This window comes from Delphinapterus leucas, chromosome 16 (assembly GCF_059928025.1).
Source record: "Delphinapterus leucas isolate spDelLeu-1000000601 "Yukka" chromosome 16, BTC_Dleu_Yukka2, whole genome shotgun sequence".
In the NCBI taxonomy this organism is placed as follows: domain Eukaryota; kingdom Metazoa; phylum Chordata; class Mammalia; order Artiodactyla; family Monodontidae; genus Delphinapterus; species Delphinapterus leucas.
Window position 1 is genome coordinate 67,707,593 of NC_143144.1, and position 144,179 is coordinate 67,851,771.

The window sequence follows — 144,179 nt, forward strand, 5'->3', positions numbered from 1 at the left end:
TCTGATTAGAATAGGTATGAGAAACTCCAGCAGAAATGCCTTTTCTAGGGCCGTAACAATGACAGTTTTTAGCATTATGAAGGGATTTTAAAAGGCAATGAGGATTGTTCAGGCAAGGCTTCTAACCTAAAGCCACACTGCATCCCCGGTCATTTCTCACAAGGAAATGGTCTACCCTTTCGGGGAAGGGTTTTTTGAGGGTTTGTTTTCTTCCACTTGAAGAAGCAACTAGCTGCCCTTTTTCTTTTATTATCCTTCCACCTCAAAAATTCCACACTCCCTTCCAAAAAGAGCATAATAGGGGAAGAACAAGCATTTTGATTACATTGAAATAGCAGTTCTAACATTCGCTAAGGACCCTGGGCAAGATACTAAATTTCTTCATGGAGACTTGTTTCCTCCTGGAAAGTTGATAGAAATACTACCTCTATTTTGAAAGACTGTTAAGGATTAAAACTGATATATGTAGACTGAGTGAACTGATGAGGATGATAATAATTTTTGACTTTCTGTTTGAATAAAAAAAGAAAAAAAAAAAGAATTACAAAAGCGGACACATGTGGATCCATGCCACCACCACAGCCCAGGAGCATGTAGTGCCAGAAGGAAATTAACAGGTGTTATACTTCTCTACTTCCTCTGATGAATGCAGCCTTCTAATCTCTTCATCCTTAATCTTGAATTTTAGTTATTCTGACTCTGGGTCTTGCAGAATAAAACTATTAATAAAATGGTTCATTTTCACAAAATTCTGTGGCAGGTTATACATTGTAAGAAGTAAATTTTGACATCCTATAGAAATTTTTAAATAAAGCCTTTATAAGATTTATGTATCATTGGTTTTAGTGATTACCTGGTCTTCCTAAAAAAAGGAAAGGGCCTGAGCTTGAGTATGTTATACACTGATAGTAACCATTGCATAATAAATTGAGTGTCCTAGTTAATATTTTAGTGCTGACCTCACCATGAAGAAAAATCTTATTGGCCTAGGTACCAGATCCAACAGGAAACTCGTTTTCTTTTGGAATACATCTGATTCTTGGAAATAATAAGTGTAGTTCAAAATAGATGTACTGGCTGACAGCTTCAGTTGTTTACCTTTCTATATAGTAATTATTAGGGGAAATGGCTTAAATGAAGCTCTTCTAAAGTACTGCCAACTTCCTATAATTTTGGAATATTTTCTATTTTTTCAAACTCTTAGCTATGGAAAAATGCTTTTACTCTTTACTAGTAGGACAATAACTGGGATATTTTAGATTTTCACACCAGGGTACAGAATAGCATTGTAAAAACATAAAAGCCATAAAATATCTCTAAAATGTATGTAAGAAATAAAAATTTAAGAAGTCAGTTGTTTCTAAATTAGCAGCTTCATCACACTCACTCTGAAAGCTAGGTCAACTAAACCTGACAGGGCTTTTGGAGGGAAAAAATCTGAGCAAAAGAACCAAAGGGATACTTACTCCTCCTTCCTGCATACTTCTGAGCAATTAACAATTGGGACAATTACCATCTATTAAAGACTAGCCTAGCTACGGATCTCAGGCTTCAACTCTAGTTTTCCCAGGATGTAGAGTCAAGTGTTTCCTCCAAGCCTGAATTCTTTGTTTCTCTGGTCAGAAACTCACTGCATCTTGCTAAAGTGAGTACAGGGCTTGAAAGGAGAAAAAACAAAAGCACATCAGTTTCACCAAGAAAGGAAAATCACGAGCCAGCAAAATAATAACCATGATTTTTGTGTGAAGTAGCTCTTCACACAAAAAAACAAACCTTTTCTCCCAATGAGAATAACCATAGCTTCTTTAGCTGTGCTCTTAAAAAAAACTAACTGGGGAAACAAGTTACAATTTTAATAATTTCAGTAACAAGTCTGTACTGGTTTTGTAAAAATGAACTGGTAAGGTGCTTGGTGGAAGTAAATTGCCAGTTTTTATTTCTGGGAACTAAAAGATGACAAGTAGCCATAATTTGATATTTTTAGTTAGTTCAGCTGTCAGCTAACCCAAGCCCAGCATTATTCTCAGATCTGCTTTTCCCCACTCAAGGCCACAAAAGAACCTTTATATACTTAAGCTGAATGGCAGAAAAGGCAAGCGAGGACCGTCACAGAATAACACCTTCATCTGTTTTTGTTTGTTTTACTACTTTTGGCTAGGCCAGAACAAAGTATTACGGGTTTCTGAACCTCTTGAGATGTTTCTTAAGAATACGTCTATACCCATCTCTACAGGTACGCTTTTTTTAAAAAAATCATAGTATAAGGGGAATCAATAGCTTTGGTTTTGTTTAAACTATGGCATTACCTGTTATTTTACCTGCTATGCTTTTCCTCTCCACTGCAGTAAAAATTCAGTTTAACTTGCAACTCAAAAATCCTAGATACAAAGAATGTTTACATTTACTGTTGAACTTGTAAATTACCATTTATACTAACTGGTTGTTTCATAGTTTAATACAAATACTTAATACAATTCAGCACATGTTTATTGAACTCTCTAAATATTTTAACAAATACAAAACCTTGTTGGGTTTAATACATTTTCTTCCTTCTTTTATATCTCAGTTAATACCCAGTTGAGGCAAAAAGCCAAATCAAAACTCTAATACTTCACTTAATTTGCAAGTGGTATTTTTCACCTTATATAATCACAATCTACAGACACCACACAACTTACAAAACTGAGTTTCCTTTGTCACTTCATGGTTTTCCCTTGCTATTTTAAAGGCAGACAGAGCATTAAAACTGCATTGTAATGGAAACACACACGTGCATGCACATGCACATCCTTTGTTGTGAAAAAACAAGTATTTTAAAAAATGAGTTGTTACATTAAATGGATGCATTTTCACTTTGGCTTGATGCCTAAGTCTTCATAATTGGGCTCAGAAAATTGCCACTTATAAATTTTTGCCTTCATTTCAAAAATCCAACCGTTTTCACATTTAACCTAAAACATGGTGCTCAGCCAGGGATGCACATCAGAACCACCTGTGTGGTGTCTGTCAAAAAAACAAGACATACCTTGGCCTGGATAGGCCTGAGGTAGGACCCAGATCCAAGAATCCCTCATTAATCTTAATCAAGAATTACGAGTGGGGCTTCCCTGGTGGCACAGTGGTTGAGAATCCAACCTGCCGGTGCAGGGGACACGGGTTCGATCCCTGGTCCGGGCAGATCCCACGTGCCGCGGAGCAGCTAAGTCCATGCACCACAACCACCGAGCCTGCGCTCTAGAGCCCGCGAGCCACAACTACTGAGCCCATGTGCCACAACTACTGAAGCCCACGCGCCTAGAGCCCGTGCTCCACAACAAGAGAAGCCACCGCAATAAGCCCGTGCACCGCAACAAAGAGTAGCCCCCACGCAGCAACCAAGACCCAACGCAGCCAAAAATAAAAATTAAATTAAAAAAAAAGTGATTTTTTTATTAGGAGTGTAATCCCCTTCCCACTAAGAAACAAACCCTAAATACAAAAATTTAAACTTCTACCAGGATAACTTAATGTCTTAGAACTTTGGTAATTTGGTAACATTTCAGTAACACATTTATAAGCAATAGTATTATTTCCATTATAATGTGAATTGTTATTCAAGTTAAGGAAAAAAGATCAGATAGTCATCATTAGCTCTGCACAGTAGTAGCAAACACTTCTATCTATAGTGCTTACAACATATCAGGTACTCTACTAAACACTTCACACATATTAACTCACTCATCCTTACAACCTAATGAAACGTATTAATTTAATTCTACAGCTGAGAAAACTGAGGCAGAGAATTATGCATACAAATAATAAATGAGGGAGCCAGGATTCAAACACAGCAGTCTGGCTCCAGAGTCCTTGCTCTTCCAATATGACTTTTCTACATGTTAATTAAAACACTGTTATCTGTAGTTAATATTAAAATTTAAAATTGTTTTGGGGGTGTTAGGACTGTACTTTCCTTGAAAGAGCCAATAACAAAGTCAAATGTCAAGTTTTGAGAAAAGACAAATGCAACCACAGCCACGTGGGGGACATCAAGTATGGTTCAGTCTGTCCATTTCAGAGCTTCATGTCTCCTTTCTTGACAAGAGGGTAACCTCTACATTAAATTTTATAACAAACCTTCATAGACCAAGCATCATATTTGATTTTAGAATATTGAGAGCTTAACCACCTGCATTTGTAAAATACCATTGGTATCATGCTCCTCATTAAGATTTCCTCAACTTCAGCATCCACTATGAGACAGGTCCCCCCAGGATTCCTAATTTTTAAGTTTAGTCCAGAGACACTATCATCATCCTGACAACAGGACTTTACAAAGGACATCTAGGTCTTCGACACACAGGCTCTTGACTTCATGCTATATGCCTATTTGTTAAAAAATGTTTTCTACAACACGGTCACTTTTTTTTCCCCCTTTTCTCTCCTCCTACTGCAAAGCCCTCCAGGAAAATTAATGTGCGGAAAGGAAGGCCCATAGAGTCAAAGGAGGCACGAGTCTCAACACAAGTCTTGCCTACACAAACACCAGGTGAACTATTACTCCAGCAAACATACCAAGATAATCTCACCAAAAACCACTTTGTATGGCCACAGAGTTATACCAAATTTCCTTCCAGTGCTTTTTAATTACTAGGGTTCCCTTGCAATCCTTTAAGGATACCATTGATTTAAAGTTTGTTATACTGGTAACAAGAACATTAGTATATTTAGAAGTTTTTCGGGCTAAGTAGCTCCTTTTCTACTGTAATTTGTGCCTTGTATTGAAAAACTACTTCACCTTTCATTCTGTCCTATGTGCTCTACCCTTTGGCCATAAGTTACAGGGAGAGAAACAAAAAAAAACAAAACAACAGTGATCTCCTGAGTTGGGAGGGAGATGGAGACACAAGGAATTCTCTCTCATCACTGTCCTCCTGGAAGTTTCAATTTACCAGACTTCCCTGGCGGTCCAGTGGTTAAGACTCTGAGCTTCCACTGCAGGCGGCACGGGTTTGATCCCTGGTCCAGGAACTAAGATCCCACATGCCGTGCTGCGTGGCCAAAAACATTTTTTAAAAAGCTTCAATTTACCAAAAAAATTAAAATTCATGAAATAAAAAATTTTTTTTCTTAATGAAATAAAAATTATTTTCCCCTTCTACCAAAAATTTACAAACACCCCTATGCAAGCACAACCCTTAAAATAAAACTAGTCTGTCCTTTCCAATTTCTTATGTCCAATATAAGGCACACATAAGGATTTATCGAAACATTTATTACACACTCAATATTCTTTCCTGTGGAAATGATGTATGCTTAACCATTATATCAATGCTGGCAGCTAACTTCACCTTTCTGTTAACACACCCTGGAGATTTTAAAAACACTTTATTTAATAAAAGTTAAACATACAAAAACTGAAATTAACACACTTCTTAAAAATCACCATCTTCCATTAATAGGAAGACCCTTTTCTACGCATACATTTGGCTTAAACTCAACTCAGGATAATTGTGAAGCTCACTTGCCAACAAATGCTGACAACTTGATCTAGTTAACAAAAATAACAAACTCAGCTACGTGAACATAATATACAGGGAAATTATGGTCAGATTAATGCACAAGAAATACAGTAAATTTTTAATGATGAAACATTCGGTACTCTTGTTCATTAATTTAGCCTCGGTTTTTTACAAAAATAGTATCTACATTGTATACAGGGCTATACATCAGCTTTTTGTTTTCTCATATAAACATTACACATCCAAAAAATGGTACCACTACCATAAGTGAAAATCAACACAGGAGGAAAGCAAACGTACAAAAACAAAAAAAACATTAGAAAAGGTAGCTGGTCCTAAACATGGTTTCTTACATAAAACTAAAATTCAATGAAAAGAATACAGAGCTGGATCAATTTTAGAGATGGCCTAATAGGCTTAGGAAACGAGTTGAGAAAAACCTCAAAAAAAACTCTGCCATTTACAAATTAACCTACTTTTAGGTTAACTGGGCAACAGCCAGGTTTAAGCTGAAGACAAAAAAAAAAAAAAATGAAGAGGAGTTCTCTTTAGCAGGTTGGTATTTTGCCTTGATGTTCCAGTGAATTGCTAGAATATGCGGCAAGTTCAAAGCATCTGAAACTTCCCAGTTAGAACCTTACAAAACGTATATGCCATCCATTAAGTGGGGGCCTGATACTAGGAAGATCAATAATTAACCTAAGTGCTGTATTTACTCAGCATCTATCTAGAAAAGTTGCTTTACCCAACAAACTTTGAGGAAACTGGTAGTAGTAATGAAAAAAGTTTAAATGAATAGCATTATCAAATACAATTTCTTCAAGTTTCATTCTACTGAAGTCAAACAATGACAACAATGGTATCTTCCTTACTCGTCTAACAAATAATTTACCTTTAGAAAAATATAAGGATAAAAAGGTAAATGTAAAGCCCTGCAGAGATGAAATCCAACAGTTTTTCTGATTATTGAGGCATCAAATGCCTAACATTGTATTTAGAGGTATCTTGATACTGTGTCATAGGTTTATCAGCAATTCCACAAGTTCCTACTCCAACTTTGCCAGTTACACTCTCAGGTGAAGCAAAAATACTCCTCTTTACCTAGGAGAAATGAAACAAACAATTCTTGATTAGTTTTGGAAAAAAATAAAATTCCAAAATACACCTATAAGGAAAAGTACCTCAAGGGAACCTGAGTGCTCATAAAACCCACTAGTGACACCCAACATAAGGCATGTTAACAAATCAGGTAGGGTTCAATACACTCTAAGCAGTATGTAAGATAACAAATAAGTTTTCAAATTTTAGTTTATAAAAGGAAATCAGGGATTTCCCTGGTGGCGCAGTGGCTGGGAATCCGCCTGCCAGTGCAGGGGACACGGGTTCATGCCCTGGTCTGGGAGGATCCTACATGCCGTGGAGCAACTAAGCCCATGCACCACAACTACTGAAGCCCGCGCGCCTAGAGCCCGTGCTCTGCAACAAGAGAAGCCACTGCAGTGAGAAGCCTGCCCCCATTCACGGTAACTAGAGAAAGCCCGTGTGCAGCGATGAAGAACCAACACATCCAAAAATAAATAACTTAAATAAATAAATTTATTTTAAAAAAATTAAAATAAAATAAAAGGAAATAACCTAGATCTTTTGTAATTCCTGGTATAAACTCATTCATAGTGCTTCCACTGCAGAGACAGTGGCTAATGGAGATATTTTTCAGTAAGTCAAAAATGAAGATTAAAGAGATTCTGAATTCAAGATCCAGTTACTATTTCGTTAAATCTATGAACCTCCTTTTTCATTTTAAAGTTATTTTGTGTTCGCTTTATTTTAATGACAGTTGCACTTTGCAAATTTACAAAGTATGATGAAAGGATTTACTAACCTGGCCTTTTTTGTTTTTAGAATAGGCTCTGTTGTTGAACTGCTGCCATTTCACCTTCTGGTCCTCTCTTTCTTGTTCAAGTTCTTTTATTCTCTGTGCTTTTTTCAAAGCTTTCTTCTTTTTATATTCACGCTGCTGGGCAATCATTTCTTTTCTGTGTGGACAGAACAGGTAAATGTCAACTCTTAAAATTTAAAAGATGACTTCCTTAGAGATATTTAGCAGTGCAACCACTGCCCCCCCCCAAAAAAAACCCAAAACCTAATGAACTTACACATTCTTCACCCCACGAATAAAAGCTAACATCAATGCCGATCACTCAGGACTACTAAGAAATAAATGTTATTTGAAATATACAGTATCCTTGGAAGCTTTTGAATGCAAGTGTAGTAATCTATTACCCATTTAATCAAACATTTCAACTATGACTTTTAATTTGCCATTTACATGGCTTTTGCCAGTTGTGTTTTAGGAATAGGAGGAGTTTCAACATTAAAAGCTATCTAAACCTGTATCAATTGTTAAATGGGCAGTTAGCAAGTGTGATATGCTGCATTTGGAAAAACTGTATGAAGAGATTCAATGCAGATAAAACTATTTCATGTAGATTGGAAGAGCACAGCAGTACAAAGGGAAATCATAGCTAACAATTCTTAAAACGAAAACAACTAGGGTTTTCCAATCAGAGCCTAAAGCCCTCTCAATAATTTCGGCTCAGTCTGTTAACACTGACTTCTCACCAAAAGAAGGACGAAGAAAGAGGTTTTTAAAAACAAGGCTATATGATCTAGACTCCTCTGTATCATAAAATCACTACTATGAAGTGTGGTTTTTACACAAATATCAAAGACTAAAAATAGAAATGTCATGTTATTCTACAATCTTTCTTATTGAGATGCTTAAACCAAATTTATTTTAATAGATGATACAATTTTCCCAAATTCAAATATATTTATGTAGCAACTTAAGTTTTGAAAACTCCTGACAAATCCAAAAGATAGCCAATTGTGGCAAATATGCAGAACTGAAAATTGTTCGTTCTATCTCTTAAATACCTCTCAAACTATACACGGGTCCATCCTTAACTGCTACTCCCTGGGCTCAGGTCCACGATCATCTTACACCTGGATGACAGCAGTAGCTGCCTTCTCTCTGCTGCCAGTAATCATTCGAAAGCTCCAATCTGAACACATCAGATCCTCTCTACTTGAAATGCATCCGTGGCTTTCAAGCTTTTTATGATCTGGCCTCTGCCTCTCTAATCTCCTCTCTTGTCAAACCACCCACCCTCGAGCCCCAAGTTTTTACCAAAGGAATTTCTTTCTGTTACCTCTATGTTCCCACCTTGTTTTCTTCTTTAAATGTAAACATTTACTGAGTGAGATCTTACTACATGTCAAGAACTGTGCTACATGTTTTACTCATGCTGTCATTTAATCCTTACAACCCCATAACGCATATACTATTGTCCCTGTTTCACAGATGAGGAAACAGAAGTTAAGCAGCTTGCCCAAGATCATACCTTCTAGTTCATTAACTGGCTAACACCTCTTCTTTTCAAATCTCAGTTTACACATCATTTCCTCAAAGAAATTTGCCCTGATGACTAAAATGCAGTTTAGGTACCTTTTCTTTGTTCCCTAAAAGTACCCATTATGTTCACTCCATTACTTTTACACTTTATTGTTAAAGTTCTTCTTTAATTATGTGTTTGTTCTTTAGACTATAAACTCAGTCAAGACAAGGCCTAATTTGGTCTTCTTTGCTGTGATGGAACCCAGAACCTGGTTTAGTGAGAAGTATCAATATATAGAATCCTCTTAATAATTATTCATTAAATGCCTAAGTGGGAACCAAAATGTCTTCACTTTACCTAGGCATACATATATAGACAATGTTGACCATACACTGCTAATCTTCAAAATAATGGTAAACAGTATTACAAGTTTCTTACTCTAGTCTAGCCTGTATAGATTCTGCAGACATCTCAAGTACCCAAATGGGGAAGATTACATTTAAAATGCTTAAGTCAAAGTCACTTACTTTGACATGGGTTTGTTGCCACTGTCCTCCTTTGCCTTCCTTCCTTCTTCTACAGGCTTGAGGTTCAACAGTGGAGTCACTTCAGCATTGCCATAGCCAGCAAAAGTGATTGCAGCGGTGCCGTTTTCTTCATCTATCTCCTCAATCTCCGCTTCATAACACCTGTAAAGATATCATGGCTGTAAGCAGGTGAGTAAAGGTTTAGCACTCAGCCTACAAGACTTATACTGCAGTGATTCAACTATTCAATGTGTCTAAAATGAAACTCCTATAATCAAATGTCCCTTTGGCAAAGATAATAGTGGCTGGAGTTAGCCATCTGCTTTTTAAAAAGGAAGTCCTAACCAAAATATTGCCAAGGAAGTCTCTTACATGTCTACTATATGTGCTTTAGTCAATCTCTTTTGAGAAAAGATACTTCTTACAGGAATAATTTCAGTATATGTGCTTCACAAAAGTCTAAGATAACCAACCATTACTCAATTTTCAATTCAAGGAAAAAAGAATTTAGACTATATATTTTTTAATATCCATTCATTTTCCTCTACTTTCATGTTTATTTCCTCTAGGATCCAAGCCATTCTTCTGCCCTAAAACTTAACCTAAAGCTAAAAATTAAACTGTATTAATGGTAACCACCCAAGAATCAAATTCGTTCTATAAGTTATACTGGCTATTATAGAAAGATTAAAATAGGGTAGTTCAAGCTGATTAAAATCACCTTACCATTGTACTTTACTATGTCATGTTATAGTTACAGTTTTTTTCTACACTTACTGTCCATCTTCACTCCAGATTGCCATACACTTGTCTCCTACTTTCCATGAATGAGTGGGCTGAGTAGAAGCAAAATTGTCTGAACTTGCCAGCGTTTCAGAAGGTTGAGTTGACAGAAGGTCTTTGGTTAGTTCTATAACTTCCTAAAAAGAAAAAACAAAAACCATTAACATTATTTTTATAATTCACATTGTCAACTACTTTCAACAAGCAAGTTCTTTCAGTTTTTGATAACAGCTCTCATACCACACAGCACTCATTAAGTACTCTACACAGATTTATTTGCAGTTCATAACAATACTATGATGTAGATACTGTGATTATCCCCATGTAGAAACTGAGATACAGTATTTTATACACTGGTGCTGGGATTTAAACCCAGGCAGTTGCCTTTCAATTTAATTAACCTCAAATACTAACAGAAATAGGGTAGACTTGAATTTACACTGTAAATTATTTTTAAGCACCTATTTTAGCTGAATAGACCTCTCTAAAGATGAGAAACAGTTAACTGTAAGACACTGACCTAGATTCAAGATCACTTTTCTCTCACATCACTGTCACGTGTACGTCGCGCAACTGCACTTTTTACAGGGCACTGCTTGGCAGTCGTATTAACTGCCTGCCAACAGGTGAGCTCCCCCTCAAAAACCCCCAAACACTTGAAGCAGCCTTATTAGTAATAAAAATGTTCCTGCTCATACATATTTCTACCAAAGTACTGTAGATATATTTTAAAAACAGTAGTGTCTCTATTCATTTATTATAAAACCTATCCCATTTGGGTAAGCAAATTACCAAGTCAGATTTAAAATATCCCAATACCTTAATGTTAAGCACATTAGCACAGCTTCGTTTAAAAGAAAAAAATAAAATAAATGTAACACACACAGGTAGGCAAAACCTTTCTGTGTGGCAAATATATTTTCTAACTCAGGCTTACACTTACTGACTTTAAAGGTGTTTAGTAGGGCTGGTTAAAAAACTTAAGAAATAGAACAAATTGATAGATTCTGCTATCAATCTGCTATATTTTTACTCTGATGAAGACTCATATGATGCATCACCTTATCTGATTTATTTTAAGAACTTGCATACCTGTTCCTCTGCTGTTGCAAATAAAATACCTTAAACATCACATTATTATGTTCTGGGAGAAAAATTAGCAAAGTTGCACTCTGTATTGAGTTTCTTCTGGTTCCCATTGAGGTTTTATAATAGTAGCTCTGGTTCAACAGACAAGAAAGTTTAATGTTACTTCTCTCCTAAAGATTTTAAATCTTCCTGGCTATTTCTTAAAAACTTATATTTGAGCCTTAAAAAAAGGATTATTAAAGCCCTTGGAGAAAGATCAGTTTTATTAATTAAAAAATTTTATGAATGAAAAAACTAGAAGACTCAGATTTAAGTTAAAAATTCAGTAGATTAACATCTTTAATGAAAGTTTTATTAGGTGCCAAATATCCATTCAAATACTTTTTAATAAGACAATCTTTTGCAAATAACTTTTGCAAATAAGCAAAGAACTTCCAAATAAACAGATCATGTACTACACAAAGAAGGAGAGTAAATTATCCAGTCTTGTTTTTAATTAACCACTTTTAGGGCCAAGAATGTAATCCAATAAGCCTGACTCAAGAGCCCATACAATCCCTATCATTAAATAATTCCATTTAACTAGGGATCATTTAACTACTAAAGCACAAACATAAAGTCTGTGTTTGTAGGTCTCAAGATTTAGAACTCTACTTGTCTTGGGATAAAACATCTCCCCACTACATTTTCATAAGGAAATACATTTTCACCAAAGAAAAGGGTCCTGAAAAGCTGTGCATGTTATAATTTCCAGAGTCCTGCACTGAAATGACACTTTAAAAAATCTGGAGCATTTATCTCTAGTTGTCTTTTTACTTTGCCATGTTTTACATACCCCTCCCAACAACTATAAAGACCCTTCTAAATGGTTTTTTTTTTCTTCACATGTGTATATGGACCAAAGTATTAGAGAAACTATTTTATGTATGAGGGAGTTCTTAAAGGTACATACCATTAATTACTTTTCCTCCCCCAAGTCTGAGTTCTGAAACTGCTCCTTCATTGACAGATGGGCAGCAGTTACAGTAATCGGCAATCCCAGGAAGCATCAGATGTTGTGATCTACATATCAGCAGGTCAAAGGGGGTGCACTCAAGCACTCTGCTTACTGAAGGAAGGCGTTTCGGGGATGCAGAGCCACTGTAACATATGAGACAAGTGACTTGACCCCTGCCTCCTTTAGAACCAGTGTATTCAGCAAACAGCCTAATAAATTGACTCTTTTTTGTGATTATCAGAGACTGCCTGGGGAGCTAGCCAACTAGCTAGCCTGGATTTTACTAAACCCACTTCTTTTAAGTGAAAAAAGAAAGGCAATTAGGACTTTAGTAAATTAATCTGCTGCCTGTTGAGTAACTTTATATGAAAGATAGTACATAAAGAAATAAACATAGAAGCCTTACTGGCAAATGAGGGTCACTGAAAAAAATGCAGAAAGAACATTTTGCATAAATGTAAGGGCAAACAAATTTTTAACCAGAGTAAGGATATTCCATAAAAGGAACACAAGAAAATAAAGGAGGCCACAAACTCAAGTCATCAGTCTGAACAGATTCTTCAGCAAATATAAAAGGCAGGATTAAATATCAATGGCACAAGGTATATCCCAGAATGCAGAGAAGGAAAAGGATTTAAAAAGAAAACAAACACACACACAAAAAACCTGGGCTTCCCTGGTGGCGCAGTGGTTGAGAGTCCACCTGCCGATGCAGGGGACGCGGGTTCGTGCCCTGGTCCGGGAAGATCCCACATGCCGCGGAGCGGCTGGGCCCGTGAGCCATGGCCGCTGAGCCTGCGCGTCTGGGGCCTGTGCTCCACAAGGGGAGAGGCCACAACAGTGAGAGGCCCGCGTACCGCAAAAACAAAAACAAAAAACCTATGACAAAATAGAAGCTGTAGCTGTAGTCAATGGAGATAACAATTACTAGATGGAAGCAGACAGCACAAAACTTTCCAGAATTTTATGTAATCCTAAATGATGCCTTCCACCTTTGAGAAGTTTTCAATTCAAAACAGACCTATTTCTAGTAACCAAAATGATTTTTTTTTCCATGACAGAATAAGAGGAAAAGAATCCAAAGTCAAGACTGGTCAGGAAAAACATTCCCTATTATTTCTAACTGAAGTGTTAGAACTTATGCTTCTAAATCTGTGCCATCTGATATGGTAGCCACATATGGCTACTTAAATAAAATTAAAAATTCAGCTCTTTGGCCATCCTAGTCTTATTCCAAATATTCAACAGCCACATGTGGGTAGTGGCTATAATATTACACAGCAGATACAGAACATCTCCATCACCACAGAAACTTCTATTGGACAATGCTTTTCAAAATGGTTACAGAAAACAGGACATTTTACAGATAAATGGCCCCCAGGTCATTATTAACTGAACCCTAAGTAAGCCATTTACCTGGTTACTACAATGCCTACTACAATGGTCTCTCTCCCAATAGTATTTCCACTATGGATCATGTCCTAATAAGACAATTCTGCCCAGGCTCTGACAATTTACTCTGTAACATTATTACCTCATAATAATGTTCTCAGTCTTCACTCCCAACTCCCCCCTCCACCAGTTCCACATATACCCCTCCCTCCTACTGCCCAGGAAGCAATATATACAACATTAGCACATGACATTTTATTTTCTTCAAAGAAAAAAAGCACTGCTTTTAAGTTGGGTTTAAAAAAAAGAGAGAGAGACAGAGAGACAGAGAGATGGGGCCATGCCAGGCTCTCTCCTTGAGGCAAGAAGAAAGTTGGCCTGAGAGTGGGACAAACTGCTCCCAAAACATCTTTTTCTCTTTTTTTTTTTTTTTTTTTTTTGCGGTACGCGGGCCTCTCACTGCTGTGCCCTCTCCCGTTGCGGAGCACAGGCTCCGGACGCACAGGCTCAGCGGCCATGGCTCACGGGCCCAGCCGCTCCGCGGCATGTGGGATCTTCCCGGACGGGGGCACGAACCGGCGTCCCCTGCATCGGCAGGCAGACTCTCAACCACTGCGCCACCAGGGAAGCCCCCAAAACATCTTTTTCTTATTGACTGGCTCCTTGAAATCCACTGGCCTGATTTCTACGTATTGAAGAGAGGCCCTGGTTTCTGTGTTTTTAGAAAAATAACATACTATTGCAACTTCATGAAAGTCTATCCTAAATCCAGAATTTGAACCCAAAAATATTTAACTCATCTTAATTATGCCCAGGTAAGCGCTTTCAGAATCCTGAATCTGGACCCCATTTCACGTAAGTTTCATTTGTTTGCAGTTCTAATATCCCTAAAATTTAATAATTTTAATGGGCAAGAGGATGATATAAAGGGAGGGAAAGGATTACTTAGATAGGATGAAGATGATTCAAGTTTTGTTTTGAATCAGTGAACATAGACCATCTAATCATCTTTCAAAACTTTCCAAAAACTCAGGTTCAGAATTTTAAGTTCACAAATTTGTTAAGATGAAAACTCATACATATTTACAAGTATTATATATGGTATTTTTATTAATCAACCTGTTGTTCTGAGAAATAACAGATATTTACTATCATGGCTTTATGTTTGTCTCAAAACCCCAGAGCAAGTTTTAAAAAGCAGGTTTCATACTTACTGCCCCTCCACAACAAAAAGAACAAATTAAGATCTCCTTCTCACACAGATTTGGTTTAATTTTAAGTTGCTAACAAGTGTCAAAAACTAGATGTAAAACCTAGCTTTAAGTTCAAACATTATATAACATTTATGCAGAAAACAAGTATCTCTTTAGGTATTTTTATAATGTGTTTTCAACACAAGGCACTAGAGCTAGCTCTGTTACACACACACAGGATCTCTGGCATGCGTGCTCTATTTCATTTTCAAAGAATCTTTTGGCATTAGAAAGAATCTTAATCAGGTTATATTTTCCTCCTTTAATTTTAGTTACCCTTTGAACTAAAATTCCTTTTCCAGGTCTTTAAAAACAGAAGTGCTATTCCTTGTAAAATTGTATGTATCTCTTTCTCTAGAAAGTTTGACAATGACTTCTAATGTTAACTCTTATTTTTTAAAATTATATGAGCATACAAGTTTGACGTTAACAAAGAACAATGCTTCAATCATTTTGATGTACACAAACTGAGGAAGCAACCCTACTCCTAGAAGCTACGTATGCCTATGTACGTACACACTTGTACGCACAAGGGGTGAAACACTCCCTCCAAATGGTGTTCTGGATACCCACAGATTCTTAACAATAGATCATTTGTAAAACACAAAAATATTCTTTTCAAGCAATGTAACTGTAAGTGTCTCCTCATACTTACTTGCAAATCTTTCTTTAATTTTAGCAAATCTTCGTTTTCTCCATTTCCAGACAGCGCAGCTTCAACTTGCTGGAGTTGAGCTTTGTAGCTTGCCAGTTGCTTTGCTAGATCCTCTGACATCTGAAGAAAATAAAAAGAGTAAGGTCATGAAAACAGAACAAAAAAAACCAAACCATAAAAAATAATTTTCCCTGTCTGCCTGAATCAACCCTAACCAATTTTGCTCCCAACTCATTATTATAATTCACTGCAGCGTAATTTATCACTACTACCTTTACTTTCAATTCAGAAAAAAGCTGTGAGCCAAACACAAACTTCAAGTATTCTTATGATTATAAACATGTCAGACAAATTCCATATAGGAACAGAAAACAAGAAGTAAGAGAAAAAAGAAGAACTTCTAATTTTCTTTGAAGTCCTGTAACAGGGAAGGCACTGTGTTAGGCTCAATTAACAGGATTGTTATATTGTCACCAAAAAAAAAAAAATGGCACTAAACTGTTGAAAGAGTTGAGGCTTCTGATTTTTAAGCACTAAAAAATACCTCCAAAACCAATTCCAACTGATTTTGGATTAACTACACAAATAGCTCTCCACAAGAGCTATTCAATTAGTATGAATGCGTTTAGAAACTCTTATCCAGAGCAAAAACCCAGTCAAATACTGACGATGCATTTTCTGCAATGAAAGAAACAGCACTGATACTCTCCTATTTAGGCAATCTAAGGAACGTGGCTTTCACCAAATCTGGCTCATTCTTCTCCCGAAAGTAAGGTAGGAGAGAATTCTTTCTCGCTTTATTAGCAAACATACGGGGTTTCCGAGGACCCGTCTGTTTTACAATCCCCGTCCAACCACAGCCTGGAAGGACTCCAAAAGGGTTAGAGCAAGCCAGGCTGCTCCCCCTCAGTCACTCAACACCTCAAAGTCCGCCACAACTTGCTCGACCATTTCAGACCTCGAAATTCAAACAGCTTCCAGGGAAACCGAAAACACGAACCCAGCGGAGGCGCCCGGAGCCGGAGCCCCACCCGCAAACAGGCTCGGAAGGGCCCGGAGCGTCCTTAAAATGCCAACCCCACCCGCTGGGTTCCCGCGGCTAGCCCAACCCCGTCCGAGGCCGCTCAGGGCTCAACTCTGGGTGGAAGAGGAGGCCGGCGCTCCTGACACTCCGGCCGGCGCCCGGGCCTCTCCAGCGCGGCCCGCTCCTCGGCCTCAGGCCTCCGCTTCAACTAGGGGGAGGCCGAAGCCCGGCGAGGCCTTACTGTCTCCCTCATCGCGTTTGTTACCTTGTGTGGGGCTGGGGGCGTGGCGGGGGGACGGGGTCGCGACAAAGCAGCCCAGTGGTGGTTGCGACAGCGGCAGCAGCAAACAAAAGCTCCGCGGCGACAACTAGGCGACTTGGTCTGGAAAAGAATACCTCGGTCAGCGGCGAGCGGGAGAGGACTAAAGCCGGGCACTGGAAGGAGGAATAGAGGAGGCGGGTAAAGTCTCGCGAGAGGTTAAAAATCCTCGCACGACGTCGCTCGACTCACGTGATTCCCAGCTCCCTCTAGGCCGCCGGCCCTTAATCACGTTAGGGAAGTAAAGTGGGCAGGGTTTCGTAGGAAGGAAATGACGTACTGGTATGCGCCAGGCGCCGGATGCAGGTTCGTTTTATCTTAGTTCCGGCTCGGACTGGGGGTCGGTTGGGCAGTTACTTCAGGGCTGTGTGCCGTTGGGCAGTTGAGGTTCCCAGGGTGCTGGGTGGTGGGAGGAACGGGGTTTAATACAGCATTCATACTACCGGTTGGTTCTCTGAGTGTGGTCCCGGTAGCATCAGCCTTGCGTGGTATTTATTTTTTTTACAGTAATTTGTAATTTATTGCAAAAATAATTTACTATAAATACGGTTTCTCAACACCCACCTCACACCTTTGAGTCAGAAACTCTGAGGATGGCCTCAGCAACCTGTTTCAACAAGCCTTGTAGGTGATACCAATGTCTGGTAAAGTTTGAGAACCGCCGATTCACAGAATAATAAAAGTCTTAGTGGCAACAAAAAGCTGATTAGATTGTGGCAGAACCTATTCGAGAGTAGATTAATTGGACTTTTCGAGGGCGATTACCCAATCTGTGGAGTCGCCCCAGGAGCCGGAGCTGTCGCATCCCCGCCTCTTCCACTTCCTGTAGCAAACAATAAAGGCCATGCGTACCGTGAAAAAGAAAAGAAAAACCTATTTTGTTAGCAGTTACTGGTTTTAATTAAGTTATATAGGTTAATACCGCCTGAAGGGGGACAATCTCCAAGTTACAATCTTGAATGATAAACAGTGGTGTGACTACATCCACTTATGTTTAAAAAGAAATGCGTGCTGTGTGTATGTTTGTAATAATATATACCATTTATGGACGGATTCACGAATCTATGTAGAGATTTGGAGTGGAAGCCACATGTCTTCACTAATAATCCTTTTTATCCTTTTAACCATACGTATATAATTTTTTCCAATTTAAAAAAAACTAGTTAAAAACAAAGATAAAGGCCTGAGACACGAAGAGGCTATGTGAATGCCAGGAAAGAACGTTCCCTGGAGGATTGGGGTCTGTAGCTGGACCCTTAAGAAAGCCCTCCTCTAAAGTGGGTTTGTGATGATTAAGAGTGGCAGTCAGCTTGCAAGAATGGAAAATGCTGCAGAGGGCAGCAGTGTGTAGCTAGAATTAAGAGGGAAGACAAACCAGAGAGGATGTACTTTTCTTTAATATAGTAGAAATCTATTAAAAACACAATGTAGTATTTGACAACTCTTATTTCAATTGTGTATTTTAAGAACTAATGCCAGGAGGATCTTCCATGAATATAAAGTAAACTTTACAGCTGTTTAAAAATTTCTCAAATAAGAACTCTTAATGAACCCCCAAGGTCAGAAAATAGGAAAATATTTATAAGCTTCAGTATAGTTTTCTGATAGCTTTTGTTTTCAGGATTGCTTTTAATCTCTCCCTGTGTGCAACATAGATTATATTTGGAAAGAAAAGTTATACTGAATGTTATTAGTTCTCACAAAGAGATAACAGTTGTGTGTACCAGACACCATTATAAACACTACATGTATTCATTTATTTTTCACTGTGATTCTGTGTGCTTTTAAAGACAAAGCTGGAGCACGTACAAGCTTTGACTAAGAGTGTTCCTTCAAATAGGCGTTCTAACTTACAACTTCCTTTGAAGTGTCAAAATCTTAAAATATTCTCACTCAAATTTAATCGAGTTTATCTTCAAAAAGAACAGTATCTAAAACCTCTAGTTCTTTAAAGCTGGTATTTATTTTATTGAACTCAGTAAGTACATAAAATTTAAAGACTCCACATTGTCATATATGCAGCTATTTCCTTTCACTACTAAAGATAATTGAAGTATAGCCACTGCCTTTGGAAATGTACCAACTCACTGCAGAGCATAAAAGTGTAGAATAAACTAGTACATGTTGGTTAAATGGGAGATTGCATTCTTTAGCTTAGCTTTTATTGTATTCCTTCTTGACTAAAAGTAGCCCCAGATTTGCCTACCTTTTTTGACATCTGTACAAATGCCTAAGGTAATGAATTAGAGATGTGTACATAGTCAAAATAACTACGCCTTTTGACCTTTTTAGTCATAATAGGTGTTTTGAATGTTTGCATGGAGATTTGTTGCAGGGCAAGCGACTGGCTTTTTCTGCCTATTGAGTGTTTTGGGGTACAGTACCTTGAAAATATATCCTGAGATGACTCTTAGGTTATATCATCCGCTTAAGTTTGATGGAAAAACAACCTTAAATGAATGCTGACCGATGCAGGTGCTCACCAGTCATAGCAATCCTGATTTGTTCACTGAAATCTGCATTGCCTTTCTAGTCTTAGGATGCACATTTTCAGCTATTGTATATTTCATGTGTACCACTAAAAAAAGAAAAAAGAATTAGTTTGAAAAATGATAATCTAGGCTCTACAAGGATTAGAAATGGCAGAGTCATCAAAATTCTTTAGATCTATTTGAAAGTGGTGTTTAATAGTACTCCTACATTCTTAGTGGGATGTATTCTGAGGGCAGAAAGAACAGAAACAAGAAATCTCAAACATCACAGATTTATTTCTAACAGTACTATTAGTAATGTAATTTTAAAATTTTATGTCTACTCTAGATAAAGTGAATTATTAATAAATTTCGTTAGTTAAAACTCTAATAAGAGGAAAGAAAAAATTTTAAATAGAAGTTTTTTGGGGAAAAGCCCTCTGATGTTAAATTTGAATTTTGGAAAAAAATATATATATATACACATATATCTTAGAAGTAATGTTACCCCAGTGGAGGGTGCCCGTATCTTGATATTTAAATAGAATTCTCCACAAAAGAAACAGTATTTCTTGGGGGAAATGGTTGCTTTTGGGTCTTAGGCCCAGAAAGTACAATAGTACAAAGGTGAGCCTGGAACATCTTGCCAGAAAACAGGGAAGTGCCCCAAAACTAACAGGATCAAGTCAAAAGTTCACATAACCCAGCTTGAGGGGACTCCACTGGCTAAATATGAGTCAATCACGGCACCAAAAAGAATAATGACTGTGATAGATTGTCACATCATTAAATACATTTTAAAAATCCATAAGTCCAGAGTGATACTCAAAATCAAGGGTTGGGGAAGGGATTTTTTTTCTTTATAGATGAATGCCAGCTGATAAACATAGATGGAATTATGGAATTGGAAAAATCACCTTGTTCAGTCCCCAATAATTCAGGCAAAGGTCATCAAGAGAAGCTAAAATCCATCTTGGAAAAGGAGGTAGCGAAAAGGAGGATGTTCTCACAGTGTCAGAGTATCACTCCACATATTAATAATTATAAAGGGGAAAATATACCTTGCAATGAAGAAATTCAGCAGTCACCAACTTAGCCTAGTGCTCACACTTAGCACCACTAATGGTAGAATAACCTGACTTTAGAGGCCTCTTGATTTGATGCAACGTGAAGTAACAGCGTTACCTATGAAGGAACCTTGCCAAAGATGCTTAACTTAAATATAATCAAGCCTTTTGACCCAACTTCCAGTTTATAGGAAATACAGGGGTAGAGGAACAAGTAAAATGACCCTGAGGGTAGAATCAGATCCAGCCCTTAATGTGGGACATAAGAAAACTGGCCTAAATTCTTCACAAGGTCAGTGTCATTAAAAAGAGTGGGGTAAAAGATATAACAATTGAATGCAATGGGCAAATCTTGATTGGGTTTTGGTTTGGAAAAATAAAGCTATAAAAGAAAATTTGAGGACACTTTGGGAAATATCAGTATGGACTGGATATCTGATGATACTGAATCATGGTTAGTTTTATTAGGTGTGAAACTTTCTTAACTTACTTAGGAGAATGTCCTATTCAGGTATTTAGGGATGAAGTGCCATTACATCTATGACTTAACCTTCAAATAGTTCTGCCAAAAAATTATATAAGATTTTGCTAAATTCGTTGCGTGTATGTACACACACACACATATATGGAGAGAGAAAGAATTAAAACGTGGCAAAATATTTAACAGTCATTGTGGAGGATGCATGTGTTTGCTCATTGTACTAACCTTTCAACTTTTTGTTGAAAAATTATGTCTCGGAATTTTCAAAGGAAAAAGATGGAGAAAAGTGTTCATAGACTAGTTAGAATAGTTTTGGCTGGTGTTTTGCATGTTGGCGGGGAATGGTGAGGAAAGGCAGCAGATAGCTGAGGAGAAATCTAGGAGCTAGCAGTAGTTTAACAAGCTCAAAAGTAATATAGGAGATTATAAAAGCTTATGTGATTGTCAGAAACCAAAAGCCACAGAAAGCCAGATGGGTCAAGGCTTAGCAGGAAGATGTGGGCAGTGGAGGTTGAAGTAGTCACAGGAGCTCTTTGAAGGCCAGGAAGGAAAGCATGAGAAAAAATTACTTTGACTTCCCCACATGCAAGAGAGAGTGCAGTGGGCCTTGCCCTCTGATGTGGTGACAGGAGCATTTTTCATTTTTTGGTTCTGTTTGGCTTTCTTGTATAACAGCCTCCATCAGTAGTCTTAAGATGGTCTTTTACACCCACAGTTAATTGAATTCATCTGCATCATAGCCCCTGAAAGTACCCTCCTTATCTGTGTTTCCCCCCTCCCATATTCATGTTGCCTGTTTATTTATCTTAGAAAAAGCTTATTGCATAAAAAGCAGGAAAAGCCTGGTACATTCCACATCACTTTTATTGCGCAGTGGATAGATAATAAAACAATCTTTTTTTAAAAAGGATACATATTATAACAAACAACCATGGGGAGTAGGGGGATATATATTCCCAAATGTAAAGAGGAAAAAGGAGACAGTTAACATGACTTTTTGCAGAAGCCAGAATGAGCCCCAGAGTTTTGCCACAGTAAGACTAGTGGTCCACAGTTTGATATGGTCACATTTAGCCAATTTATTGGTATAGTGTCAGCAGTTGGGAAAAAATAAACTACGCAATGGAGACCTTAATGCTCAAAGAACCATTAGGTGGCAGTAGGGACACAGGTATCTTTTGATGTCCGATTTCCCTCCCCCGCCTACCCCAGTGATGGAGCCTTAGTGAAGGAACATTGCCGAACAGATTTGTTGGGGAAAAGACAGGGAAAAACAAACAGCCAAAAAAGCTATGGTTTATAGTATCCAAGTGGCGAAGGCCTGCTATTCATCTATGCTCAACTCCTATTCTTGGTTTTAATATACACATTGTACTTGCTATAATTTTTTAATAAAATAACTTTATATCCAAATTCCTTTAGATCACCGTGTTCTGTTTACAACATCTCTCTGTTGTCAGTTTTAGAACATAAGCTGAAACATAAGTAGGAAGTGTGGTTCATCTTGTTCAAGACCCAGTACATTTAATACATACATGCTTCTATAGGGACACCTTCATTCTCTGTAATTAGTGATCACGAAGGGCTCTTTGTGGTCCTGGTAGGTGTAATGGGTTGGGGTTCCTGGGAAAAGGACTCAGATTTGTGTGCAAGAGGTTTATTGGGGTATACCCTTGGGAACATCACCTGTGAGAGGTAACAGGAGCAGGATGGGGCAGAGGGAGAAAGAAGGAGCTGCAATACAGTTGCAACAAAGGCCTCAGCCAGTCCAGTAGGAGCTCTGGAGCTGGGATGGCCCTTCAGAGATGCTCCCCACCTGAAGTCAAGGGAGCCAGGGCTTTATACCCACCCAAAACCGAATAATCAGCCAATAGATATGGGCTGCCCCTGTGAAGGGGGCTAAGAGCAATTCAGCTGTAAACTCAGCCACCAACACTCCCTCCCTCTGGGAGTACAAGCACCTCAGTCCTGAAGAGGGAATCTGGGTAGGGCACCTAGCATCCACAGTAGGGAAGAAGGCATACTTTCTCCATGGCACCCCTGTTTTTGGCACCTCTGATGCTGCCTCTCTTGCAGAAGCTACCCATTTTAGAAACCATGAAACAATGTCACCTTCTCATCTTGTTTTCCTTGTGTTAAAAGCTAATGGAAAAATGTCTCAGCACTTCCTGCAGGTGTTTGTTTCTAATTGATTTCTGATATATATATATACATATATATATAAAATGCTGTAGGAGAGCTTGCTTATGCTTAAGCATCTCAGGTACAAAGATTAAGCATTTCCATTGTTGAAGGATGCTCCAAAAATTTTTGGCACAATTGGTGATTATTTACTCTGGCACATCAAAAGCAAATAGGGCAAATTTTATAAAAAGAAAAGCCATTAAGGTAAGTTTTTTTTTTAAGGAGGAATAAATGATATGTTCTTAAAATAGCCTCTTTGCAGGCAGAAAATGCATGATCAACTATTTATAAATAAGGGGTTTTTTTTAATTAATTTATTTTTGGCTGTTTTGGGTCTGCGTTGCTGCATGTGGGCTTTCTCTAGTTGCAGTGAGCAAGGGCTACTCTTTGTTGTGGTGCACGGGCTTCTCATTGCTCTGGCTTCTCTTACTGCAGAGCACAGGCTCTAGGCACACGGGCTTCAGTAGTTGTGGCTCACGGGCTCTAGAGCACAGGCTCAGTAGTTGTGGCACATGGGCTTAGTTGCTCCACGGCATGTGGGATCTTCCCGGACCAGGGCTTGAACCCACATCCCCTGCATTGGCAGGTGGATTCTTAACGACTGCGCCACCAGGGAAGTCCCAAGAAGTTTTTTAAATTTTCTATTTTTGCCTGATTTTGTCTTCTTTTGTATTCTGTGATACTGATGCCCTTCTTATTCTTTTTTTCCAGTTTCAGCTAAAGGAATCACTTTTCTCCCTTATAGTAGTTTGACTAATTCTACTCACTAAATGTCTTTTGGATGTATTCCCTCTTCTCCATCCCCGTGCTGCAGACCAAGCTGTCAGCATTTCTCACCTAGCCTGATGCAGTAGCTTAAGAATGGGAATCCTTCCCTGAGATGCATCTTCCACACCTGGCTGCCAGATTGATCTTCTGGAAACACCAATCCAAGAATACTCACACCTACTTGTCAAAATCCCATTTGTTAGCCCACCATATAAGGCCATTAGTGATATGGCCACAACCTGCTTGTCAGCCTGAGCACTGACCATACTCTCCACGTATGAACCTACCCTGTTCTTTCATGCATTACTGCTTTGCCCCTAGTGTCTGTTCTACATCACATGCCTTTCCCCACTTTCCTGCTTGGAAGAATATCTTTAATGACCCAGTTCTGATGAGACTTTGGTGACTGTTCACCAGCTTTCACAGAACTCCTTGTTTCCCATTTCTGCTCCTTTAGTGTTTTGTATCTAGTAACGAACACCCTGGGCTATTGGGGTTTAGAATGGAGCTACTCTAGACATCCTATCTAAGGCGCAGTGATTACATCCTGTTCTTCTTTGCATCGTCAATATTTGGCTAGGTGTGCCTGGCACTAGTAGAATTCGGTCTCCTTGAGACACATGGTGTTTGCTATCAAAAGCAAACTTTTGACAGCAGTGAACATTATATTTGACTTTGGAGAATATCCTAAAGATTTCTTGTAATTAGCATTATAATATTTCTCTGACACATGGGCATATGATATCAGTTGCCTCATAAGGTTATTACTACAGTAACATATAAGGAGTTAATGTTTTGAAGCATTTTCTTGGTGGAGAGAATTTCTGATTAATCCTAATTAATGACATGTCTCTTTTCAGGCAGTTGAAAGTGATTTTTACATTCCTGTTTGCTGGTAAGTACATAGATAGGAAAAACATGACTAATTGCTTGATTATGAGCAATCAATGTATCTCTGGTTTATTTTTTTTTCAGTGTTACTGATTAGGTGCCTAATTTGATACTTTCTCCACAGGCAGAGTGAATAGAACCAATTAACCTGACAGTGGAAGAACAAAACTCATGTAACTGAGACAAGAAAGTGACTACAATCTATAGATATATGTGGCCATTCGTCTTACGGCTTATGAAGAGAAAAGTATTGAACACAGAGCCCATGTTTGTTTACTCTCATTTTTGCTGTGACTTGTAAAGTGCCCTGAGTTAAGTCACTTTCCTTTTTTCTGTCCCAGCTAAAAAAAAATGATAGCATATTTCTTGTATCCTTATAAGACAAACAAGTTGATGTGAATATAATAGCTGCTTCTAACAGTTTGTGAGCCCGGGTTAAATGGTGGTGGGCTTTTTTTGGTTGTAACTGACGCTCTGTCTTGTCTTACTCCATTTTTCTTTTGCATTGCTCTCAGATCTCTATTTTATGACCAAAGGAAGACATGACAACTTGCTTGACTGACAGGTAAAACAGCACACTGGACCTAGGATCTGTAGTTCTAGTGTGGATTCTGCCTCTTACTAGCTGTGAGACCTTCAGCAGGAAGACCTTAACTTTGGCCAGCCTCCATTTCCTTATCTGAGCCCTGAGATTCTGTGATTCTTAGTTTATAGGAGGTCAAGAAAGCTGACATATGATCCTCTCTGATTAATCCAGTCCATAGACAATTACTCAATATTACCCCATCTCTCCTTCCTCTGAGTTTCTACTGAAGTATATCAAGGCTACACCATCTAACCAAATTAGTCCTCTAATGGTAAGCTCTAGTAAGGCAGGGTTCAATGTATGAAATCCCATCTCATCTCCTGCCTCCCTGCCCCCACCCTGGCAAACTCCCAGATCTAGGCATTTGTTGTAGGACTCAATTTATATATGTTGGCTAAAGGAGGAAGCTCAGGGACTCTACAGCTATCTATGAGAGTTGACTTCTTTTACCTTACAGAGAAAAGAAAGGTCATTTGGCAAGAATTTCCTTTGATAACTTCTTCCTCCAGCACATACACCTAAAAATAATTTGTGTTAATTCATCCTTGAAAAGATCGAAAAAATAGGACTATATTAAAATTCAAATCATGCATACAACCAAAAGCACCATTACGAAGTTAAAAACAAGCAACAGACCACAAGAAGGTATTTGCAAAAAGAAGTAACCAGAATATTTTTTAAAAATCCTTCATATCATTAAGAAAACAGACAAATAACCCAACAGAAAAGTGAAAAGAATGGGGAAGAGGAGGAAGAAGAGAAGATATGAACAAACAATTTACAAAATGACACCAAATAGCCAATAAACATATGAAGAATACTCAAACTTATGAATAATCAGAGATATATCAACAAAAACTTATCAAATGGGAGAAAATTTTAAATTTTGAATGAAAAAAAAACCACTCATGCACAATTGATGGGTATTGTTTTATCCACGTTGGAGAGCAAGTTGGCTTTATCTACTGAGGGGAGACTGACATCAACAGTTGAAAAGTTAGATCTGTAGTATTTACATGGTGATAAGTTCCATGGAGAAAAATAAAGGAGAGTAAGGGGATGGGTAGTGCAAATGGAGGGCATAGGTTGTATTCATTTTACAGCAAATAGTCAGGAAAGCCTCACTGAAAAATTGACTTTGGGGCAGATATTTGAAGGGAGTAAGAATTGTGAGCCATGCGGACATCTGGTAGATCATTCCATGCAGAGGGAACAGCAAATGCAAAGACTCTGAGGTGGGAGTGTTCCAGTTTGGGACATGTTGAGTTTGAAAGGTCTATTATACATTCAAATGGAAATGCCACAAAAGCAGTTGAATAAATAGATATATAGACGATACAGAGATAGATATCTCCCCTCACTAGAATGTAAGCTGCATGAGAGCAAGGCCTTGTCTGAGAAAAGAGCAGTGCTAGGGCAAGGACCTAGCACTGAGAAAAGAGCCTGGCATGGAATAGGTGTTCAACAAATATTTGTTAAGTGAACGTTGAAGCTACTTGAATAGAAGAGAGTGAGAAGAAAACATGGATGAGGAAGGAACACTAGCATTCACAGGCTGGGTGGTAGAACAAGAGTCTGTAAAATAGACCAAAGTCCCAGCAGCCAAAGGAAGGAAATCCAAGATAGAATAATGTCACAGAAGTCACAAGAAGAGTTTCCATAAAAAAGGTGTCAAATATTGTGAAGAACAGGTGAGGTGAGAACTGCAGAGTGGCTCTCTGGTTTTGAGAAGTAGAAGAGCCTTGGTGACTTTGTGGATGACAGTCATTTTAGTCATATCATACATATTATGTGTATATGATATGTATGTATCTCATATGTATATGAAATAAATAAAGTAGACTTGGAGAGGAGCAGGTTTGCTGGAGGTGAGAGTGAGAGAGAGAGAGAGAGAGAGAGGAAATAAAGGGTTTAGTTTAATTGGGGCTAGGTTAAGTGTATGGTGTCTGTTAGAGATCAGCATGGAAATATAAAGTGGGTGCTTGAATTTGTTTAACAAATATTTATTGGGCACCTGGAATTCCAGGTCTGTTAACAGCAGGTAGTTTATATTGGATTGACCCTTTTGCAAATAATAATTATAAACTCTGGGGGGGGGGATTATCTAAAGACATTAAAGAGTAACCAAACTAGAAACTAGAGAAGAGTTGACGCTTAGAAGGAGGGAATGGCACTAGATGAGTTTTCTGTTTGTTTTTAAAAATGATTTCTTCTGCCTGAGGGCAAGCTCCAGTCAACTCCATGCTGAGGCTTTTAGAATGTGGACAGAAACCCACAGTTTTGGTGAACTGGTTTGAGGAATTAGGAGACAGAGTTTGAAGCTATCACAGCAACTGGAAAATGTTAGTGGTCATGGAGGTATCCTAGAAAGGAGGAAACAACAGAAGAGAACCTCCAAATTCTGTGCATTAAGTTTTCCCAAACCTCTGGCTGATCTCTGAGCAATACTCATGTGAGGCAGACTTCAATCAACCCAGCTAATGATGAAAGAACTGAATAGAAATTTCAACCCTTGCCCACCACAGAGGAGAAAAACATAGTCTAACCAAGTTAACCTTTTTTTTGTGGGAGAGGGCCTTAAAATTTTTTTTATTGAAGTATATTTGATTTACAATGTTGTGTTAATTTCTGGTATACAGCAAAGTGATTCAGTTATAAATATAAATATATTATTTTCCATCATGGTTTACTATAGGATATTGAATATAATTCCCTGTGCTATAAAGTAGGAACTTGTTGTTTATCTATTTTATATATAGTAGTTTGTATCTGCTAATCCCAAACTCCTAATTTATCCCTCCCCCACCCCCTTTACCCTTTGGTAACCATAAGTTTGTTTTCTATGTCTGTGCCATATGTTATGTTATGTGAGAGGAACATAACAGAAACCATAGTCTCTATAATATATCATTCACATTGTGCAAGCACAATCTAAAATTAGAGACAATCAAAGAAACATAAAAGTGGAACCATGTTCAAGAGAAAAGACAATCAATGATGCAGAAGTTGGGATTAGGAGACAATTATTTTAAACTAGCTATTTTAACTGTTCAAGGACATAAACAAAGATATACTCATAATGAATGAATAGACAGGAAACCTCAGCAGAGGAACAGAAACTATAAAAAGGAACCAAAAATTCTGGATGTGAAAAATACAGTATCTGAAATAAAAACTCACTCAATAAGATTAACAGGTGACTGGAAATGTTAGAAGAAAGAGTCAGTGAACTTGAAAATAGATCAAGAGAAGTGATCAAAAACTGAAGAGAGAAAAAAATATTGAAAAAATTTAATAGAGCCTCAATGACCTCTGTGTCAATATCAAAAGTTCTAACATGGTTGTAATTGTCACCCCCCAAAGAAGATGAGAGAGAAAATAATTCATTAAAAAATTTTTAGAAAATAGCGGTTAAAATTTTTCCAAATTTGTTGAAAGACTTGAAATTACAGATTCACGTAGCTTAGTAAATGCCAAGCAGAGTAAGTAAATTTAAAAAACAGGGCTTCCCTGGTGGCGCAGTGGTTGAGAGTCCACCTGCCGATGCAGTGGACACGGGTTCATGACCCAGTCTGGGAAGATCCCACATGCCGCGGAGCGGCTGGGCCCGTGAGCCATGGCTGCTGAGCCTGCGCGTCCGGAGCCTGTGCTCCGCAACGGGAGAGGCCACAACAGTGAGAGGCCCGCGTACCACAAAAATAAACAAACAAACAAACAAACCATACATAATACTCAAACTGCTAAGAGCAAAAGATTCTTAAAAATACAGAGCACCTACTGTGTGCTAGGCCCTGGAATAAAATAATGCACAAAACAGTTGTAGTCCCTCTACTCAGAGCCAATACATTTTTAACTGAGAAAACATTTTTAAGTATCAATTGACCATTAGCCAGATTAGCCACTGATCACCCACATGTCTAAAATGGAATTTATCTTCTTTTCTCCAGTGTTGCTTCATTTCTTGTATTTCCTTTTTCAAGAAATGATGTCACCTGCCACATTCTCCTGAGGGAAGCCTGGAGTCTCTCTGGGCTCATCCTTTCCTTTCTTCTCTACCTCAGTAGGACACCAACTCCATTTATTATACCAAATCTCTTTCCCCCTCACAGCTGCTGTCTTAGTTCAATCCCTTGTCATTTAGAGCTTGGAAGGCTACTACATTGTCATCCTGCTCTTTCTTCTTTCAGCTGCCAGAATCATTATTTTAAGCCCCAATTCTCATCAGCCCAAGGAGAGAAAATTTGTACACATGCTTAGGTAAGGAGACCTGAGGGTACGGAGGCATATTGGGGCTTATTTTCCCACCAAGAGGATAACTTGAGCTAAGTGTTTCACCTCCTTAGGTGAACACCTCTTTGTATGATCGCTAGCACGTGGGTAGACCAGCTGACTTAAACTAGGAGAGTGGTCTTTTTCAGTGAAACTGGTTTTGTACTCTCCCCAGTTATACGTGATTGACTACCCTTATTTACTTTTTAAATCACTTTTTGTGGAATAGTATTCATGCCCATCATTTATATTCCTTGGGTCTTTGCTTCTAACCTTGATTTCGTAGGCCTCCTTATGTCTATCTAGAATGGGTTTAAGCAATTCATTTGCCAAAACAAGTTCCAAATTTCTCCAAAACATTATCTTTTGCTTGTAATCACTTTCTGCTCATCAGCATTTTTGATTTCAGATCCACCACGAAGAGAAGACTATGGCATTGACACTAGGGAAATGGTTCTCTCTGAACTTAGACCAGCTCAAACTAGGAAAGATAGAACCTGCAGAAAGATTTGGCTCACCCAGCTGAACAGGGGTGAGTCACCTTTAACTCTGTAGGGATGCCTCCCCTACTGCGTCGCCCCTACCTGAGCTGCCCTCCCTCACATTCCTGCTCTTGCTTCTGCTCCATCTTCTATCTTCCAACGTGGTTGGGCGCAGGGCTGGAACCAGGTGAGCCAGCTCTTACCTCTGCCCTCACTGGCTTATGGCAGTCCTCTCTTCTGTGGCCTGTTGTTCTCTTTCTAGGAGCTCCCAGACAGTAACCATTCTCTGGTAAAGTTTATAGTATGACACCTACCTGAAAAGTATACACATATTCTGTTTATTTCATTGCCGAAGCTAATTACCACATTAATACATTCTGTAAATACCTCTCCTACCCAGAGTTCTCACCCTGAACCCATTGAATAATAACATAGGAAAGGCTCTTGAAACCTGGGAGAGGAATATTCCTCAAGAGCATCCAGCCCAAGACACATATGGCAAGTCTGTTGCCAACTCCCTATTTCTGAGAAACTCCTTTAGCATGCAGGAGACCCCTTTAGAGTTCACTAAAATCCAAGTTAGATGCAACAGAAGTAGTAACAACAAAGGTATAAAAAAGAAGGGAAAAAAGTTGTTACAAACAGTGAGTAATGATAGCGTTTTTTAAAAAATCAATATATGTCCACATACTTCTATGCATGAGGTGCATCCATCAAAGTGAGTGGGTGATATTTGTCCAAGCCTGGCTGAGTGAGCCAGTGCAGCATGACTCACCTTCTGTGCTATCAGTAAACTGCCAAGCCTCTTGCCTGGAGTTAACAAATAAAAGAAACTCTACTCTGAATATGTCACTAGTTGAATCTTTAAATGTAATCCAATTACCAGTCAACTTACAAACTTTCTCCATATTCTTCAGGTTGTTTCTAATCTTCCTCCTAATCACTTCTGCAGCCTGGCTGGATTTTATTGGGTTTATCTTAGTTTGCTTTGAGAAGGGATCGAAATGTCTCCTTCTCTAAGAAGATCATTGTGTATCCACCACCACCCCCCCACCTCACAACAGGTTGGGTAGAGCAGAAAGGTGATCTCATAGGGTTTTTCCACCCAATTATTCTGATTTTTCAAACACAAATATATGAAAGCCCCAATCGTTGCCTCTTAAAATCCCCTTTGTGCTCAAAGAGGAAGCTTGGTGAATAGTTTCAGCAAAGTATCAGGAATATCAGATAGCACTGATTCACCCAGTTCTGGAAACAAACCTCAGTTTCTTCAATCACTGGTTCAAGATGAGAAAACTCTAAAAATGTGAAAACTTCCCTTTGTCATGTACTAATATGGCAACAAACCAGAGATCAGCCTGTCCTCTGAGAAACATGACACATGAATTTGACAAGCGTTCCATCTTGTTCCACCCCAGCTCATGCTGTGCCCTTCTGGCTACATTGCTCCCCGTGTTCTCTATTCAAGTCTTATTCATCTTTGGAGGTCCCACTCTCTCCCAGTAACCTTCCCCAATTTATTGGCTTAGAGGGAGCTTTTCCTCCCCTAAACTCCTCTGGCACATATGTCAGAATGTCTTAATTGGCATTTAGTTGATTTCCAGGGTAGAGATTGTGCTGAATTCTTATTCTCACACCTATGGGGTGCTGGTGCTTTACTTATAGCACTGGTGTGCAATGTTGACTGGGCATCAGAATCACCTGTGCAGCTTTTAGGAATTACAAATGTCTGGGTCTCACAACAGAGTTTCTGAATCAGACTCACTACTTAGGTGATTCTGATTTACCCCTGGAATGAGAACTACCACTTTGCCATCATTGTAAGGATTACATGAGCTAATATGTGGACAGGCACTTTTTCAAAAAAAAAACTATAGACTTTCATTACAAATTATGACTTGAAGTGAATGCTATGGCTGCTCCCTAGCCCCACCTTTAGCCCTTAGACCCAACTCCCTTCCTTTCTAACAGAACCTCTGTATGTTCAGAGGGCCACCCCTCCTCAACACAGTCCCCTTACTTCAGAGGAAGCCCACCCCATCCTCACTGTGTGGTGAGGGGCTGAACGGTCTGAGGCTAAGTCCATGGTTCAGGAATGGGTGTGTGACCCAATTCTGGCCATTGAGAAGCAAGAGGAATGCTGAAGACTTTGGGACGGGTCTTCCTCTTTACTCTTTCTTCCGCTATTACCTTAGTTGTTACTGGCAGCCACCCTATGGTCTTTCTCTCTCCCTCCCCTCTCTCTTTTCCAGAGGGGAGAAAAAAGTTTAGGATGAAACTGTGAAAAATCCTGGATCCTTAATGGTGGGACAACAAACCTGAGTTGATCGAAATTTGGACTTCCACTTACGTGAAACAATAGATACCTAATTGTTTAAAATGGTTCTGTTACTTGTAGCTGAAATATCCTCCCAGGTATACTTGTTTTCATTCCTTCGATCCCAAGTATCACCTGGAGCAATGCCTTCTTTAGTAAATGCTCAATAAGCATTTGTTGAATGAGTGAATGAATAAGCACATATGAGTGCCTATATATGCCAAATACTGGAGATATAGTAACTAAACAAAGTCCCTGTCATCATGGATCATTTTGTATTCTGGTGGGAATAAAACTGCATTTGTGGGTCAGGTTAGCAGCTTCTCTACAGAAACAAGCTGTATGTTTCCACTTTGTAAGGAGATGGGTTCAACCATCATAATTAGAAGAGGAACACTTGTGCCAAAGGGTCACTGCTCAGGAATTCACCTGACCACAAGAGTGACTTTCTTTTCTTTTTTAATTAATTAATTTATTTATTATTTATTTTTGGTTGCATTGGGTCTTTGTTGCTGTGTGCAGGCTTTCTCTAGTTGCGGCGAGTGGGGGCTATTCTTTGTTGCGGTGCATGGGCTTCTCATTGCGTGTGGAGCACGGGCTCTAGGTGAGCAGGCTCAGTAGTTGTGGCACATGGGCTTAGTTGCTCTGCGGCATGTGGAATCTTCCTGGACCAGGCCTCGAACCCGTGCCCCCTGAATTGGCAGGTGGGTTCTTAACCACTGCACCACCAGGGAAGCCCCAGAGTGACTTTCTGAAGTTAAAGAAAAAGGAAATGACAAGTGGCATCATGAAGAATACTTTGTTTCCAAGTTTATGATTTAGAGGAAAAACTACAGTGCTCTTATCACTATACCTCAGCCTCAGAGCAAAAGACAGGTAATTGCGGAGGACCAAATGGGGAGTAACAATCTGAAAGGGTTAGGAAAATGTAATTTTAATAAATGAATGGAATCTGGAGAAGGGAAACCAATGACCTACTGAGTATCAATCTGTGAGTATGTGAAAGGTAACCACAAGAGGTAGCGATCGGCTCATCTCCGATTCTTCCCTCTGTGTGAATGCAGGCAAAGGGAGGATGTCTTCCCCTTAGAGATTGTCCAGTGCCAGTTTAAACTGGGGATTGGCCTTCCTTAGAGATATTTTAGTATAGGATAGACTCTCATTTAAGACCACCTTAGATGTATTCTTTGTGTATGTTATAGGATGACCTCATTCATTTTCTGGGGTAGTGAACGCTGGTGAGGGTGAATGCAGCCATCACTGAAGATTAAGGAAGGAACCACCTGGTGAGGGAAATGATTGATGTGAAAGCAGATTTTGGGCAGCAACAGGCCTAATGATTCAGCCAGCTGGTCAGAAAACAAATTCAGAGGGATCATGTAGGAAGGAGCAGTCCAGCAAAATGAGTTGAGGGGCAAAATCAGAAAGATTAATGATGATGCAAAGCAAAGGTAAACACTCTAGACCTACGGAGATGAGGGCTTCAGGGAGCAGGTGCCATTGAAGCCTGACACCAGGGAAATAAGAGTCAAGGACATTGACGCTAAGGTTCTGAGGTCAGGTCTTAGTAATTAAACTCAGCACCAGCTCACAGACAGGAGACTGACAAAGCATAACCCCTGCCGGGATAGAAAGTGTCACATAGACCTTGTGAGATAAGCTGTGGTCAGTGCTGTGTAAACGTTCAGTGGGTGAATGAGCTCACCAGGCTGTCATGTAAGATGGCGGCGATCAGACAGTTCTTCATCCTTACGCTCTAAAATTGTAGGTTCTTCTGGAACTGGCAAAAATTTCAGTTCTCTGAAACAAAAAGACCATTGTAATGGACATCTTTTCCCCCCCCACAGCTTGCATCTCTTCCCCTGGTGATAGCACTGCAGTTTCCTTTGGGAGACCACTCCTCCTTGGCTCTCAGGTGATGCCAACTCCCAATCACACTCTCCCATCTAGGAGTGCGTGAGTGACTTGGTTTGACTAATTAGCATATTCCATCCCTCTAGACACAGTGATTGGTTCAGGGAAGGCACGTGACCCAAGTTGGTTCAATGAAAGTCAATTCTGAGATTTTTGCTGGGACTCCTGGGAAGAGGCAGTTCTCTTTCTGCTGGGGCTCCTGAGCTGTACAATGTAGAATGTAAGCACAGAGCTGGCAGGAGCCACTTCATGGAGAGGACTTGCCTGCAAATGGAACCAACCCAGAGGCAAAGAGAGCTAAGGGGGGAAGAGGGAGGGAGAGATTGAAAGACAATTATTCGGATGATATAATTTGAGTCTCTGGAACCAGCTGTGCCTGAAGACAGACCTAGCCTTTTCTGTTACAATTAAGACATCCTGAATTGGGTTTCTGTTACTTGTGACTTATTATTTATCATTGAAATGATAAATAATGGAGACCATATTATGATAAATAACTTTGCTTCCCCATCTTTTCAGGTGAGTTGATGAGATCCAGCCAGTCAACTTATGTTGTGCTTTCTATTGCCAAATACTGTTCTGAGCACTAGGGATACAGCCTTGAATAAAATAGTCCTTGCCCTCAAGAAATTTGCCTTCTAGCAGGAGGAGACAGCCATTAAACAAGTCAACAATAAATAAGAAAAGTTTAGGTATAGATAAGAGCTATCAAGAAGATTAAATAGGATCGTGAGTAGGAGAGGCCATTTTTAGTGAGGGTAACCAGGGAAGGTCTCTTGGAGGAGAAGATGACATTTGAGCTGAAGTCATAATGTTAAGAAGAGACAGCTGTTCAAAGATTGGGGAAGAATGCTCCCAGCAGAAAGAAGAGCAAATATAAAGGCCCTCAGACAGGAACAAGACTGACCTGTTCAGGGGATGGAAAGAAGGTGAGGGTGGCTGGAGTGTCCCGAGTGATGGGACAAGTGGAGGGAAGTGAGACTAAAAAGGGACTAGTTTGGGACAGACCCCTCGACCTTGTGAGAGTTTGGATTTTATTCTGGATGCAATGGGCATTCACTGGAGTGCTATCAGAACCTGACTTACCTTTTAAAAACATTATTCTTATTGTCGGGTGAAGTTTGGACTAAAGGAAGACAAAAGGGAAGTAAGAAAGACCTATTAGGAGATAATGCAATGGTCCAGGCAAAAGATGATGGAGGGGCTGTGAACTAGGGTTGGAGCAGCAGAGATGGAAATGGAGAAAGGTAATTGTATTTAGGATACATTTTGGAGGCAAAGCCAATAGGATGTATGAATGGATTAGAAGTGAGTTATGAGGGAAAGAGATGATTCAATATGATGACTAAGTTTTAGCCTGAGTAGCTAGGTGGATTATGGTGCCATTTACAAAAATGAGAAAGCCACATGGGGGAGATTTGGGGTAGGAAAGGATCCATAGTTCTGTCTCAGCCGTGTGAGACATCCAAGTAGAGATGCCAAGTGAGCAGTTGGCTAGCCATATCTGGAGTTCAGGGGAGATGTTTAGTCTGGAGATGTTTATGTGCAAGTCATAGACATATAGATAGACTAGATGAGTTCACCCAACTAAAGAAGAGAAGACAGATGGTCAAAAACAGAGCCCTGGGCTCTGCACCATTCAGAGGAGGAGATAAGGAGCAAAGGAGAATGAAGAAAGGCCAGTGAGGTAAGAAGAAAACCAGACAAACACGATGTTACAGAAGCCTAGATAAATGTTTCAAGAACAAGACAGATGTCATCTAAGTTGAATGCTGCCCAGAGGTTGACTAAAATGAGGACAGAGCACCGACTGTTGGCTTTGGCAAGATGACCCTGTTAAGGGACCTTTCAGTGGAGGGATAAGGGTGAAAGCAAAGAGAATAAAGCCAGAGGAAAACACCCAGGTGGTGCTCTAAGGCTTGCTGGCCAGTTCTAGACATGTGGAATGTACTGACAAGCCTTCGTTAGGGATAGCCTGTCTTCTTTTTTTTTCCAAGAGTCAAATATTTTTAAAGTTTATTTTTAGTTTACATACAATGAAATGCACATAGCTTAAGTGATGACTTTCTTTTATTGAGGTGAAATTCACGTAACATAAAGTTAAGCATTTTAGAGTGAACAATTCAGTAGCATTTAGTACAGCACCATGTTGTGCAACCATCACCTCTTTCTAGTTCCCTAACATTTCCCTCACTCCCAAGGAAGACCCCATACTCCTTAACGGGTATGGGGGTGTCCTTTGGGGATATGCTTTTTTTTTGGCTAACCCACATGTGGAATCTTAGTTCCCTAACCAGGGGTCAAACCCGTGCCCCCTGCAGTGGAAGCGCAGAGTCTTAACCACTGGACTGCTGGGGAAGTCCCGGGATATGCTTTCTCAATACACCATTTAATGCACTCCAAGAAAGCAGATTTGTTTTTTAGCTCTGAATAGCTAAAATCCACATAAAACAGTTCTTTATTGAAAGGACATCGGCCAAGCCAAAGTAAACTATTGTGTAAGAAGTCAGGATTGTGGCTACCCTTGAGAAGGAGAGAGTTTGTAGTGAATGGAGGGAGAGCATCAGGGGGGTTTCTGGGGTGCTAGAGATAGTCTGTTTCTTGACCTGGGTGCTGGTTGTGGAACCGAGCAGGACCCTGTGGGACTCCCGGGCCTGGAAGCCTTTCTGTTTCCCCCGTTCCTTGTTTGTAGGGAACAGACCCCAGCCTCCCTGACCTTCCCTGAGTTCCAAAGGGAAGATTCCAACGGTTGCTAATCAGGGAAGGGAGGGGATGCAGAGACAAGGGAGGAACAGCCCAGAAACAGTAGTGCAGCCTTGGGGCAGGGTCCTGGTTCCTCCTCAAGTGATACACATATCTTTAAGCTCTTTATAGAACAAACCTGAACAAGTGGAAGATGTCAGCATTCTTCAGAAGACCACCAGAGACCAGATTAAAGGAACCAGAGAAACTCATCAAAATATTACCTGAGACCAGATTAGAGTGCAAGCCCTGCACACACCCTAACCTTATCAGCAACCCCACCCTTGAACTATTGCTATAAAACTCCTCACCAAATCCTCCTGGGTTGGGACACACAGTTTTCGAGGGCAGGAGCCCGCTGTGTCCCCCCTTTGCCTGGCAAAGCAATAAAGCTATTCTTTTCTACTTCATCCAAAACTCTTGTCTCCAAGATTCGATTCGGCACCAGTGCACAAAGGCCAAGTTTTCGGCATCAGCTGCATGGATGTATTCACTTAACAATAATTATTCAAGCTGTACAGTTATAATATGTACACTTTTCTGTATGTATGCTTCAAGTTAATTTTTAAAAATAGATAAGGAATCAGGATGCCTGGGCTTTAGCTCCAGCCTGGAGGTGACTAGCTGTGTGATACTAGGCAAGCCACTTAACCTCTTTGGAACTCAGGTCCCCTCACCTGTAAATGAAGAGAATTGAGCCAGATGCCCTCCAAGGTCCCTTCTACCCAACATGGTTCCACATGTGGTTTCCTCCGTTTGAAGTAGGGCACCTGTGCTGCTGAAATCAGCCTGAAACCTTGCTGAACTTGGCAGAGAGGGAGCTGGGCCTTTTTTGCGTTCCTCCTTAGTAATTAGGCGGCTGGATGTTCAAGCATTATTGTTATTTTAAAAAATCAATTAGCTGAATAAGAAAATGCCATTGAGACAAATCATGCCTAGCATGATTCCAGCTGGGTAGGAAGATAATGTGGTCAAATCCAGAAGGGGAAAATATGTTTCTGATATATTGGAACTAATCCATATATTTAAAACTGCATATGGGACTTCCCTGGCGGTCCAGCAGTTAAAACTTCACCTTCCAATGCAGGGGGTGCAGGTTCGATCCCTGGTCAGGGAGCTAAGATCCCACAGGCCTCACAGCCAGAAGCAATATTGTACCAAGTTCAATAAAGACTTTAAAAATTGTCCACATCAAAAAACAATCTTAAAAAAAAAAAGCTGCATAGGAGAAGATGGAGGCTTTTAATTTTTTTTTTTTTAAGTTTTGTAGGGGAAGAAACTTCACACACTTACTTGTGATTTGTACCCACTGCTGCATTATTAACAAGCCACTGGCTCTGGCAATGACCACATCCCTATTTCCTCCTTTTAGAAAAAATTTAGTTAAAAAAAAAATGCTTCTAGGACATCTGGAATGTTATCAATCAGTATTCCTATCTCTGGGATTAAACCTGGAGAGTCTATGAAACAAATTAAATGAAACAAACATTTTTTCCTATACTCCTCTTGTTCATTATTCCAATAACTGCATTTTGCTAGTCAAGCAGAAAATATGATATTGTTGTGTTTGTTTAAAGCTTTTTTCTGAAGATTACCTGGTCTGTGTCCTGCATTAACCAGGTAACTCTGGGCCAGTTTTTGTTTGTTTGTTTGTTTTGGCTGTGTTGGGTCTTCGTTGCTGCATGCGGGCTTTCTCTAGTTGCGACGAGCGGGGGCTACTCTTCGTTGAGGTGCATGGGCTTCTCATTGTGGTGGTTTCTCTTGTGGTGGAGCACAGGCTCTAGGCGCACAGGTTTCAGTAGTTGTGGCATGTGGGCTCAGTAGTTGTGGCTCATGGGCTCTAGAGTGGAGGCTCAGTAGTTGTGGCACATGGACTTAGTTGCTCCTTGGCATGTGGGATCTTCCCAGACCAGGGCTCAAACCCGTGACCCCTGCATTGGCAGGCGGATTCTTAACCACTGTGCCACCAGGGAAGTCCTGGGCCAATTACTGAAATTTCCTGAGCCTTAGTTTTCCTTTCTGTGAAAGAAGATACTGTTAGTACCCACCTCAGGGTGTGTGTGTGTGTGTACACATGTGTGTTTGTATACGTGTGTGTGCATATGCACACAAGCAAATTCGTTTACATAACCCATGGAAAATGCTTTGCTCAGTGCCTGACATATAACAGGCACTCGTTAAATATTAGGTGTTTTTACTCCGGGGAAGAAGAGGCGTTCTTATGTCTGTGGGGAAGGAGCAGGGCAGGGTCAGGCAGCCGAAAGTGGGTCTGACCATTTTCCTTTTGTGTGGCCTTGGGGACTCCTGCCCCCAAGGGCTCTTGGCCACTGTGGCTCTCACAAGACCCCAGCAAGGCCTTTAGACTTCTCTGTGCTTGTCAGTTTTTAGTCCCTGCTTGTTGCACTTTAGAACCACAAATAGCCCTGGAGAGAGGGAGTCAGAAGTTCTGGGAGTAATGTATGGTGACCACACCCATGCCACCACAGCTGGTGACAACAGGCCTTTAGCATAATGGAAGGCATTTGGGGATCTATTTTTCTCTCACTGCACAGAGCATTACTCACCTCGCTCCTCTGTGTCACAAGGAAGGAGGAAGGAGGGGGACACGATAAATTGTCAAGGATGAGTCAAGTTTCGACAGAGCATCTTTGCTCAGAAGGCAGCGACTGCTGTTTCTTTTGCATTCCTGAGACTCAAATTGCAAAGCAAGTCCCAAACTCCTGTTTCTTTCTTCTTCTTCTTCTTTTTTCGTCCCCAGGGAAGGACAGCAACTGGAACTGTATTTTGATTGTGTTCTTTCTAGGTTAGAGATTGAAGGAAAATGATACTTTCAGAGCAGGCTTCTTTAGGGCCTCTGTGATTGTGTGGTTTTTTTAAAAATATATTTCTATTATACTTTTTTTTCTTCGTTTTTTGGCCGTGCCACACAGCATATAGGATCTTAGTCCCCTGACCAAGGGTTGAACCTATGCCCCCTGCAGTGGAAGAGCAAAGTCCTAACCACTGGACCACTGGGGAAGTCCAGGGCCTCTGTGATTCTTGATCACAAACACAGGCTGGTTGTTTGCCACCTCAGCCTCTCACCTTCTGTTAAGACATCAACTCCCATCTTAGCTCTTCTGCCCTTCCTTCCCTTCTAGCAGTGGCCACGATCATGCAATGGTTTCTCAACTGGCTCTAGATTAGAGATGAGCCTGGAGAACTTTCTGTTTCCCGCAGGTGTACCACCTAATCGCTGCTGTGTTCATTTCAGGTAAGAGGCTGGTTGATTCCTACATAGGCGTAAGTGCCTCTTCCTATGGCTCTGATGTCCCTATAAAGCGCTCTCTTCTCAGGGTAGCATGAGGTCTTTCCCCAGGAAGTATCAAGAGAGAGGAATACTAAAGGGAAGGAAGAGATGTGATCAGTTTTATGATCATTTGGTGTTTAAGCTAAAGTATTTTTCTTATAACACGTTGTATTTGCATATATTTTCTTATTTCCATGGTACAAAGCAATGGAAAGATCGGAAGGAAGATAAGGGATAGGGTCAAGTTCAGGGTGTAGGGCAGGAAAGGGAGCATATGACATTGTTGAATTAACCAGCCTTCTGTCTGGCATGAGACATATTTTGAGCATCTCCAAAGACCACAGGAAACAACATTGCAGAAAACATTGATTTTAACTGAACTGGTGTACTTGAGGCCTGCGGTTCCCAAACTTGGCTGAGCGCTAAGAGGTACGGGGAGCTTGCTGATGGTGTAAGCTCTGGGCCCTGGGCCAGGGGATTCTGAGTCCCTGGTGTTGGGTGGGAATCTTCATTTTAGAAGTTCCCCCAGGTGGTTCTGATGACAGGTCAGGTTTGGGAACTAACTGAGGCCACATTTTCAGGAGAGATGGTCACATATCATGTACCATCAACAAGGCAGTTCTGTTTTATTCCTAAACCTTTTGTTGTGACGTGTAACACACATGCAGAAAAACACACAGATCAGAAATGTTGTTCAGAACAAACACCCGAGTGTTTACCTCTCAGTTGAGAAACAGAACATTGCTAACAGATGCATTTTGGGGCAACTACACAAAATCTAGAACATTTTTCTATTTATAAATCATTGGAGCTCTTCCATTCTGTAGCACCTGAATGTGAGCCTTGGGTTTTAGGTGTATCTCTGCTACTCTCAGGCTTTTCTCTGATTTAAGGAGCTGACTTTTCATCCTTCAGAATCTTGCACTTGGATCCTGTAATTAATCAGGAGTCAGAATTTTGCTTCAAACCCCAACTCCTCTGCTTGCCGGCAGTGTGGTCTTGGGCAAGTTACTTTCCACCTCTGGCCCTTAGATTCCTCCTCTATAAAATAAGAAGAATAACAATATCTACCTCATAGGATTTTGCAAGCCTTAAATTTACTGAGCAAACTCAATATTTCCCAGCAATCGACAATTTTTCTTTCAGAACCCGTTTTCACTTTGCTCCTCTCCAAAACGTCTCTTCCCAGAAATTATCCTCTCTCTCCCCTGTATCTGGGCCCTGTGCCAGAGACCTGTGTCATGTCCATCCATATAGAGACATGCTCTCTTCTATCTTGACTTAAAAGGAAACAGGCAGGGCTTCCCTGGTGGCGTAGTGGTTGAGAGTCCGCCTGCCGATGCAGGGGACACGGGTTCGTGCCCCGGTCCGGGAAGATCCCACATGCCGCGGAGCGGCTGGGCCCGTGAGCCATGACCGCTGAGCCTGCACGTCCGGAGCCTGTGCTCCACAACGGGAGAGGCCACAACAGTGAGAGGCCCGCGTACCGCAAAAAAAAAAAAAAAAAAAAGGAAACAAGCAAACAAACAAAAAACCCTCCTTGACCCCATATCTCTCTCCTGACATCACCTTATTTTTCTGCTTCCCTTCATGGCAAAGATTTTGTAATTACCGTCTCTGCTTATTCAGTCTATGCTTGAATCTGGGCTTCTGTAAGCCACCCCTAAGCCACAGAGAGCCACACCTGTCAAGATGACCAGTATTGTCTGCATTGCCCCAGTCCAGTGATAACTGCTCTCTTCTGAACTTACTTAGCCTTTCAGCAGCGTCTGACAGAGTTGACCCTGCTGAGAGTTAGAGGCAAAGGCTTTTAGGTGTGGGAAACTGCAAGTGCAAAGGCCCTGAGACGGGGACAAGCTTAATGGGTTCAAGAAACAGAAAAAAAGGCTGGTATGGCTGGAGCACAGAGAGGGAAGGGTGGGAGCTGAGAAGGCAGAGGTCCAATCACGTGTCAACTGGAGTGAAGCTTCAGCACTGGGCCTTGTGCAGAGCAGGTGCCCCGTGTTTATCACTGTTATAATTAAGAGCTTAATAGTGCCAAGTGGGAGAGGTAGGAAGGGAGCTGGGCAGGGAAATGAAGAGAAAATTCCAGGTTTTGAAGAGCTTTCCCCCTAGTTGAGGGTCTAGATTATACCTGTCACATAGGTAACGGGAAAAGCAAGCCCGTGAGCTGATTTCTTGATGGTCAATCTGTTGTCATCACCTTCCCTCCAACACTAACCCTGCACACACTTTCTTGGTGAATTGTGTCCCATCCAGTGATTCTCTCTGGATAATTAAGGTTTAGTTTTTCACTTGACAGGGAAGAAAAGTGGGCTATGAGTCTCAGTGAAGAAAGAGATGACTAAGAAGATACCAACCATGAGATCACAGTGTGCGCTGGGGACAGAGACCAACCTCTGCTTTTCCAGACTACTCAAAGTCACCTCCTCCAAATAAATAGTGGCTGGCCTCTGCTGTTGTTTCATTTGGGCCAAGCTGCAAATCACACAAAAGAAATCAGGCTCTGGAAGCAGCCCTTTGGATTCCTGATGCAACACACGTGACCTAAGGCGAGTGCGTTTTTATCCTCCTGGTGTCCTTGCCACGCACATCCCTATCACAGGCACACCTGCAGGCACACACACGCAATCACACATGCACACACTTACACACACACTCTATGCACATATACCCTCAACATCCAGATGTTTAATGCACATAGACACTCAACACACACCCTCAACACACACAACATACAAGCACAACACACATACTCAATATATACAAGTACATACACTTGATACACATACATACTCAACTGATACACAGAGCAATACACACACCCACACACACACACACGCACTCAGCACCGACACGTTCAAACACTCATGCAAATGTTCATGCACAACCTGAGCATTCATGATCCTAGTGGACTATGAAATTCTTCCCATCTCTATACCTTTATTGCCCAGCAACTGAAAGTGGGCCAGCGTGGAAAACTGAAGTGAGTCAGGAAAAACTCACCACTTTCAATTATAATTTGATGCCGCTTATCTGCCAGATCAGAGTCTAGTGGAAAGGAGATTGAGAAAAATGAGCAAGTAATTCTTGTACATGAAGACACAACTGACAGAGTGCACTCTCTTTTTCTATCTCTGTCTTTCTGGCTGTCTTTTTCTTTATCTCTGATCATGGAAAAGTTGGCCCGGAAGGGTGACCCATTTAGAAATTATCTCAACAAAAAGTTAATGGGTACTGTGATGTTTAAAGGGATGTGTTTGAAATAGGCCACCCTGAGTTTACTCCCACAAAGCTTGAAAGTTTAGAGAATATTCCAGATACCATCTAGGCAAATTAATTGACGTTGGATGATGTGAAACCAAAACTTTAGTGAAGAATTCTGTGAACAAGTGGAATAGAAGATTTCGCCTTATCTAAAAGTAATTTACTTTCATTTCCAAACGTGGACACTAGCAGACTTCTTCCTCAAAATGATAACCCCATAGAGCCTCCTGGGTGATGGCACGTAAACAAGTAGGATCACTGTGTTCCCTGTTTTTGATTCTGGTAGACCACTCATGTGGCAAGAAATATGCTAGGGAAGAACAGATTCTGTTCTTAATCCGGTTGTTTTCAGACTTTTCTGCCTGAGGACATTTTGTCATTACACTAGTTTTCTAGTGTTCCTCTTTTTCATGTCTGGTAGCTCAATTTTTTTTTTCTGTCATGCTCGATTTTCAGCACTCCAGGACAGTGTGATATATTTACCCTCTCCATTTTAGACTCTAAGGCGTCTGTCAAGTGTCTCAATGTGTCTGGCTCAGTACAGGTGCTTCATTGAAGAAAATCTAGCAGAGTATTAAAAGTCAAAGTGACAGAGAAGGACAATTGTTTTAGTACTTTTAATGTTTCTAAAATTTTTAATGTTTCTATAAATTTTTAAATTTATATCAATCTTATTTTATTATAGAGCATATCTATTTGCCACTGACAGAAAACAAAACAAAACTGGTTCATCACCATTAGATAGTCTGAGAAGCAATGAAATAGACAATGTTAAAACCGAGGCATTCTGTTCATGAAAAGACACATATGGAGAAACTAGCCCCAGAATGGAGAAAAAAAATGTTTGCAGCACAGTAATTGTTAAAGGAGTTATAAGACTCAATTCAAATAAAAATGGGCCCAAGGGCGACGCAGTGGTTGAGAGTCCGCCTGCCAATGCAGAGGACATGGGTTCGTGCCCCAGTCCGGGAAGATCCCACATGCCGCGGAGCGGCTGGGCCCGTGAGCCATGGCCGCTGAGCCTGCGTGTCCGGAGCCTGTGCTCCGCAGCGGGAGAGGCCGCAACAGTGAGAGGCCCGCGTACCGCACAAAAAAAAAAAAAAAAAAAAAATGGGCCCAAAACGTGAACAGATATTTACATGAGAAATCCTCATGCCTGGTGCGCACGTGCGGAGCGGTCAACCTCACTATCACCCGGGGAAAGAATATTAAAGCCACAATGAAAGCCACAGAGCCACCAGATCAACAGAAACAAAGCTTCATAATTCCAAATGTTGATGAGGGCGCTCAGCAGCGGGAGCTCTCTGGCGGGAGCGTAAACCAGCCAAAGCCTTTGGAACACTCTTTGGCAGCATTCACTAAAGCTGAGCCTAAAAAGCTGGATTCGTGAGCCACAATTCCACTCCAAGTCCTAGTCCTAGGAAGTAACGACAACTTGTGCACAAACCCGATGACGAAAGCAGCATGATTTGTGATGGTTGCAAAGTGGAAACAAGCCATATGACAACCAACAGTGGACTGGAAAAGTAGATGCTGTGCTCTTTACACTATGAAACAGTAAACAGCAGCAGAGCCCATCAAGCCACAGCTTTAGACAATGATGTCGGCAAAGCGCATAGGATGCACCCTCTGTCGTGCAGGACATCTCAGGACATTTCAGGGTCAGACTCTCCTACAAATTCAGTAACATTTCGTGCTGCAGTCATTTCTGTCTTCAGAGCCCCTGCTTGGCGCCCAGATGCTGTGGGAGTGAGAGAGGGTCCTTGAAAGGGTCTTGGGCCAGGGGAGTCCAATGCTGTGGTGTTGTGTCGCTCTTGTTGAGAGCATTCGACCCGCTGGTTCTTGAACCACAGGGGCTGGTTCAGATTGAGTTGTTAGCCCTCCTGTTGCTTGTAGGCTGTCTGCCCTTCTCAAAGTGTTTCCCCAGCTGCTGTTGCTGTTCCCTGGTGTGGACCCTGCGTTCCTGGTGCCACCTCCTCTGGGGCCTGGTGATGGTATGGGGCCCATGAGGTTCTTAAGTTCTTACATCCTTCATTCCTCTGTTCACTCCCCTTGAGCTTGGTACATTTTTTAATGGTTTTTCTCTCAATTGTATTTCAAGCCATATACTCATCCAGAATAGGGTCCCCCAGAAGCATTAGGGAATGAAGCAGTCATGGTTCTAACCTCTGTGGACATAGCCCAGATTGACTGGGTAGAGACACACAAGGAAATGTTAAGACATTGAATGAGGACCGAGGACCTACCTTTTCCTCCAGGGAATAACCAGCCTCCTCTTTTCCTTCCCAGCTGCAGGCCCCCATAGTTCTACTCCTTAACCATGTCTTTCAATCCCACCCCAAAGATCTCATTTTAATTTTGCCTAATTGCTCCAATAGGTCTTGTGGTTTTGTTCCTTCCGAGATCTCTCAAAGTTGACTCCCAATCTGCCCACCATCCCTAATCAGCATCCTAGTAGAACAAGCCCCAGCCTCAGCTTTTGGAAGAAGCCAAGGTACAAATCAGCTCAGAGCTCTGTGGTGGCTTCACACTGAAGTGGGTATGTGTTTATAGCTTTTAATTGTTATATTGCTTTTTTTTTCAAGTTAGTCTAATTAAAAAATATAAAATAGGGAAAACATGTGCATTATACAAAATTCAAAAGGTAAAAAGGGGGGTAAAGGGAAAAAAAGTCTCATGCTCTCATTCCTGTCTCCAGCCTCCCCAGCCCACTCTCCAGAGGCGACAATGTCACTAGTTTCTGCCAAAGACAGTCTGCATATGCAAGATTACATGTATAGATAGCCTTGGTCTTTTTAAAAACCTAAACAATGGCATGCTGCATACAATGTTTGCCTTTTTACTTGAGAGTTCTTGGCAATTGGACATTTAGCTCTGCCTTGTTAAAGGCGTCATACCACTCCACTCTATAGAGATTCCAACTGGGGGACACCTGGGATTTTTCCTGATTTTTGTCTGTTACAAGGCTGCAGTGAAATAAGGACCTCTCCGTTTCAACTGCCCTTCTCTGGACTGAGTTTCCCTGGATAGTTATTAAAATGCTTAACTTTCCTTTCAAGAAAAGAGGATGTGGGAAGGGAGGGGTCTTCTGCAGGCCTGCTGGGGAAACAGGGCTCTTCTGTCTACTACCCCGCCCCCTTGAGAGAGCTGCTTGTCATGTGGAGGTGATGTGGGAAAACTCCCAGAAGAATGGTTTGCACGCAATGCAGTAACACATTGGTCAAGGTACTTTAAGAAGCTAAAAACATTTTTTAAATTTAAAAACAAAGTTTTAATTTAAATTTTTCTAAAAATAAATTTTAGGGACTTCCCTGGTGGTCCAGTGGTAAAGAATCCACCTTCCAATGCAGGGGACGCAAGTTCGATCCCTGGTGGGGAGACTAATATCCCACGTGCCGCAGGGCAACTAAGCTCCTGGGCCACAATTACTGAGCTCGCGCCTCAACTAGAGCCCGCATGCCTCAAACTACAGAGCCCATGCGCCCTGGAGCCCTTGCACTGCAACTAGAGAGAGAAAACCCTCATGCCACAACTAGAGAGAAACCCACGTGCCACAACGACAAGCCCGGGCCACAGTGAAAGATGCCATGTGCTGCAACTAAGACCTGATAGAGCCAAATAAATAAAATAAAATAAAATAAATAAATATTTTTAAAAATTTTTTAAAAGAAGAAGTCAAAAACATTATACAGGTATAAGGTGTGACTGTAAAGTAATGGGGCAGATTCTACTGGAATCATATGCTGGAACCAGCCACTTTGCTTTATGCTTGGATAGGTGATACCCAGAAGATTGAGAACACCTAATTCAGAATAACTCAGGGGAAAACTGGAAATATATTGTCTCGCGTACAAGTCCATAGTGTAGAGCTGGCTTTAGGAACCACTGGATTCGAATGCTCAGATGATGTCACAGGACTCAGTTCCTCGGTCTTGGCTTCGCCTTCTGGTGTATTAGCTCTGTTCTCAGAGGTCTACCCCTTGCGGGGACAAGATGCCATAGCAGCCCAAGCTTCAGCTCCCCTTCAGCTTTCACACAATAAGAAAGAATCCTCTTTCCTAGTAGCTGTAATTGAGTCTCCTTGACGCTGATTGGCCCGTCAGGTGGCTGTCCCTGAACCAGCCAGAGAATGTGATTCCCTGGTTGCCCCAGTCCTGATGTCCCAGTTCTGAGACTCAGGTCAACATCAACTCCACTGGAACCCCTTGGACTGAGAGGAAAAGAGTGGATATCTGAACATAAACCCCATGCTATTCTGGCATTAAGTGACATAGACACTGGGCCAGCAAGAAACTACACATTTTCATCACACTCAGGACTTACTGTTCATGAGCCTGTCATTTCAAACTTCTGGCTCAGAGAGCTGAGTTCCCTTTAAGGGATTTCTCCGTGTTCTGCTTTACGGGGTGGTAGAAACAAGCAATTAGATGCATGTGTGTGGCAAGAAGAGCGTTTATGTATTGAAATGAACTTTTAAAATGTTTCTTCCCTTATGAGACCCAAGAAAACTCTTCTTCCTGTCAAGTAAAGAGGTTTGCCCTATAAAGAATGAATGTAGTTCTTAATCAGAGTTACAGGGAAAGCAAACACAAAAAGGCTGAACGTCTTTCCTCTGCACGACCGAGATCAGGTGTAGAAAACCCTGCAATACGTGGAAGGACATTTAAATCAAAGAGAAAAAAAAGCAATTATTGTTTTCTGATCAAACATGATTGCATTTAAGAAAAGCTCAGCCATGCCTTTACTGTCACAAAGGGAAAGTGAAGGAGGGCCCAAATAAACTCCCCTACCCTCAAGCTTTGAAAGAGCCATAACAGGCTGCAGACGATCCAAAATTGTGCCAGGTAGTTCACACTGAAATAATCAATGAGTGTGTCAGTTCTGCAATCTTATTTTCTCAGCTTACACATCTATTTTAACTCCATTCTACATCTTCCTTCTGTTTATTTTCCCAGCTCCATCCTATCCTCACATCTTCACTTGCCAGCCTCACTGAGCTCAGGGGAACCCAGCAGTGCTTGCAACCCCTGGACAGGCCCTCCTGAGCTAAGGCTGGCTGCTCAGGGTCCTTTTCCCATCTCACCTTTCATGCAAATCAGCAGTCACCATCCTGCCCTCCATTCTGCTTTTAGGGAGAGTGGGGTAACTCTGGGGGCAGGTGAGCCCCACTAGGCAAGCTGACGGGGGCCACAAGGGGCGTCGGTGTAGAGCAGACAATCTGACAGCCACAGGGAGGAACCAGGACCAGGGGGCGCCCTTGGCTCTTTTTCTGGCTCTGCGGCCAAGCAGTTCCCAGCTCCCTCCTGCACATTCATTGTTCCCCCACAACAGCACCCAAAACTGTGTTGACTCTCAGATTTTGCTTTGTTTGGTCAGTAACAGGCTTTAGCATTTTAAATGTAAATGCCTTTGGGTAGAATATATATCTCCTTTAGTTCTCCGAGCTCTGCGCCCCCTTACTCCCTATGCCTTTCATGGTCCTTCTCCATTACACCTTATCTGACTCTGACCTTCAGCTCCTGTGTGACATATTAACTTTTCATTTTTAGCACCTTAATTCTCTCCTTCCTTTCTCTCTCTCCGAAGTAAACAGCCTCAAGAAATGACTCTCAATCTTGAGTGGATACCCACTCGCATGCCTCCACTGCTTCACTGGGCCCCAGTGGGCCCCGCTCTCCACATCTTCCTTTCATGTCCTCAAACAAGCCATGCCCCTCAGATCTGCACACATTCTGGCCCCTCTTCCTGCCATGACGTCTGCCTCCTCTTAATTAATTCACACTCAGCCTCCAGAGCTCCACCCAAATGTCACTTCCCCAAGAAAGCCCTTCCTGACTGCCCCAGACTAGGCTGGATCCCATCACATGCTCGGAATGCCCTGTACTTCTTCTGCTTCCTTGCACTTACCTCGACTGTCTTGTAATAATTACCTGTACAATTAAGTATTAACTGATATCTGCCTTCTCCCCTCTCCTCACCTCCTGACCTCCACCATTTCCCAAACAGGAGCTGGGAGAGGGCAGTTACTCTGTCTTATTCAAGCTGTATCTCCAGCTCCTGGCACAATTTGAGTGCTCACTACATATTGATCGGTGAGGGAGGGAGTGAATGAATGAAAGGATGGATAGGATGTCATCAGGCTGAGATGGCAGGGAGAAGCATGTCAGGAGAAAGACAGCATGAATAGAGGGCCCAAGGTGTTACAGCATGGGGCATATGACGATACCATGTGGCATCTAGTTTATTCATAATTTCCAGTCTCTGTGAATGAGTTGGACTTCCAGAGGTCACCTCAGGGATCAGGCGCTTTTGTACCATCATTCTTTCCTTCACCACTGTATTCCAAGTGCCCACCATGTGTAGGCAAAGGAGGACTTCCCAGCTTCTGTGGGTCCATTTACTTGTCTGCAGTAAGTCCCCTTTTGCACTCCCTCTGGTAAGCTTTCCTCACCTCCCCACTCTGTTTAAGCTCCTGACTCCATTCCCTCTTGAGATAAAGGTCATTTGGTGAGATTGTCCTTGGTTTCTCTATTTTACATCTCAACTCTGACTCTTGACAGTATTAATATTTAGTTGTGTAGGGAGAACAGTCTTCCCAGGACAAGTTTTTCTAAATGTTTGTAGTCTTACCTGAATTGTTTTTGTTTGAGGTTTAAATGGATCCATCGATTTTTCTCACCCATTCAGGAACTTTGCTATTTTTAAATAAAACAGAGATGTGCTAAGTAATAGCAAGCTGAAACCACCTCCGCTGGTGAAAATCACCTTCCAGAAGGACAGACCACCTCTTGGAGGCCTGGCAAAGTAGTCGAGGAGCTCCAGTCCAGGTGCAGGAGATCTGGAGCTGAGCCTGCTCTGACCCCAGCCCCTGGCGTGTGGTCCTGCATATCACTGGCCCTCTCTGCACTATGAGGGGATTGGTCTGGGGATGGATCTCAAGCCCCCCTCTCATTCTGGTGACTCACCTGGGTCCCTGCGCTCAGGGTCGGTGGATGTCACTCTTTCCCACTGCACTGAAAGCCCAGGAAAGCCCCAGAGCATAGGTCACCACGTGGCAGTCTCAGTGGCCTTGCCTTTGTCCTTGGAATATCATCTTGCCCGTCGGGGTAGGGGCTACATTGTGAGGTCCGATTTATAGGAAAGGAAAGAGATTAGAAAAGTCTCTTTCTGTGTTCTGTGAAGACTCTAAATTAACCAGACTCTCACTTCCACCCAGTGGGCCTGTGACTCAGAAGTGGACCTCATGGTTGGTGTTATGGATTGCAATGGATTGAATGTTTGTGTACATGTGTTGAAATCCCAACCCCTAATGTGATGGTTTGGGGAGGTGGGGCTTTGGGGAAGTAATTTGGTCATGAGCGTAGACCTCTCCTGAATGGGATTAGTGCCCTTATAAGAGACCCCAGAGAGCTTACTCTCTGTCCACCATGTATGGACACAATGAGAAGCTGGCACTCTGCAGCCTGGACGAGGGTCCTCACCACAACCCCACCATGCCGGCACCCTGATCTTGAGCTGCTGGCCTCCAGAACTGTGAGAAATAAATGTGTGTTGTTTAAGCCTCCCAGTCTACAGTAATCTTCTATAGCAGCCTGAGCTAAGCTGGGTTGGAAGAGGGATTCTCTGCATACAAGGGGTCTCCCCATAATCCCTTCAGGGTTCCCCACATCTTTTCCCTCCTCCAGCTCTGGTCAGACAGGGAATGGAAGGAGGCCTCCTCCGCTGTACCCCTATTCTAACCAGAGAGGCATATTAATAGCCAAAAGGGACACAGACCTGGTCAATCACTAGGTATTCACCCTCCCCTGGGGAGCACATTGTAGTGGAACAGAAGAAATTCCCAGAAAACTGGCTCAGGAACACATGGCCTGGACAATTAATAATAAAGCATGAAGTTAATGCATCTCAGGACCAGAGCGACTAGGATCCGTTCACCCCAGGGCCCCAGGAAGCAATGGCAATGTCTCAGAAAAGCTTGGAGCTTACTGAAGGGTCAGTGCTGGGCATCAGGAAGAGACGGTAGATGGAAGAGGGCATGGGACAGGGGTTCAGGACACCAGGTGCCAGATAGCGTAAGGCCTGCCACCAAGTCAAGCTGCCATGCCTTGTCTGTGAAGCGGGACAAGATTTACAACACTGAGCATGGCTGGCCTCTGGCCCCAGGCTTGACCCATCCAGAGCCTTCTGCTCTTCCTAAGTGACTTGCGTTGGCCTTTCCTTGCTCGTAAAATTTTATGAGTCTCTAGTTTTCTAAAGCAAACAAATATGACCTCCCCTGCCAGGCCAGTGCTCAAGGCTGCCCTGGTCTTTCATGATGGAGCCTCCCCAGCCCTTTTCACTTCTGCCCTCCATAAGACAGCTGGAGGCAATGAGGCACAAGCCTCCATGCCCACCCACCCCTTTTCCTCTAGTCCTCACTCCTTTTTCAAGGTCCATTTCTGGGTCATCTTCCTTCTTGAAGACCCCTATCCACCTGGTCTCGGTGGGTCTCTTCTCTCTCTCAACTTCACTATAGGAATGAAGTGCTGCATCCCAGTCCGGACCCTCCAGATTATAAGTTGTGTCAGGGCAAGGACTGTTCCTGTGTTGTTCACCAATGTATAATTTCCATCATCTAGGGCACTAGCTGGCACATAATAGGTGCTCAATAAATGTTTGCTGATTTAATGGATTCCATTTTTTATTGTTTGTTTTGTTTCATGGATACAATTTGGTTGCCCTAAGTATACTGCAGGCTCTTCATAGCTTAACCCTGGTTCCATAACAGATACCTGTAATATTCTTGTCCGTTGATGAAGGTGGCCATCAAAGCCCAGAGAGAGTAGTTACTATGTAAGTTTGGGTAAGGTCGAATGTCTTTGCTGATGCTTTTTCTGGAATGCAATTTGAAATATGAATCTAGAGGGCTTCCCCGGTGGCGCAGTGGTTGAGAGTCCGCCTGCCGATGCAGGGGACACAGGTTCCTGCCCCGGTCCGGGAAGATCCCACGTGCCGCAGAGCAGCTAAGCCCTTGAGCCATGGCCGCTGAGCCTGCGCGTCCGGAGCCTGTGCTCTGCAACGGGAGAGGCCACGGCGGTGAGAGGCCCGTGTACAGCAAAAAAAAAAAAGATACTGTGGTGGGTTGAATAGTGGCACCTAAAAGATAAGTCCACATCTAAATCCTTGGAGCCTATGATTTTGACCTTATTTGGGAAAAGGGTCTTTGCAGATGTAATTAAGTTAAGGATCTTGAGATAAGATCATCCTGGATTACCCAAGCAGGTCCTAAGTCAAAAGACAAGCAACCAGACTTCCCTGGTGGCACAATGGTTAAAAATCCACCTGCCAATGCAGGGGACACGGGTTCGAGCCCTGGTCTGGGAAGATCCCACATGCCACAGAGCAACTAAGCCTGTGTGCCACAACTACTGAGCCTGTGCTCTAGAGCCCATGAGCCACAACTTCTGAAGCCCGCGGGCCTGCAGCCCATGCTCTGCCACAAGAGAAGCCACCACAATGAGAAGCCCACACACTGCAATGAAGAGTAGCCCCCACTCGCCGCGACTAGAGAAAGCCTGCGTGCAGCAACGAGGACCCAACGCAGCCATAAATAAATAAATAAAAAGACGAGCATCCTTATAAAAGACAGAAGAAGAAAAGAGACAAAGAAGTGTAGAATGTGATGTGAAGGTGGAGGCAAAAATTGGAGTGATGTGGCTACAAGCCAAGGAATGCCAGCAACCATGAGAAAGTAGAAGGGGCAAGAAACAAATTCTTCCCTACAACCTTTGTAAGGGATGTGGCCCTGCTGACACCTTGATTTCAGACTTCTTGCCTTCAGGACTGAGAGAATAAATTTCTGTTGCTTTAAGCCACCAAATTTGTGGTGAATTTTTGCATCAGCCCCAGGAAACTAATACAGATTTCAAGCCATATGAGCCTTTAGAAGCCTTACTCTCTGTCATGACAATCCATGACTCTGTGACTCCAACCTATACCTCAAGTCAACAAGCACTCTGATGATTCTGCCCCAGGAAATGCTGTCCTTTCTCCACTGGGCCTGTGTCACTTGAGTGCTGCATCTGGAGATTAGTACACGTATAGACATGTGCCAATATATCTGATATAAAAATCTATACTGAATACCACCATCGGGATTTGGTGCAGTCAACACTGAACAAGCACTGAGCACTGGGCTGGGCACCAGGGATACCATGAAGATCCCTTTCCACTGTGTAATGCGTTCAAGTTCGCAAGTCACATCCCTGTGCCTCGGTCTATTTGATCTTCACATCACCCTAAGGCAAAACATTTTATACCTGTTTTGCAGGTGAGTAAACTGAGGCTCCAGAGATATTAAGTGCCTTGCTCAAAGTTATGAAGCAGGGCAGAGCTTAAACCCAGATTTCCTGCCTATCCCTTCCAGGATACTAATCTCCCTCCAAACTCAGTGTTTTGGAAGTCCAAGGAGAGAAAAGTGAAATATCACGTCAGGTAGCCGGCAGCATTTTTAGAAGAGGCACAATTAGAGGGGAGTCTTGTAAGATGGTAGAATCCCAGTAGATCAGGGCAGGCAAATTATGGCCTGCAGGCTAAATATGACCAGCCTCCTGATTTTATAAATAAAGTTTTATTAGAACGGAGCTTCATTCATTTGTTTACATAATTGTCTGTGCTACAACTGTAGAGTTGAGTAGTTGTAACAAAAACTGTGTGACCTGCAGTCACTAAAGTATTTACTACTTGTCCCTTTACAGAAAAATCATGCCAACCTCTGCAATAGATGGCTCCATGTGTGTGGGAGGACCTTGTGGGGATGGAGGTGAATGCCTCCAAGATAAGGAAACCCACAGCTTCTGGTTAAAAGTAATTTTCAATTCCTTGGAGTAACTATCTTTCTAGTCGTAATTATAGCAAACACTTTTGTGGTGCCTGTTATGTGCCAGGCAGTATTTTAACTTCTTTACACATGGCAACTCTTCATTATTATTTTTTCCTTTATAAATGTATTTATTTATTTATGGCTGTGTTGGGTCTTCGTTGCTGTGCGCAGGCTTTCTCTAGTTGCAGTGAGTGGGGGCTACTCTTCGCTGAGGTGCGCAGGCTTCTGCTTGTGGTGGCTTCTCTTGTTGCAGAGCACGGGCTCTAGGTGCGTGGGCTTCAGTAGTTGTGGCTCGCGGGCTCAATAATTTAGTTGCGGGCTCTAGAGCTTCGTTGCTTGCGGGCCCTAGAGCTTCGTTGCTTACGGGCTCTAGAGCTTAGTTGCTCTGCGGCATGTGGGATCTTCTCAGACCAGGGCTCGAACCCGTGTCCCCTGCATTGGCAGGTGGATTCTTAACCACTGCACCACCAGGGAAGTCCTATTATTATTATTATTATTATTCCCATTTTATAGATGAGGAAACAGGGACAGAGAGATCAAGTAGCATGCCCAAGCTTGCATAACTAGCAAGTGGCAGAGCCTGTGTTCAAAGCCGGGCAGTACCTGCCAGAGGCTGTATGCGGAACCACCTGCTATGATGCAGGCCCAGTGCTCGATGCTGTAAGAAGAGCCAGCTGTTTCTCTCTGCTCAGACATTTCCTACGATTTTCCTGACAGCCCCACACCCCCTGCCAGTCATCTGGGAGCAGAAGAACACTATTCACAAGATGGTGACTCTCTTTTGATGCACTGGCCTTGGGAGGTCAGGGAAGCTGTGACACAGTAAGTGTAAATGCTTTTCTGGAACAGAGACAAAGTCCTAAAGCCATGATGCTGTGATCAAAGACAGCGTCACCAGCTGAGTAAGAAAGGGAGAGAAGCTGTTGGGATCCTGTCATGACGCCCAGAGACTAGTCACCCAGCCCTGAGGATGTCTTCTATCCACTAAGGCTGCAGGACTCTGCTGAAAGCCACACCGTGACTGACTGGAGAGGATCAGAATGATGGGCAAGCCAGTAGCTGCAGCATTGAACCCCACCCTATCAGCACCAATCAGCTTTGTTCAGCTGTCTAAATATCCTATCGTGGCTTGTTTCTCATCCTTTTGTAAATGTGATTGGTGCAAGAAAATTAAGTATCTGGCATCTTATCTGGAGACACAGAACTTCATACTGATTATTTCGTCTGAGGGTGGGGGAGGGAGGGGGGAAGGAAGGAGGCCGCTGTGTGGGTGTATGTTTAAGAGCACACTGGAGCAGGCACCCACCTGCGGAGGCGAATTCACCTGTCCCCGGCCTCCTGCCACCCCACCCCCAGCTGCTGGGGAGATGGGAGGGGGAAGAGAAACTACCTGCTGACGGAAGTTTGTCTGCAATCGGTACCAGCCCTCTCCACTCACAACCCCTGCTCTCCAGGTAGAGAGCCTGGCAGGAGAGAAACAGGCTGTACTTCAGTGCTTCTCTGTCACATAAATCCTTCCCCTACCCACCTCACTGGCCCAATATGGAGAAGAAGAAGAACTGATCAAGGCTCCCCAGCCCTTGGGAGGCATCACATACAGCATCAATCACGAAGTCGTGGGTGTTAAGTGGAAAAAAAGAGTATGCTTCTCCCCAGATTAAATGGAATGAAAGCAAAAAATACTTGGGTATGAATAACAGGCTGCCCTCTCAAGATAGCTCCACGATCTGGAGGTGAGCCCAGAAGGCAGGAGAGGGAACTGTTTCTGAGTTTCTTAATCATTCTCAGAGTGCAACAGCCCCCTCAGGGGGCGTCCGCCTCCGCCATCTGCCCGTGACCTCAGCACGCAGCCCCTGGCACAATTGCTGGTGAGCTGGTCGGCTGGGGGCTTGGGGACCTTCACAGCTCAAAACTCCTGAGAAGAGGATGGAGCACCAGAACGTACTTCAAAGACACATGCAGGCTTCCCTGGTGGTGCAGTGGTTGGGAGTCCGCCTGCCGATGCGGGGGACGCAGGTTCGTGCCCTGGTCCGGGAGGATCCCATGTGGACGGGAGAGGCCACAGCGGTGGGGGGCCCGCGTACCGCAAAAAAACCAAAAAAAAAAAAAAAAAGACACACGCATCCTGGCTTGTACCACGGCACCACTGTGCCTGCTTGGCTGGTCTGCCCTGAGGGGCTGGGCACCATTCACCGTTCCAACCACCGGCCCGCATCCCTTTGTGCCTGGAGGGAGAGGCTTAAGCAAGCTCCCAGGTGCAGGCAGGCCCGGCCAGCCTCCCAAAAACGAACTAGCAAATAGGTTCTTGTTCTACGTGCCCCAGTCCAAACCAGCAGATGCCACCATTCATTTAAATGAGCAAGTGATTATGGAGAATCTCTATATGCCAGGCCAAGGGCCCAGACGCTGCTCACACGGAGCTTAATGTCAAGTGGGGGAACCTGGAGCTGAAACAAATACAGAGCCCTAAGTGACACCGTGTGCTCTGAAAGAGAAGAGCCAGGGGCCGAGAGCGGGCAGCTACCAGGAGACCTAAGTTAGCTGGGTGCTCAGAGGAAGTGTTGAGGCAGCTGTGCGGCTTTGCCGTGGGTGAGCTGCTGAGGCTGGAGGGTGGAGGTGAGGGGCGGGCCATTGCAGGCAGAAGAAACCACACCTGCAAAGCACACGGCTTAGGCCAGCAACGACCAATTGGGTATAAGGGGAGAGAGTGGGATGAGAAAGAAACAGGGGCTCAGGCAGGCCCGGATCAGGTGTGACTTTTCCTGGAATTTCCCCGGGGCTCCAGGTACCAAACAGAGCAGCCCCTAGTTCTTTCTCAGGAGACTTGCATGTTGTTTGCTTGCTGTTCTTCAACTTTATATTTTTCACTGCTTTTTTTTTTAATCAAGTTTTTAATGAAAAGATCATAAAATAACAGTTTCTCATCACGGTACATTAAGACTGCACGCTTCTGAATGGAGAGATCGGTGAACTGCTTTACTATGACACTTGAGGGTTGCATACTTGCAGCTCTGACCTGAATTTATCCAAATTCTCGAGGGAAGTGAACTCAGTGTGATGACTGACAGTGGCGGTTAACCCAGACCCTACAGCCTTTTTTCCTCCTGTGTTCATGTTTCAATGCCATCATTTCTGCTCTCTCTGAGTTATACTAGGCAAAAATATATGTCTAGGAAAGAAGCCAGGAGACATGAGAAAGACCCTCGGAAGGGCCCTAACTTGGGGTCTCGTTCCTTGGAGACCCCACTCTCTGTCCAGCGCCGAAGAGCACATTCCTGACGCTGCTCCCAGCTGACTGTGGGATCTTGAACAAGTCACTCACCTCTCTGGGTATTTGCTGTCTCATCTGTGAAACGAATGCATCACATTAGGTCACGGGTGCCCTGCCTGGGATGCATGGGTAGGCTTTAAGGGGATCCAAGAATCCCTGGAATTGTATGTAAATTTTAGCGGTCATGAGTGTTGTGCATTTTTCTGCAGAGGGTCCACAGCTCTCATTCGATTCTCAGATAGGACCAGGGCCCCAAAAGGATTAAGAACACCGGTGCTGGGTGATGTCTCTGCACCCACAGTTTTCATGATTGTTGGGTTGTCAACTCTGAGGTCTCATTAGAGGTGCACTTACTGTAAAGCCCATAAGACGTGAGCTTCCGGGGCCCTGTGAGAGCAGAGATGCTGGGAGTGTTCTAGGCAGGGAGAGAAGCCGGTTATAAACAGGAAACATTTCTGCATGAACACTTCTGATAAACTTCCTAAAGAGATCACTGAAGTAACAGACCCGAATCTGCAGGGCGTCAGCAATGTGCTGTGATCCCTGCCCCTACCCCCAAGCTAAAGAAATATTCACTTGGTACTGAACTTTGTTTTCATAGTTTTGTATTCTTTTTATTAAGGAGCGCTCCTATATTGTAAGTCTTTGGACATCATACAACCTGGATTCACTCCTGGATCTGGAATGTAACCAAGGCTGAGATGACCCAGTGGGCTTGTGCACAGGCCATGCCGGTGGCACTCAGACACCAGGTGCTGCTCGGACTGGCCAGCTCTCCTCTTACTTGGAAGCTTAGCCATCCTGATTTCTGGTTCTTTTCCTTTCCTTTCCTTTCTCTTTTCCTTTAATGTGGTTTCCAGGGAGTTGGCTGGAAATAACCTGAATGAGGGACCAAGCTCCCTGAGACAATGGCACCGTATTTTTGACGTGGGAGCAGCGTCTGCTGTGACTCAACCCTATACCAGCCCAACATCTCCTTCAGAGTAGCCACTGCGTTTTGTTTCAGGCAGCCCAGCTGTGTTCTGCATGACCGAATTGGACACCTCTCACTTCCTCTGAAAACGGAACTTGGTGTTTGGATGACGTGCAGGCAAGTCGGTTGTGCAAAATAGAACATATCTACCGTCGGTCTCCCACCCCTACCCCCAGGCCTAAAAAAAGCCAAGAAACAGAAAAAAAGCAACACCTGAAAGGAACTGAGCTTCCAACGAGTACAGATTTGGTAAGAGACACAAACGCTGCTTGCAGGACTGGAGAGTGACGTGGTCGCTCCTGAGACCTGCTTGAATCTCAGTTCAGCACCTTCCTGACTGTGTGACTCAGGCCAGAAGGTCACTGAAATAGCACTGTGCTCAACTGGCCCAGCAAGGAGCGCTTGCTCTGAGCCCTTTGATCTTCATCTTCTCGGGGACAACGACTTAAGTCTTTGTGAGGCATAACTGGGTGGCACAGGTAGCGTGCAGCACCCAGCAGGGCACCTCCTCCAGGGTGGCAAGAAGAGCTGGCCCTGCCAGAGGGTGGAGCAGCTAAAGCTCATCCCCGCCTTGGAAGTCCCTCCTGCCCACCTCTTCTCCCACCCACAATGCAGGGTGGGTCCCATGGTCCAGGCTTCAGGCCATCTGAGGGGTGGCCAAACCCTCCAAGTAGGAGGGAAGCCCCATCTCCACGTGGGTCACAGAAGTCCCAGCTCCCCAGCTTGACAAGACGCACCCAGGACAGATGTTTGATCTCTGAACCTGCCCATTTCCTTCCTGCTCACAGGCTCGGTGGCTAGACCATGACACACATCGATGAGCAAATCCTCCAGGAATGATGCTCCTTTGAAGTTCTTGCCTGAGTGAAAATAAGCAAATAGCTGAAAAGATCTACAAGCCACGTGAGGCAGGGTTGTCTGCAGCAGCTGACGGCAGAATTTCTGTGAGGTCAGAGAAGGCACAGGCTCTCCTCACACAGGTCTGGTTTGCCTGAAGATGGTGGAAGATAAACAAGCAGTGGGCACAGTGTGAAAAGTCAGAGGCCTGAGAACTGGGACATCACTGACGCTCTCTGGGCCTCCCTTTCCTGTCTAGGGGCGACTTTAACGCCCACCTCAGAGAGGTGTTTGGAGGATTAAAGGAACATGACTTAGCATAGTACCTGGCACATAGTAGGTGCTCAGCACGTATTCATGCCCCCCTCTCCTTCTGAGCCCCTTCCCCTACCTCTGGCTGCACTGTCTCTGGGATGACAGTACTCACCTCTGGGACCCGCCAGCATTCCAGGCTTCAGTCTCCCTGTCCATCTTGTTCAGCAGCCACAGAGGCCTGTGGATGCTCCTACCTTTACATCTTGCTTCCCTGCTTCTTCCCCAAATATGCTGCAGTGCCAGGTCCCTTATCTCTGGATTCCAGCAGCCACTTCTCACCTGCCTTAGGGCGGTTCCGTGCTCTGAGGCAGGATGCTATTATGCTAATCCGTGGACTTTGTCTACTTTGGTTACATGCCTGCCCTCCTTCCCCTTCCACTGGGACCTCCCCTAGGGTCCTTCTCAGCTCCCTTCTGCAGACCTTGCATGCGGTCAGGTCCACGACAAGGACCACCAAGAGTGTCCCCAGCTGAAGGATCCAGCCTCTCCCCACCTGCCCATCAGACACAGAGGGTCCAGGAATTGCCATCCTCCCAGGAAAGGCCAAGAGTCAGAAAGATCAGCCAAGCCCCAGCCCCACCCCAGGCCACCTCCTCATAAGGCAGAAGTCACAGCTTTCGGAGTTCCATTCCTAGGACTTCCTGTGGAAAGAACCAGAGTTCTGTCTTCCAGGGCTTTGTGCGAGACCTGGGGTGGAGTGGGGTCACCACCAGCCTCCATCCTCGGCCCCGGCCTCTCCCCCACACGCCCTCTGCTTCTAGATGGCCAGGAACCCAGTCCGTACATCTTGTGGCACTCCAGGCTATCATCAGGTTGAGTTTGCAGCGGAAGCCTCAGGTTTGCCATCCTGGAGTGCCTTCCGAATCTGCCTGAGTGATACCTTCTTCTGGTTTTGAAGTTTCTGCCAAGGAGGAATGTTGCTGGTATGCAGCCTCTACTGACACCTGGGCTGCTGGTCCTCAGCTGTGAGGGTGACCCAGCTGGCTCACCCATCGGATGCTGCGGCTTGCCAGGTATGGACCAGGGGCCCTCTGATGAACCAGCCACACTCTCCCAATGAGCATGTCTCCAAGACAGGCAGCCCAGTTAAGGACACAGTCTGTGGCTAGAATGATTACAACAACAACAACAAAAATGAACAACGGTAGCTAGCCTCTTAAAGCATGTCCCATAGACCAGGCTCTGAGCCAATCACAACCCATGCAGGGTCTAATCTCATCATCTCAGGCAACCCAATCAGGTATTAATATCCCCATTTTACAGATGAGAAAACTGAGGTCCTAAAATTGGGAAAACTTGGGAATTCCCTGGTGGTCCAGTGGTTAGGACTCCGCACTCTCACTGCCGTGGGCCCAGGTTCCATCCGTGGTCAGGGAACTAAGATCCCACAAGCCGTGCGGCACGGCCAAAAAAAAAAAAAAAAAATGGGGGGGAAACTTGCCCAAGGCCACACAAGGGTGGAGCCAGTATGCCTGGCAGCCCAGAGCCTGCTCTAACCACTGTGCTTGGTTGCCTCATGGAAATGGAGTGAAACTGATTCTGAGCCCACACAGAGCTTTGGGACCCAGGTTTAATCAGCACAAATGACGAGTGTGTTTGCGCAATGCTGCCTGCGGCCAGCAGAGGGACTCCCCCCACCAGGGCCCCAGGTGGAAAAACAAACGGGAGGGAATGGACCACTCCTTGCCTCCCCATTCCAACCCATTTTCCTCTCCCATATGTTTTCCAACCACCCTCCCATCATCTCCCAAAATCTACCAGGAAGGAGGAGAGAGATATTTGAGCACCTACAGCATGTCAATTTCTCTTCAAAACACATCTATTCCTCATCCAGCCCTTTGAGGGTGGGTATCATTCTTCCCATTTTATAGATGGAGAAGCTGAGGCTCTGAGAAGGCAAGTGACTTGCTCAAGATCACTTTGTTGTCCGAACTGGGCTTGAGACAAAGCTAATGTGATCTAGAGCCTGGTAGGCCACACCAGGAAAAAATGAGACTCCCTCAGAAGTAGCAGAAACGACTTCAGAAGTTTGGAGAGCAGGGCGAAGCCTGACTGAGAAGGAAGGGATGGCCAAGGAGAGGTGTGACCTCCCCTGCTCATGCCAGCTCATTAGCTCCCTGCCAAAAAGGAGGACACCGATCCTCCAGCACCAGGTGTCTGTTTGCAGGCTAAGCCACCCGTCGCCACCTCCCCCGTGATACACCTAGCACAAGGCATAAGGAAGCAACAGACCAAGGGGCTAGACTTCTGAATGCTGCTGCCCATAGGCTGCTCATTAAGCCAGGGGACGCTCAACCTCCTAGGACCTTGGATTGTACACAGCCGTCCACCAGGCTCCCTAGCGGCTCACCCAGCAGGCCAGAGGTTCCCATGCCAAGGAGCTGGGTTGGGCTCTGTGACTTCCTTTTAGGAAGATGCCTTCCTTGGGGCCCCCCAGACCACAGGCACTGATGTATTGGCCTTGCTGCCTCTCACTGTAAAAACAGAGGTGGGCAGGGACAGACCTACTGCACAGGGCTTGAGAAACTTCAAGGAAGCGCACGTAGCCATGGAGCCAGGTGGCTATGGGTTAAATCACACACCTCCTCTCATCCATCGGGTGACCCTGGGCAAGCTCCCAGGCCTCGCTAAGCCTCAGTGTTCACGTTGGAAAAAGGCATCAATAATACCCATCCATAGTTTTGGTTGAATCAGGAAATTTACATAAGCATCTATCCCAATGCCTGGCACAAAGTAGGTACCCTTTAAGTTAAAGCCTTTAATTTTTATTATAATACTAAATGTCTCCAAGGTTCATGCCATCGGAAAGAAGAGGACCTGAATAATCCCAAATGATGGAGCAACAAAAGCCACTGACTGAAATGTTCTCTGTGACTAAGAACCAAAGGATGGTTATTTAGTCTGGAAGGAAGAAGACGGTGATGTGAGGAGAGGAGCCACAACAGGCCCATCTTAGGTGCTGTGCTTGTGCCATAGTGTGTGTATGTGTTTGTGTGACTGAGACAGAAGGGGAGGGGACACACATTCAAGAGACTAAAATGTAGTCCCCACCCTCAAGCCATTTGCACAGAACTGGAATACAAAGAAAAAAAAAGTGTTAAAATTGACATTCATGAGACAGAAGTGCTGTAGGGATACAGAGAAGGGAGAGTTCACGTCCCACTCAGGTGGGGTCCTGAGTGATTTGCCATGCGTGCTGGATGAGTTGCTCTTTGAAGAGACTTTGGAGGTTGGATAGGGTTTCAACAGGTGGCAGTGGGGGTGGGAGGAGGGGCCAAAGAGGATTGCTGAGAAAAGCCACGGAACAGGGGAAAACAGATTGTGCTCAGTGAATCTCAGGTAATACAGGAAAAATACCAAATATCAAAATATTCTTACTAGTTACCTCTGTGTGGTGGGATTGATTTTTATTTATTTATTTTTGTACCTTTCGGAATACTCTAAAGTCTCTATCGTAAGCATGGATGATTTTTATGTTCAAGAAAAAAATCGTTTTAAAATTCAGCATCAATAACAAAATCAGCAAAAAGACAGATCCTTTGAGGCTACAGGTAAGGAAGTGAGAATTTTTAAAATTCCAGGAAAGGTGGCAGTAGAGAAGGGGGCTGGTGTCCTACTGGGACCCCAACTTCAGCACTACTGACATTTTGGGCTGGATCACTCTCTGTCCTGTGCTTGTGGCATCCTGGACTCTACCCGCTAGATGCTCCCTGCCTTTCCTCCTGCCCCAGATGTAACAACCAAAAATGTCTCCAGACATTTGCCAAATATCCCCAAGGGGCAAAATGGCCCTGGGTGAGAGCCCTCACTTTAAGCCCTGGAATCTTGAACGTGAAGGACAAGTCATCCTTCCATAGTTCCCCACAGGAACAGGGAGTGGGATATCCTTCACTGTGTCTTTCTCTCCTGAAATGCTTCCTTCTTTCATCAGTCCCACCCCAGACCAGGAGGCAGAAAGCCTGAACTGAGGTCTCAAGTCTTAACACCACCTGGCTACACGACCTTGGGTGAGTTGAGTGGCCACTCTGTGCCTCAGTTTGCTTATCTGTGAAATGGGTACGCTAGATGAGCTCTAAGATTCTAGGAGCCCCTGTGTCAATGCCCCTCCCCCTTATTTTGTAAGTGAAGAAAATGACATTTGGAAATGTCGTTTTGCTCAAGGTCACACACCTAACCACTGGCAAGGCCATTACTAAAACGCAGCTCTCCTGATTTCTGCATGTGCCCCCTTCCTCCTCATACTCTTCCTTCCGTGCCCTCCGTGGATTAGAAGCATTGCTTCCTTGCGCCAAAGATAAGAAAAATGGAGAGTGACTGGGCCAGCTCACGTACGTGTGCCATTAAGTGAGCAAGGCCACAGAGAAACCTCCACTCCTCAGTGCCAGTGACGTGACTTTCCGAATGAGCCAATGCTGCTTGCAGAAACACAGGGCTAATTGGCTCTTTCGAGGCAGTGGAGAATCTCGGGGTGATGCATTGTGCGCTATTCAATGGCGGGTTGCTGTGACAGGGGGCTGCAAATGCCACTCTGGGGATGTGTTAATGAAGGCTCAGCATGCACAACACAAGAGGCAATTATTCTGCTCTCACTGGCACTGGCTCCTCCTGGAAGGAGAGCTGCCGACAGGGTTGGAAGGAGCTCAGTGGAAAGTTCACCGAGAAAGCCAGATGGAGAAAGAACAGGACTTGCTGCCTGGACCAGCCATCGCCAAACAGATGGTGCGCTTGTCCATCTGTGCTGCCCTTCTCCTGGAGGACATGAGGAGGAGGTGTCTTGGTGGGAGAAGAAAGGAGACTCAGCTGGTGGAGGGAAAGAGATCTGGGCTGCTTCCGGCCGCCTAGAAGCCTCCATCTCTGATAATAACTCTACAGCCTCTGGAGCTGCCTTGCCTCCTGGCCTGGAGATGCCATCCAGATGCCATCACATGGCCAAGCAGGTGAGTCAAGAGAGGAGGGAGCGAAGGCAGATCAGTCTGCAGACGGGTTGCATGGCGTTCACCTGCGGGGCAGACCCAGCTTCTTTCTCCCAGGCTCATGCAGGGGAAGGCTGTCCAGCAAAGAGGCTCTTCAAGGTGCTGGGAAGGGGAGTTTGTCACCTTCCTCTCCTGCTTGGGACCAGCCCTATTAGTGGAATTGTCCTGGCAAATGTGGTCCTCACCCCACACGGGTGAAGTCAGTTTAAAAATAACATTGAGGGCAGTCGTGAAGGCCAGTCGAGTTGCCAGGGCTCAGGGTAAGTGGGTCCCACACATTTCCCAGGGTGATTTTGGGGACAGGGGCAGGTTTTGGAGTCTGAGGAGGGGCAGATGAGTCCCAGGTCTTAGCAACATCCTCCCCCTACCCTACCTGCTGGCATTTCCAGGACGGGAGGGATCGTTCTGCTCCACCGTGTCCCAAAGACCACCTGCTGCTGCCTCAGTGAGTCAGGAAGGCCCGCCTGGCTTGCTGTGTGTCACTTGGCCTCACGCACATGCCCCGCTTCTCTATTTCTAAGTGTGCTTCGGAAGATGGCTGCAGCACCTAACGCTGCCAGCCAGGAAATTACCAGCCCAGACTCGAGGGAAGCATCATCCCAGGCTAGTGAGCTGGTTGGAAGAGCAGTGCAGAGAATGCGGGCAGGTCAACATGAGGTTTGCAGAAAGGGTCAGAAAGGAGCCTCTGGGGGGGCAGCTTCTCAATGATGGAGGGATTAGGGAAGTTGGAAGCTGAGGTGTCCTCGGGATGACTGAGCCACCACCGTCCTGGCAAGAACTTGGGCTGAAATAACAGAAACACCAGCCCAGCCCTCCTGAGGACTCTCCTGTGGGCCTGGACAGCTCAGGCCTGGGGCTGGAAAGCTAACTGGTTAGGCTGTAACTAACAGGCAGAGGGAGAGGACAGCCAGCAGGGCCTGGGGGAGCCTCCAAAGGATGCCCTTGCTTACTGAAGCAACTCCAAACACCTTAGTGCATCATGCACTGCTACTCGGGGCCCCCCTACCTCGGGGCCTCCGCTAAGTGGGCAGTGCAGCACGGTGCCAGGGGTTCCACACTGCGTGCATCAGAACCATCTGGAGAGACTGTCGTAATCACAGCTTCCGGGCCCCATTTATTCCCTGAGGTTCTGATCCCACAAACCAGGACAGGACCCAAGACTCTGCCTTTTTATCAGGCAACCTGGGAAATCCCCAGGCAGGTGGTTTCTAGAATCCACTGTGAGAACTCTGGGTTCAGGTCTTAAGAGCTCAGATTCTGAAGCCAGACCAGAGTTCAAATCCCAGCTCTGCCACTCACCAGCTATAAGACCTCTGAGCCTCGGTGTCATCACCTATAGAGAAGGAAGGCCTGGAATGATGACAATACCGTCCTCGTGCTGTGAGGATTAAATGAGGTGATTGGTGTAAAGGCCCAACAGACCGCCTGGAAGGCAGTGAGCACGTAATAAACGTTAGTTCCTATTGCTGGTGACTCCCAGCTCTTCTCTGCTTCTCTCCCCACCATACACACAGGCGCTCAAGACACAATGACAGATGTTTGTGACTCTGACTCAAAGCCGTCCTGTTCTTTAGGGGAAATGATGCTAGGGCTTTGGAGGGTGACCTCTCCCCTGTTTGGAAAGCTAAGCCTCTTTGCCATCCCTGAGGGTGGACCCCACTTTTCTACTCCAAAGATGAATTAAAATCTTAGGTTTGGCCATTTCCGTGTGGAGCAAAGAGATAAAAGACTCTCTCCTAGCACTTCCACCCAGCCAGAGCTGTGCTGGAAAAGCCTCTCTGACAGCTTGATGTCTTTTTTGGCTTCAAAAAGAAAACAGAAGTCAGCTTGTGAATAGTACCACCGCTGCACTTGGAACCCAAGGGAGTGGGCAGGGCCAGACTGAGCAGACGCTGGTGCAGGAGCCCTGGGAGGAGGCTGAGGCTCTCCACATGGAGACTGTTGGCAGCTGAGCCCTCTCCAAGCCCTGGCCTTTAGGGCTGGGCTGCCTTCAGATGGATGGGCCCGCACCCCAGGGCACAGCCCAGGCCTCCTCTGCTGGGCTCCCTCCTCTCTGGCTGCTCCTTGCCTCCATGCCTCAAGAGCCCATGTTCTGGGCTCTTCTTTCCCTCTTAGGTCACTCACTCTTTGACAACCATGAACCTGGGTCCAGAGGCAGCAGCTTGTACACACCCCAGGGCTCCTTGGTCTTCCCCAGGGGCCAGGCCTGGCAGAACTCAGCAGACCGAGGGCTGCGAAGCTGGTAGCCCTAGAAGTGGACCATTCCCTCAAGGATCAAGACATCAGGAGAGGTCACTGGACAGGGCAGGGGTCAAAGCAACCCAGGAAGGGAAGTCTGCTTACAAAGCTGCTCAGAATTACTATTTGGAAGCCAGACCTGCCAAGTTTTCTCAAAAACCTCCCTCACCTTTCTCCCATGGGTCTATCCAGTCGAGTCTGAACTGTAAGACCTGGACATAGTTACAGAAGTTGACGAGCTTGCAGCTTAAAAGCAACCATCCCATCTGATGCCTGAAATTGTACCGTTGGAGCTCTTCACCTCTCATAGGCTTTGGACACCATCCACCTCCACATGATAACACTGTAAACCCTTACTAGGGGGTTTGATGACACCTGTATGCCTTGCATACAATAAGCACTTTATAGTTGATAGATAATAGCAGAAGCAGTGAGTGGCAGTTATCATAGTTTTAACACTTAATATCACCCAACTTCCAGTTCTTTGCAAAGGGTATTTTTGAAAAGAGGCAAAAGAAGAGAGCACTGGGAGTCTGCAAGAGAGAAGGAAAGGGCTCCTTAAAGTCTGCCGCAGAGCCTGCTAAATTGCGCGGCCTCAGACAAGCCATCCAAACACTCTGTGCCTCAGTTTGAAGATAAAACGAGGTCAGAGCTTTCTACGGGGTTTGGAGCCACATTTACCCTAGACATACATAACGGCAAGGGGGTCTGACGCATAACAACTTCTGTTGGTTGTCAGCACCCCAATTCTGCCATTGTCTCCACAGCCTATGGACACCAAGGAATGCTGTGTATGAACACTAACTGATCTCCAGCTACACACGGCGGGCAGGGAGGCTCTGTCCAGATTCTATGTCCCGCTAGCTTACAAGTCCCACCTCCTGCCAATGGCTGACGTCACACTCCACCTGCTGAGTTGGAAGAGAAACCACAGAGGGAGGCATCTCATGGGCAGTGAGGTGGGTGGTTAAGAGCACAGGCTCTGGGGTCAGGTTTCAACTCCACCACTTACCAGTGGTGCGACCTTGGGCAAGTTCCTTACCATCTCTGAACCTCAGTTTCCTCCTCTGTAAAATGGGGACACAAGCTGGGCTGGGGTGGAATTCACCCAGAGCCTGCCTGGAAAGCGTTTAGCTCAGACCTGACATGGTGGGAGGAAAAACCTTAATGTTTGTTGCCGCCCCATCTGCCTCCTCTCTCCTGTCTCCAGTTTAACGTTTTATTTATTCCTTTATGGGAAGAGAGAGGAGACCACTTCTAAAAGACATTCAGGAAAAGAGACTCGATTTCTCAGCATTTCATGGAGCACACTGAGAGGCTCCTGGGAGCAGGAAGCAATGAGGGTGTTTCTCCTTCAAAGGCTGCCCTTGGTGACCTCTTTTCTTGTCCCTGAGGGAGGGCCCTAGGGTAGTGGCATGACGCCTATGTCATCACTGGTCCTGCAGAGCTGAGTGTTCTTCCCGACCCTGGGCTGACTCACATCCACAGGCAGGAGCTGTGCCCCGGAGACAGCTGCCCTTTCAGAGAAAAGCCCCTCCTGGTGTGGGGAAAGGGGAAATAGAAACTCACTGACCTTTACTTAGAAACTCCCTGTCTACTGTGTCATTAGTTATTTCATGTCTCTCTCTCTCCTCTGAGCTCCTGAGGCCCCCCTTGCTCACCCTCTTAGTGCTCAGGACAGTAGGTACTCCAGTCAGTATATGTTGAAAAAAGTAAATGGACTGATGGATCAATAAATGAATGCGTGGAGGGAGAATTATGGTGCCACCCTTGCCCTGAGCAACTCACAGCCCAGCTGAGAGGTTGAGATACACCCAAAACCGTTTGCAAGTGCAGAAAACAATCTTTGCTTAAACATCACATTGAAGGTGCAATTTGTAGAGTCCAGTGCTCTGGGGAGGCCAGTGAGAATGAGCCTCACAGACCTCCAGCTATGGGAAGTGTACTTAGCTGGGGGCTCCAGCTGCTGTGTTCTGAAATGCATCACTGCTGAGGCCACGCTTCCCGCGGGCTGCACTCAGTCAGCGACAGGGCGGCAGGGGTGCGGTGCAGGCTGTGCCTGGGAGATGATGGACTCCTGTGACTGCTGGCTTTGGCCAAGGACCCCCAGCAGCCTTGCCAGGTTTTCCTTAAATAGTCGGGGTTGCTTTCACCCAGCCTCCCTTCCCTCTATCCTTCACTCGGAGTAAGACTTGCATTGAGGTTGGACTGACTTCTTATCGAAAAAAAGAAAGAGCAGACTCCTCTCTCCTCCGCAGCACCAGAATGCCTTGTGCTGCCTGTGTTCTAGAAGCCATTACACTTTACTGCTACAGAAATAGTTACTCATTTATGTCTGCTGTTCACTTCTTGGAGGAGGTCTTATTTTGGAGACCCCCAAAATCCGGTTAATAGTGTCTAAAGAAGAAATTAATGGAATGAACACACCCATGGCTGAGGGACAAGCTGGTCATGAGGATATGGCTCAGTTAGTTATCACAATTGAGAGGTGGCTCCTGGTGAAGGGTGGGGATAAGCATGTGTAGTTTGTACAACACTCAGAGAAAGATCTGGCTGCATCCTGGCACCATGGTCAGCTCCTTTCTTTCCAGCTACTTTCTGTGGTCTCACAAGGAACTTCTATCTGATGCTATCTCATAGGTTTCAAAGTCCTGCCATACACATGATTTTGTGGGAGCCACTCAACTCTGTGGCATGGAGAGCTTAGCTATTATTCCCAAGTTTACAGCATGTAGTTTTAGGCTGCCCTCAACCAGCACTTCTGCTGGCGACAGCGCCTTGATTTTGCTTTGAGGAATACCCCCTCTCCATCGGATTGTCTTGTGGGACTGTCCACCAAAGTGCCCCACTGTTTCCTGGCCAATGGATGTTCACATGATTTGATAAGGCCACTCAGACACTCTTCCTAAAATTTGACTCTTGCATGAAAAGATACCATAATTAAAAACAGCTGGGGCTTATGCTATGATCCAGCAATTCCACTGCCCTCTTGTGTCTGATCCCTGGAGATCAGACAGGGATCTTCCTGTCCCTTCAACCAGTAGAACCTAGTTTCTGAAGATTCTCTATGCTAAGAAGTAGGAAAGGGGTGGGCCCCAGGGAGGAAACCCCCCAGTCCCATAGAGGGACAGTCAGGAGACTATCGTCCTCAGCTAGAGACCCCAACCATGGCAGGGTCACCTAGGCTGTCTGTACCCCGATGTCTTGATCATTCCACGTTTACTAAGCTCTTGCCAAGAACAGCAAGATGAGCAGAACATGGTTCCACCCTCCAGGAGTTCTGCAGGGATGTCCCTGGTGCCCGTCCCACATCCCCCACCCCCCCTGGGCTGCTTTCAGCCACAGGTGCATTGGACAGTACCTGGCAAGCCCAACAGCATCACAGCTTGCCTCCCTACTGCCTGCCCCAGGGCTCTCTCCCACCTGCGGGCACCTGCTGGGTCTGCAAGACAGCGTAGGCTGGCAATGAGCAGAAGTTCATTCCCCCAGAGCAACTAACCACCAGTGGAGGCTGGAGCCAGTGGGTAAATGCAGGGCCTCCTTCCCCGGGGCAGACAGTTCTGGCTGGCCTTCTGAAGACATCTCAGGTGGTTCCAGGGAGCTGAGCCTCCAGTTCCCAAAGAGGACCACCTTGATCACACACCCCCTCCTTCCCATGCCCCTTTCCCCATCCCTTACCCCCAGGATCACCTTCGGCTAAATTACCTGTACCCAAGTCCTTACTTAGGCTCGATTTGGGTGGAAACTAAGGTAGGTTCCTCATGTATTATCCAGGTGATGGATCCTGAAGTCAAGATTGAAGTAGGGTGCGGGGAAGCGCGAGGAGGAAGCACCAGCCGCCTGGGGACAGGAAATGTCACCCAGTGGTGGTGACATTTGGTTTGAGGGTTGAAGGATGAGAAAGAGTTGGTCAGCAGACACTGGCTAGAAAGTTTTGTTCCAGACAGGGGGGCAGCCCACGCAGAGGCCCAGAAGCTAGAGGGAACATGAGACACGTTGGAAAATTTCAACCCGCTGGAGTCCAGGGTGCCAGTGAGGGGTGTGTCCAGCACAGAGTGGGGGGGAGGGTCCACCATGGTAATGGACGAGAAGCGCCCATGTAACGACCACAGGTACGTGAGGGCCTACAGCCAGGTCTTTCCAGTCCACTGGGGCCCCCAGAGCTGGCAGGAGAGGCCCCAGTGGACTGGGGCTGGCAGCTGGCTGTACGCTGGATCCTGTAGCCAGGACACAGGGCAGCCTCCCTGACTTCCAGCAGCGAAGAGGAGGGTGGAGAAGGGCACGACTTGAACGCCGGGGCAGCTTCACTCTGCAAAGATCTTGTGGGCAATCACCCCGAGGCCCTTTCCCAGCAACCCCCTCCAGCAACTCAGGCCTCTTCCTTCATCCCCTCCCCAGCTAGTTGGGCCCAGATGGCCAGCCTCCCACACCTGCCACCTGCCAACTCACCACTACAGAAGGCTCCTTGGAAGGTACCCCCTCCCTTAAAAGGAACAGCCTCCAGTGCTCTTCTTCCTCAAAGGATATCTGACCTGATGCTTAGCCCTGTTTCGTGACATTTGTATGGTTTTTAAGATAGCACAGAGGGGCCTAGTAGGGTTCTAGATTGCCTTTTTGTATTCTTATAAGAAACTGCTTGAAAGATGCTCAACATCTGATGACTATCGGGAAAATGCAAATTAAAACCACAACGAGGCATCACCTCACACCTGTCAGAATGGCCGTCATCAAAAAGAACACAAATAACAAATGATGGCGAGGATGTGGAGAAAAGGGAACCCTCCTACAATGTTGGCGGAAGTGTAAACTGGTGCAGCCACTGTAGAAAAAAAGTATGGAGGTTTCTCAGAAAACTAAAAATAGAACTACCATATGACCCAGCAATTCCACACCTGGTTACCTATCTGAAAAAAACAAGAACACTAATTTGAAAAGATACATGCACTTCCGTGTTCATAGTAACCTTATTTACAATTGCCAAGATATGGAAGCAAACTGAATGGCCATCAACAGATGTGGCACGTATATACAATGGAATACTACTCAGCCATAAAAAGAACGAAATTTTGCCATTTGCAGAGACATGGACGGACTTGGAAGGCATTATGCTAAAAGAAATAAGTCAGACAGAGAAAGACAAATATTGTATGATATCACTTACATGTGGAATCTAAAAAATACTACAAACTAGTGAATGTAACAAAAAAAGAAGCAGACTCACGGATACAGAGAACAAACTAGTAGTTACTGGTGGTGGGGGGAGGGGCAATACAAGGATAGAGCAGTAAGAGGTACAAACTATTAGGTATAAAATAATCTACAGGGAGGGAATTTCCTGGCAGTCCAGGGGTTAGGACTCCGAGCTTCCACTGCAGGGGGGATGGGTTCGATCCCTGGTCGGGGAACTAAGATCCTGCATGCTTCGAGGCATGGCCAAAAGAAAAAATCTGTAAGGATATATTGTAAACAGGGAATATAGCCAATATTCTGTAATAACTATAAATGGAGTACAACCTTTAAAAATTGGGAATCACTATATTGTATACCTGTAACTTATGTAATATTGTACAGCAACTATACTTCAATTTAAACAAACAAACAAACAAACTGCTTTATGGGGGCTTGCTATCTGGAGAAGTCACCTGGCTTGACCTTTCACGGACAGATAGGGATCGGCCACGGAGCTCAGGAAGGACGGAGGGAGCTGCAGGCCTCTGCTTCCCACCCACACCAACCCAGAGCTGGGACACAGGGTCTACCATTGTGGGGAGTCCTCACGTAGGTCCGCCCCCAGCTTCCGTGGGAGCTGGTGTTTCCTCTGCTCTAGACCCTACAGGCTGCCTGTGGCCCGAGGGCCCCAGCCTGACAGATCTGCACACGGACAGCCTCTCCCTGGAGCAAGAGCACAGACGATCCCCCCAGCACAGCAGCTATAACTCCCATTTAGCATTTAGTCTAGGCCAGGCCTTGTACTAAGCACTTTATGTGGGTTAGATCATTTCATCGTTATGCTACTTATTGTCCTCCTTTTGCAAATCAGGAAATTGAGGCACAGAGAAGTTAAGTAGGGAGCTCAAGGTCACACAGCTAGCAAGTGGTGGAAAGGAGCCCTTAGGTCCTGTGAACCCAGGACAGCAAGTTGGATGTTCCCATAACTGGTGGTTCTACAGCCTGTGTGGAGGAAAGGAGCGGGGGAGGGAAGGAGGAGACACACATGTGAGTGAAGGTAGATGAGGGAAGAGGGATGTAAGCAAAGTGGTCAAACGATAACGCTAGGGACATTCACTGAGCACTTAGTGGGTCCTGGGCCAGGTGCTTTACCTGTACTTTCTCACCAACACCTTGATGAGGTAGGTACCACTGATGCCATCATTAGGAAAGATCCTCCCTCCCTCCCTCCCTTTTCTTCCCTCAGTTCTCACAGGGCAGTTGCTCCCAAACTGTGGTCCAGATGCCCAACAAGAGTGGCCCTGCTCTGGCCTGAGTCCACTATAAAGAGACTTCCCGCCGGCTGTGCTCCTGGGGGGCCTCAGGTGCCCAAGGTCCAGGCACATGTGCCAAGCACCTCCCTCATCCATTTGTACTCTCTCCTTTCTCTGGACCAGCTGCCCTCCCAGCCCCACAGCTGCTGGTGACTTCCCCAGTTCCTCCCAGGCAAGCTCTCAAGCCTGTGCACTGCTCACCCAGCACCCCCATAAGCTCCTACCCCACCTGCCCGGCCTGCCCACCAGTCAGGGGAAGGCACACACCCCTCTCTTCATCAGACTGGCCGCACAGACTTGAGAGCGAGCGGGAAGTTAGTTACCGAGTTGCTGCTCAGCCTTGCATCTAGCACGTGTCCCTGGGGGGCATGCTCTGTTCAGGCTTCGTTCAAGGTCTTGGCCGATGGGCTGGAGAGACCCTACAGCTCCAGCAACACCATGACCCCCACCCCTGCCCTCCTCCCCAGGGCTCAGCATCCAGTGTCCATCCAGGAAGTTTGTCCTTCCTTTCCAGGCAACCTGGCCTTGGCCAGGGAGCATCCCAGAGTGTGATTTCCGTCCAGCTTTGTCCCATGACTGCTGAGCCATGGAAACGCTACCCTCTGCTCCCCTCCAGCCCCCTTCTGTCCCTTCCTCCCTCTCTCCTCTGTCCCTCCCACTCTCTGGAAGGGAGAAGAAGGCCTGTCACCAGGTCCCACAGTTGATTAATAGCCCAGCTTTCACTGATAATTCCACCCCTGAGGGCTGCAGCTCAAAGCTTTGAGTAAACATAGTAATTTTCCTTAAATAAACATCCTCTCCACAAAGCAAAGTTGGTGACCAGGCCAGCCGACCCTGCAACTGTTTTCACCTCCTGGTTCCCTCAGCTCTCCCCCACTCACCATCACTCACGTGTGGGAACGGTTTGGGGATTGATTCCCAATAGGCCCCCAGCTCTCACTCTGCTTCAGCTACAGCCTTCTAGATCCTCTCTTCCACCCAAGGAAGCTCCCCTTCCCCAAGACCACACCCCTACCTGCCACCTGCAATTCCTAGCTGTCAGTTCTACAGGCGGCTATCGCCTGTCCCTGCTACCACTGACCCTTTAAATGGCTCCAGCCACCAAACCCGACAAGGGGCAAAGGAACACAGACCAGCCTGCCGCTCCATGTGCTTCCATTTCCATCTGCTCTTCCTGGCTGTCCTCTTAGATCTCTTGGATTTGGGAGGCCAAACATTCCTGCTTCTCATCTCCCACCCTCCGTTCCATCCCCACCTTGTCTCTAGCATGTGTCTGGACCCACTTTCTCACAAACCTAGAAACACCAGGAATGATGGGGATGACATTTTCTGTAGCCTGGAGGAATGGGGCTCAGAGTCAGAAATTAATTCTACTTCTAAAACAATGACTTCTGAGTTTGTGCACCGAGGTTTATACCCATAATGACTAGAAGACTTGAAGTTAGCAGAGTACTCCACTTTATGTACTGTCTTCTTGCTGGGCCTTTGCACGTGCTGTTCCCTCTGCCTAGAAACAGCCCTTAATTCCCACTCAGTCTGTTTGATGAATCCCATTGGTCCTTTAAAACCAGGCTCAGATGGTGCCCTCTCTCTTGGAAACCTCCCCGCAGAGGTTTAACTACCCATACCCTGCTTCCCTTTCTGTGTGTTGCTTACATCCATACTGTTGTATATTTCTCTTTATTTCTTTTTATTGAGATATAATTCACACACAATGACGGTCACTCTTTTGAAATGTACAATTCAGTGCTTTTAGCACATTTACAAAACTGTGCAACCATCACTGCTAAGTCCAGAATATTTTCATTACCCCACAATAAACCCCACACCCACTAGCAGTCACTTCCCTTTCTCTTCTCTCCCCAGTCCCTGGCAACCATTGATCTACTTTCTCTCCTATGGAGTTGCCTATTCTGGACATTTCATATACGTAAATGGAATCATACAATATGTGGCCTTTTGTGTCTAGTTTCTTTCACTTAGCATAATGTTTTCAAGGATCATCCATGTTGTAGCATATATCCAGTACTTTTTTTTTAAGATAACAATATATTTTATCATTTGACCAAGCTATTTTTCAAAATAACATAGTTATTACACAATAGAAAAACAATAGCTTCTTATTCAAACTGAATTGCTCTAGATTTATTTAGCAAGTCATAGGTATATACTAAACAAATTGAGTATCAAGTTTAAGTAAATTTTATATCCGTCTCACACTTTTTAATCCATTCTTACTGAGATGATTCAATCAGTTTCCATATAGTTTTTTTCACTGTATGTAAAGATTGGCAGAATTACAAATAAGCATTACAATTTTAATTCACAGAAAATATTTACAATCTGAAGAGACTAGAATCTGTTTTGAATATGTGCTCTTGTTTTTGTAAATATTAGTTCACCATCACATTTTCCCATGTGTTTCTGTACCCACCTTTTCTTGGAACTTAAGGGCAGGAAATGATAGAGGAAGTCAGGACAAGAACGCTTCAAAGACTTTTTTTAAAAGATTGCATTTCCTAGGACTAATAAAATGGATGACTTCCACTGTACCTCTTTGGTCATAAGAGGAATAGGAGGAATAATAAATTCTCAGCATACTTATCAACTTCACTTAACATCATCAGAATGAAGGGTTTATGTGAAAGATTCAGTTAAAAAAATAAAATGTCATCTTCCTAGATAATCCTCTAATATTCCTAGCGCTCTCACTTATTTATCTTTGTGGGTTGTTGTTTCTTTTAAATCAACTGGAAGTATATAAAAAAGAATACAATGGAAAGATGATATGTGTTAAAAAAAAAATAGAAATTGGGTAAACAGGAATTCCCTGGTGGTTCTGTGGTTAGGACTCCATGCTTCCAGTACAGGGGGCACAAGTTCGATCCCTGGTCAGGGAACTAGGATCCTGCATGCCATGTGGCACAGCCAAAAACAAACAAAAAAAGAAATTAGATAAACAGATATCGTAAATATTAAACCCCATTTTTATGGAGAAAAAGAGAATACATTTTCAATTTAAAGTCTTAGGGTCTGTTTCTTTTCAGAAATTTCCCTTACTCGTAATGTTCACTTCATGCTTTTATAATTTTCATTTTTAAGAAATTAATTGCTTTACATTCCGCCACACAGAAAAAGATGAAAACTTACTACACTGAAATGCTTCACTATTATCAGGTGAACGCACTCCATTCATTTTTATGGCTAAATAATATTCCATTGTGTGGACATACCATATATTACTTATTCATTCATCATTTGATCAACATTTGGGTTGTTTTCACTTTGGGGTTATTCTGGATAATGCTGCTAAGAACATTTGTGTACAAGTTTTTGTGTGAACATATGTTTTCAGTTCTTTTGGGTATATACCTAGGAGTGGAATTGCTGGATCATATAGTAATTCTATGTTTAACATTTTGAGGAACTGCCAAACTATTCCAAACTGGCTGCACCATTTTGCATTCCCACCAGCAGTGTATGAGGGTTCTAATTTCTCCACACCCTTCCAGCACTTGTTATTATCTGCCTTTTAGATTATAGTCATCCTACTGGGTATGAAGTAGTACCTCATTGTGGTTTTGATTTGCATTTCTCTAATGACTAATGGTGTTGAGCATCTTTTTCTGTGCTTATTGGCCATTTGCACATCTTCTTTGGAGAAATGTCTATTCAAGTCCTTTGCCCATTTTTTAGTTGAGTTATACGTCTTTTTATTTTTGAGCTGTATGTGTACACCTTTCTACCAGTGCATTCACTATGCTGTTCTGTAATTTTATGTTTTACATGTCTGAGTTCCCTACTAGACTGTGGCCAAATGTGGGCAGGGCCTGGGTCTGATTCAAATGCATGCCCTCCTCATGGGCACAGTGCAGGGCGTATGTGATGAGCTCTCGGTAAGTGCTTCAGGACTGGTGACCCAAGCTCTTCAGGAAGTTGTCGTGGTCTCAGCCAAGGTTCTTCCTTCTCAAAGCACTTACCCTTCTCGATGGAGGCCCATGGTGGCTCTGGGGTCCTTTCTTGGAAAGTGAGGTGGAGCTCAGTGGTCTGAGTTCTGGGATACACTGCAACACTGCGTAGGGAAGGGCCCCACCCAACACTTAGCCTTCTCTGCCTGCTCTCTTTGGTAGAGGTGATGGGGAGAAGAAATGGTTGCTTTTGAGACAGGGTTAATGCAGCTCAGGTCGAATTTTAAATAAAGGAAGGAAATCTCCACCTCTGTTTGTGACACATAGATCCCAAGATACATTGGTCTTGAGGGCACATCTCAAGTCCCTTCTTCATGGAGTTGATGTGAGCAGGAAATGAAGCAATGGCTATTAGGACAGTACCTGGCACAGGCGTAGGCCCCCAGCCATGGTAGATGCTGTTGTTAGGATGACTAGAGCTTTGGGTATTGTACAGGGAACTGATGTACTCCTTTTCCTTGCCTGTTTGGCTCCATTTTATTTGGGATCAACAGCTGAAGGACAAGTAACTGAAACAGGAGTAAAATAGATGTTTAATCAGCACCATGTCAGGGGCTAGTGGGAGGCCACAGGAGTCTAAGAGAAGATACGGCTCTCAGGGAGTTGACCACAGAGTGGAGAAGTCAAGACAGAGCCCCAGGGAACCAGGAGACGAGAGGGTCCACTGGACCTGAATGACTACATTCTTGGCCACTTAGGCACTTGAGCCTCCTGCCACACGTCGGGGGCTGGGATTGATTCTGTGTAGTTCTGGGGGCAGAGCTGGTATCAGGAAACGAATGTTTCTCCCAGCTCTAGATCCTGTGCGACTCCCATGTGATAACAAGTGAGCCTCTTTCAGATTTATCTCAGAAGCTGCCGGAGTGTGACAGGAAGGGCATTGACCTTGGAGGCCGCTGGACCTGGGTGTGACTGCCATCTGCCCAGGCCCCTGGGCGGGTCATGTGGCATCTCGGCGGCACCTCAGCTTCTTCATCTGTATTGAACACACAGAGGAACCTTTTCAAAGTGGGTAATGGTCACTCTAACTTTAAAAAAGAAAGTATCTAAGACAGGAGGATAAGGGCTCTGGGAGTTCCCTGAGGGATCAGAGCCAGGCAGAGCCTGGGCTGGGCTGAGTGTTGAAGGCCCAGTGGGTCTGGTCGGGTGACCGGGGTGGGAGCTGTATCAGGGCAGGGGGTCCAGGGCGCCCTGCCGAGAAGTCATCCTCCAGTGGGTGGAGTTGAGGGATGTGCTGTGGCACAGCTGAGAGTGAGGCTGGGGAGACTGGTGGTGCCTGACCCCCGTTTCCTGACGGGGCCCAGGGCAGGGCTGTGGACAAATGCTGGCCACGGAGCGCCAACAACTGCAATAGAGTTCCACACAGCCATCCATCCCTTCATGTGCTCAGCAATATTCAAGGAGCATTTGTTAGTGCCCGTGACATTCCAGACCAATGTCAGATGTGGGGACATAGCCGGAAAGAGATCCAAGTCCTGGTCTCCAGGAGAACACAGACTAAGAGGCCTCCTGTGGTTGGCCCAGGGCTCTCTTGTGAGCTCTGTGACCTGGAGCAAATGACTCATGTTTTCTGGACTTCTACCTCATCAGTGGGGACAGTGACTGGACTTCCCCGTGGGGTTGATTAGAGGAGTAACGACGTGTGAGATTATGATGGAAAATATTTAGCATGCCCTGAGCACTAATAAATGGCAACTTTTTATTGACGTTCATTCATGTGTGCTTGTAACCTTAAAAAGTAAATAGACGTTTTCCTAAAGAAACACTTCTGCATGTGCACAAAGAGGAATTTATGCTGAATTGTCTGTTATAGCCAAATACTGAAAACAGCCTAAGTGTCCAACAGTAGGGGAATGTTTAACTGTAGTGTGTGCATACCACGACCCATGGTGCAGCAGTTTAGAAGAGTGAGGTAGCTCCTATGAACTGGTGTGGAAAGAGCTCCAAGAAATAGCACCAAATATAAAGGGCAGTTGCAAAGTAAGTACAGAATGGTTCTATTTCTGTACACCTACCAAAATAGATCTAAAAGAACCCACACAAAGTGATTTCATAATGGTTATCTCCTGGGGAGGAGATGTGGGTAAAGAGGGTGGCCCAAAGGGGGTTTCAACTTTATCTGTATTGTTTAAATTCAAGAATACCTGTTATACTTCAGGTATCAAAAATGATTTTAAAGGAATGACTCTTTTTTTCACCTCTCTGAGCCTCAATTTATTTCTCTATAGAATGAAGGAGCTATTCTCTACACTCAGAGATATTTAATGGTCCTTCCATTAAATTTTTCTTATTGTGGTAAAGTATTCATAACATAAAACTTACCATTTTAACCATTTTTAATTGTACAGTTCAGTGACATTAGTGCATTCGCACTGTTGTGCAACTATCACTACTATACATCTTCAGAGCTTTCTCATCACCCCAAACTGAAACTTCATAGCATTAAAAAAATAACTCCCCATTTCCCCTCTCCCCCAGCCCCTGGTAACCACATTCTACTTTCTGTCTCTATGAATTTGTCCATTTCAGGTATCCCTTATAAATGGAATCACATTTGTCCTTTTTTTTTGGCCACACCGCGTGGCATGTGGGATCTTAGTTCCAAGACCAGGGATCGAACCTGCGCCCGCTGCAGTGCAAGTGTGGAGTCTTAACCACTGGGCCGGCAGGAAAGTCCCTATTTGTCCTTTTTTTTTTTGTCTGGCTTATTTCACTTAGCATAGCATCTTCAAGGTTTATTTATCTTGTAGCTTCTATGAGAATTTCATTGCTTCTTAAGATAGAATACTATTTCATTGTATGTATACAGCACCTTTGTTTATCCACCTGTCAGTGGACATTTGAGTCACTTCCACTTTGGCTATTGTGCATAATGCTGCTATGAACATCGGTGCACAGATATCTGAGTCCCTGCTTTCAATTCTTTTGTGTATATACCCAGAAGTGGAATTTCTGGATCATATGATAATTTTATGTTTAATTTTTTGAGGAACCTCCATACTGTTTTCCATACAGGCTTTACCATTTCCCATTCCCATCAGTGAAGCACAGGGTTCCAATTTCTCCGCATCCCTGCCAACACTTGTTTTCTGCTTTTTTAATAATAGCTACCATAATGGGTGTGAAGTGATATTATGGTTTTGATTTGCATTTCCCTAATGATTAGTGATGTTCAGCATCTTTTCGTGGGCTTCATTGGCCATTTCAATATCGGCTTAGGAGAAAAGTCCTTCAAGTTCTTTGCTCAGTTTTGAATTGGGTTGTTTGTTTTATTGCTGTTAAGTTTTAGGAATTCTTTACATATTCTGGATATTAATCCCTTCTCAGATATATGATTTGTAAATATTTTATCCCGTTCCGTGGGTTGCCTTTTTACTCTGTCAATCGTGTCCTATGACACATAAAGTTTTAAATTTTGATGAAGCCCAATTTATCTAAAGGAATGACTTTAAAATATTTATGATAAAAAAGAAGAAAAGAAACAAAGAACAGGAAGAGGAGGCAGAGACATGTGGAACAAAACACAGATTCTGGGGTCCTTGGCCTTTGTTCCTTACCAGATGACATCACTGCATGTCAGAGGCCCAGCCCAGGGCCACAGCGGGAGAGCTGCAGGTGGAGCGCGAGGTGGAGTGGGCTCCACTAAGCCCCAACCAGGTCCCTGTCAGCCTGCTTGCCAGGAGTGGGCGTGTTTGTGGAAGGGCTTGCTACCCTGGGGTTTCCCTGACATCTGTACACTGGGGACCGGTGGGTGGGCTCAAAGGCAGGAAATTCTCAGTAAGGAAGCCTGTGGGCTCACCCACCTGCCTCTCTCAGCCTCGTTAACTGCAGGTTAAATTCCAGGCCCAGAGTCATGGTTTCTAAAGAGCATCTGTCTCTCTGCCCTTTGCTCCCTGCATATCACTCGTCACGTATCACTCCTCACCTTTCCTTTGTTTCATGAGGCTTTTTCTTTTTTTTCTGATTCTAAAAATAATACGCCTATAGCAAACTGACCGGAATATAAAAAGAAAAAACTAACCAGAAAGTCACCATCCTGCGGTGATAACGGTCACCAGTCATTGAGTGCGAACCTTGTGCCGGGACCCCTGCTTCAGACTCTCCCGCAACTGCCTGACGCTCCCGCCATGCCCCCCACAGGCCCTTCACATGGATCTGAACCCCATTTTAGGACCAAGGACACTGAGCCATAAGTGAAGGGCTGATGTGAGTAGGGAGGGGCTCAGCTCAGGTCTGTCTGGTTCTAAAGCCCATTTCTATTTTAGCCTCTATCCTGCTACTGTTACTATTTGGACTTATTTTTCCTAGCCTTAAAAATAATTGCTTTATGTTTCAAAACTCTTCTTAGAAATGTAGAATTCTTTGGTTATTCTAGGAATAATAAGATATGCTATTTATAACATCCGTTACTCGTGGAATGATCATACTGGGTGTTGTTTAAACTTGTTTTGAAAAGAACCAGTCTCATCATTGTCGTGCTGCTGTCTGTTCCCACCCCAATCCCCGGCCTGCTGGGCCCTGCCCCGCCAGCAGTCTTTATTCTCCCCATAACACATCTCAAGGGGGCAACTCAGCCAGGTTTGAAGTCTTACATAGTCTCTGGATGCCAATCATTGAGTAAAGCGTCCTATCCCCACCACCTTCTGGAAAGAGTCAAAAGGTATGGGTTTCCCATAGGCTGCTGGGAAGGTGCCCCATTGGTCTCTGGTGGGGTCTCTTCCAACCTCCACTCACTGTTGGTGAGTGGGAGGGGATAAATCAGTCAAAAGCTATGGACCGTTAATTGGCAACATGTCATAAAATTATAAAGACTTGTACTGTTTGATTTGTTAATTCTGCTTCCAGGAATTTATCCTACAGGTAGACCCACAGGTGTTTATCATGGCGGATGACAACCTAAATGTCCACTAGGATAGGATTGGCTAATAAATTATGGGATGGCCACACACCAGAATACGATGCAGCTGTGAAAAAACATCAGCAGGCTCTCCGCGTACTAACGAGACAGAATCTCAGGGTACTGTTAAGTGCAAAACGGTGCTGGGATCTTTCCCACCATCACCCACGGAGCTGGCCAGCTCTTCCTCCAGAGACAGGTCCTGGAGATCACAGCCCGCCTGAGGTCCCCCATCCTCAGTGAGCTCTCCAGCCCAGCACAGGCTCCGAAACTGGTTAGAACACTGGGTTTGCCTACAGAGCCAGGGACACTTGGAGCATGAGAAACAGAGGCCGGAGGCTGCTCCAGGGCACTTACTCGACTGCCAGCCCCGGGCCCTGAACCCTCACTGCTAAGGCCTACTGGTCCTTCCTTGCTCTTCTGTCCTGTCTTGTGTCCACAGGCCAAGCCAAACCTTCACTCCTTCCGTCCAGGAGTCACCCCGCTGTGTCCGGTTTGACTCGGGCTGGACCATCTCAGGGAGCCCACTCTGGGGCTAAGCTCGTTCCCAGAAACACTTGCCCTACAGCTCAGCTTCCCTGAGATGAGTCACCCAGGCCCCCAGGATGCTCCTCTGTCCCCTCCTCCCCCTCCCCCTCCTCCCAGGCTGCATTTCACAAACGCACCTTCTCTTAAGAATCAGCACGTAGCCTGGTGCTTACGTACAAGGGCCCGATGGTCAGCTCCTGGGCCCCAGTCTTGGCCCTGGGATTTGCTGTATACGTGAGCTTGGCAGGGTCACCCGCTCTCTCTCTTCTGAGGCATAGAACTGCTCATAGCTTCTTTCTTTAAGATCTGCTTAATAGCACTTGGCACAAAGTACCCAATACATGTTACGATTATTTTACGTGCCACTGGGAAGTTCCCTGGAGACAATCCACAACGTATCGGGAGGAAATTTACTTTTTCCTCACAGTTTCCCTCACGGGAACTCAGGAGGAGAAAGTCATTTGGCAACTCTCTGCCCAGCAGCCCAGCAGCTGGGCTGGGGGAGGAAGTCCCGTCTGCCAAGTGGGGCTTTGCTTGTGTTTTAAGAGGCGTGGCTGGACTCCAGATAAGGCCCGGGCTACACACCCTCCCCCCACCCCCGTGTCAGCTGACCCTCCCCTCTCTGCTGGGGTCCACCTCTGGCTGAGGATGCAGCAATCAGGAGTGGGTGGGGCTGCAGGGTGGAAGCAGCTTAGGTCACCCAGTGGGGCTTTTTGTTTAACAAGTAAGGAATGAATTTATAACCGTGAAGTCTTTGGAGGAGATGGGTTAGGTGATCTGAGAGAATTAGGGGGAGGGAAGGAATGTCCTCCTTGTGAAGCCACTGAGATTACCGCTGGTGGGCCTTTTAATTCCAGCCTTAACAACTGCACACAGGTGAGAGGACCTGGAGAGGAGAAAGGGGTGACGAAAGGGATGTGCGTGTGAGAGGAAGCCCCCTCCCCAGTCCTCTTCAGCTGTGGCTTCCTAGATGAGCTTAGAGACCCCCCTCCCCCTCCTCCCCCAGGTGCTACTGTCAGACCCACCCTGGGGCCTCAAAGACTGACCTAGTCACCCTGTTTCTGGGCAGGAAGCCCCTCTCAGCCTGCCCCTCCCGTTCTCCAGTCTCCTGCTGCCTCACTTCCTCTTGGCCTCACACAAAGGCACTGACGTTTTCCTCCCCCTTTCACAATGGGGCCGTATGGCTCTATTATTCTCATATTCCCCAGATTCCTGACATCAGTGCCCAGGGAGGAATCAGGTGCTCGGAGGCGCAGGCCTTGGTGTGAAGACACATCTACGCTGAAAGCCGCTCTCTGGAAGCAGGGGATGGAAGTGTCACCAGCAATTTTCCTTAAAAAATGCGACCCAGGGGCTTTGTGCCGTCAAGCGGTTTGTAGCTTTCTCGGCTCTGAGAAGGCCGATGGGATGGGGGAGAGGCCCACAGGGGCACATTCAACTCCCCCAGGCGGGGGTAGTAGCCAGGTATTAACTGGGAATTAATTGAGGGCGATTTGAGCGCTGGGATGGGAACTCCAGCTCTTGGGGCAGTCATGGGCGCTGACTAAATACACGGACACACTTTGCCCATCCACTCAGTGGGCTCACACTGGACACTCTCCTCTCACATCGCCATGGGGACTCCCCTGGCCAGCCCACGGGACATCGGCGCACACGTGGACTCACACACCCAGCAGATGACTCATCCTCACGCCCAGCCACTACACACAAAGCAGACTCACCAAGACAGCCTTGCTCCCCGCTGGCAACCCCCAGCCGCCGACAGAGCCGCATGACATCTACACACAAGATGGCTCCCACAGGCAAGAGCGAATTCTCTACTCACACCTCCCACCTCTTTCACTTCCACTCGCAGTGTGCCCACACAGCAGGTTCACAGACGCAGAGCTAACTCCCAGCCCTCGCCTTCCCCACACAAACACCGGTCGCTTTCGGACCAGCCCTGACCCACGTAGACAACAGACCGTCCTCACAGCTCTCACTCGTCCCCCAGCAGCCCAGAGTCTCACCTTCCCCTCCCTCTCAGTGCGTCGGGGTGCATGTTCTACGGGGTGAGGGTGCTCTGGGCTCCTAGGAAAGCAGCCCTGGGGAGCGGCCCCTCCTTGGAGGCAGGGGGCTTCTGGTCAAGGTCTGGCCCCGCACTACCCCCCATCGCCCCTGCCAGCCCAGTGTGAGCTCTGGAAACTCAGGGAACAGGGTGACGTACTCGGCCTGAACCCCTTCAGTCCTGAGCAAACCCCCATGTTGATCACCACCTCAGGGGACGCAGCTGAGGCCTGGCTGGGTAAAAGCAACCCCTGCTTCAGCCTGGAGGCAACTCATTTCCCCTGAGTTTCTCCCTCCGTTTACAGGTCTACTAAATGGAGTGTGGCTTTTCCTCGACAAGTGCTCTTGGGCCCCAACTGCTGTCCTCTACCCCTGGCCACCGTCCCCTCTGTCCCGAGGCCTCCAGCCTGCAGGCAGGGACGAGCTCAGGCAACCTGATGCACAAGCCAAGCCCGAAAGTGGCCTGGTTTATGGCTCCAGAGTTCCAGCAGGAAGCCTGGGGGCAGGGCAGGGAAAGCTGGACAGGCAGGCCCGGCTCCGAGCGTAGAGGCTGCTGCATAACTATGCTTTGGACGGACGGTTCAGGTTGGACCCCCTACGCGAAGTGTCACCCACCACCCATTATTCCACCATGAAAGCTCCAGACCTTAGGGTTCTGAGGAATTGTCTGTCACCTGCCTGGTCAGACATCCCCTGACCTACCTCCTGCAGAGGTCATCCACTCTGCAGGCTGCCTCTGTCCTGTCCTTCAGGCCCAGGGAGTGTGAAATGGGGGGACAGGAGGGGCAGGGGGAGCCAGAAAGTCAACCCTTCCTCTGCTGGGTTTTGCTGAGATGGTAGAGCATTTCCATGGGCTGCCCTGTGGCTTGGAGGACAGAGCCAGGCTTTCAAGGAGACCCACCCAGCTCTGGACCTTGTCTTGCCACTTGGTTGCTGTGGGACCCCAGGCAAGTGTCTTTACCTCTCTGAGCCATTCTTCACCCTTAAAATGGGGATGCTATAGGATGGAGAATGAATTTGGGGAGTATATCAGTTGGTGTGTGTCATTGTTCAGTCTAGTAACTAGCCCACACAGGAAGTGCTCCGTAGGTGGCGTCTGTGGTTCGAAACATCTTCAGGCCCCAGGGTGGGAAGCCCCTGCCCTTTTCTTTTCCCAGAACCTCAGGGATGCTGCATTTCTGCCCAAAGCCCAGGCTGGGAGCACCTGTGTATGGCAGTATCTCAGAAGCCCAGGTCTGAGGGCAGTGCCGTTGGAATTAGCCAAGTAGGGCCAGGTGGAGGCTTGGAACTAGGCCCTGGAATTGCCCCTTTGATGGAACTAGGCCCTGGAATTGCCCCTTTGATGGAGACCAGATTCCGTGAGCAAAGGGTGGGAAGGCACGGAATTCAGGGAGTCAGCAGAGAGGGGCTTTCCTATACACCCCCCTCCAGGACCTTGACCTACAGGGTCCTCCTTCGTCACTTCTAGGCTGGAGGTTGGCTTGCTTCGTGGATTTAAAATGATTTTTCCTTAATTGATAAATCAATCTCACCCAATTCTCACTCTTGCCCTTCAGAGGTAGGAATTTTGAATTTCCATTTTTACAGATGAGAACCAGAAAAGTGAAGGGATTCACCGAGATCATGCAACTATTAGTGGCAGAACTGAAACTTCAAGCTGGATCTTCTGGCTGTGATGCCAACTCCCTGCCCATCACACCAGGGTGTCCCTTGGGTTTCCGAGGGCAGGTGTGATTTGTCCCTCAGGAATGGCAGGCTTGGACATCAACTTTATTCAGTATAAGACCCTCCTCCTCCTGACACCCCCTCCCCTGTCCCATCACCATCAGTTCCTTTGGACACACCCTGGGAGGTGACAGCAGACAGAGCTCATATCACTGCAGCCCACAAAGTCCTTCCCCGTCTTCCAGACCCGGCCTCTCCCTGTCCCCTGGGCCACCCTGAGCCCCTCGTGCGGCCTTCTGCCTTGGCTCACACACTTCCCTTTGCCTGGAATGCTCTCACCTGCATTGCCCACCTGGCTATAACTCCATGTGTCTTTACAGCCAGCTCAGGTGCCATCTTCCCCAGGAAGTCTTCCTGACCCCTCTCCCTAAGAAGCTCGGCCACCTGCCTCACCCTTGTGCTGCCCTCTATCTGGGCACTACCCATGCACCATCATAATGGCCCTTTTCTTATCTTCCCCTGGAGTAGTCGGTGGTAAGCTCCACAGGGCCACAAACCTTGCCTTACTCTCTCGGGTCAGCAACACGGTGGACAGAAGGGCTCTTTCTCTGCAAGAGTCAGAAACCCATCACACACTGGCTTAGCTAAAGGGAACTGGTTGGCTTATACGGACTGAAATGCCAAGAAAGTCAGTTTGGCTTTAGACAAAGGGGGTAGTTCAAAAGATGTGATCAGGAATCTTCCTCTCTCTGTCTCTTACACACACACACACACACACACACACACTTCTACTCCTCTCTATGGCAACTCCATTCTTAGATTATGCACAGTGCTGACCAAGATGGTGGCACCCAGCTCCAGGCTTCCATCCTACAGCTGCATAACAGCTGCATAAAGAGAGCTCTTTCCCAACTCTTCCAGCCAAAGTTCCAGGGTTGCCTCTGATTGGCCAGGACCAGCTTTCATGCCCCCTTGGGGATCTAGAGAGTAGATAAACCCCACTGAAGCACATAGAGCTAGAGTGGGATGGGGCGGGGGGCGGGGGCATGATTCTTCCAAAGAAAGAAGATCTCTTTAAGCGGAAGAAGGGGGAACGGACCCAGGGCAAGCAAAAACTATGCCCATTAAAGTGGTGCTTTTCAAATTTCAGTAGCACACAGATCTCTTGGGGATCTTGTTAAGATGCAGATTCTGGTTCGGCAGGTTTGGGGTGGGGCCTGAGAGTCTGCATTTCTGACAAACTCCCAGAGGATGTTGCTGCTGCGCCACTTGGAACCACACTTTGAGTGGTGAGGGGCCTGACGCACCTAACACCTGGCCCCGAATGGACTTCATGTGTGACGAGTGAGGGGAATCAAGATGCTGCTGGGACTTGGTGCCCACCTTAGTCCTCCCTGCTTCCCCAGGCCCAGCCGTGCCTCTTAGATTGCTCCTTGCCATAACTGGTGAGGCAGGCAGGGCGAGCCTTCTTATTCCTATTTTGCAGGTGAGAAAACAGAGGCTCAAATACTTTGCCGAGTCATACCTATCCCAAGGAGCTGAGCTGGTCCTGGGTACCTGCCTGCCCTGAGGGACTGCAGAGCTCTCCGAAGGCAACCCCTCCTCTTACAGGAACAGAGCCCTCACCAGAACCCCTCCCACTCGTAGGAAGGGGCTGAAGGGCTGCCAGGACAAACAGAAGGAGAAGTGGTCCACCGTGCTATGGTCGTATTTCCCCAGGATTGGAAATTCCCAGGCCACTGAACAGAAAGCTGTGTCAGCTGGTGAGGTGACGAGGTTTTTATAGCCCAGGTGACCTCTCTGCTGTGCTGTTTGTAAATCAAAGTTGCAAAGGACTAAGGTCATCCCGGCAGCCCCTGCTCCCTAGGTTATTTTTAACCTTCTTTATCTTATCAGTTCTCTCCTTCCTGCTCTCCAGTTGTTATCTTTAACAAAGGTAGTCTCACCAAGGGTAGGGCCAGTCACACCTGGGCTTCTAGGAAAGAAATGTGGGTGTCTCTGGCCCCTGACCTCACCTCGCAGGGGTGCTCTGAGCACCTGCAAGTAATTTGAAGGAGGAATCCTTAGTGGATCTATGGGCTGGCACAAGAGGAAGATTGTTAGGGTGATCCAAATATGGAATGAGCTAGTGGAGAGGTAGGGAGTTCTCTGTCTGTTATGAGCTGAATTGTGCACCCCCAAAATTCCTATGCTGAAGTCCTAATCCCCAGTACTTCAGAATGTGACCCTTGGAAATAGGGTCTTCGCAGAAGTAATAAGTTAAAATGAGGTCATCCTGGAGTAGGGTGAGCCCATAATCCAATATGACTAGTGTCCTTACAAAGAGGGTAAATTTGGACACCAAGACACACACAGGGAGGACAGACGCCATGTGAAGATAACTCAGGGGTTGGGGTGATTCAGCGGAAGCCAAAGAGCAGAAGAGATTGGCAGCAAATCTCCTGGGCAAGAGGCATGGAACAGAGTCTCCCTCAGTCTCATACGGAACCAGCCCTGCTGACACCTTGATTTCAAACTTCCAGCCTCCAGAACTTCGAGACAAGGAATTTCTCTTGTTTAAGCCACCGAGTTTGTGGCATTTTGTTATGGCAGCCCTAGGAAACAAATACACCATCTCTGGAGGTGTTCAGGCTGAGACTGACAACCACTTGGTAGGATATCATCCAGTGGAAATATTATGTAAGCCGTCCATGTCATTTGTAATTTTCTAGCAGCCATGTGAAAAAACTTAAAAGAAACAGGTGAAATTAATTTTAATAATATATTTTATTTCACCCAATAAATCCAGAATATCATTGCAACATGTAATAAGTACTAAAAAGAGCTTTTAATTAGATGTTTTATATTCTTTTGTTTGTTTCATAGTAAGTCTTTGAAACCTAGTGTGTTATTTTCCACTAATGGCACAGCTCAATTGGGATTAGCCACATTTCAAGAGCTCAATAGTCATGCAGAGCTAGTGGCCACTGTATTGGACAAGGTAGGTCGAATTCGTTCTCCCCTCTGTATCCGTGGGGCTTTAGGCAGTTTACTGAAACTGATAGGGCCTCAGTTTGTTCACCTGCAAAATGGGGACAATAATAATACCTCCACCACGGAGTTGGTATGGGGAGTAAGTAAGAAGGATGTGCCTGGCTGAGAGTGTTCTTGGCACCAGGTAAAGCTCTGTAACCCAAGACTGTTACTACGGTAAGGCCTGTGGACAGCAGACCAGCTATTTAAGGACCTTCCCATTCCGAAGGCTTGTAGATCACCACATTTCTCACTAGGCTCATCTTGACCCTCCTCCACACTCAGACCCACCTCCAGGATCCCCACTCAGACCAACTTGAGTACATCTCCTCCAGGAAGCCTGCCTAAGGGTCCCAGCCCCCGTTTTAAATTCTCAGCGCACCCTGGGAGAGCCTTACAATTTATCACTTAATTGTTCTGTTAATTGTGTCATTACCTGTGAGTGAGGTTTTAAATCCCTTGAGGGCTGGGATATGCCTCTTCTGGTTTCTCCTCTAGCCTGAGTTCTGAGCCTGTTCAATTACTCAGTGGGGCAATAAACCTTCACTGAGCACCTAGCCCGAGTCATCCATTGGGCCCTGCCAGACTTAGAGTAGGATCAGTTAAAGACATGCAGGTCAACTCACCCATGCACACCGCTCAGAAGCCCCCAAACAGGTGATCTCTGGGCACCAAGGCCCATGGCTCATGCTAGAAGAGCCATACCCTGGACCAGCCCGGGGCAGTGGAGGTCCTGGAACCTTCCAGGAAAAAGAGGTCAGAGGTGCCGACAGTGATGTTTTCCAGTGTGCTTCACCCTAAGCGGGGAAGGTTTCCTGCCGTGGGCTGGTGGGCCTCACGCAGGAGCCCCGAATGCCTGGCCCCGGATGAGACTTGGGTCTGGCAGGGGCCCTCTGAGCCACCCTCTGCTCCCCATCTCCCCCTTGCCTGGATGGCATTTGGGGGCTTGTTTACTACAGGTTGCACCCTGATAGAGTCCCAGCTGGCCGCGAGCGGTAACCGCAGCACCTCCGCGAGAGACTGATGTGGAGAGAGTCACAGTCAAGCCCACTCAGCCCAGCCCCCCTCCTCCCCCAACACGACAGTCGCATGCGCTGGGTGTTGACCGTAGGGCTGAGTCTGGCACAGGACAGGGAAAGGCCAGCTGGAAAAGCACGTCCTGTGGGCACACAAGGCCCCGCCCACTCCTGCTTCTGTGAGCAGCATCTATCTCTCCCCTGCAGCGCTCCATACAGATTACAGAGGGGGCATTTGCCCCACGAGCCAGGCCTGTGGACCCATCCCACCCCAGTCTTCCTGCCCCCTCCTCTCTTATTCCCTGGAGGCAAAACACCTGCTTTGAATCGCACTATGCCCTCCTCTAGCTGTGTGGCCTTAATCAAATTATTTAACCTCTCTGAGCTCCGGATTCCTCGACCATAAAATGAGGAGAGCAATAATATCTACCTTGTCGCGTTGCTGTGAAGTTTAAATGAGACGCTTTCCATCACGTGCTTGCTGTAGTGAGCGACACCTTAACAAGTGTGCACACTAACTGCTCTTTACGATCGCGGTGGTGATTATCATTTGCTTGTAAAGCCTGACAGGAGGCTTATTCTGCTACCCAAATGCACATTCCAATCATGCAAAGCTAGGAAACGTGATGTCAATTTTACCTGCTTTTTTTGGGATTTTGTAGCCTATGACTTTTTTGTTGAGGAATTTGTACTGACACAAGACAACTCTTTCATTCTACAAATATGTACTGAGCACCTGCTAAGGAGATGATGTATTCTTGGCGGTCCCAAGAGCAGAACTGGGTGATGCAGACAAGCGGCGTTCCTGGCAGCTGCCCCAACCACAACGTGAAAGTTCCTTTCATGCTTCACTGAGGGGATGGCAGGTTCTTTGCCTGTGTCCCTGTATCAGGCCTAGCATGGCCTGGAGGTGATGTCCAAGGAGGTGAGCAGAAGGAGCCTGTGCAGGAATTTGGACCAGCTTTGGGGTTTGGGTTCCTGCTTCTAACTCTGTGACTCTGGGAAAGTCAGTTAGTCTTACAAAGCCTCGGTTTCCTTCTCTGTTAAATGGGCATAGTAACACCCAGCCTGTGACCTCACAGGTTTGCCGTCAGCACATGTGTGGGTCTTTTAATAACTGTATTTTTTCCTTCCTTCCTTCATTCTCTCCCTCCCTCCCCCCCTCATCCATCCACTCAACCATTCAACATTTTTTTGATTACCTACACTCTTTCAGCTAGTGGGGAAGGAGCTAGAAGTAGAGGGAACCCAGACAGCCCCAGGGCAGTGCTGTCCACAGGGATTCTCAGCCCTTCTCCCCATCTCTGGGTGTCCGTATTGCAGCAGGAGGACAGGAGCCATCAGACAACTTCTTGAGAGGGGCTGACCCTTCCTCAGTCCAGCCCAGGTGACTGGTAGCCCCTCTGGGCCCAACCTGGTCTGGGTGAGAAGCAGCCCAGGCTCCCAGGCAGATGCCCAGGGTGGAGCTCCCCGCTTCTTGGACCCCAGCCAACCCAGCCAGCTCTCCCAGCTGGACTCTTGACCCTGTGTTTTCCCGTTCCTCGGCAGGAAATGAGCTCTGAAGGAAAAGGGCTGAGTGGGCTCCAGACATACCCACGCTTAAGGCAGGAAGTAGGAAGCAGGGGAGGTCCCAGCCATATCTGTCCCCTGCTCTCAGAAAAGCAATGCTTTTTAGACAGCTCTCCCCAGCATACTTCTGCTCAGTTCTCTCTTTGGAAAGCACTGGAACCCGTGGCCACTCCCAGCTGCAAGAAAGACTGGGGAAAAGGGAGCGGGAAAATCATGATTGGCTTAGACCAAGCGTAGGCAAAGTTCCGTGAAGGGCTAGGTGGTAAATATTTTAGGCTTGGTGGGCTGAGCATTCTCTTTTGCAACCACTCAACTCAGCCTCTGTGGCATGAAATCGGCCCGAGATGCTACATAAACAGAGGGGCGTGGCTGTGCGCCAACACAGCTTTATTTACGGACACAAACTTGGATTTTGTATAATTTTCATGGGTCACAAAATATTACTTTTCTTTTGATTTTTTTCGACCATTTTGAAAATGTTAAAAACCGTTTGAGCTTGTGGGACGTACAAAAACAGGGAGCCGTCCGATTTGGCCTCAGGCCAGAGTTTACCAATCCTTGGCTTAGAACAATCATAATCCATTCCTTGGGGCTGGGCACACTGGCACTCCAAGGAAGGGTGTGTGTGTGTGTGTGTGTGTGTGTGTTTACTAAGAGGCACACTGGGGGACAGGGGTGATGCAGGGGGTGCATTCTATGAGCAACTTAACGGTGTTCACCACAGGCCATATTGCCACTTCACAGGAAGAACATCGGAGTCGAACCAAACGGTCCAAACTCCAGAGCCCGCCCTCTAAGCCTCCACGCTAATATTCTCTGCTCAGCTGTGAAGGCTGGGGCATGAGCGGGGTGGGTAGGCATGTCAGCATTGGTCGCAAGATGGCTCACACAGGGACACAGGTCTAGGTACTGTTGACACCCTCCAGCAGCCTCTCCTCTAGCAGGACCTGGAGGGAAGATCACAGGAAAGGGGTGTGGAGTGCGGAGAGCGGGGGGCGGCAGAGGAGCTCCCACCTCCTTCCCTCCGTAGGCCAGTGCACATCCCTGGTGTGGGTGATGGGGTGGAGGCTTCCCTCCGGCCCTAGAGCAGGATTTCCTTTTCCCTTGACATTAATAGATGGGAAATTGGGTCTTATTCTCATGGGAAGCGGAGAAGCCCTCCCCCCTCCCCTGACTCCCCTCTTTCCCCTGCTCTTCCTTTCCTGCCCACCCCCAGCACAAAGGAGATTCAGGGAAGGATTTAACAGCTGAGGGAGCCCGAGAGACTTTGAAAACTCAGACATGTCACCCTTTCAGCCACTAAAAAATCTTTTCTTTATCTCCTACAGTATGATTTATTCTTTTAAAGTTCATTCAGTTCTCCCTGAGCACAAGCTAGGCACTCTTGCAGGGAATTTTACATGCTTTGATTCATGTAATCCTCCCCGACACCCTGTGAGGTAGGTGTCATTAGACCCATTTCATGAAGGTGGAAACTGAGACCCAGAGAGTTTACAAAATCAACGGCAGCACCGATTTAACCCAGGTCCGACTGACTCCCGTCCGCTGCTGAGGCTGCCTCTGCCCAATGGGACGACCTGGGAAGAAGGGGTCAGTGAAGGATCTGAGTTCACAGCTCAGGCACTGGAGTCAAAGAGACTTGAGTACAAATCCTGGTTAAAGATGTATACTAGCTGCTTCCTTGGGCAAGTGATTTAATATCTCTGAAGCTCAGTTTTCCCTCCTATTAAAAAAAAAAAAAATCTATTCTCTCTTCCTCCAGCCCATGATTTCTCCTTGGGAAACCACTGTTCCCCAATTCTCCATTCCTATGGTTCACCTGGCAATGACCCCACTTGCCGGCATTAGTGTAGCACATGCCCTACACCCAGCCAATCAGAGCATCTTGTTCTCCCAGACTAAGTGATGCATTCAGTGATAAGTACATGTGACTAAATCCAGCCAATGAGAGTTAGATTTGGGATTTTTGATGGACCCATTAAAAAAGGAAGGCTCTCTTTTGGCTTACTGGGATGTAAGCCTAGAGCTTCAAGTGGCTATATTGTCACTGCACAGGAAGAGCCTGCCTGAGAGTAAAGCAAAGGAAGAAAAAAAAAGTAGAGGCTGAACTAAGAAACCATGAGAGGGAGAAGAGTCCCTGTGAGCTGACTTCACCTGAGCTCCTGGCTCCCAGCTTGCCTAAGATGTATCCTCTGTTGCCTTCATTATATAAGGCTAACGTGTCCTTCTCTGTCTATGCCAGTCTGAGATGTTTCTCTGACACTTGCAATCAATGAATAGAATGAAAGCCCCACGTGGGCAAGGATTTTTGTCTGCTAAGTTAATGTATCATCTCCAGCGCCTGGAACAGTGTCTGGCACATAGAAGGTCCTCAATCAATAGTTTTTAAACAAATATAACATCTCATCTCATGGGATGTTATGAAGGTAAAGTGGAGGGATGAATATCCAAGGTTGTCCCCAATGCATGGCCTGGTGAGCCTCAACCACCATGGCTCTAAGCCAGAAGCCCTGCCCTCCCCACAGGCCTCAGGCAGGTCAAGGCAGGAGTGGTTTAAGTAATGAGCAGTGATCAAAGACCATGAGTGGAGGGAAGTCCCTGACGGCCCAGTGGTTAGGACTCACTGTTTTTACTGCCGAGGGCCCGGGGTTCAATCTCTGGTCAGGGAACTAAGATCCCGCAAGCAGCATGGGGCAGCCAAAAAAAATTCAATCAATCAATCAATCAGTCAAAGACCATGAGTGGAAAATGCATTACTCCAAGCTGTAGGGAACGCAAATGATGCTGCAGACCTGGTCCCTGCCCTCCAGGACTCTACTTGGCACCGTCCAGTCTCTGTGGCCGCCCCCTCACACCTCATTGGGTGGGATGGCATCAATCTCTGGTAAGGGAAATGGGCGTGTGGCATTTCCATGTAGCAGAGGGAAGAGTACCCACATCCAGTCAGGAAGGGCGAATGTCATGGGGGGCAACCATGTCTGCTCCCGGCTGGCATCTAGAAAATGCAAAAGAGAGTAACTACTGGCTTCTGGATTTGAACAGACACGATGGTGTAGCAAAAAGAGCACTGTGCTGAGTGAATTGAAGAGCAGACTTCACCAGTAAGGACCTGAGGCCAGAAGGTCTTGTATTGGGTTCTACTTCTGATTTTTGTGCATGGGGGAGACTCTCTCCAACCCAAGCTTGGGTTTCTCCAGGGACCACATTTTCTACTCCCTCTCACCACAACCCTGCCTACTGCAGAGCTGGGGGCACTGTGGGCTCACAAATACACAGACAGCTCTACCTGGAGAGCCAAGACATTTTTCCTCTCCCCTCCACCTTCAGCCTTCCGGAAATAAACCTGTTCCTGTTTCCAAGAAGCACCTCAAAAAGTTACCCTCTAAATCCTGTTCTCCTAGTCACTCTCAATCTGGGTAATTAAACTCAACACTTCCGGGGTGATTAAAAATTCATTCAGCATTCAACAGGCCCGGAAATGAAATGCAGTGGGAAACACACTTGGTGCGCCTGGTTAGATGTAATTAGAAAATCGTCCTGCTGGGGAAAGTATTATAACTAAGGAGATGTGGCAGCCACAGAAGTGTCGGTAGGGAAGGCGACTGCCCTGCTTACACAGTCACAGGCCTCTTCTCGGGCCTTTAATTACTTTCCTTTACTCAGCTGTTGCTGACGGTTGCATTGCACGAGCAGCTGGCTTACAATAAGGGTTTTCACTTCTAAATCAGTGAGGGTTCATAGGCACTTCTTGTGCCCAAGCCTGTTTGAGCCTCCGCTCCTCTGTCTGTGCATCCCTCCCTCACCTCCCCCTGCTGACAGCCGCTGACATCCCTTCCCTCCCCACTCAACCGCACCACCTGCAGGGCTCCATCCTGGCCCTTCTGCATCCTGGCACCATCCCAGCATCTCCTCACCTTCTGCCCCTGATGCCCTATCCCTGCACAGTTTGGTACTCTCCTTCCTCTTCCCTTTGCTTCCAGCTACTGTCCTCCAGGAGTGGTCCCTGCTGGAGGCCAGCTGCCCCCTGGGAGGTCCTCAAGGCTCCTTGTCTGCCAGACAATAGCCCCATTGCTTGGGATACCTGCCTGGAGGCTGGTATTCTTGGATGCTGCAGAGGGTCATTTCCTTTCCCCATCTCAGAAGCCACCAGGGGCCTTCACACCTCCCAAACCATCCAACTTTCCCATCTGGTACCTCTGAACACCATGGGCAGCAGGGAATGTCTTGTTAACCCTTGAGGGCTAGAACATCTTAGAATTTTTGAGTCGCTTCAGGGGCCTGTAGCAGAAACTGTGTTTTGCTCAAGATGATCCTTGTTCCTTACTGTGAACCACTTAACTGTGACAAGGCATGAGAGGAAGTTCTGGGTATTTCCTGGGCCTTATGGAAAAACTAAGACAGTGCTGTCCAGTACAGTCGTCATTAGCCCCATACGGCCATTAAATTTAAATTAATTAAAATTGAATAAAATTAAAAATTCAGTTCCTCAGCTGTTCATGTGGCCAGTAGCTACCATATTGGACAGTGCAGATGTAACATTCCATCATCACAGAAAGTTCTATTGGATGGCACAGCCCTAGAACATAAGCTCTAATAGCACAGGTCCAAAGTTGGGCAGACCCTCTACTATTTACTCTATGACCCACTTAACTTCCTGAGGTATCCCTCCATTTCTTCATCTATAATAGCGGCTATCTTGGAGAGTCATGAGGTCCAGTGACAGAATCCAAGTAGACACTCGGCAGTGTTTGATAACAGGAAGAGCTGATAAATGGAAGGTGTTGGCTCTTGGAGTAGAGGGTGCAGCTTGGTGAAGTAGAAGGACTTAGGCGAAGGAGACTGAGTTCTAGCCCCAGCTCCATCACTGTCTCTAAGCCAACTGTGAAGTGTGACCCACACAGCCCAGATTAAAAAGGTGAATAGAAAAAATCAAAATGAAATGGAAAACTCCAGCACAGATTTTTCTCTGAAGCCTGGGACCCAACATCTACTGCCTGCTGAGCAGCTCCTGTTAGATGGCTTCCAGGGTCCTTAGAGTCAAGAGTCACAAACAGGCAGGAGCATCTTCCACCCCAAACCCACCTGCCCCTCTTGCATCTCCTCCCTCACAAGTAGCACCTGCTTTCCAGAAAGCTAGAAACCGTACCTGCTCTGTCTCCTTGCTTTATAATCGTATGATGTAGTTAGAGTTATCACCATTTTACAGACAAGGAAACTGAGGCGTGGAGAGATTACGTACCTTGCTAGTTAGCAGTAGAGTCAGGCTCCAGAGTCTCTGCTCTTAAGCAGTGTGTGATGCTGCCTTGATCCATCAGCAAAATCCCTTGACCTTACTTCCTCAAATCTGTCCACTTATCTCCAGCTGCATGGACAGCGCCCTATCCTAGCCATCACGGCCTCTTGCCTGGCTCAGAGCAACAGTCCTCTCCTTGGTCCCCAGATGTCCCGACTGGCTCCCTTTCCTCACGCTCCCCCCACCCCCCAGCTTCAGTCCTCTGTATAAGATGAATATTTGGTGCTATCACTTTCCTGCTGGGAATCCCATATCATCTTGTTCACCATTGTGTCCCTGGAGCCCGGCATGTAGCAAGTGACCCCCAAATATTTGGTTGAGTGAATGTATGAATCTTTTGAAAAAATCCAATCCAAGAGACTATTGGGAATATATGGTCAAAATAGTTTGGGAGCATTCAGACTCGAAGAAAGGTGATCTGTATGAAGCCTCAGAGAGGGGTGATGGATGAGTTATTATAACCAAGAAAGTGTAGACTAACAAATCATATGGTGTCCCTTCTGAGAGAATGGGTCAAAGAGGACAGGGGAGAGGAACTGGTCTGCAGGGCGTCCAGGAAAGGAATGCAAAGAACAAAACGGTGGCACTGTGCCTCCAGGGCTACGTGAAGGAAAGTGTGCTGAACAGCATCCAGGGCGCGATGAAATTGATTGGCTGGCCTGTCCCATTGCCATTAGGACAAAGGATTCAGGTTTAGACTCTTGTCTCCAGTGTTTGGTTAATGTCAACCAGGTCCAAAACGGCAGTCACCTCTGGGTGCCCTCAACAAACCTAGTTTCTGCTTCTGGCAAACTGGGGAGCAGACCCTGATACGTGGGATAATTTCAGAGTGCTGTGTCCATTCCCCTCCCGAAGCCCCCATGAGACCTTCCTAAGCAGCCAACCTGACTCTCTCTGGGAGACAACTCGAGCTCATGAGCCCTTAGACAAGTCATTGCATTATTCTGGGCCTCAGTTTCCTCCTTGGAAGGTTGGGGTTGAACTAGATGACTTCTACAGGTCGCTTCGCCCCTCTGTTAAGGACTGGTGTCTGGAGCATAGCTGTGGCCCCTCATCGGCCTCTCTCTTGGTGCTCCATGCCTATCCCTAGGCAGAAACAGACTCTCAGACTAAAAATGTGCAAGGAAGTATAGACCTTCTTCCAAGCAAGTCTCAAGAATTAGACCCTTCTGAGCATTTGATCAGATATGGTCAGAGGCAGGGAGTGGGCTGGGCCCTGAGCTGGGCTCAGTCCAGCCTCAGTCCTGTCACTGACTTTGTGGGTATTTTGGGTATTTCTCTGCACCTTAATTTCTTCATCCAGAAAATGGAGGTAGAAACTTGTATACTAGGTCAGGGATTCCCAACCTAGGGCTCCCAGAGAATTCCAAAAGGGGAATAGATATTTAAAATTGAGAAACCTGGTGGATACTGCCAAGTATGCAAACTTAACAGCAACAATATTGGAAAAGACTGGCATTATGAGCTTCCCGATATGATGCAATGAGAATATTGTCTATGTAGTATTCTTGCCCCCAAAACTGTCTCATCTAAATCTAACCACGAGGAGACAGTCAGACAGATTTAAATTATATGATATTCTGTAAAACATCTGGCAGTGACTCCTTAAAAACGTCCCAGCCATGAAAGAAAGAGAAGGCAGAGGATAACTAATCACCTGTTGCATGACCCTTGTTAAGATCCTAGATTAAAAAGGACATTGTTGGGACACTTGGAGAGAATTTAATATGGAATATATGCCAGATGATATTATTGCACCAATTTAAATTTATTGAATGTGATAATACTTACAGAGAATGTCCTTGTTCTCTGGGAGATAATAGCTGATGTATCCAGACATAAATGGCCTTCATGCTTGCAACTTACCTCCTAAAGGAGAGAGAAAGAAAGCAAATGTGGCAAAATGTTAATTACTCATGAATTCAGGTGAAAAGTATAGAGGTGCTCATTGTATTAATCTTTCAACTTTTCTGTAGGTTGAAATTTTCCAAAATAAAAAGTCAGGAGGGAAAAAGGCTTAACAGAAATTGTTATCTGTGATAAGGCGGCTTTGAGTTAATCAGTAAGAATCAGAGCAAACATTCATTGAGTTTTTACCACATACCAGACACTGTCAAGAGCTTTAGGTGAATAATTTCTCTTAATTCTTACATCAATCTTATGAGGTAGGACTATTAATACGAAAGATCCTCAGGCACAGAGGGGTGAAGTAACTTGCTCAAGCTCACACAGCTTGGAAGCAGCTGAGCTCAGATACTGTGGATCCAGGCCTGTTCCCTTAACTACTTTAGCTTAGATTAAGTCTTTCAAAACATGGATTCTCTGGGGTGAAAATAATAAAAAGAATTCTGAGAGGAGAAGAAAAGATCAGTGGTTGCCAAAGGTTAGGGGGGAGAGAGGGATGAATAGGCAGAGCACAAAGGATTTTTAGGGCAGTGAAATTATTCCACATGATACTATTATGGTAAATATATATCATTATACATTTGTCAAAACTCATAGAATGTGTGGGACTTCCCTGGTGGTCCAGTAGTTAAGAATCCGCCTTCCAATGCAGGGGATGCAGGTTCAATCCCTTTTCGGGGAGCTAAGATCCCACATGCTGTGGGGCAACTAAGCCCAGGTGCCACAACTAGAGAGAAGCCCGCAGGCTGCAACTAAGACCCGATACAAAAACAAATACTGTATGCTAACACATGTATATGGAATCTAAAAAAAAAAAAAAAAAGGTTCTGAAAAACCTAGGGTCAGGACAGGAATAAAGATGCAAATGTAGAGAATGGACTTAAGGACACGGGGAGGGGGAAGGGTAAGCTGGGACGAAGTGAGAGTGTGGCATGGACATATATACACTACCAAACGTAAAATAGATAGCTAGTGGGAAGCAGCCACATAGCACAGAGAGATCACCTCGGTGCTTTGTGACCACCTAGAGGGGTGGGATAGGGAGGGTGGGAGGGTGGGAGACGTAAGAGGGAGGAGATATGGGGATATATGTATATGTATAGCTGATTCACTTTGTTATAAAGCAGAAACTAACACACCACTGTAAAATTATACTCCAATAAAGATGTTAAAAAAAAAACAAACTGGTACCTAAACCAATTCTGAGTGCTTGATTTAAAAAAATAAATAAATAAAAATAAATGCACTTTGATTACATGCCAGTAGAGCAAATATATTTAAGGCTATGTCGTTGGCCCTGAATAAATATACCTAAAAGAAAAAAAAAAAATACAGCCATAAATAAATAAATAAATAGCAAACTCATAGAATGTGCAACACCAAGAGTGAACTAATGTAAACTATGGACTTCTGGTGATTATGATGTGTCAAAGTAGGTTCATCAATTGTAACAAATATATACCACTCTGGGCTGTTGATAGTGGGAGAGATTATGCATCTGTGAGTCCAGGGAGTATATGGGAACTCCATACTTTCTGCTCAGTTTTTCTGTGACCCTAAAACTGCTCTAAAAAATAAAGTCTATTTAAAAAACACAACTACATTTCTCAGGCCTCCTAGATTCCAGATATAATTCACATTTGACCACATGATTCACATATTTGAAAACTGAAGTAGGCTGAACTTCCAACTACTTCTCTTTTTGCTGGCAAGCCTGGTTTTACCTCGAAAGTGTCAGCAAAACTCAAGAGTCTAGTTGCTGGCTTGGTGGATGTGAGAGGCAGGACATGGGCACCCAGCCTGCCTGGATCATGTCAGGCACATGGTGGTTCTAGAGCTGGTGGAAAGTGGCTCCATGATCATGGTGTCTTCTGAATGTGTCATTGGTGGTCCTTTTCCATTGCAGAAGAGGCAGCAGCTCTCTTGGCGGCCCAGTTCTACAGTATGACTTAGGGGTCATTCCTGAATGCTCAGTCTAGAGTTTGTTTCTTCAACCTTCCCAGCGATTCCGCAAGCCATGCAATACCCAGTCATAATCTCCTCCTCTTTGAAATAGTTAGACTGTTTCTATTCTCAGTTGAATCCCAACTGATACAACTGTCACAGGTTGGATGCACTGAGTTCAGAATAATTACTTTAGTTGATTGAAAAGCATGTCATTGGCACCCATTCTTTTCCAGGTGCTCTACAAAGAGCTCAGAGTCACACAAAGGGTCCTTACCTTCAAGGAGTTTAAGTGCCTAACAGAGATGGCCACCAGAAGAGCAGGAATGCAGGAATTCAGAAAAGGGGGAAAGTATCAAAATCAATAGCTTAGACATCTGTTGTTTTACTATCCACAACCACTCGCCTGTCTCCTGATAAGCTACCTCAGTTTCCCTCTAGAGGGTAGTGAAGCCTAGCCCTCTGCAACTCTGGAGGTGCAGGTGATTCAGGTCTAAGCTAATCTATGGACTCCAGCCCCCTGGACATATTGAGTGATTCAGGAATGGGCACTTGACCCATGTCAAACCAATTAGAAATGACATGTCTCAATTCCAAGACTAAGTCTGAGCTATAGAGAAATTGACTCACTCTTTCCACTATGCCTGAAACTTGTAAGAATGTAAAAGCTGGACCGCTGTGCCCTTTTGCTACCATGCAGAGCCTGAAACTTCAGCCTTCAGAGAAGAAGGCAGAACCAAGATTTAGAGAGAAGGAAAATACTGATAACATTATTTGAGCTCTAAATCCAACCTTACTTAAAATAAGATCACCTGGGCTTTTGGGTTACTTGCACCCCAAACTTCCATTTCTTGTCTTAAGCCTGTTTGGGATGGAATTTTCTATCACTTGCAACAAAAAGTGTCTTCAATGATTCAGAAGGTGTCCTGGAGGAGATGGAAGGAATGAGACCCTGAATGACTAATGGAATCCAGAAAGGAGAAGAGGTGGAAGGACATTCCAGGCAGAGAAACAGTCCATGGAAACCAGTGGACCAGGGTTACCATAGTTCTTGAAGACTTGGCATCAAATCCTGGCTCTACCTCCTGGTAGCCCTTTAACTCTTAACCCCTCTCTGAGCCACAATGGCCTCTTGAATCAAATATGCTTAATGGCATCACCTCCCAGGGCTGTGGAAACGAAGATAATGGTGACGCATTCATGCTCCCTGAGCAAACAAGTCGATCATTTTGACTGGAGAAGAGAACAGAATAGGAAAGTGATACGTGATAAGATGTGGAAGGATGGGAAGGTTCATCTACTGAACCTACTACAAGCTTTGTGCCAATTATCTCTGGTCCTCACAACAACCCTGTAGGGCATTGCCATCCTGTTTCCAGATAAGAAAATGGAGGCTCAGAGAAGTGAAGCAACCAAAGTCCCACAGCTGACAAGCACAGGAGCTATGATCCAAACCATATCTAATTGACTCCACACCCATGCCTTTCCCACCATAATGACTGTTCCCTGTGGGCAGGGGCTGAGACCCCTGGGGGCCTCCAGTGCTGGCCAAACAGAATGACCTTTCCCTTGTAAGTAAGAGCAAGCCACCCTGCCTGGGGAAAATATTGAATGTTTCCATCCAAGACTACTTGGTTAATAGGTGGACTAGGTCAAGCATGGCGGAGAGAAGACATTTCAAACAGCCAGCTCTCTGGGCCAGACCCCAGAAGTGGGAGAGGATGGTGTGCGAAGAGTGCAGAGAAAACCCAGCATTTGGGAAGTGGCTGGTCTGAGCTCCTCAAGCTGGAGGAGCCTGGGTCCCTGTGACCAGCTTCATTCCGGGAAACATGCAGCCCCCACCGAGAGGCCCCTGCTGTTTGGGCTCTGGGGAGAGGCCAGGAGGAAGGGCAGGCGGGGCCTGGGAACACTCCCCCAGTGCTGAGGAGGAAGATTTATATGTGGGGTATAGGAGGAGGTTGTCTGTGGAGGGATGGGTGTGTTGGTTGTTTGTGTCTGCTGTGCCTTCTGCCAGTAGCCCTCTTCTTCCCCTGTCAATAACTGGTAGAACCCGCAGGGCTGATGCCCAGCCTGGGTCCTTTCCTCTGACTCAGCGGGAGGGAAGGGGAGTGTCCCAGAGAGCTGCCCACATCCCTGGCTGACAGCCGTCCTCCAGGGCCTCTGTGTCCACCAGCTCCCACTGGGTACAAGTGGGGCTTGTTCCTCTTTCCGCTTTTCCTTACAGGTGAAGGCCTCCGGGCACAGATGTGCAGCTCCCTCGGGCCTCCAGAGATCAGGTTAAGGAAGGTTAACAGGGCCTGACCCTCAGGCAGCACTTTAGCCTGTCCCCAGTTCATCCGCTGCCTGCCTCACCTGGTTCCTACATCACCTCTTGAGGTGAAAGGCATCAGTCCCATTCTACAGAGGAATAAACTGAGGCCAAGAATGGGAAAGGGACTTGCCCATATGGCTAAGGAGGGGTCTGGCAATGGCCAGATCCAAAACTTAGACCCCAATCTGAAGTTCTTTCCATCATAGCCAGCAAAGGCACCCATGCCAGGAGTGCTATTCTCCTCTCCAATATGGGACCTCAGTGGACTTGCCCCCCGGTCATATCTGGAGGTTCCTTGGGTGTCACACAGGGGCCCATGGTCAGTCCGCTGATGCTTCTTCTGCTCCACCTCCTTGCTGATGTCTGCTGTGTGCTGGGCAACTGAGGCAAGGACTTGGCCTCTCTCACTGAGACCCAAGAGGTCCCTGCTTCTCAGGCTGTGACCCTGTCACTGGCCCAGGGGCAGGTCCTCAGTCACCACAGCAAAGCGTTCTGTGCTCTGAGCCGAAATAGGCAGATGGCTCCTCTCTTTAACTTGTATTCCAGTTTGCAACCCAGGCCCCAAAGAAGGCACTCAGCTTTTCCCTGCAGCTCTCCCTCTAAAGAGAGTGAGGGGGGTCAGTGTTTTTTGTCAACCTGTCCCCATTTACTCACTTGCAGTAACAGCCTCAGCTGAGTTCATGTGATTCCAGTGAAACGGTCCCCATCACCACCATGACCAAGCCCCCTATATACATCCCTGTCCCACACACTCAGATCCAGGTGGAGATGATCACACTACCCCCTCCCCACATTAGTATCCTCCATCCCCCTGGCCACACTCATTGCTTAAGGGATAGGTACATGACCAAAGTCAGGCCAATCATAGCCAGTGAAACTCAGTTCCAGAACTTTGAGCCGTTAGAGGAGTGGACTGGCTCTCTGTCCTGGCACAGGGGCGTGAGGCGCGGAGCTTCTGCAGCCACCTTGTGCCCATGGTGTGGAATCTGCCTGTGCTTCAGCTGCTACCCAGAGAAGAGCTGAGCCAAAAGATCACAGGTCTTCTGAGCACCAGGTCAAGATGTGATGCTGTTTAGAGTCCCTGATTAAACCTCATCTGAACAACCACACCCTTGGACTTCAGTTCCCAGGCCAATACGTTCTGGTTTCACATTAAGAAAAAGTTGGGTTTTCTTTCACGTGCAACCAAAATTCTGGTGATACAGAAGGTCAGATCTGGGCCCCTTGCTTCTCTCCCTGCCCAGTCCCTACTGCCTCATCGACTTCCTCCTCAGAGGCCTACCTCCCCCCATTCGAATTGACTCATACAAATAGATACAGAGGGCCAGCTGCTACTAGCCTGTAAATGCCTTTGTGCTATTTAGAATCATTTGCGCTATATAGGAAAAGTGGTCCCAGACATGGTCCCTTCTTGGCTTGGTGAGATGAGAGTGGGTGGGGAGTAGAGAAGCCTGCAGAGAGAACAAGGCACAGTGGCAAACACTGGCCCTGCCCAATGGATGCAGGATGCCAAGTCTGGCCCGTCTCCTGAGGGATGTGCCCACAGCCGGACTTAGCCCAGGGCTCAGCCTGATGTGGCCTTTAGGGCCTCCTACTATTGCTCCTGGAAGGACACATCAGAAGAAAGAAGAGACCACAGATGGAATTGTTTTTCTTGTTTTGTTTTGGTTTTTTTTAAAGATTTACTTTCTATCTCCATATTCTTTCTTTTTTAAGGTTTTTTTTTTTTTGATATGGACCATTTTTAAAGTCTTTATTGAATTTGTTACAATATTGCTTCTGTTTTATGTTTTGGTTTTTTGGCTGCGAGGCATGTGGGATCTTAGCTCCCCGACCAGGGATCGAACCCGCATCCCCTGCATTGGAAGGTGAAGTCTTAACCACTGCACTGCCACGGAAGTCCCTATTGTTTTTTTAAACTGGCCCCTTCCCAGGATGATTTAACCCTGAGCTAAGAGGCCCCAGAGCACCCTCGTTTCTCACTGTACCCCCTGGCCTGGCTCCCGACCACACCCCTAAACAAGTCCTTTCCTTCTTAGAGTAGGAGTCTGAGTCAGTGCCTCATTCCCTTCATTCCTTCCTCACTGGTCAGGCCTCACCCCACTGCCAGCCCCTTCTCTGCGCAGCCATCTGTACCATGTATGGTGCAGGCTATGCTGGTAGAGGCGCTCAAGGGTCCTGTGCTGTGAAGAGAGGTGGGTGGGGCTGACCTCTTAGCACCTGAGGTTTTATGAGAGATCTGGGGCCTCCGGGGATGGGCCACAGCAACTGGGGTCTGTCCCGGCCCCTAAAGAAGGACTTTCTCTGGGGTATCTCCCAACAGGCCTTGTCTTCCTCCACCGTGTCAAGTTCATTTCTGTGTCTGTCCCAAAGAAGGGGAAGGAAAATGCCTCTAGAGAGTGCCTGCTGGGTCCCAGGCCCTGCCATGAACTTTGAGTTCTCTTAACAACCCTCGGCGTGGTGAGCACAACCACACTGCAGAACGAGGCTCTGAGTGGTGGAGTTCACCCCGGCTGCCAGCACACCACCCCTGCTTGCTGGGGCCGCGTGGCGCTGCTCCCCAGAGGCTGCCGCTGTCATGGGCCGGTCCATTCTCTCTCTGCCCTCATCTCCAGCAAACTTTCTTCAGGCCCAAGGCTGGCTGGCCCCAAGCCAAGAGTGGATTCTTTTGTCTTCTCTGGTCTAAATCAAGCTGCATCAGGAGCAACCCCCAGGGGCCCTCCTGCCTTATTTGGAAGAAGAGCAGGAAACCAGACAAGAAATCATCTACGCACCAACACACCTCTTCTCATGACCACACCACAGATGCCGTCGTTCTGCAGAGTGTGCGGAATCTATGCACCAGAGGTCCCTGAGCTGGATGTCAGACAGAACAAGACAGAGGGGCTGCCTTGTACGGCCCGAGAGGTAGGCAAATGTTTGTGGGTGATAGCAATGAAAGGAACGCTCGACTCTAAAACAAAAGCTAAGGGGAACTTGGAAGCCACGGCGAGCCCCATGGGGCCCCTGGGAAGGTTATCTGGGTGGGCGTGGTCTGTGAGGAGGGGTCCGTTCAATCAGGGGCAAGTCTCTGAGCGCAGGTTTACCTCAGGCTCCGCTCTGGGCCTGGGCTTCCACAGTACTGAATCACTAAAAGGATGGTTTAGTCAGCACCAGGTAATCCTGGTGTCTCAAAAGAGATAAAGAAAAGCAGGCTGGGGCCCTGGAGAATCTTCTAGCATCAGTTCTCAGCCCCGGCGGCACTGTAGAATCACCTGAGGAGCTTTTAAAAATACTGATTCCGGGGCCCACCCCAGACCAATTGAATCAAAATCTCAGAATGAGGGCTGAGCAGCTGCATTTTTTGATCCCCTCAGGTGACTCTACTAAGCTTTGTTTCTCAAATTTCCCTGATGATAAAAATCACCCAGAGGGCACATTAAAAAAAAAAAAAAGATGACCAGGCTCCCGACCTCCAGCCAATCAGACCAACCAAATCAGAATCTCTAGAAAATGAGGCCCAGGAATTTTCATTTCTCACAGAATCACCTGGGAACCAAGTGACCTATGCTGACTGAAGTTGGGAAACCAGGATTCCAGTGCAAACTCCTTAGGTGCCCCAGCCTCATTCAGCCGACCCCCTCCCTTTCCATCCCCAGCGCTGCACAGAGGACTTCCCTGTGACTAAACACAGCACCCATTCTCTTCATAGCACTTATCACTATTTATACATTATGTATATTTATCTCTGTGTTTGCTTCATGCCCCTCCCCACTAGGCTGTAAACTCCGTGTGGACCAGAACGTCTGTTTGGTTCCATGGAGCAAGCTCTGAAGCTTGGATGGCTTGGCCTCAAATCCCAGCTCCCTGATTCACCTGTTCGTTGCTCTAAGCCAAGTTGTTTCTTTATCTGGTGCTTCAGTGCTCTCGTCTGTAAAATGGATATTAGAATAATAACACCTGCCTCATGTGGTTGATGTGAGGAGTAAATGAGGTGATATATGTAAAACATTCAACATGGTTCCAGGCACAGAGGCAGTGGCCAAGAAACGTTCATTGGATCCATTACCTTTTGCTACGTAACAAACCACTCCAAAACAGTGACTTAAAACTACAGGCTTCCCTGATGGTGCAGTGGTTAAGAATCCACCTCCCAATGCAGGGAACACGGGTTCGAGCACTGTTCTGGGACGATCCCAAATGCCGCAGAGCAACTAAGCCCGTGCACCACAACTACTGAGCCTGTGCTCTAGAGCCCGCGCTCCGTAACGAGAGAAGCCACCACTTTCCGCAACTAGAGAAAGCCCGCACACAGCAACGAAGACCCAGTGCAGCCAAAAATAAATAAATAAATAAATTTATTAAAAAAAAAAAAAAAAACTACAACCATTTCATGGCTTACAGTTCTCTCGGTTGGGTTGACAACATGGGCAAGGTCAGCTGGGCAGGCTTGCCTCTGCCCCCAGCGGTTTTGGCTGGGCTTACTCTAGCCTTTGCAGCCAGTCTGCTGAGGGCTGGGGGCTCCACGTGGGTTAATTCACAGGACTGGTATCCGTGAGGGCGCCTCAGTTCTCCTCCATGTGACCTTTCCAGCGGACTAGCTTGGGCTTCCTCATGTGGCAGCTGGGTTCCAAGAGGATGAGAATGAAAGTCAAATGCACTTTCTTGACATTCTGTTAGCCAAAGCAAATTACAAAGTCAGCCCTGAGTCAAGACATGGAGAAATAGTGCCAGTTTTCGACAGGGGGAGGTGCAAAGACTTCCTGGGCATTTTTCATCCTCCATAGATGTTATTCTCCTGTATCTAGCATGGTGTGCACAGCTGCCTGTCCCAGTAGGCATTCAATATACATTTGTTGACAAAAAAGATAAATGGATAAACAGAAGAGAAACTGGAGACCAGAGAGGAAAATGAACTTGCTTAAGGTCACACAGCAAGTGAGTGGCAGAGCCAGGGTTGGAAACGAGTCTCCTGGTGCCCAGTCCCTCCTCTTCCTATTGCATCAATCTACTCAGCTACCTGAGGTGGGACCGAATTCATCAAATATCTGCCTCACTCTAGAGGCTTCTGCTGGGCCTCTAGAGATGTATCTAGAAAGCCAGGACTACGCTGGTTTCCTGAAGAGTCTGGGTTGGGGAGAAGGAAGCACTTTTCATTTCCATGGGCACAGAGAATCAGCAGTCCTCCTCCAATCCCACTATGTGTGTGTAAGGGCCAGGGGGAGTCAGAGACAAAGGCAGACCACAGTATAGACACGGCATGACCTGTTTATCCTCCCACCAGCCAGGTGTGGATGCACGCACGCACACACGCCTCCTCTCTCTCCTCCTCCTTCAAATCCTGGGAGAAAAGCTACCACAAGTTTGTGCGTCTAGACTTGTGGCTCTGATTTGGCCTGGACCAGTAATTCATGGCTCTTGAGCAGTGAGTCTGGGGGAGGGAAGCTGGGAGAGAGAGAGCTTTCCCGGGAAGAGCTGCACAATGTAAACTACGTTTCTGTGCCTGGGGGAGACCAGGGTCCCTGGGCACCACCTTCCCTCTAGCAGGAGTTGTCCTTGGGCTTGCTTAGTCACCCACCTGCTGCAGGGAAGGCCCCTATTTTTAGCCTTAAGTAAATGAACTCTGCAGTCACCCAGACCACGTTCCCTTGTGTGTCTTTGTCACAGCTGGTATAGCTGGATGGGAATCACGTCACAGGGTACACCCCCACCCCAACCAATTTACCTCCATCTCCTTCCTTTGAGAAGCCTCACTGCATGGCAGTCACTCACGTAACCGAGGGTGGCACATTAACAGTGGGTGGCACCGAGATGTGGGCAGTGAGAGCAGCCCACCTCTCAGGAGGGGGGTGTTTCAGTCACTGAGAATTCCTGGGCATCACTTTCAGTTTTGCTATTGTTTTTAGCTTTTCTATAGACGCTACGTCCCCGCCTTGTGCCCGGGTGGACCACTCCCGTGACCCCAGCTTTGGAGATGCCGCTGCTCAAAGCAGAGACACTGAGGCTCTCGAGCCCGGAGGACTGATGAAGCCAGGCTCACTCGCTGTCTGACTTGAGCAAGACCCTTAACCACTCCGACCCCTGACCTCACAGGTCACCCAGGCTGGTGGTCGATTATAGGATGTTGGGGCTGGAAGAGCACCTACATGTCATCAAGTCAACCCACACGCACACACTGTATTGATGGGGAAATGGAAGCAAAGGAAAAAGCAGGGGCTTGCTTGTGCCAGGTGCCAGAGACCTCTCTACAACATCGTTCGACCAGGGCCACCTCATGGATACAAAGCCAGTAAGAAGCAGTGCTGGTAAGGCCTCTGCTGGACAGAACTATTTGGTCCTCAGCCCAGTATCCCCACACCCGGAGCCCAGCACAAGGTAGTGAAGGACTTCTCTGCAGACTACCTGCATCAGTAGCACCTGAATCACCTGGGTGCTTATCAAAAGCGCAGGTCCCCGGGCTCCACTGTGGACTGGGGTTTAACTCCAGCACTACACTCACTGCGGGACTTGAGGGGTGTCACACCGTCTCTGCCTCAGTTTCCTCGCCTGTAAAATGAGACTAAACCTCCCTGTGTAGATGTGAGGAGCAATGCCGTCACACGGGGGAGGTGGCAGCGCGGTGCCTGGCCCATCAGAACCTTGAGGAACATGACTGGACTTCTTAGTGTTTGTTTCTGGTCCCAGGCTTAGGTGCCTGGGCTTCCAGGCAGCTCCTGGGAGGCTCAGTTTCCTCTGCCAGGTGCTGAAAGCAGACCCTCCCTCTTCCAGATCAGCCTGGAGCTATCACCTGTGGGCGACTTCTAGGCCTGACCCTCAAATCTCTGCCAATCAGTGGTACTGTTCGGACTAGGGCTGAGATCTCAAGATGTTCCACAGTTGGCTGAGGAACACCCACCACCATCCCCCAACACAGTTGCTGGACACAGACGTCACTTAGCAGAAAAGCACTGTCCTATCCCTCTCCTGACCTCTCCCTCTGGTGACTGAGCCCAATGTCTGTCAGATCTTTTTAGAAGAGGAACACTTTTTCCAAACAAAATTTGACAGGGCTCGGGCCTCAGTGTATACAACTGATAAAAGCTGTACTCCATTAGTTTAAATTTCTTTTCTAAGTCCAAATTGCCAACATGTTTCTGTGTTACTTATAAAATCACTGTGAACACAAGTGGGTTCCAACGTGTGAAAATCGCGTATCCCTTCTAAATGTGCATGTTGTTGCTTATTATAAATTTTCACATAGTTTCAAATATATCTTGGAAACTATATTTGCATTGAGCATTGGCAAAAGCCATGAAGCTCTCTTGAAAAATGCCAGGATTTTGTTTAGCATGGTTTGTAACCCCTAGAGAAGTCCAAAGCCCTTTTATTGGATACGGAGACTGAGGCTCAGGTGGGAGAAGGGACTCGCCCTGTAAGTGGCTACAGCAATGAGAATCTTGGCCCCCATTTCCAGCCTCACCAATAGGGTGGGCTGCTCAAGGTTCCAGCCTCACCAATAGGGTGGGGCCAGCACAGGTGGTTCTGGCCAATGGCTGAATTAGTCTTAAGTGGCAAAGACTGTCTATGGCTCTCAGCGTCAACAGCCGATAGGCAGGTGGCGGGGACAAAGCCACACTTCAAGGTCTGAGGTGAGGAAGGTAGGAGGCGTGTGGGCCCCTGCTTGGGAGCAGGAAGGAATGATGCTGAAAGGGTTTAGATCGCTTTCCTTTGGCAGCTAAGCTCTTGGTCCAACCAAATTCCTGCTCTATGAACAGCATCTGAATTTTTCAGTACTTTGAGAACCTTAGCTAAAAGGCTCCAACGAAATGCACATTATTGTCATCATTGATGACAGTTCCCTCCCTGGCCAGCAGCTTGCTAGGCTGTGCACAGTCTGGCCCCTGACCACCCCCCACTCCCAGCCCAGAGGACCCCTGTGCAGGAGAAGATAAATGATACACAGAACCCTTGCCTCAGGCCAAGCCCAGGGCATCCTAACCAGAGGAGAAGCCAGGCCTTTCCCACCACATCCTGCCCACCACACCCAGCAGGGGACACTGCTTCTTCCTGTGGGAGAGCAGGAACCAAGGTGCCGAGTCACTGCCTGGTTGTCAGTTGATGCTTCTGCCCAGTGCCCTGCAGTGCCCCGAGAGGGTGTGGTAAAGCACTCCATGCAAACAGGCCTGTGGTGACCCGCCTGTTCCTGGGATGGGGTGAGTGATCAGCAGGCGGGATCCCTCCCCAACTCTCAGCCTTAGCTCCCAACTGGGGACCATCTCTTGGGGCCTCAGTGCACAGGGCCCTTGCTGGAGTAGGGGGTCCAGCTCCATCTGCAGGGATGGAGTGGGGTGGGGGGAGGTCTTGTTTGCTCTCTACCCCTCCTCACCAAGGCCCATTGGTACCTGAGGGTCCTCCCCCTTACTTAATGGCTGTGGGCTCCGATTCTGTTTGTAAGTTGACTTTTCTTCTTTTTTAAAGGTACATGCAAACAATTTTTAAAAGCTGAACAGAAATAATATTCATGCTTCCTCTGATTCCTTTAATCCGATTTTCCTGTCCCCTGGATAACCCTGGCAGCCCTGCTGTTACTAGCTTGCGAGTATCCTTCCAAAAATATTCTATGTATATATAAGTACACATATGTGTATGTGAGTCTATCCTTTTATTTTTTTATGTAAATGTGAACAAACTACATATATTTTTCTGGAAGTCATTTTTTATTTAATGACATATTTTGGAAACTGGTTCATATTGGCAGCTGGGGTCTCTGTCCTTTCTGGTGGCTGTAGGCAAGCCCCCAAACTACCAAGAACTATTTAACAGGCCCCTATTGGTAGACATTTATGGCATCTCCAGTCTTTTGCTCCTTTGATGAATACTCTTATGAACGAGTCCATCTGAACTCTGTTCCTCCTGTGTTTCTGGGGTGTCCCTGCACACCCAGGGAACTGGGAAGGGGGCTGCAGGGGACAAGGGGGATCACACTGCATGAGAGAATGCCTGGCTCTCAGGAGGGAAGACAGCCCCACCCATGACCTTTAGGGAGGCCTCAGGTGAACAAAGGTGCAGAAGAGCCTTAAAGAGGAAATGTGCAGGGTGGGCAAATAAGATACTTTTTTGAAATTATTTGAACAAGTTCCTTACTCACTATAAAGTAAAACATATTCATTATTGGAAATTTGGAAAATACTGAACAGATGCGAAAATAAAAGTCACCTGGAATCCCACACATCTGGAGATAACCACTCTTGATGTTTAGTGTATTTCTTGCCAGTCTATTTTTTAGATACCAGGATTTCTGGTGGTCAAGGGAGAGCACGACGGAAGGTCAAGGGCATGGAAGGTCCTCTCTGAGCAGAGAGTACTGCAGGGAGCATTAGACTCTTTCAGAGAGAGAGTCAGAAGCAGGAGGACATAGGAAGAGGATGGGGGAGGGTATCGGGGTCCAGATCGAAGGTGAGCCTGAGGGTAGGAGGGAAGAGTTTTCCCCTAGATGAATGGGCAATGGGGAGCCACTGCAGGCATCTGAGTGCAGGACTGGTGAGATCAGCCTGGCCAGAGATCTGAGGAGTCTGGCTTTGAGATTTTGGAAGGACATCTAAGAAAAAATTTCATCAGGCCTTTTGAAGAGCAGGTCTGGGGTTCCAGGGGGAGATCACTTCTGAAAATATTAATGAGGAGTCGTAAGAAGAGAGATGAGGCCTGGGTGAGAGTGAGACAGCAGAAAACTGTGGCTTTGAGGCTGAGAGCATAGACTCAGAAATAGTAAGACCTCAGTTGAGTCCCAAAGACAACACTTATCAACTGTGTGGCATGGGACAATTTACGTATCCTCCCTGGGTCTCCACTTCACCATCTGCCAAGTGCAGATGAAACTAATATACCCACGTCAGAGGGTAGATGTGAGGATTACAGGAACTGATGCAGCTAAGAGCCCTGCATGTTGCCTGGTACACAGAAAGAACCCAATAATTGCTGGAAGACTACAGAATGAGAGCAAAGAAAGAGCAAAAGAGCTGAAGTTAAATCTGTGGCAGAGGGTGCTGGGAGAAAGATACGCTGCTCAGGGTTCCAGAAGAGAGCAGTTTTCTGGACGGGAAGAGAATGGCCCCCAGAGCAGAGCAGAGCAGGCCCCCAGAGCAGAGCAGAGCAGGACCTCAGGGTTTCAGGAGGAAGAGTTGGTGACAATGCCAAACACTGCCTGAGACCCAGGAAGGGCTCAGGGCCCAGAAGGTCCCTGGTGAGTGGCACCTTCACAGCAGTTGCCATGGCAACATGGATGGAAGGCAGAGGCTGAGAGGTCAAGGAGTAGTGGGAGATGAGGAAGTCCTGGGGTGACTTTGCAAGTCTTCTAAGAAATTTGGAAGACTTTAAGGAAAGAGGAGGGTCCTAGCTCAGGGGACGATCGTAGGGAAGAGGGGGCAGAGGTGCTTTGTTTTGTTTGGGTTAGAGGCTATTTCAAGATGTTTGTAGGCTAAAGAGAGGAAATCAACTCCTGTTGGGGAGTTCTCAAAGAGAGGAAATGATGAAAGACGTACTCCACCTCTCTAGACTTCTGTTTCCTCATTTTAAAAATCAGTGTGGATTAGGGATACCTGAAGTTTTGCTGGCTTTTTTAGCTCTTTGATTCGTCCATCCATCCATCTGTCCATCCATCCATCTGTCCATCCATCATCCATCTATCTGTCCATCTGTCATCTGTCCATCCATCCATCCATCCATCGTCCTTTTAACACACACTGTCTGTAGACCCAGCCGTGAGCTAAGAGGGAGAGGGGAGCTGGGGGAGGGAGGCAGGGAGGGAGTGGGGAGAAATAGAAGCAAAGGCCCTTCTCTCCAGGGGCTTGTGTGTAATGGGAAGAGTAGAGGAGACAATCAGGCAATGACTTAATCATACCTCAGAGGGACCTCGAAACCCACGCCCTTGAAGCCCTTTGAAATGACATTCTAGCATTTACCCAAACCCCTGCACCCCTACCCTGATGTGTACCCCTCCCCAGTCTTTGAGAGCCTGCTTTTGTCTTATTATTCCACTGAGTATCCCCCATACCTGCCATTGTGCTGGGCCCACATAAGCAACTGGCAAATTAGTCCATCTATTCAGTAAGTGTTTATTGATCATCTACAATGTGCCAGACACTGGGAGACAGTAGTGAACAGAAGAGATCCCGGTACTCCTTGAATTAGCGGGGGAACAAGTCCATCGAATAGTTACACAAAAATCTGTAATTGCAGCTGTGATGAGAGTGAGCAGGGCTTTTCCACAGGCGGGGAGTCGGGGAGAACAGAAAAGTCCTCTCTGAATAAGAACCTTGGGACCTGAAAGAACAAATACGCACTAGGTGCATTAACATTCCAGGTAGGGACACAGGTGGGACCAGGCCTGTGAGAATGCAGGTGACGGAGGGAAGGACAGAGGGAGGACAAGGGCCTGAAAGAGAGACAGTGTGGCTGGGACTGGGGAGGTGCTGGACCAGACAGCAGAGGCAGACAGGGCCTTGTGGCCAAGGGAAGGAGAATGTCCTTCATCTGAGAGCAGCGCAGAGCCGCAGGAGTGGTTGAAACATGGGGATGACGTGATGGGCTTTGGTTTCAGAAGAACTCTCCTTGAAGAAGCAAGGTGCAGATGTGTACATGCAGTGCGAACCTATCACTACCTGTCTACCTGGACTGGGATGGCTTTCACCCTCTACTTTAGATGTGTCTGTAATATTTTTTTAATAATGAGCCAGTTCTGCTTTTGTTATCAGGAAAAAAATACTGAAGACGGTAAAACTACAGAACAGCTTGGGGAGGGACTGGAGTGGATGCCTTGGGGCTGCTGAGGAGCCCCTGCCAGCCTGGGATGATGGGGATTGTACCCCAGACAGACACGTGGGGCGGGGCAGCTGGGCTTTGGAGCTGTTGTGAGCTGATTTTGATGTTCACTGGATCCTCCCTGCCCCTCGGAGGGCTCTTGCGGTGTGCTTGAGCAAACTGGCTCAGAGGGGGCTCTCCATCCACCCGAGCAGGCGCCCTTCTGAGAGTGCGAGGGAAGGACGGAGGCGTGTAGGCCTGAGGAAGAGACCACATTTCCAGGCAGTTGCTCCAAACACCAAGGCAGCAGGAGCCGCCTCCCAGCTAGCCCCACTTCTCCCTCTGCACCAGCCTTGGGAAATGGGGCCTCTCCCTGGAAGATCATTGTTCTCAATCCCTAGCTAGGGCTGGGCCTGTTGGGAGTGTTTTGTTGACAGTACCCAGCAACCAGGGCGGCTGTTTTATTATCGGGAGGTTGGAGTCTCAAGGAGGCAGGCCCTGCCCAAGGAATCCCAGCTTCCACGGAGCAGAGGCGAGCCTACGGAGGCCGCGGGGTGTTCCCCGGGAGGAGACAGGCCGACGTGAGGCAGGGGAGGTGGAGGGAGGAAAGGGGGCTTTTCCCACCCCTCGAATCCTACTCGGGTACACCACCTTTGAGAAGTCACCAGGTCCCCATGAAGGAGTGGGGAGGCCGGGGACCCCCGAGTTCTGATCCTGTGGAGTGGGAGTGCTGTGTGTGGAGGGGTGTGCAGGGGAGATTAAGCCTCCAGCAGCGCGGCTGGGACACCTTAGGTTTGGGCCCACCTGGGAGTAGAGTCGCAGTCGTCCCTAGAAACGGACTCTGCGGGACAGGAACACCTGGATACCTCGAGTCCCCAAACCTGAGAGCTGCAGTCCAGAGCTCAGATTTGGAGGCTGCGAGAAGAGGAAGGACAGGGGAGGCTTAAGAGTGTGACAGTTTCATGCCCAGATCTGCCTCGGTTTCCTTGCCTGGGAAAGGGGAACCATGCTGCTTCCACTCCCTCTCATGGCCTGGCCATGGGGACTGAATGCTGTGACCTGGGAAAGAGCCTGGTGTGCGGCTCCCTTCCCTCACCTCTGCAACCTATTTCCACCTACCAGTCCTCCCCCGCCTGCCTCCGCTGTGTCCAGAGGCCCAGATTCTGACCCAGCGGCCAGGGGCAGGCCCAGGGTAGGCCGCTTCCTCTCTGGGGTTCAGTTTCTTATTTTATGAAACGCGCTGCTCTGTGGATAGAAAGACCAAAGGCAGGAAAGGTAGTCATTTCTGATCTACAAGCAGTTTTGCAAGAGGTGGAGGCACAATCCAGGCTCGGGCACAGGCTGAAACAAGGTTGTGCTCCCTACGTCCCAACCTGCTGAAGCCCTTATGTTTTCCACGAGAACTGAGAGCAAAGGAGGTGAGACGATTTCAGCCTCACACATGAGACACTCCAGTTGCCTCAGCCTGGCCCAGGCGAGACCTTTCCTGGGAGGAGTAGTGGGTTGGTAGAGGGAGGTGAGGCAGGAGGTAGGGGAGCCAGAGAGGGTGGTCTTCCAAGGGACAAAGGGGCCACAGAGACCTCCAATGGGTAAATCCTGAACTGCTTTCACCTTCACTCTGTAGAAACCTACTTTCTAGGACTCTGCTCTACAAAAAAACCAGCACAAACACGGAAAGGTATGCCCAAGAGTGCGCTCGTTACAAAACTGCTTGTCTGGGTAAAAATGGGAAGCAACCCCAAAACACATACACAGCATGCTGCCATGGGTACCTAGATCAACCTGGAAAGGGGTCCGTGATACATTATTACGTGAAAAAGCAAGTAGCAGAATTGAATGTATGGTGTGATCTCATTTTATTACTATATATGCCTGGTAACACATAACTGAATATAGTACATGAACCAATTCTACACACACACACACACACACACACACACACATACACACACACATTTTGAAACATAGAAAATAAAATCCTGAAGGAGCACACAGCACATTTTTAACTTTTATATACTTCTGTATTTCTTAAAATTAGCACGTGTTGGAGCTGAATTTCTTAAAATTAGCACGCGTTAGAGCTGAGTTTCATAAAGTTAGCACGTTAGAGCTGATTTAACATCCCCCCCTCCACAGCACCCCCAATAAACAAGAAAGGAACTGGAGGGGGTCAAACAGTCTACCTCCTCCTAGGAGCAACCAGAGGAAGTGAGACTAATGTGACACGGTCCATGTTGCTGGCGATGCCCCAAAAACCATCCAAGAGAGTGAAGTGGGAGCTGTGAAAACAGGGGGGAGGGAGGGACCATTCCATTTTCCCCGTGACCCAGGATCCTACCAGTCTACACCTGCATCTTCCAGCACCTGGCTGGGGCCCCACATAGCACTCAGGGACCAACCATGCTCCTTAGAGAAGATGGTACAGGAAAGCTGGCTCTTCAGGGAACCGTTCACCACTCTGCAAGTACTGGACACTATTTTTTTTTCTTTTGGTGGTGGGGGAGAGACTCAATTTTATTTTACTTTTTAATTCAGAAAACAGAAGCATTAAATTTTATCAGAGATGTTTTCTGGGAAAAGCAGTATACATCACTGAGATCACCTTTATTCTGTAAGTATTTAAAGGTCTACAAAAATACTTTATTTAAACATGGCTGTAACAGAATCATCTTAAAACAACATAATTTTTTTTAAACTGAGCATACAAATTTTGAATCAAAATAACCTTAATTAAAATTTATGTGATAAACAACAGGGACTTACTATATAGCACAGCAAACTATATTCAATATCTTGTAATAAAGTATAATGGAAGATAATGGAAAAAAGAATATAGATACATACATATATATGTATAACATCTTTGAAGCATGCTGTTTCTTTATTCTGGGATTCGCACTAACAATTAACCCAGTGGTAATAATAACGCTCACCATTTGTAATGCTTTGTTTGTGATAAGTGCATTACATGTATCCTCTCATTTTATCCCAGAGTCCTATGAAGCAGGTGGTTTCATCTTTTAATTTCATTTCACAAGAAAAGAAACAGAAGCTCAGAGGGAATATGTATTTTTGCCAAAGGTCTCATAGCCACAGAGGGAAGATGCTGAATTCAAACCCACACACTCTGACCCTGGAATGCACCTCAGAGCCACCCTTCAGTGGTCTTTTAGTGACACATAAAGCAAGTAGACACCAGTGATTTTTTTTGGAACATATCTTGCTGGTAAAGTCACCATTAGCCTGACTGCAGATGTTTCACAAGAAGAAACCGAGGGTTTGGTTTCATGATGTCAGTGACTGGGGTCAATTGAGCCAAAGTATGACTAGGCTGTGATGCCTGTAACAGCCCATGAGCTGGTAACTACCCAGATTCAAGGAAAGGTGGAAAACAAAGTAATCTAGTCCATCATGTAGTTCCACTGGCCATAGTGTTTACATGGTTATACAAGTACAACAAGAAATAATGAAATAACCAAAATCATCATATATTACTGTATTGGGAAGACAGTGGCAAGGGAGAGGATGTGATGCACACAGCGGGGGGAAGAATTCCTCATCTCCCAGGGCAGGAAATCAATAAATTATTCCTAAAGCTGTAAAAATCGAGAGGAAACCGTATGAGATGTTATTTAGATACATGAAAGTGAATGTTCCAAAGAATCAGTTTCAAGAGTTGAAAGTGGTTACCGTTGGAGATGGATCAGGGATGCAGCTGTTCATGATGAACTCTGTAGAGATCTCTGACGCTCCATATTATACTCGTATGTGACTTTTTTTCAAAAAAAAAAAAAAACCAAAATCAAATAAAATCCAAAGACAAGTAGCTCATGCAGCTCAATATCAAAAAACAAACAACCCAATCCAAAAATGGGCAGAAGACCTAAATAGATATTTCTCCAAAGAAGATATACAGATTGCCAACAAACACATGAAAGGATGCTCAACATCACTAATCATTAGAGAAATGCAAATCAAAACTACAATGAGATATCATCTCACACCGGTCAGAATGGCCATCATCAAAAAATCTAGAAACAATAAATGCTGGAGAGGGTGTGGAGAAAAGGGAACCCTCTTGCACTGTTGGTGGGAATGCAAGTTGATACAGCCACTATGGAGAACAGTATGGAGGTTCCTTAAAAAACTAAAAATAGAACTACCATATAACCCAGCAACCCACTACTGGGCATATACCCAGAGAAAACCATAATTCAGAAAGACACATGCACCCCAATGTTCATTGCAGCACTATTTACAATAGCGAGGACATGGAAGCAACCTAAGTGTCCATCGACAGATGAATGGATAAAGAAGATGTGGCACATATATACACTGGAATATTACTCAGCCATAAAAAGAAATGAAATTGAGTTATTTGTAGTGAGGTGGATGGACCTTGAGTCTGTCATACAGAGTGAAGTAAGTCAGAAAGAGAAAAACAAATACCATATGCTAACACATATATATGGAATCTTAAAAAAAAATGGTTATGAAGAACCTAGGGGCAGGATGGGAATAAAGACACAGACCTTCTAGAGCATGGACTTGAGGACACGGGGAGGGGGAAGGGTAAGCTGGGACAAAGTGAGAGAGTGGCATGGACATATATACACTACCAAATGTAAAATAGATGCTAGTGGGAACCAACCGCATAGCACAGGGAGATCAGCTCCGTGCTTTGTGACCACTTAGAGGGGTGGGATGGGGGGGTGGGAGGGAGGGAGACGCAAGAAGGAGGGGATATGGGGATATATGTATATGTATAGCTGATTCACTTTGTTATAAAGCAGAAACTAACACACCATTGTAAACCAATTATACTCCATAAAGATGTTAAAAAATAAAATAAAATAAAATCCAAAGCAAAAGCATGAAGGACAATTCTGGACCCAGATGGGGTGGGATGGAGATGAATGGGCTGCCGTCAAAAGAATGGGGGCCTGGGAGACAAGGATTCATTGGTCAGTCAGAGAAAAGCTGATAGGGCCTGAACTAAGGCTGTGGCTTTGGAGGAGGGTAATTAGAATGGTTGCTTCACTTGAAACTGGTGAGGTTAGGAGAAGGTAGGAGGGTTTAAAAAAAGAAGAACTACAGGAGAACAAGAAAAAGTGTGGTTATTCCACAGGCAAGGTCATGCTCCTCTGAGATCTTTAGCCCCTTGTTGGGGCAAATGACTTAATGGGCCCTTTGGTTACACAAATGTAAAATAAAGGTGTGGTCTCTCCACCCAATGAGGATGTTTCCACCAAGAAGCCAGTGTGTCATTGAACAATGTGAATCGTTGGACTCAACCATCCCTGCGGGGGTTAGGCCCACGCATTGGACACCTCTGATATTGTGGCCTGAGAGGCTCCAGGGCGTGAATGTGGCAACTGTCTGTTCTGCAGGTAGATATCAAAGGTCTCAGACAGTGTATGCTCTTCCAGACTCCTGAAGATCAAACACCCACAGACCCAGAAGGAATCCCAGACCTGGGTCAGGGCTGGAGAGACAGCACCCCTGCTCCCAAGGGAACTGCGCAAGCCCAGAGTTTGGGCCCAGAGAGGCCAAGGCCTCCAGACCTGCCTGTTCCCTCCTTCAGAATCACACTGCTTCCCCCAGGTAAGCATTTTCTGATAAGCTCACCAGCTCACACCTTGCCCTTCCATAACTAGCTTCTTATGTTCTCACCTCCAGAGATTTAGTCTATAAAGGACACCTCAGCCCGTGTCTGAGAGATGCGTGGCCCAGTGCGGAGAAGCCCAGCCCTTAGCATCCCAGGCCTGGGCTTGAATCTCAGGTTTTCCACATGCTAGTTGCATGGACTCTTGGAGGCTCACTTTCCTCGTTGGGAACATTAGGATTGAAATGCTCACTTCCTGAAGCTGTGAGGCTTTAAGGGTGCTAACATGGGCCAAGTGTTGGTCCCCTTGGAGCTGGGCTGGAAGAATGACTAAGACCGAGGGGCTGGAGTGGGGTCGGGGGAGATGAGTGGTGGTAGCCCTCTCAGGGGAACTGCAGGAGCTCAGGCAGCAAGTTGGGCTGCCCTCCCTCAGAGACCCCTCTGGACCAGGTGATGCTCATGTCACTCTCACAAAGGCCCTGAGCCCTTCTGGCTGCAGTTTCTCCCACAAATTATCTGCACAATGGAGAAGGGGCTGGTGCTGGTCAAAACCTCCATGGGATGCTGGCTCAGGGCAGCTGCCCCTGAAGTTCTCTAGGAAACAGTAAGTTGTCCTCTGGGTCTGGTTCAGATGGAAAAACAGGTCCCTTTGCTGTTCTGCTTCAGATTAGGCTTTGATTTCTCTCTCTCTCTCTCTCTCCCTCCCTCCCCACTCCCAAATATGGGTTCAGATGGCACATGCCTCCCCCTATGCTTGTCCTACAACTTCTTTGGATGCCCTGTGTCTGTAACCATGCCACTGGGGTCTCCAGCCAAGGTACATCAAGCACACGTGGTCCCCAACCGTGATTCTGACTCTTCCTCTGACCCCATGGATCTCACCAACACCCTTTCCCAGCCTTCATTTTCTTCCATCTTCACAACAAGCCTGGGACAGACTCTGGGAGGGACAATCCTCTCCAGTTTAGAGATGAACAGACTCACCAGAGAACCAGAGTGACTCACTGCTCTCGCCTGCCTGGGTCCAATCATCTCCACCCAGCCCGCTGCCCCCTTTAGAGTTACCTACCTAAAACCAGATGGGCCTTGTAATTTCCCCCACTCAGACATTTCTCGCTATTTCCTAGGGCCCAGCAAGTGAAGAGGCCTGGGTTGACCTGCCCTGTGTCACTGCTCCCATGTCCCTCCATCCACCCTACACTGCATCGATCACCTGCCGTTTTTACTGTATGTTTTCCCACCTCCGTGACTTCACTCCTGCTGTATCCTCTGCCTGGTATTCTTGCCCCTCCTTCTCTGAATGTCAAAGCTGAATTAATCTACTAAGGTCCAGCTCAAATGCCACCACCTCCCTTGGGACCCCCTCCGCCATTCCCCAGGAGACGTTCATTGCTTCTTTCTCTGCACTTGCTAAGCTTCTGCTCTTAGCTCCCTGGGTCTGTCCATTTCATTCTGCCTAGAGCTGCCGGTGGTTTGCACAAATTAGTCTCTCCCAGGGTCTGTGAGCAACTTGAGAGCCAGAACCCCGACACGTAGTCACTTTGCTCTAGGACCTTGGGAAGTAACTTGGTCTATAAAACAGGAATAACACCAGCTTTTCCTGGTTGCGGGGAGGATTAAGCAAATCGCCCCACTTGGTGCCTCCAGTACCCATTTGGAGAACGGTGGGGAATGATGACTGTGAACCAAGTCAGTTAGAGCCAGGTGTGGCCAGACCTCCCAAGCCCAGGAAACACGGTGCTCTTTGTGCACTACCTTCCTCCCAGAATGTATAAACCTACCTGGGGAAGTGAGACAGTTGTGGTTCTTAAAGGCAGCTACATATTAGAACCACCAGTGATCTGTTGCATCAGAATCCTCTGGGAAGCTTGCTGAAAATGCAGAGTACTAGGCCTTACCCCAGACCTTCTGAATCACCCCCTGTGATTCTAACAAGCTTCCCACGGGATTCTGATGCAACAGCTCTGGTCACACTGGGTCATAGTAAAGTTGGAGGCCAGCTCCGGCGGGGACATGACGTCCACACCTCCCTCTTTGCTTAGGTGACAGTAGAGGTGGATCTGGGGGCTAATGATGCCAACAGCCAGTGCCACTCCCACTCCCCAACCAGCTTTTCTCTGAGCCCCGGCGCGGAGCTGGATATGCGGCTGATCTGCAGCCAGACTTGGTTACCGGATTCACCTCTGTCTCCCAGCTATCGGCAAAGTACCTGGCCCAGGCTGGGCGCTCAGCAAATATTTGTTGAGCCAACTGAACTCCCCTAGGGCCACCTCCGGCAGGAGACTGAGGACCCAGACTGCTGGGCTAGACCTCAGCCCCTGTCCTTACTGACCCTGGCTGTCTCTGCGCAGAGCCAGTGGGGGCTGCCAGACTGGTGCCTTGGGGAGGGTGTGTATGGTGAGGCAGTGGGCAGAGGGGGAAGCTTTGGTCCTCAGGCCAGGGAGCCATTCCACAAGGAAGGGAAGCTGGAGGCAAGAGTACCTGTCTGCTCTCCTCCCCACTTAGAAATAGAGGCAGATACCAGTCAGCAAGAATTTACTGAGCTGAGACCATATGCTCTGACTTAGAGCTCACCCAGGGCCTCTTAACCCAAGTGCACAGTAGAATATCTGAGGATGTTTGAAAAACACCCAGGCTCGGGCCCACCTCAGACCAAAAGAATCAGAGCCTCTGGCGTGATGCCCAATCACTGATATTTCTATAAAGCAACCCAGGTAATTTTGTTGTGTGGCTATAAATGAAAACTTGCTGGACTGGCCCCTCCTTTCCTCTCTTTTCTCCTCCTAATGCTTGCAGCCTCACATTACCCAAACATTTATAATAATGACTGCAAATCATAATTAGTGAACCCTCCATAATTAGTGTGTCCAGCTCCACACTAGTTACTGTAGGTACAGCAGGGAATAGGCTAGGCTTGGATCCTCCCCTCACAGGGCCCACAGGCCAGTAGAGAAGACGGACTAGCAATAATTCCTAATCATGATAACACAGGGTGTTCTAGGGGTGCTCCAGAACCCACCTCAGCTGCTGAGGGTTGGCAGGGATGAGGGGAGGCTGTCTGGAGGGGGTGGAGCCTTTGCGGAGGTCTGATGAACAGGTAGGACAGGTTGGGGTTAGCCAGGGGGGCAGGCAGGTGGAGACAAGTGAGGCAGGCACGTGCAAATCCCCAAAGCAAGAAAGAGCTTGGTTCGTGGAAGGAGTGAAGGAAGTTCGGATCCACTGCACTGTGGTTGGAGGGATTCCCATGGAGGGGGAAGGCGGACAGGGATAGACCACAAAGAAGTTTGTAAACCGTGTTAAGGAAGCCAATTTTGATCCTAAAAATAGTGAGACGCCAGTGATGGATTTGTAAGAGGGGAAAGTAGAGGTTGACGTGGACAGATGGGTGTTTCACCTGCTGCTGGGTACAGAATGGATTGGAGAGAGGGAGCGTGGAGGCGGGGAGACCAGTCAGGAGGTGATGTAACCGTCTGGGTGGGGGATGATGGATGCCTGGACTCAGGTAGTGGTAGCAGTGGAAGTAGGTGGGTGAATTCAAGAGCTACAGAGGAAGTGGCATTAACAGGGCTTAGTGATTTACAGGAAAAGGGAAGAGTGAGGGTGTCCAGGACACCACTTGAGTTTCTAGTTTGCAAAGCCAGGTGGGTGGGGTGCCATGTGCTGAGCTGTGGTGCCAGGTAGAGGAACAGGTAGAGGAACAGGTTGGAAAGGGAGATGAGGGGTCTGGTTTGAGGCCTCTTGGGTTTGAGGATCAAAACTGCTCTGGCTATAGCTGTTCCCCTCTGACAGGTACGGAAAAGTAGCCACGTAGTCATGGAGGAACGGGAATGAGATGTCCAGGGACCACCTTCTAGGTTTACAACTCCCCGTGTGCCATTGGAGAAGCCCCTGACCGTCTCGGGGGCCCTTTGGGCCTTCCACGTCCTGTACCACTTGGGCCTTAGAGCCCTGTCCCCACCGGCCATGCTCCTGGGACTAGGCCTCACCATCTCTCAGGGGAGAAGGGCTGTTGTTCTTGGTCTTCCCATCCAGGATGTTAACCAGGAAGGGGGCCTGTGCCCCAGGGAGCCAGTGAAGTGCAAACAGCTCAGAGTTGGCAGAGTGCTCTGCTCTTCCTGCACAGCCTCCCGCCAGGAGGTAAAGCTCCAGTAGGTCCCCAGGCCACCTCGCCTCAGACCCAGGAGGCCCAGAGCCGAGGTCCCGGCGCCGGGGCTGCAGAGAGAGCCAGGCCCAGCCAAATTCCGGGGCTGCTCCTTCAAACACCTGGGCCTTCTCTCCTCCTCGTCTCACTCTCCTGCATGCCCCAGAGCTAGGATTGCCAGATTTAGGGGGAAAAAGGGATACCCATTTAATTTAAATTTCAGATAAACATGAAATACTTTTTTTTTTTTTTTTTTTTTTTTTGCGGTACGCAGGCCTCTCACTGTCGTGGCCTCTCCAGTTGCGGAGCACAGGCTCCGGACGCGCAGGCTCAGCGGCCATGGCTCACGGACCCAGCCGCTCCGCGGCATGTGGGATCTTCCCGGACCGGGGCACAAACCCATGTCCCCTGCATCGGCAGGCGGACTCTCAACCACTGTGCCACCAGGGAAGCCCTGAAATACTTTTTTAATATAAACAAGTCCTAGGTAATATTTGGGACTTAGTTATACTAAGAAATAAATTTGGCACATATCTGAAATCCAAATTTAACTGGACATCCTGTACTTTATCTGGCAGTCCTACCCAAAGAAGCCCCAGGAGCCAGCCAACAATCAAAGGAGAAGAAAGGGATGGTTCTCCAGCCCCTCTCCCCACCCTGCTCCACTTGCTCCAGCCAAAGGCTGCTGAGAACTTGTCATTCCCCAAATCCATGGCTATCAGCAGCCTCCACCAGATGTTAGGGCTGGCTTTGGAGTCAGGGTATCTTTGGAAAGGTGTCGTGTCTAATTAACCTAATAAGTAGGTTGTAAGCTCAGACCGGAACTGGCGGAGGAATCACCCTGACAGATGGGAAGGAGAGGGTCACACCTGCTGCAGGCACCTGCCAAGAAGCTGCCGGTGTGTCCTGCGGAAGAACTAATATGAGGCTTTGACTCCACATCAGATATGGGGCAAGAAGAAGTTAGACCAACATCATATTAACCACCATTTATGGAGCCCTTACTATGTGCCAAGCACTGAGCAAGCATGATCTCATTTAATTCTCACAACTCTAGCAGGCAAAGGCTATTATTATCCCCATTTAAGAGATGATGAAACTGAGGCCACAAGAGGCTGAGCAACTTGCCCAAGGTCACACAGCTAGAAAGGTGTAGAGATAGGGATAGAGACTGCAGCCATTTGGACTTTGGAGTCTGTGTTTTTAGCCACTGACTCCTTGGTTCCTTCTCCCACCTCTTCTCCCCACCCCCAATCATTTCCAAAACATTTGTGAATGACATAAATATAGTGAGGTGGATGGAAACTCCATTTATTCATTCCACCAACTTTTGAATCATCTTCTGTGTTGAAGACATGTGGTAGTCTGGCGGGAGAGATAGGTATCAATAAATAATTGTTAAAGAAATGAAACAAAAATGTTCAATGAAATAGCATAAGTGTAATAACACAGTGTTGCTGTCAAGAGAAGCAATAGAACATGGTGGTCAAAAGCCTGGGCCCTGGAGCCCAGGCTTGCACACAAAGCCTCCCTCTACTAAATATGTGACTCTGGGTAGGTTAATTTACTTCTCTGCACCTCAATTTCCCTGTCTGAAAAATGGGAGTAATATTACCCACCTCACCACGTTGTAAGGATTAAATGAATTAACACTTGAAAAACACTAGGATAGTGCCTGGCAGAGTGAGCGCTTTATTCAGCAAGTAGTTTCTGAGTGACTGCAATGTGCCAAACACTGGTTTCGGCTATTGGGACACATTAGTGAACAAAATAGGTAAAAATACCTGCCTTTGTAAAGTTTGTATTGTTGCTTACCTTCCAATGATAGCTATTATTATTTTTACATGAACTATTATCACATAAATACTATCAACAGTTAGCCTTTTTTAATTATTATTTTAAATGATCTGGTGTTACTTAATAAATCGTGCTCTGTTGATCTTGACAGGACACAGAGAAATATTTAATCCTCTGAGTTGGCCCGAGGACGTTTCCTGTGGTTTCAGAGGTGGGTGGATGACTTTATTTTAAACCCTCACTGGGTCTGGAGATGGGACTTGAGGCTGTTGATAATCTACCAGCCTCAAGGCACATCAGTTGAAAAGCTGGGGAGCAACAGGGCCTGTAGGATCAGGGCTTGGGTGAGCCCAGCTGTCAACAGCCGGGTGGGCAGAGAAAACGTGGGGATGGAGGGAGGGGGTGGTCTGCCTGCTGGGGCTGAGAGGGTGGGATCTGGTCTTTTTCTGAGAATCCTATGTACAACGCTGGTCTGAGGAAAAAGCCTGGCCCGGAGTAGGTGGCTAAAGTTCACTAAGGCTAAGGTGGTAAGTGAACTTGGCATTGGGAGAGGGGAGGAAATCAGCCACAGCTTTGGCAGCCCTGACTAACTGCTAAAAACAGGATTCCAGCCACAAGCTCAAGACACTCCAGGGCCCTACATAAGTCTAGGAACTCCCACTCCAACCTTGGCCTCCCCGCCCTGCCCCCAAGCCCTGGCACACACCTGTTCAGGAGAGAATGACTTTTGATTTGTCACCTGTCATGCTGCCAGCCTGCCCCGGAGGGTGGGGAGGGACCCCCCCCCCCCCCCCCCCCCCCCGCCCCGGAAGCCCTGTGGGAAAACTGAAGCTGTTGTGAAGATTAGAAGGGAGGGAGGGGGAGGCAGGTGTGCCTGGGAGAGCCCCGGGGATCAGGTGCCCTGTTCTCACGCTCTCATTATCTAGAGAGAGAAGGAGCCTCTGGCTGAGAGCAGGGATGTCAAGTGTCCAGCTGGGTGACCCCCCCTCCCCCAGCCTGTGTGCAAGGTGTGGGGCTTGTGGCCCTACAGGGTGTTAAATTCATAGTCAGTGAGGGCCCGGGAAGCCCCTGGGACTGTTTTTGTTTGGAAACACACTTTAAACTTCTGGTTAATAGAAAGTATCTTTGGCTCAGGGGGATAAGGGGGAATTCTAGCCCATTGGTAGCTGGTGCTGCACATGTATAAATACAGCAATGTGCCTGCACCCAGGAGGGCACGTCTGCTTTGCAGGCCTGTGCTCATCTCTGGGTGGACCTGTGTGTACATGTCTGTGAGCCTGTGTAGATACGCGAGTATGGTTCGTATGTCGGGTCAGGGTGGGCAGGAAGGAGCTCTACAGAGTAAGTCGGAAAATGTCAATTTCCCTGTGTCTCCTCCCAGCTGGGCATCTCATGGAGTGAGCCCTTGGGTTCTGTCCCTTCTGCTCTGCAGGCCTCCCTTGACACAGAGCCCGTTAGTCCAGCTACGCTGCCTGATGCTGGTGACCCTGAGGGTGCTGGGTTCTCAGTGCAGTGTCCCGGAGCAGAGAGAGGAACTGGGGCCCAGGAAGCCTCCATGGATTGGCATAGGGTCACGGGATGCACCCCACGACTGGCTAAGCAGTCCCTTAGCTCGGAGCCCAGGCGCCATCATTCTGGCACTGCTGCCCCTGCTCCCGGCCACGCCCTCTCAACCAGGCTGCTCCAGGGATAGGAAGAGAAGCTCTGCCAGCCCACGGATCCACCCAACCAGCAGCCAGGCCAGGAAATAAATCAGTGTTCAGGGCTCCGCCCAGCCTCCTGGTCTCAGCCTGCTCTGTCCACTTCCTGTTGGAGGCAACCTTTAGGCTTCCTGACCTCATGGTGAGAAAACGCTATTTTCGGAGAAGCTTCCCAGCCTGAATGTTAGCAGGGAGGGGGTTGAGGGTGGTAGCCATCCCTGAATCTGGCTAATTATCTGCCAAACAGAGTCTCCAGAAACAAACAAAAAAATCCATGCCACCCACCCATTTCTGCTCAGACCACCTCTGTCTCCATCTTTCCCTCTCATTCCCGGGCTGGTTGTCCTATTGTGCACTGGAGTGCAAAGGCTCTCCAGTGGAACTTTCTGCAATGATGGAAATGTTCTCTATCTGTGCTGTCCAATATGGTAGCCACCTGCCACATATGGCTATCGAGTACCTGAAATGTGGCTAGTGTGACTGAGGAAGTGGGTTTTTCATTTCATTTCATTTCATTTTGGAAAGCACAGCTCTAGTAAACCAGTTCCTACAGAAGGGACTAAAACTGGGGTCACCATCCAAGATGCACGTTTGACACTATACCAATGCCAGAGTTCTTCCGTGTCCATCCCCATTGGAGTCTCATAGCAACTCTGCCAGGCCAGGGCAGGAACTACTAACCGCACTGCACAGAGGGCCAGACAACTTGCCCAAGGTGTCCCTAACAGCAGGCAGGGAGGTGGAGCTGGAGCCCAGGACTTCTAGTTCTAGAAGTAGGGTTCTCTCCATCAGTAGCCTCTTCATAGCAGACCTTCAGTCGAGCACTGAGAGCCAAAAACAATGACCGATGCTAGAATTTCAGGCCCAGGTTTGACCTGTAGAGAAGAGGTTTTAAGGGTAGTATTGGAACTAAATTGCTCACTCTATTTGTAGATGAGGAGAGGGGAATATGGATATGTCTGGGGGCACTTGTATGCCAGACACTGTGGTAGGCTCTTTACAAATCTTTTTTTTTTTTTTGCGGTACGTGGGCCTCTCACTGTGTGGCCTCTCCCGTTGCGGAGCACAGGCTCCGGATGCGCAGGCTCAGTGGCCATGGCTCACGGGCCCAGCCACTCCGCGGCATGTGGGATCTTCCCGGACCGGGGCACGAACCCGTGTCCCCTGCATCGGCAGGCAGACTCTCAACCACTGCGCCACCAGGGAAGCCCGGCTCTTTACAAATCTTATCTCATTTACCTTCACAAAGTAAATTTTACATTTACCCCACTTTACAGATAGGGAGGCTCAGAGAGGTGACTTGAGTTGTCCAAGGCCATACAGCAAACAAGTGGTGGAGCTGGGCTTTGAACCAGGCACTTTGGCTCTGAAAACTTCTCTTCCACTACCACCTGGCTTGGGATGAAGGCCTGATTTAGAAGAAGCTGATTGTGTGAGTCAGACGGCACTCTGCACTGGGCCCCCACTATGTGCAGATCTGTATTTGAGACTCTCCAGGGGCAAATAGAACAAGGCCCCCTGGGGCCCAGCCCTGGGAGCCTACTGCCTTTGCCCGGGAAACAGATACAAGTGAGCCAATTAATGGCCATGAACAAAGAAAAGGGACTGGAGTGGCCTGGGTGAGCCAGGCTGGGACTGATCCACCTGGAAAATCTTCTCCAAGGAAGAGAAAAGCACGTTAGTGATTCACCTGCATTTGATGCTTTCATTCATTCAGCATCTCCACGGGCAGCTTCCTGACCAATTAGTTTCAAGTATTTTTTTTTTTTTGTTTTCTTTTGTGTTTTTTTGCGGTATGCGGGCCTCTCACTGTTGTGGCCTCTCCCGTTGCGGAGCACAGGCTCCGGACGTGCAGGCTCAGCGGCCATGGCTCACGGGCCTAGCCGTTCCGCGGCATGTGGGATCTTCCCGGACCGGGGCACGAACCCGTGTCCCCTGCATCGGCAGGTGGACTCTCAACCACTGCGCCACCAGGGAAGCCCCGTATTATTTTTTTTTTAAGTAAGTTTGTTTTTTTCTTTTTTTTTAAATTAAGTTATTTATTTATTTATTTTTGGTTGTGTTGGGTCTTTGTTGCTGCATGCGGGCTTTCTCTAGTTGCGGCGAGCGGGGGCTACTCTTCGTTGCGGTTGCGCGGGATTCTCGTTGTGGTGGCTTCTCTTGTTTCAGAGCACAGGCTCTAGGGTGCACGGGCTTCAGTAGTTGTAGCTCGTGGGCTCAGTAGTTGTGGCGCACGGGCTTAGTTGCTCCGTGGCATGTGGGATCTTCCCAGACCAGGGCTCGAACACCTGTCCCCTGCATTGGCAGGCAGATTCCCAACCATTGCGCCACCAGGGAAGTCCCGAGCCTTCTAGTTTTATCTTTCAAAGTTCCTCCCCGTTACGCCCACTCACTGCCTAACTGAACTGCACTCCAGCAAATACACCTGTGCCTCGGTGCCACTGCACAGTCTACTCCCTGCCCAGGATGCCCTTCCTCCAATCATCCATCTGCCCAATCCTCTGCCAGCTCTCTTCCTCCCCAGGGCCCTCCCCGACCCCCTCCCCCAGAGCTGGCTTCCTCTGCTTTTCCCCCAGTCATTGATGGGTCACAGTGGCTCACCTGTGGAGGCAAGCAGCCTCAGGAGCTTGCAGGGCTTTCTCAGCAGCCCTGCGGGAAAGATCGCGCAGGGACCTGGCCTTGATAATGACAGTGGGCCCCAGTGGTCAAACACAAAGGCTCTGGAGCCAGGCTCAGTGGTTCAAATCCCACATGCAACCTAACTTTTCGGTACCTCCATTTTCTCACCTGTACAGTAGTGATAAAACAGTATTTAGCTCCTAAGTTTGTTGTGAGAGTTCAATGAGAAAATGACATGGAAGGCACCTGTGTCTGATATGGAGTGAATGCTCCATTGTTACTGCTCTTACTGTTATTAATACGTGCTCCTCATAGGCCTGGCTGCGGATGTCTGAGTCCCTTGGAACAAGGGAGCCAAGGCTGACCCCGCTGTGACCTTCAGCCAACTCCTCCCTCCCTCCCACCCTCCCCCAGCCCCTAGAGCCCAGCTGGAGCCACAGTGCCGGGTGTCACAAGGTTCCCTGTTGCTGAGCTCCCAGCTCCCAACCCTCAGTGCCTCCCTACCTGGACTCACCCCGCCACAGACCCCAGGCAGCCTGAGAGGTGTCAGCAGGAGACCACCATCCTTCAGCAGCTGAGGCTCTGGGTGTCACAGAGAAGGAAGGGTCTGACATGTCCCCACCCTGGCTGGGTGCTGCTCTTTCCTCTCTCCTGGGAGGTCTGGCAAGGGGGCTATTGAATAGAGTGAGGTCTGTGCCCCTTTCCCAAATCTGGCTGGAGCTCACAGGCCCTGAGACAAGTTTAGAGAGTGTCAGCCTCAGAGTATGGGGTGGGCCTGTCTAGTTAGCTAATCGGTCGTTTTTGTTGTCCGTTCTTTTCTTCATTCCACAGAGACTTCCTGAGCACCTACTACGTACCAGGTGCTGTTCTAGATACTGAGGATACAGACAGAGCAGGACTGATAAAAGTGGACCCCGAGAGACGTGTGCCATGCCTGTGAGTGGGCAGCCACTTTGTGGCCTTGAGTTCTGGGGGCCCTGTTTGGTTCCCTCCCTCACATCTACCCATGCCTGGCACAGGGGCAGAACATAATCTCGGGACTCCACAGTCAGAATCCAGTCCTGGATGTGCCTCTTACTCACTGAATAGCAAGTTTGTTCAACATTCCGAGCCTCAGTACCCTCATCTGCAAAGTGGGAGTACAGTTAGGAGGGCCAGGTTAGCAACACCCGCCAAGGAGCGAGCACTGCGGCAGAAGCGTCTTAGTACGTAACAAACGGCCTTCGTCTGCCCCCTGCCATCATCGCCAGCGACTCCCACCTCCTTGGGCTGGAATCTTGCCCTCTTCCTTCTGACTTCCTGGGCCAGACGCAGCTTTGCTGACAATAGCCAAGTTCCCTTCTGGACCCCGGAGTATGCCGGAGACCTTTCCTGTGAGCCATTTGCCCCCTGATGCCGGGGTCACAGAGGTCTTCAAACCTGAGATCAGAGAAGGAAGAGGAGGAGAGTGACAGGGGCCATATATCAGGGGCCTGTCCTAGCTGTTAGCAGGGATTCCTTCCCAGCCAAGGACAGATGGGACCAGCCTCCCAGAGTCGGGATCGATTGGGCACCTGGGGTGGAAGCCGACACCAAGGGTGAGGAATTCATGTGACCCTGTCATCCCCTGTCAGGAGACTCCCACGCTCCTCTTCCTGCAGCCAGGAAATGAAGTGACAGGTCATTCTGATGGGCAATTGCTGACAGGCCCTTCTGTAACATTTATTTAGAACTGGCAGCCCTGTCTCCTTCCAAAAGGGGCTAAGGGACTGCTCTGACATTTGTGGGATGCCTACCGGCTAACCAGGCCTTTCTGCATTCACACCATCATCAAATCCCCACGAGAACCTCCATTTCAGCAATGAGGTAACTGAAGCTCAGAGAAGTGAAGTAACTTGCTTATGTCACCCAGCTAGTCCAAGGCAGAGGAGCATAAGGAACCCAGTTCCTCTGACTGTTATTCTTTTAAATGCAGATATGACAGAACAACAAACCAAAACCATAACTCTATCAAAGGACAGAGAGAGCAATGTTCTTAACTTCTGGGAGAACCTTCTAAGAAGAGGATATACATATGCATTCATAATGCTGATAAATGAGTTCAACATTTCCTGAAGGGATATAGAAGAAACCATGAATAGCACAGACCTTCAGGAAGAGAAACTGGAAGGGGGAAGGAGTAATGAGAGAATTTTGCTTCTCATTCTGTGTCTTCCTGTAGCATTGGAACTACTTTCCATGCGCATTTAATAAGCAGAAACAAAGGGTCATCTGAGTGGTGAGAGTATGGATCGTTTTTCATTTTCTTGTTGATTTTTTTCCTGAGATAAAGAAAGAAATAAACATATTTCTTTAAAAAAAAAAAGACTGGGCTTCCCTGGTGGCACAGTGGTTGAGAGTCTGCCTGCCGATGCAGGGGACACGGGTTCGTGCCCCGGTCCGGGAAGATCCCACATACCGCGGAGCGGCTGGGCCCGTGAGCCATGGCCGCTGAGCCTGCACGTCCGGAGCCTGTGCTCCGCAACGGGAGAGGCCACAACAGTGAGAGGCCCTTGTACCGCAAAATAAATAAATAAATAAATACACAAATAAATAAATAAATTAAATTAAATAAGACTTTGAGAAGCTGATGAAAACTGAACCTCAAGAAAATTTCACAAATACATTTATGCATACAGTTAAGAACTCTTTGTAGGGAAGATCAGAGGGAATAAATTATACTTAAAAGCCAGAATGAACCAAGATTTTCATGACTGAAGGCAGGGTACAACTGTCTGATATCTGTATTGAAGCTGCTGTCATCAATAATTAAAAATGGAAAAACTAAAACCTAGGCTAATGTGGTTTCTGGAACCAAGCATTTCATTTTGCTTTGAGCTTCATGCCTTAAATGGAGCCTGGAACACAATAGATGCCCCCCAAAATCCATTGGTTAATAGATAATTGTCTGCTGTGCTCACTGGATCCTGAAGCAGGTACCCAGTCAATACCCATTAATGGAAACCAATAATAAAATGCTATCAATCTCAACCAGTATCCCTGGACCCCAGCTACAACCCTGATCCAGGCGGGGCCCGGGATGAGTGTCATCAACATTGGGCTGGGTCGTAAGACTATGAGGTCCCCTCCCCACAACGGGAATGGGCAACCAGGGGGACTGACCCTCATCTCTGTCCAGTATCCGGGAGTGGTGAGCACAGGCAGGTCTTCCCTTCCTGATTGCCCTGTCAATACAGAGCACAGAGGATGTGTGGGCTCAGCCTCATTCAATATTTACTGCCCTTTCTCGGCCTACCTCCGCACATGCAGGTGTGCGGAGGCCCAGACTGAAACCCTCATTCTCACTCATCTCTAGGAGCCAGCATCAAACGCCCACAGGATTCCTTTCCTCAGATGAGACGGCACCCAGAACACAGTGGGCCTGCCATTGCCTCAAAGACAACACAGCTCCACCTGATTGCACCATCTTCCTCCAAACCAGGCTTTTTCAACTTCCCGCTCTGACCATGGCTCCGCATTCCCCCCATCACCCAGGCCTACAACCTCTGTCTCCAGCCCACTCCCCAAATCCAGTCTCCAGTCACCACGTGTCAAGAGCACTTCCTCCACCAGGCCCACACTGCCATCCCCTCCAGTTTTACTGGCAGCCCCCTCACCAGGCACCTGCGGTCATCTCGTGCCTGGACCACTGCAGGAGACTCCTAACTTGCCTTCCTGCTCCCAGGCCCTCTGTCTCCAATCCAGCCTGCACAGGGATGCAGTTGAATCAAAGTAGAGAATCCCTTCCATCCATGCACAGTCCTGCCCAGAAACAGCTAAGAGTTTCCAGTTGCCTTTAGCGTGGGGTCTCACTTGCTCACCAGCATTCATTTAACTTGACCGACATCTATACAATACTCACTCAGGATCAGGTACTATTTAGTCCGACTGCTTGCACACATGAACTCATTTAAGCCTCATTAAAATGAGGTCGGTACTATTATGATCACTGCTTTACAGATGGGGAAACAGAGGCATGAAGAGGTAAAGTAACCTGTTTAAGGTCACATCGTTAGTAAGTGACAGAAAACAAATTTGAACCCAACTACTAGTCTAGCTCTGCAGTCCTCAGTCCCGTCTTTGGGCATCTGTGGCTAGGATGCATGGACCGGATCCTCCTTGCTTTCCCAACCTTCTCTTCCAACCCCTGGGACTCGTGACCTGATGAACGTGGCTATCCTCTGCTCCTTTCCTTCCCATGAGGACGCCTTTGCTCTGTGTCCCTCCTACGTGTAATGTCACTCCCCACCCCCTCTGTTCTGTCTAGCTCTTGCCCTGTCAAGGCTAAGCTCAGCCCACTTCCCTGACACCCCCAACCTCAGTCATCCGCACCTCCTATGACTTCCCCTCAGCCCTCACCTGGTGCTCTTGTCCACAGTCTGGATTGCCCGCCCTCTCTCATGGGGTCCAAATAGAATCTACCTCCCCTGTTCCTCTAGGGCAAAGAGAGAGCATGTTGCAATTCTCACTGATCTCCCATAATAGCCCATTGCCAGAGGGAGCGGGGAGAAGAGAGGGAGCTGGTGAGACTAGACCAAAAATGAGGCGACCACAGGAGGGGAGGGTGTGGGCTTCTTGGAGGAGGTGGACATGCACAAACTCATCAGTCCCTGCAAGGAGGGAAGGGAAGGTCCTCAGGACTGGCCAGCCCCTGCTTGCCTCTCCCACCCTGTGATCTTCCCATTGCCCCTCCTCATCAAATTCCTGGCACCCTGGCCTCCTTATTCCTGTCCTGGGGCATTTGTGGCAGAAATGCTTTTCCCAAGGTGCTTGCAAGGCCGATTCCTCTTGTCTTCAAGGTGCAGCTCAACAGTAACCTCTTCAAGTCTTTTCCTGACTGCTCTCTCCGATGTTCTAGTCTCTTCTTTTCTGTCTCTCTCTCCGTTACCCTGGTTTATTGCCCTGTTTTATTTTTCTTTCTGGTATTTCTCAGTTCCCAAAGGTCTTTACTTCTTTCCTTGTTGTCTGTGGCTCCCACCACTCCATTTAAACAGATCTCCCTTATTCACCTCTGAATTCCAGCAATTTGAGCATAGTAGGTCATTAATAATTATTGATTGAATGAAGAATAAATGAAGGGCCAAATGAGAGAAACTTGTTTGCTGTGGACCAACACAATCATGCATAGGCCTGTGCCTCTCCTGCCCACTTTGGATGGGAAAGACTATCTGTGCCCACACATGGCGGCAACGCAAAACCTCCCCCAGATGAATGCCTTTGACAAGACCCCAAAGGCACTATGGGCAGATGTGGAGTTGTCAGGACATAGGACTGGGGATAAGGGTGGTCTTGATCCCCAGAGTTTCCAGCTTAAGTGGAATGAATGTTTTTGGTTTCAATCCTGATTCAAATATTTAATATGTGTAGGTCATTTTGACCATTGTGGTAGGCAAGATTTGTTTAATGTAGGCATAACTTCCTTAACCAACCATTTTCTTACTGGATTCTTATATGAACCCCAAAAGGTAAGTAGTAATCTGTTTTAATGGACGATGAAGTTGAGGTTCAAAGATATTCAACTACTCACCAAAGGTTACTCAGTTCTGGGGTGGGACAGGGAGGGTGGGAGGGAGACGCAAGAGGGAGGGGATATGGGGATATATGTATATGTATAGCTGATTCACTTTGTTATAAAGCAGAAACTAACACACCATTGTAAAGCAATTATACTCCAATAAAGATGTTAAAAAAAATTACTCAGTTCTAAGTTCTTGTCTTAGATCAGAATATTACTGAATGATGTCTGATCACTTCATTCTTACTGGGGGGAGGGGGGATCGTTTGTACAAAGAAACCCTAAGAAGAGGAGGTATCAATACTATGTAGCTCTTATCAAGCTATTTCTATGTGCCAGCCACTTTTCTGAGACACTTGCATGTTGAAATTGATCGAATCCTGTCGCTGCCCTAGGAGAAAGGAACAATTGTAATTCTCAGTTAACAGATGGAGGAACTGAGACACAGAGAGGGTAAGCAACTCGCCCACGGACACATAGCTAACCAGCGGATGTGACAATAGTAAGTCTCCCCAAATACTCCATTCGCTTCCCTTTGTTTCCCACCCTCTTCCTGTGAAGCTGTGACTAGTTCTAGCCAATGAAATATGAGTGGAATGGACGTCTGTCACTTCCAAATGTAGGCAGTGAAAAGCCCAGGCATGATTCTCCAGTCTGTCCTTTTCCCTGACATGAAAGCATGGAGATGTACAGATGGCACCTCCAACCACCTAGATCCCTAAGTCACTGTGTGGAACAGGGTCCCCCACTGCCCCACATGGGACATGCAGCATGGGAAGAAATAAACTTGTATTGTGTTAACGGCAGAAATTTGGGGGATTGTCTATCGCCATGCATCTCCTAGTCAATTAGTAGTGGAATCAAGGCTCAATCCAGCTCTGTCTTTACCATGAATTCTAAGGCTCAAATTATCTGGGTATGAATCTTACCTAGTAATGGCCACCAAAATCCTCAGAACAAATCGAGCCACTTCTCTCCTTCCCCTGCATGCTGCAAATCTGTAGGGGACATCTCGTGGAGCTCCTGCGTATCTTAAAGCCCTCTTTAGTAACACTACTCTGTCCATGTGATTCTGCTGGAACCCAGGACACAGCCTGGGCAGTGAGAGCACTGAAGTTTCCTAGCCCCAGTGACTGTGCACACGACTCTGGTTGGTGCAGACAGGGCAAATCCCAGGGCTTGTGTAGGATTTACCAGGGCAAGAAGCACTCTCTCTCCTGTTCATCCTTAGGGGGTGTAGGCCTGAGCTGATGGCCATTTTGCCACCCCGTGGGACCTAAGAGTGAAACCAAGCCCCATGGTGAGAGCTGAGCTGAAAGACAAGACCCAGTGGTGCCATCTGAACCACTGGATTCAGCTGGGTCTGATTCCAGCTCTACTCAAAAGTGTCTGTTGTTGACCAAAGCAGTTCAAATGGAAATTTTCTGTCACTTGCAACCAAAAGGTTCTGAGTGGGATGTCACTGCCCCATCTGCTTCTGCCATGCTGCAGAGCACTGTGTTATCTCGATGGAGGGAGAAGAGATGCCTGGGGACCCAGGAGCAGGGGTCAAGGAGACATCTGGAAGAGACGGTGGGCTTGGGCAGAGCAGGGCTGAGGTGCTGGCAGGATGCCTGGATAGAGGTGCCTGACAGGTATGGAAGGGAGTGTGGACAACAGTCTGAAGGGTGCTAGAGCCTCTGATCCAGATATGGAAGGTCATGGCTGAGGGTGCGGGAGGATGTGAGACCATGGGACAGGGGGAGGGAGGGGAGTGGGGGTCAGAAAGGGACCAGAGAAGAGAATGGAGTCCAGACCTTAGGGAGTGGGAACCTCAATTCAATGAGAGAAAGACTTAAGTGGAAGGTGTTTGTGGCTTGGGGCCAGCTCCTGAGCTACGCTCTCCCTCAGTCTCTTTCTCTGTTAAATGGGTTCACAGTCTCCCTGTGTTGTGCTGTAGTGAGGCTGGAGGATGCAGGGCAAGCCCATCTCTGAGTGCTAGAGCTCAGCCAAGCTGAGCTGGTATTAGTTAAATGGGAGAAGAGAGGTAGAGGACCCAGTGTGGATGTGTAAGGAGAGGCATTTCCAGAAGAGGTGGCTTCCTTCCTGGTGTTCCCCGAACACGGCTCTCACAGCCTGTTGTTCTGAAATTGCCTGTTGCCACCCAGAGCCCCTCAGGTGGAGGCAGGACCTGTTCTCTTTGTATCCCAGAAACCAGCTGGCATGGGGTTGGCACAGAGCAGGCCCTGGGGGAGTGCTGGGCGTGGGGGCTGGTAGAGGAATGGAAGAAGGACTAGCTGCCCTGCTGACTTCTACAGAGGAGGAGGAGAGGCCCAAGAAGAGGCCATGCAATTTGTCTCCTAAGAAGTCACTGGTGGCTGTTGGGCATCACATGGTTGACTGAGGATCTGCTGCTGTTCTACGTGTCCCTGTCCCTCCAAAAGTCACTTCCCACCACCAGCAAGTGAAAGGAACTGGGGGACCAGGGGGTATCGGGCTGCACCTCTCACTGAGTTTCCCAAGGGCAGACCAGGCTCCCTTTCTCAGGCCCAGACTTGTCACCAGCTGGCAGGTAGCCAAGGCTGCCGCCCCCTCAATTTGGTAGGGGCTCTTATCTCAGACTGCTGGAGGAATTTGACACCTTTGACCCCCTTTCATCCTTCCTGGGGCAGTCTGGCAGGCAGAGATGTTCCAAAGAGCAGCTGGGCTCATCCCCAGAAGGGCCACCCATATATAGGTGATGGTGGCACCAAGGGCACTTCCCCAAGGCAAGCCCCCAGGGAACCTGCATCTTGATGATATCTGCTGAGACCCAGGAGTGATGCAGGAGGGTTAATCTGATGTGGGCTGGGGCAAAGGCCCTAGAAGAACCTTCTGCTCCTGAATCCCTACTTTGCACAACTTCACTGGCCCTGCGGCCCTGCATTCCATCCTTGGGGTTGTTGTGAGTCCTCCTTTAAGACGAAAATACCTCCAGGGTGGGACACCATCACTGTAGGGAATAAAAACAAACCCCTCAGCTGTGGCCCTGTGGACACAGGGAGAACACGGACTTGCTGGAAGGGATGATGAAGAAAGGGAAGGAGTGGAAAAGGAGCTCAGCAAACCTTTCCCTCCTTCACAACGTTGCCTCCTCAAGTGGGGTGGGGCTGAGCTCCCTCTCGCCTTTCTTCCCTTCCAGACTCTTTGCCAGCTGCTGGATCCGGTGACAGGGACACCCGGTTTGTTCAATCAGGTCCCTTGAGGTGAGAGTGAGGTGAGACCCGCAGAGCCTGGAAGAGAGTAAGGGTCCCTCCCCTACCTTTTACCCCTCCCACCCTCTCCCTTGTAGCCCACCCTGTCTCAGCGAGGAGGAGAGGCACATCTGAGGGAGAGGGCTCAGAGGACAGTGGGGGACTTGGGAAAAGCCGCCCTCGCCTCGCCTCTGGATCCTCAGTCCCTGGGTGGGGTGGGATCATCCTCGGGGTCTCTTCCAGCTGAGACCATCACAGTCATCAGTGCCACCTACCTCATCCTCCTGACACGTAAGAGGAGAAGATTTTCCCCTTCTCCCTGCTCCCAAGTGATTCCCAGGGGTACTGGAGGGGAGACAAGCCTTCGTTCCAGATCGGGGCCCCTCCCTGGATCCAGGTGAAGACTGAAAGGCACAATTAATGCCCTTTACCTAGAGCAGTGGCTCAAAGTATAGCAGGAGTTTATTCTGATGCCACTAGTTTGAGAACCACTGACCCAGGGAAGACTTAGGCTAGAGTTTGTGGGGGGACTGGGTGTGGAGTGGAGACAAGGGAGAGGACATCCCAGTGGCCTGGCTGGCAGCAGCAGGTGGGCTTCTCCACGGGAAGGAGCTGGGCCAACTCCAGGGTCAGGGGTCTGGCCCTGCCTCTGGGCTGGGGATGTTTATGGTGGGCAGGCCAGGGGGAGAGCTGGCCCATGGTTTTCATAAGCTGTTCAGAGGAATGTGAAACCCCACGATACTGGAGCCTTTCTCTGAAAAGCTTTTAATTTATTTAATACACAATTAATATTTGAATACATTCTCACCAGAAAAAGTCAGACCATACCAAAACACAGGGCGCAACCAAGAAAAGTCCTCCCCTGACGCCCCACAGTGCTAGACCCCTCCCCAGAAGCAGCCACTGTGATCTGTTTGGGGTTTGTCCTTCGAGAACTCTCTGTACATGTGTATGTACACACAGAAGTACACGGCTGGGGAGTTTTTACATAAACGGGATAACGATGGGTATTTTACACTTCAACTTCCCACCCCTCACCTCCCCCACCGCACCCCCATTTAACAGCTCATCTTAGCAACCCATCACAGGCTCTGGGACTCTTCTCAACAGCGTCTCTGCTGTGGTGGCTCTTGTGGCAAGAGAAAGAAACATGTTCACAACACATAAGAGCATCTTCCTTTCCTTGGGCCCTCCACACGCCCCATCCCAGTCATGCCCACCCTACCCTGACACACACACTCTGACAGTGGTCTGAATTGAGGAAACCCTCTCCAGCTCTTGACCTGTGTGGCAACCCCTGAACTCCCAAGCACTAGGGTGCCGAGGATCTGGGGCCTCCTTTGGCTCCAGGGCAGGCATTCCTTGGCCCCCAGAAGGCCCTCCCTGGAACCAGAGCGGGGATGGGCACTGGAAGGCGGTGTCACCACTGAAAGAGTTGTGTGCATTTGTACCTTTATCCTGAGTGGGAGTCCAAAGTCTTCCCTCAGTCCCAAAGGCTTCCAAAACCCTAAAAGATTAAAACCGCAGCTGTAAATTGATTACTTCTTAATGGGAAAGAGCATAGTAGTCAAAATAATTCAGTTCTTTCTAGAGCACTTTCTAATGTACAGTCGCAGGCTCCGGAGTTCTGCTTGGGAATATGGTGGCCTCACCCTCTCCCCAGGCTTGGGGCTGGGGACAGAGAAGAGGGAGGAAAGGAGTGAGGGAGAGGAAAAGTTAAAGACAAGATGAGGAGTGAAGCAAGTGAGCAACCCAAGTGTCCCCCCAAAATCCATGTCCTTCCCGGAACCTCAGGATGTAACCTTATTAGATAGGGTTTTTGTAGCTGTTTACTCTTCATGACTGTAGTTTTGTAGTAATTAAGTTAAGATGAGGTCATACTGGAGTGGGTGGGCCCTTAATTCAACATGACTGGTATCCTCATACAAAGAGAAGAAAACCGATACAGAGGTCCCAGAGGGGACAAACGCCACGTGACAGTGGAGGCAGGGGTTGGAGTGATGCATCTGCAAGCTAGGGACCCACAGGGCTGCTGGCAAGCACCTGAAGCTAGGAAAGAGGCAGGAGACAGCCTCAGGGACCAACCCTGCCAGCACCTTGATTTGGGAATTCTAGCCTCCAGAAATGTGAGAGAATGCATTTCTGTTGTTTAAGGCACCCAGTTCATGGTACTTTATTATAGCAGCCCTAGGGCCCGAACACACCAAGACAGGGTGGCAAAAAGCAGAGCTCAACAATGGGTTCTGGGGAGACCCTGAAGCCGCCCCCCGCCCCACAACCAGAGTCCCCGGCTGTCAGTAACTGAAAGGGCCAGACCGCTCTGGGTCAAAGAGTCTGCACCATGTCCTACCCTAGCTGGGGCTGTGCTCTCTCAGGTGTGCAGGCAGCTCTCAGCCTGGAGAGATTTCCCCTAGTAAACAGCAAAACCAAACACATGTTCCCCTCCAGGCCCCGCGTCACCTGCCACTTGGCAGTGAGAGACGTCAGCCCAGCCCCTGGCTGGCAGCGCTGACAGGCGCCCATCTGCTCCGGAAATGCCCGGCCTGGGTAAACACAGCCGGGCTCTGCCTCTCACTGCCCGACCAGCCGGGCCCGGCGGGCCATGCAGGAGCCCTGGGCCTCAGGCCCCCTCAGGGTCACTTTCTACCCCAGGCTGACCACGGCCGGTTGCCCCTACTGGAATGGCATCCCTGGAAACTGGGAGGGTAGACACAAGAAAGGAAGAATGGCGGCTCATCGCAGGACGTAGCCTCCCTCCCAGGTCACTTCCTTGAACCCCTCCCTGCTGGGCCCAGGGTCACTGCCCCCGCCCACTTGCCCTCCCCTCCTTACTCACGCCCACATAAAGCCATCTGCCACCCTCGCCCCCCGGCAGGCACCACAGCCTGTGACTCAGCGCCCAGCCCTGAGGCTGCTCTGTGGGTGGCCGTGCCGGAACCTTGGTGGGGAGGGAGGTGCTGGGAAGGGGGCCCGGGGTTGGTGGGGAGGGGGAGGGCTGGGGGGAAAGACACGTGCAAACCCCAGGTGGCCTTTCCCTGAGCACCAAACCCTAACCACACTGCCTTCATCCGGTTCTTAAAGCAGATGACTCTCCAGCAGAGGTATTGCTTAAAACGTAATAGTCTCGTTAAAATGCGCCTAATTCGGTTCCTTTTTTTCCTCCAGTTCCACCAGCTGTTCTTCAGGCCCTGACCCTGGGCCCAACTGGGACCTGTTTCTCTTGTGTATTTCACCCTCACCTCGTGTGCCACCCCCAGCCCCTTGCTTGCAGCGCTTGGAACAGCATATTCACCCCATGCGCCCTTGGGTGGATAAATTCCCGCGAAGGGATTAGAGATTTCCTGTCACCTCCCTGCAGACTTGAGCAAAGAGCTTGATCCCAGTGTTCATCCCAAAGGAAGGGCGGTAATGGTGAGACCGTAGGCATCATTCTCGGGAAGGAGTAAGTGAGGGTGGAGAATGTCACCCCTACCAGCGGCAGAACAAGGGGCTGGTCCTCGCCCTGCGCATCTTGGGAAGGTGGCTCCAGGTCTGCTTCTGAGTCAGGAGCTCTTTACGTGTGCGTTCTTTTCCCTCAAAGGGACTTGGCCCCTGGAACTTGGCTGTGGAGGAAAAAACCTGGAGGCTGGGCCTGCCCCACAGCTGGAAGACCGGGATTTGAGGCCCAGCCCCAGCCCAGGGTTGAGGATAGGGGTGGAGGATCCAGCCCCGGAAGACCTGAGTTCACAGCCCGCAGGAGCCTGCTTGGGGCATCTGTCTCCACTCACTCTTGCTGAGCCTCCTTCCAGAGGGTCCAGCCTCCTCCAAGGCTCACGTAAGCTGCGTGGAGATTTAGCCACCTCGCCCCAAAGCTGAACGGAGTCCTCGGGATTTGGCCCTCGTTCCCTCCCTTACCTGGCGGCCCCCTGGAGTCTGTCTCGGGATTCTCTTACAGAACCAAGCAATGGTGCCCTGTCTTCTTTTCCCAGCCCTGTTCCCTCCCAAACAAGCTACAGCCTCCTTTCATTTCGTAGGGGTTGTTTTACTGCTGGTAGCCACAAGGAAAAGGATC

At 46.9% G+C, this 144,179-nt stretch overlaps 1 protein-coding gene and 1 long non-coding RNA gene across 10 annotated transcripts; one reads left to right on the forward strand and one right to left on the reverse strand.

The window, feature by feature from the left end:
* Positions 1–474: 474 nt before the first annotated feature.
* SMNDC1 (survival motor neuron domain containing 1) lies at positions 475–17,089 on the reverse strand. 5 transcript variants are annotated; one of them, XM_089898158.1, is made up of 7 exons: positions 17,013–17,089; positions 15,593–15,712; positions 12,950–13,171; positions 10,201–10,343; positions 9,424–9,585; positions 7,381–7,534; positions 5,348–6,599 (listed from the first exon to the last, which is right to left on the reverse strand). In XM_089898158.1, the coding sequence occupies exons 2-7, from the start codon at positions 15,710–15,712 to the stop codon at positions 6,462–6,464; spliced, it is 939 nt and encodes a 312-aa protein (XP_089754284.1). In that variant the 5' UTR covers positions 17,013–17,089; the 3' UTR covers positions 5,348–6,461. The 5 variants fall into 5 exon arrangements, with proteins under 5 accessions (XP_022424508.1, XP_089754283.1, XP_022424509.1 ...); XM_089898156.1 differs by lacking the exon at positions 17,013–17,089 and adding an exon at positions 16,882–16,990; XM_022568800.3 differs by lacking the exons at positions 12,950–13,171; positions 17,013–17,089 and adding an exon at positions 16,882–16,990 and having other exon boundaries at positions 475–6,599.
* Positions 16,991–82,951, forward strand: LOC111172315 (uncharacterized). 5 transcript variants are annotated; one of them, XR_016388157.1, is made up of 4 exons: positions 16,991–24,801; positions 24,922–25,362; positions 29,571–29,640; positions 30,062–82,951. It is a non-coding gene; the product is annotated as an uncharacterized LOC111172315 (long non-coding RNA). The 5 variants fall into 5 exon arrangements; XR_016388159.1 differs by having other exon boundaries at positions 24,922–36,052; positions 37,230–82,951; XR_016388160.1 differs by having other exon boundaries at positions 24,922–30,184; positions 42,699–82,951.
* The last annotated feature ends 61,228 nt before the right edge of the window (positions 82,952–144,179 follow it).

Excerpts from the sequence above, each read along its gene's own strand:
- SMNDC1 (XM_089898158.1), bottom strand. The coding sequence starts at position 15,712 with ATGTCAGAGGATCTAGCAAAGCAACTGGCAAGCTACAAAGCTCAACTC. Across the intron at positions 10,344-12,949 it reads GGGAAGCCCAGGTTTTTTGT|GAAGTTATAGAACTAACCAA; the intron begins GTGTGTGTTTGT and ends TTTTCTTTTTAG. Across the intron at positions 7,535-9,423 it reads GGCAACAAACCCATGTCAAA|AAAAGAAATGATTGCCCAGC; the intron begins GTAAGTGACTTT and ends CTGTCCACACAG.